At 43.9% G+C, this 144,179-nt stretch overlaps 2 protein-coding genes across 7 annotated transcripts; both read right to left on the reverse strand.

Moving 5' to 3' along the window:
* Nucleotides 1-10,738: 10,738 nt before the first annotated feature.
* On the reverse strand, nucleotides 10,739-63,362 carry LOC117346051 (forkhead box protein D2-like). Of its 6 annotated transcripts, none has more exons than XR_004536546.1 (3): nucleotides 61,930-63,362; nucleotides 38,798-38,917; nucleotides 10,739-11,600 (listed from the first exon to the last, which is right to left on the reverse strand). XR_004536546.1 is itself a non-coding variant. In XM_033915277.1 (2 exons), exon 1 carries the CDS (start codon nucleotides 63,000-63,002, stop codon nucleotides 61,974-61,976), a length of 1,029 nt encoding a protein of 342 aa, XP_033771168.1. In that variant the 5' UTR covers nucleotides 63,003-63,362; the 3' UTR covers nucleotides 10,739-11,600; nucleotides 61,930-61,973. The 6 variants fall into 6 exon arrangements, 1 of the variants encoding a protein (XP_033771168.1); XR_004536548.1 differs by lacking the exons at nucleotides 38,798-38,917; nucleotides 61,930-63,362 and adding exons at nucleotides 17,598-17,761; nucleotides 37,748-37,808; XR_004536547.1 differs by lacking the exons at nucleotides 38,798-38,917; nucleotides 61,930-63,362 and adding exons at nucleotides 17,598-17,761; nucleotides 37,662-37,790.
* Nucleotides 63,363-100,881: 37,519 nt separating this feature from the next.
* On the reverse strand, nucleotides 100,882-115,128 carry LOC117346127 (forkhead box protein E4-like). The gene is made up of 2 exons (XM_033915531.1): nucleotides 115,074-115,128; nucleotides 100,882-102,179 (listed from the first exon to the last, which is right to left on the reverse strand). Exons 1-2 carry the CDS (start codon nucleotides 115,126-115,128, stop codon nucleotides 100,882-100,884), a joined length of 1,353 nt encoding a protein of 450 aa, XP_033771422.1.
* Between the last annotated feature and the right edge of the window lie 29,051 nt (nucleotides 115,129-144,179).

Below are 144,179 nucleotides of genomic sequence, written 5' to 3' on the forward strand. Positions count from 1 at the left end.
TTTCCAAACGGTGATGGGCCCCTCCAGCATCGATCAGCAATGCAGCCCCCCCCTCCCGATCAGCAATGCCCCCCCCCATCGACAGAAAGTAAGACAAACAAGCAAAGGCAACGGGAACTGTAATTTTACAAGTGGTGCTGTTTGCCCAAAGCTTCCCTCTGATGCAGCTTCCTATTTCCGCCTGGGCTCATGGTGGGGTGGGGCAGGGCGGGGCAGGGGGCCCAGTGTACTTGTGTGCCTAGGGGCCCTCGACAAATTAATCCTGCCCTGGGGGTAGGGGAAAATGCTGCTGTTGATGCACAAGGATGTGGAGGGGGAGGGAAATACCGCCGCTGCTGCTGCACAAAGAAGTGGAGGGGGAGGGAAATGCTGCTGCTGCACAGGGAAATGGGGTGGGGAGAGTGAAATGCTGCTGCACAGGGAAATGTAGGGAGATAGAATGCTGCTTCAGCTTCTACACAGGGTAGGGGGGGGAATTCTGCTGCTGCTGCACAGAGAAGTGGACGGGGAGGGAAATACTACTGCTGCTTTTGCACAGGGAAGTGGGTGGGGGGAAATGCTGCTGCACAGGGAAATGGAGGGGGAGAGAATGCTGCTGTAGCTGCTGCACAGGGAAATGGGGAGGAGAGAAATGCTGCTGCTGCTACATAGGGGGCAGGGAGAGAGATAGATAGAAAGAAAGACAGACAGACAGCGGGAGGGAGGGAGAAAGAAAGATAGACAGCGGGAAGGAGACAGGAAGAAAGCCACAGGGGCAGGGAGGGAGACAGAAAGACAGACAGACAGCAGGAGGGAGAGAGACAGAAAGAAAGAAAGACAGACAGACATATAGTCTAGCACCCGTTAATGTAACGGTCTAAAAGACCAGTAAGAACATAAGAACACTAGAGTTGCCATACTGGGACAGGTCGAAGGTCTATCAAGCCCAGTATCCTGTTTCCAACAGTGGCCAACCTGGCAGAAACCCAAATAATAGCAACATTCCAGAGCTCATATTGTGATGTCATAATGCCTCATTCCACCAATGCCTAAGAGCCAAACTCATCAGTGATGTCACAATGGCTTGATTGTCCTATACTTGGCTCATATAAGAACATAAGAATTGCCATAGTGGGACAGATCGAAGGTCCATCAAGCCCAGTATCCTGTTTCCAACAGTGGCCAAGCTAGGTCACAAGAACCTGGCAAGATCCCAAAGAGGTAAACAGATTTTTTGCTGCTTATCCTAGAAATAAATAGCAAATTTTCTGCCCCCATTTCATGTTTGCAGTTCCTTGTATAAAACAAATATATAGATTGTTTGTTCTATGATGTGTAAACAGTGTGTGTTCTGTGGACTCATACTCCCAGAGTGCTTAGCAGCTCCCAAAGGTATTGGTTGCAGCTTGTGCTGGAGCCTGCCTTCTTCTTCAGCTCTGTGAAGAAAACTGACCCCATTTTAGCCACCACATGCTGTAGAGAGAGTTTGTCTCCCCAATCTGTTTCAACACTGTAGATTTGCTGGCCTCCTTGTGGGAGAAGCTAAAGTATATATTACCTCTACATAGGGACTATGCAAAACATTCCTGGCTTCCCCTACGTATGGGATATGCCTGTTGAGTGTATGGACTCTGTGAGGAAGCATTGCTGTAAGATCTACAAACTGTAAGTGTTCATGCTTTTTCTAAATTGATATATTAAAAAAGACCAAGGAACACAGAGTCCAGGCTTGGTAATATTTAGGCTGAAAGCCCAAAGAGTTAAACTGCTTGACTATCATTTAGGGCAAGGGTGCCATCCTGATCTACCGGGCCAATCAGCCTTCCTCTCCCTGACATCCCCCCCACCCCCGCCACCCTCCCTGCAGAAGCGTCGGACCGACCAGCTTTCCGCTCCCCGACATCAATTCTAATATACTATTACTTTGGATTTTCAGAAGTAACACATTAATCCTTCATAGTTTTTCTATAGAAGAAGTGCTTAAATTGTCATTGATCCATTTTTTTTACTTTTTTTATTTATTTATTTAACTTAATTAGTAAAAACCACTTTGCTTAAGCACTTTTTCAGGAATTCTCTCTAGAGGCGAAACATGTCGGCAGGAGTCCCTACTGTATTGTTGTTCCTGTTCTCCGTTGATCTATCAATAAAAATGATTTAAAAAAAAGGAGTCCCAAGCCGACAGAATTCCTGATAAAGAAAGGTAAGTGCTTAAGCAAAGTAGTTTTTACTAATTAAGTAAGTTAAATAAATAACATAAGAACATAAGCAGTGCCTCTGCTGGGTCAGACCAGGGGTCCATCTTGCCCAGCAGTCCGCTCACGCGGTGGCCCATCAGGTCCAGGACCTGTATAGTAATCCTCTATCTATACCCTTCTATCCCCTTTTCCTTCAGGAAATCATCCAATGACGATTTAAGCAGTTCTTCTATAGAAAAACTATGAAGGATTACTGCGTTTCTTTCAAAGATCCAAAGACATAGTATATAAGAATACAAAGGGTCTAGTACGATCACACATACTGAAACAATTATTATAGATACTAGTGTGATCTTTGAATGAATTAGCCATAGAAATCACTTTTTTGGAAGAAAATTCTGCCTTAAGCACAATGAGTAGCACAGTTTGGTTTCCTGGAAATACAGGAGGCCATTTTGAAAGAGTTACTGGCCATATGCACATTTAAATTGGCAAGAACTATAAGCAGAGAGTTTAGGAAAGGCATGGTTCAGGCAGCCTTTCAAAGTATTCCTGCATTCCATATTTTCAAATGGCATGACAAGTATATCCAGTCACCCATAACTGTCAGCTAATCTCTTGTTTGGACCTGGGATTTGGAGGAGAACTTGAGGGGGGGAGGGAATGCTTGAAGTACAAATGTAAGTGCTCAGAACCACCTCGAAATGCCAAATGTTAGAGGTTTAGAGTATGGCTCCCTGTGGACTTCTGGAGCCTTTCCTAAACTATTAGGGTTTTAGTGCACCAATCGGTCTACTTTATTGCCTAAACATCCTATACAAAATTATCCTCCCTCTATCAAAACTGTACACTCGGGTGGAATCTTTTTCCAGATGAGCTTCACACCACAAAGAAGAAAACATTATAAAAAAAATTAAAAGGATTGATAAGCTTCAGACAGACACGGAGTGAACAAAACGGGACGGGTCAATATTTATGGATGAAAATAAAATAAACACAGCAGTTACCAGAAAGGAATGTGAGGGAGGGAAGAAAATCTCCGTGATACTAATTATTTTAGAAGACAAATATCCCAGCATTTAATCTTCTTGTCTGTTTTTCTTTCTTTTGCCCACAGCTCGTGGAACATTCTGGAATCCTAGTACTAAGCCAACCAAAGAGTGCCTTATCCCGTCCTCTGACTGCGCACCTGGTGTGAGGTGCGTGACAGAGAACGAGCAGAGCAGGACACAACGAGGCCCATTTTAGACAGAACGTAGAAATCAGAATTCACACGTTCAGGTTAGACACGTGCACGTCTGGAAATATTTTTCAATAGGATTGCCCAACATAGAGCCTTTTCTATAATAGTTAGTTAGTTTTCTAGCCTGTCCTTCCCAGGACCCCAGAACGGGTTACAGCGATACATTCACAGTGTTTTTGAGGCATACCAATAAGGGAACATTCACGCACATATACAGAAATGTAGTTGTGGTATATGTAGCTGCAGCAGCCGCTATAGACATGAAAAACATCAGTGGAGGAAACGGTGCCTAGCTCTTTGGAGCTGTTGAGCGGAGTTATCAATCACCCGTAGGCGAAAACCTTAGGCACACTCCCATTTAGGCCAGGGTTTTCTTGACCTAAATGAGTGCATCTAAGTGAAATTGTGCCCAAACTCCACCCCTAACTATGCCTACTTTCCGGTAGAGTCCTTGGCCTACCAACGGAGAACAGGAACAGGAACAACAATACAGTAGGGACTCCTGCCGACATGTTTCGCCTCTAGAGAGAATTCCTGAAAAAGATAGATAAGTGCTTAAGCAAAGTGGTTTTTACTAATTAAGTTAAATAAATAAATAAAAAAGTAAAAAAATGGATCAATGACAATTTAAGCACAGTAGGCAGACTTGATGGGCTTTGGCCCTTTTCTGCCGTCATTTTTCTATGTTTCTAGTTAGGTGCCTATCAACTAATTAATTTTTTAATGTTTTATAATTGGTTTTTAATTATGTTTTCAATTATCAGTGCCTATTAAGTCAATTAAAAAAATTAAGTTAGGCATCCAGGGCCAGATTCGATAAAGGATGCCTATGTTGAGCGCCTACATTAATTACCTAAATGAACTTTCATTGGGCAAAAAAATTAATTGGTTGATAGGCACCTACCCAATTCTATAAAAGGTAGGCACCCATCGCATGCTGCCTAGTGGCACCTAATCCCTAAATGGGTGTATTTGGGGGTAGAGAAGAGATAGGCGCCTTTAGGCACGATTCTGAAAAGAATTTAGGTGCCTGCATCGTAGGCCAGTAAAACCCTGGTCTTAATTTTTGTGATAGGCGTCTGTAAGGCCTGATTGACACACAACTGGTGCCTTTTTCCAAAGCACCTGTCAATTTAGGCCTCGTGTATAGAATCTGGCCCCTAGCAGTTCATCGCACTCATCTAAGCATCTAACTAGGTATCTTTTGTAGAATCAGGGCCTTGGTAACTTACACATGCAATACGGTATTTCATAACTTGCAAACTTATATCCTTCCATTTTAGAAACCGAAATGTGTGAAGGCCCCCCTCACTACTGCTATCCATTCAGTCATGCCCGACCCTTGGATACTCTGTAGGCCGGTCCTCACCATGCTTCCCTGTTTTCCACGGCTTCTTTCAATTGCTTGATGTTCATTCTCACGTTATTCTTGATGGTATCCAGCCAACGTGCCTTTGGTCTCCCCTGCTTCCTTATACCACTGACCATTCCGAGTAGCACCTCCTTTTCTAATGAATTTGCCCTCATCACATCCAAAACAGGTCAGTTTCTGTCTGGTAATCTTGCCTTCCAGGGACAACATCTTTGTTGGTGATCCTAGCTGTCCACGGGATTCATAGACGTCTTCTCCAGTACTACAGATCGAAGGTGTCGATTTTTCTTCTGTCTGCTTTCATGAGTGTCCATGTCTCGCAACCATATGTCATGATTGGGAACACAATGGCAGTGATCAGTCTCCATTTTTATTTTGCTTCAATTCGGAGAGTAAAATAAACAACGTGAACATAAAGAAAGCGCTTCCATTAATCCCTCCTGAAAAGGGTTGGCAGAAACAAGCTGTACATCCCAACACTGGTCTACCAGGACATACAAAGGCATTCTCTTTCTGAAATGGGGACCACGTTTTGCAGATGACAGAAGAAAGACAGTTACGACGAAAGAGCACCTTGAAATTAGTTTTTCCACAATAATACCAACGTTTCTGTTTAAATACTATGATTTGTTTCAGGGAGCAATGTTACACCCAAGATTTGGAAGGGTGATTTGAAGAAGTTGCGGATTCAAGGTTACCGAATCATAACGGAATGAATAGCCCCGTTGAGGTCAGATAAAGTGTTTGCTAAATCTATGGGCTCCTTTTACAAAGCCACGCTAGGGCCTTAATGCGCGGAATAGCGCGAGCTAAATTGCGGGCGGTAGATTTCCAGCTTGCATGCGCTAATATGGTGCGTGCGATAAAAACGTTAGCGCGGCTTTCTGAAAGGACCCCTACGCCTTTTCGGAAAGTAGAAGCCTCTTAGCACTAGCTCTGTACCATGAATGGTCATTTAGCACTGAAATGTAAAATTGTTTGAGCGCAGCTTGGTTTGCTTGAAAGGAAAAAGAAACAGAATTAGAGTTTAAAAACTGATATAATTTAAAAAAAAAAAAAAATATGGAGGCTTTTTGACTGATAAAAGAAATCTTGAGCCAAATAATAGACCCATTTGTTAAGTGTCTTAGGGTGTCGGAGGTCTTTTCCTCCCAGAATATTAATGTACCCGTGGTCTCACGCACACAGTCTTTGGGATAGGCGTCCCCTGGATTCTATATATGGCGCTCAAAGTTGCACGTGGAAATTTGGGCACAGTGATCCCCCTGAAGGTCGGAGGCCCTGTAAGGCCTATGGCGGGGTGATCGATTTATGCCATAAGGTTATGTTGAGCCCCTGAAGCAGCCGTTATCGGGCAAAACACGGCCGTGTCGGGTGTTTTGTTTTTCATAATGTGCTATCACCACCATGTCTGGTTCGATGCCTTGCTTGCCGGTCTGTTTTCTGGGACCTAAATTTTTAACATACCTTAAAATTAGGGCTGCCCAATTCCACTCCTTGACATCTACTGGCAGGCCAGGTTTTCAGGATATCCACAACAAATATGCATGAGAGAGATTTGCCTGCACTGTCTTCCTGGTATGCAAATCTCCCTTATGCATGTTCATTGCAGAAATCCAGAAAACCTGGACTGCCAGTAGATCTCTAGGACTGGAATTGGGCAACCCTGCCTTAAACACATCTACCAAACTGTCCCCTTTTAAATTTGGGCAATCTGGGCATTATGATATCTCCATTTATAGGTGTATAAAATCTAGACATATAAATGCATTTATTTTAGATTTTTACATACTGCCTGAGGCCTGAAAGCTATTGAGGCCATGTACTGGTGCCTGCAGAGCAATAAATGCCCCTATGTTTTTCTGTGTGAATAGATAACGTGATATTTAGCATAATTTTGCATCTCATTTGTGTATTAGCATAGATTTTGTATTCAAAAGCACTGTTAACATGTATAGACTGTCTTCACGCAGCGTTTTTAACGCACGTTACCACCTGTGGTAGCATTAGCGCATTGTAATACATCAGCCCCTAAGTTTACAATTCCGCATGCAAACAGGAAAAATCAGGCAACACTTTTCAAGGAAAGCCGAATTCCGGTAGTAAAAAAAAAAGTCTTGGAGAAACGGAGGAGCTTGGGAATTATGACAACCCTTGCAAGATCAGGTGATCTGATGCATCTTCAGTTCTTCATTTACATCAGTGTCTCTCAAACTTTCTCGAGCCAGGGCACACTAAAGGTAGTGGCCACAGCTTGAGGCACCCAGAAGTGCGCGGCCGTCACCGTGATGAAATCATGCACACGTTCACGCATATGCAGAGACCCTCCAGATGGGCCTTGGACGCCAGTAGGGGGTGCCAGCAGGGAAGAGGGCCGGAGAGAAGGAGAGGCCCTGGCGCCAGCTGATTGCCTACAGCAGTGTTTCTCAACTACTTCAAGCTAAGTACCCCCTAAGTCTAACAAATATCAACTGAGTACCCCAACCACAGACCTCCCTAGACCCACCCAAGCTCTGCCCCAGATCCCATCCCCTTTACTAATTATAATGCAATTTTTTTTCCATTCATTTTTCATATACACAAAGATATAAATTCTTAAAACTGACACATTTCAATTACTATATTGAAAATAAAATCAATTTGCCTACCGGCGATCCTCTTCAGGCTGCTGTAATTAGCTTTAAAGGTGAGACCGGGAGGCCAGGGGGGAAGCCAGAGAAAAGGGGGAAACATTCAGGCCTTCGACGAATCGGGTAGCGCTGGTGCTGTACCGCGTAGGGAAGTCAGCTGGCAGGTGCCTCTCTTCCTCCTCAGTGTGCCATGGCACACTCGGAATTGCAGGAGGCACAGTTTGAGATACACTGATTTACATGAAGATTCAGTGAGTTGTGGACAAAGTAGTAATCACAATGAAAAGAAGTATCCCTTGTGGCTCAGTCCCAGCTGCTGACAGGTAACCAGAAACAATAATTTATTTATTTATTCACTTTTCTCTACCGTTCTCCCAGGGGAACTCAGAATGGTTTACATGAATGTATTCAGGTGCTCCAGCATTTTTCCCTGTCTGTCCTGGTGGGCTCACAATCTATCTAATGTACCTGGGGCAACGGGGGGGATTAAGTGACTTGCCCAAGGTCACAAGAAGCAGTGTGTGGTTAGAACCCACAACCCCAGGGTGCTGAGGCTGTAGCTTTAACCACTGTGTCACTCTAGAAATCAAATTGTGGTATAAGTGGGCCAAGTATAGGACAATCAAGCCATTGTGACATCACTGAAGAGGTTGGCTCTTATTGGTGGAATGAGGCATTATGATGTCACAATACCAGCTCTGGTTATGAGAGGCTGAAACTTGTCACACTATTTTCTATACCTTTCTCCCAGGGGAGCTCAGAATGGTTTACATGAATTTATTCAGGTACTCAAGCATTTTTCCCTGTCTGTCCTGGTGGGCTCACAATCTCTCTAATGTACCTGGGGGGATTACGTGAGGAGCAGAGTGGGTTTGAGGCTGTGCCACTCTAGAAATCAAAATGTAGCAAAAGTGAGCCAAGTACAGGACAATGAAGCCATTGTGGAATCACTGATGAGGTTGGCTCTTATTGGTGGAATGAGGCATTGTGACATCACAATACCAGCTCTGGTTACCAGAGGCTGAAACTTTTCACACTATTTATTTATTCAATTTTTGATACTATTCTCCCAAGAAAGCTCAATGGCTTATATTAATTTATTCAGGTACGCAAGCATTTTTCCCTGTCTGTCCTGGTGAGCTCATAATCTATCTAATGTACCTGGGGCAATGGGAGGGAGACTTGCCCAGGGTCACACGGAGCAGCCTGGGTTTGAGGCTGTAGCTTTAACCACTGCGCCACACTCTCCCCCACAGTAATGAAGTAGGTTAATTTGTAAAAGCTCATCATCTTTATTTCTGCCAGAAGTGCATTCCCTCACAGCTTAACTCCCCTTTAGACACCAGGGGATGTTCAGAAGAGTTTAGCAGGCATCTGAGCGGTATAAGCTTGCATGCGATCCTTGCAGCAGTCCCAGAAGAGTCCTTCTCTACTGGAAATTACTACTCACCTATGAATCAAGTGGCAGATTTTCAATCAAGCATTCTCCAAGCTAGCCTCAGCTTACGTTTTTCCATTAGAGAAAGAAGCATTGCTTTCTGAACAGATCCCTTCGTGGTCTCACACTGGCCCATCGTTGAATGCTGCCTTTCCCTTCCGTCAGCATCTTTGGAAAGTACGGGGTTTAAAAATGGTGACATCACTTCCTAATCATGGGACCTTGAAGTAACGTCAGAAGGGAGCGCCAAGGCCGCTGCTCGCCGGCAAAGAGCTTGAGGTACGGTGGGGGAGAATTGAAGGCGCGCACGCGGTGGGGGAGGAGTGGGAAGGAGCGTGGGGGCAGAGGAGAGCTGCCAGTGCCCCCACCGAGATTATGACCATGGTGGTCCACCCCTTCCCCCTTACTGCGCCACTGCATACAGTGCTTCCGTGGCTGGCAGGGACCAAGAATATCATCTCAACTCAGTTAATACATTGTAGATATATAAATTCAAAGAAATCATCAATTCTCACCACAATACAAACACGATAAAGTACCTCCCAACACTCCCTCCCCCCTTCCCATCCCCCCATCACCATTTCCAAATATTACTAATAAATAGTGTTTCGCTTTCTGATTACAAATGTAACGAGTTCACTCCAAAACTGCGTCCTCTGACTGATAATTGCTGTCTATAAGGTTCCCAGGTCATCCCAAATTGACTCTGTTTTTTATAAGATGGGGGGGTCGCCCTAGCTGCCATAATCATAAGAGCATGAAATGCTGCCCTCCAATGCCGTCCTCATGAGATCTGTCCCCATCCTTGCCCTAGCCCCATCTCTGCCTCGTGATTAGCTGCGGGTACCCATCCCCGTGTCATTCTCTAGTGCAGGGATGCCCAATATGTCAATCACAATCGACCAGTAGATCTTGAAGGCAACGCGAGTCGATCGTGGAGCCCATCCCGGGCTCCATGATAGACTTGCTTTACCTTCGCAATCTACCAGGCCGATCAGCCTTCCTCTTCCCAACATCCCCCACAGCCGCCCCAAGCTCTCCCTGCAGAAGCGTTCTCCCCGAGGTCAATTCTGATCTTGGAGAAGAAGTTCTGGGCCAGCCAATGGCTGCCTGGCTGGCCCTGAACTTCTTCTCCAACGTCAGAATTGATGCTATGGAGAAGACTGGTGGCCTGTTGCAGTGTTGGAAAACGAAGAATTCGGCAACGGTGGCGTTTGCGGTGGCTTGGGGGCCCAGAAGTCGGCGATGGCATGGGGACCTGTTCCCAGATGACAGCCCCGGCAGTGGCTTGGGGAGAAAGAAAGGGGAGGCAGAAAGACAGGGAGACAGAAAGACAGGGAGACAGAAAGAAAGAAAGGGGGGCAGGGAGACAGAAAGACAGAGAGAAAGAAAGTAAGAAAGGGGCAGGGACACAGACAGAAAGAAAGAAAGGGGAGGGGGAGCAGGGAGAGAGGAAGAAAAAGTTGGACTCATGGAAGGACAGAGATGTTGGTTGGGGAATGGAATGAGGTCTGGAGGAGACGAAGCATGCAGGAGGCAGAAAGGGAAGAAATATTGGATGCACAGTCAGAAGAAGAAAGTGCAACCAGAGACTCATTAAATCACCAGACAACAAAGGTAAGAAAAATGATTTTATTTTCAATTTAGTGATCAAAATGTGGCCGTTTTGAGAATTTATATAGGAGAAGGAAGAACTAATTAAAAACTAGAGTATATGGTAAAAACATAAGAAAAATAACTATAATATTATCATTTCGTTGAGGCTGTAGTTAAACCATTTAAAAATTGCGAGAACAACAAAGTTTTCAGGGATTTACGAAATAATTGCAGCTGGCCTAAAAGCCTAATGGAGTCGGGAAGTTCATTCTAGATCTCTACAAACTTGAAAACAAAAGATCGACTGAGCTTCCCAGCAGATTTGATTCCCTTAAAGGAAGGGAAGGCTTTTATATTTTTGTGCGTTTCTCAAATGGCAAAGTCTAAGGGTTTTCTAACATAAGGGGCCAAAAGGATCATTTCATAGAGAAGCTTGAAGATTATGCATGTGCATTTAAACTGGATCCTACAGCAAACTGGGAGCCAGTGAAGCTTTCTCAACAGAGGAGTCCAGCCAGCAAGGGTTATGCTACTCTGTTGGAATTCTGAAGATCCCGTTGTAGTGAAAAATAAGAAAAAAATTGTACATCTTTTTAATGCACTTTGATGGTATTTAGATTAATTTGATATTGCTGAGATAAGGTGTGACCTTAATAAGGAGCCATCTATAAGCATTGCAAGTATATCTTAGGAAACAGTCGCTCCAAATTGTAATGTTAAGCCAAACCCATCTGTTATACTAATGGCTGTCTTTCTGTCGTCTGCCAGTCTTTCAGTGCCACCTTAATTTTTATTTTTTTTTCTCTGCAATGTTAATACTGGGTCAAGGTCCTCAGGCTATGAGATACCTAACATTCTTCTATGAAATCCAGGCACAGCTGCATTGTCTTTTCTTAGCAATGAGAGAACAAGAAAAATGATGCTCACTACAGTAAATTCACTTTTCATTTCATGCTGCTTATCAAATCTGCAACATCCGCCTGGCTTGTGCTGCGGCCAGAAGCTGCTGTCTGTTGCATCGTTGTGAAGGGTTCACAGTCCTCAAAAGAAAACAAGGTTGCTTGTTCGCCTTTTGACCAAGATCAGAGATAAAGCGAGAAGCTGCAAATGGTCCTTCTAGGTCTTTTAGAATGAGATCAAGAGCCTGCAAGGTAGGGGACAACAACAAAAAAAAAAACACCCAGTTAGAGTCTGCCAAAATAGGAAGATGAAGTTTTCTGTTTAAAAAATGCTAATGGCAAAAAGAATCACATCATTGTTAAGTCAAGATTAATTCAAACACAGAACAAAAAGAAATTTGGGTTTTCCGGGTCCCAAACATGAAAGCCGTCACCTACCTAGCATGCCACACACTCATAAGCGTTGCCGTACTGGGACAGAGCGAAGGTCCATCAAGCCCAGTATCCTGTTTCAAACAGTGGCCAACCCAGGTCACAAGTACCTGGCAAGACCCCGAGAAGAAAAACAGATTTTATGCTGCTTATCCTAGGAACAAACAGTGGACTTCCCCAAGCCATCTCAATAATGGCCTATGAACTTCTCTTTTAGGAAATTATCTAAACCTTTTTTAAACCCTGCTAAGCTAACTGCTTTCACCAAATTCTTCTGGCAACATGTTCCAGAATTTAATTACACATTGAGTGAAGAAATATTTTCTCTGGTTGGTTTTAAATCTACCTCTCAGTAGTTTCATCGCATGCTCCCTAGTCCAGTATTTCTCAACTCTGTCCTGGAGTATCCCCTTGCCAGTCAGGTTTTCAGGATACCCACAATAAATATGCTTGAAAGAATTTTGCATATAATGGAGGCCGTGTATGCAAATCAAGTTTATGCATATTCATTGTGGATATCCTGAAAACCTGACTGGCAAGTGGGTACTCCAGGATCGAGCTGAAAAACACTGCCCTAGTCCTAGTATTTTTGGAAAGAGTGAACAAGGGATTCATATCTACCCTTTCCACTGCAGTCAGTATTTTATAGACCTCTATCCATATCACCCCAGAGCCGTCTCTTCTTTAAACTGAAGAGCCCTAGCTGCATTAGCATCTTCCCATCACTTTTATCATTTTTGTCACCCTTCTCTGTACCTTTTCTAATTCTGCTATATCTTTTTTGAGATGTGGCAACACAGTATACAAGTTATTATAACATTTTCATCTTTGGTTTTCATTCCTTTCCTGATAATTCCATTTGCTTTCTTAGCTGCTGTGACACATTGAGCTGAGGGTTTCGATGTATCCTCAACGATGACGCCTAGATCCTTTTCCTGGGTGGTGACTCCTAGTGTGGTGTGGAGCCCTGTATCACGTAGTATGACAGGGAAAAGCCTGAAAGCAGAGAGATCCCTAAGTCTCAGCAGGGGATTAAAGAGATCTGCCCTGTCACTAGAGAGAGACACAAAGTCAGTGCTAATCATTTAAAGTCAAAGGCTGCAGAAAAGAAAAGTATTCATCCTTGCTGGTGGAGCCTGCAAGGGTGAGACAGTCCACATATTACACCCCCCCTGCACTAGTTAGGCAGAAGAGAGGGAGTGAGGTGGAGAAAATGTCTCAAAGCCACAGCAGAATGTCCTGAGTCAAGCAGAGAAGCACTCTGAGCCTCAGCCCATGAGAGCTCCAGTTTCACCTGTGAACCTGATTAAACAGGTGGGGAACGAGACCAGCGAGCTGTACTACACGCTGGAAAAAAGAGGGCAGCGGGCCAAAGCCCTCAGCGAAGCCAGTCATGGGAGAAAGGCTGGAGGAGAGATATTACTGCCGTCAAGCCTCTGAGGATCAATGGGGCCTACACAGTTTAGGAACCATCCATGAGCAAAAATTCCAAGATGTAGAATCAGGAGAAAGTGAGGCAGTGCCAGCGGTAGAAGAATGTACCGATATTGTTATCGATTCTTCACTTACGTTTAAGGGCCAACTAAACTCACTTATTAAAAAGTGTTTTTTTCAGCCTCCGTGCTCCGAGAAGAGTGAGAGCACTTTTTCACCAGCAACACTTCTCTGTATTAGTTCAATCCATCGTTTTGTCAAGCCTGGATTACTGCAATTCAGGCAAGGTCAGTCTGCAGAGACTTCAATTAATACAGAACACTGCAGCTAAACTTATCTTTGGTAAGAGTAAATTCAATCATGTAACCCCTCTGCTCAAGGAATTCCATTGGCTTCCAGTGTATCTCAGAATTTAACTGAAGTGCGTTTGTATTGCATTTAAGATCCTATTTGGCATTTTTGCCACTTTGATTCCTTTAGACTGGAATGTTCATACATCTCATCTTGCCAGAAGTTCTCAAAAATTAAAGCTTACATTCCCCTCTCTCGGTGGTAAAAACAGAACCTTTAAGACGTTTAGTCATTCTTTTGCTTTTAAATTAATCGAATTCCGGAATGCTTTACCCCTTACATTAAGAAGTTTAGGTTCTTTTGCTTTATTCCGGAAAGTTCTGAAAACTTTTTTACTTGCTAAACATTTTGGAAATTAACTATCCAAGACAACATGGATTTGTTTAAGGAAAATCATGCTAAACAAATCTGATTGAATTCCTTAACTGGGTGACCATAGATTTGGATTATGGACATGATTTCAGCAAGGCCTTTGACATTGTTCCTCATTGGAGGCTTGTGAAGCTAAAGTCAGGATCCAAAGTGGTGAACTGGATTGGAAATTAGTCGACTGACAGACGGTTAATGGAATTTACTCAGGCCCAGACGCACAAAGCTTCATCAACCTAGGGCTACCAGATGTCCGGGAAAACCCGGACCTGTCCTCTTTTCAGAGGACTGTCCGGGCGCCCAGAGGGATTTCCAAAACCCGGCAGTTTGTCTGGGTTTTGGACGTCCCCGAGCTTGGGGCCATGTCTGGAGGCCCTCTGCGCTTGCGCAGATGTCGACGCAGTGACATCACATGCAAGCGCACTTGTGTGTGACATCATTGCTTTAACATGCGCAGAGGCCCTCCAGACGTGGCCCAGAGCTCAGGGAAGAAGACCGGAAGCTTGGCTGGGGGCGGAGCTGGAGGCAGAACAGGGCGGAGCTGGGAGTAGAATGAGGCAGGGCCAAATGTCCTCTTTTTTTTTTTTTTTTTTTAAGAGGAAATCTGGCAACCCTGCTTCAACCCGGTAAAAAATATACAAATCCCATTCAAATCATATAGAAACATGATGGTAGATATCTATGCATGCAGAGTAGCCCTGGTGCCTGCTTAGAAGAGCAAAGCAGTAGGTAGAACTCTTCCCCCACATCCCTTCTATCAACTCCAGGGCCAGCTACTGGCAAGTCCAAATTGGAGAGTTGCGCGGGGACAGAAATCCCACCCATCCCCGCCTGTGCCCGCCAGGATCCTCTCCATCCCCACCCGTCCCCGCCAGGATCCTCTCCTTTCCCACTTGTCCCCGCCAGGATCCTCTCCGTCCCCACCCATCCCCGCCAGGATCATCTCCTTCCCCACTCGTCCCTGCCAGGATTCTCTCCATCCCCACCCATCCCCTTCAGGATCCTCTCCTTTCCCACTCGTCCCCGCCAGGATCCTCTCCGTCCCCACCCATCCCTGCCAGGATCCTCTCCTTCCCCACTCGTCCCTGCCAGGATTCTCTCCGTCCCCACCATCCCCTTCAGGATCCTCTCCTTTCCCACTCGTCCCCACCAGGATCCTCTCCGTCCCCACCCGTCCCTGTCAGGATCCTCTCCGTCCCTGCCCATCCCCACAAGGAATTACCTCCATCCCCGCCCATCCCCATAAAAAACAGAAATTAATTCTGACAGGATCATCAATTCCACAGTTTGTTTTGTGTTTGCGCTGCTATTTTCCTTGTGGAATCTCTTTGGTGCAACCCTTTTTTTGTTTTCTGTTCAGGTAATTAACTTATAAACCCCCTCTTTTACTAAGGCCGACGTGTATATTAGATTATATGGACAAACCCTGCTTCCAAAGCCTTCCATCCCCGTGGGAGTCCTGTTGGCTAGAGGGGGGTCCCCATGGGAGTCCTGTGGGCCAGAGGGGGGTCCCCGTGGGAGTCCCGTGGATTAGGGGGGATTCCCGCGGGACCCCCATGGGACCTGCGGGATTCCCGCGATCCCTGTTCTCATGCAGACCTCTAGTCCAGACCTGTTGGAAATTGTTGCCCTGTAAAATGGGGGCTTTCCCTTTTGTGCTTCACAAAGCGAGCTCATTTAAATACTAATGAGCTCCTGGTGATGCAATTTGCATAGGGTTCTCAGTGGCTGCTACAAAGATCAGTCGTTGTATTTATTGAAAAATTTATTTACCGCATACAACTATGCAGTTTCCATATGACATACATAGAATCTTGTTTCCCTCCGATTATCACGTACAACATAGACATATCAAGACATCGTTAATCTTCCCTGTTATAATAGTACCCTAGAACCCTTTTAATGTTTGCTAGGCAGACCTCCAATGTTATAGGGTCAGAACTGTTCTTCTCTGTAGTAGGGTTACCAGATTTTATGTCAGTAAAATCCGGACCCCCCTAGACCCACCCCCAGGCCTGTCCAGTTCCACCCATCCTCGCTCCATTATGCCCCAGCTCCACCCCCCCCCCCCCCCACTGCCTATTCATCGGCAGGAAGGCAGATGCGAATGTGCAGAGGCGAGGCGATGACATCATATGCGCAAGCATTGCATCCACGTCGCACCCTCTAAAGGATGACGTGTCCAGGAAGTCTGGTAACCCTACTCTGTAGTAACATTATTCCTAGTTTGAATTCCACTAGCACATCTTTGATCAGGGAGGTTTTGTTGCATACAGATCTTGTAACAAGGAGAAAAAGTGGGCCAGGTTCTCACCAGAGCACGGGATCACAATTAAAAACTGAACCAAGAACCCCAAGAAGTTAAACAGTGCAACAATGGAGACATTAAAACAGAAAAACATTTCCTTTCCTACTGAACACAATACAAAGACATGTCTCAAAACTAGCATATTCCACATAAGAATAGCTATATTGGATCAGGCCAGTGGTTCATCTAGCCGGTATCTTGTTTCCACAGTGGTCAAGCCAGGTCATAAGTACCTAGAAGAAACCCATTTAGTAACAGCATTTCATGCTACCAATCCCAGTGGCTTCACCCATGTCTGTCTCATTAGCAGACTATGGGCTTTTCCTCCAGGAACTTGTACAAACTTCATTTAAATCCAGCTACACTAACCACTGTTACCGTAGGCTCTGGGACTCATTCCATTTAAAACATTCAAAATAAAATGGAGTGTGTGGGCAAGTCCAATATTGGTCGCCTTACCTTAAGAAGGATATGGCGATACTCGAGAGGGTCCAGAAAAGAGCGACACGATTGATAAAGGGTATGGAAAACCTTTCATATGCTGAGAGATTAGAGAAACTGTGGCTCTTTTCCCTGGAAAAGCAGAGACTTAGAGGGGACATGATAGAGACCTACAAGATCATGAAAGGCATAGAGAAAGTGGAGAGGGACAGATTCTTCAAACTTTCGAAAACTACAAGAATGAGAGGGCATTCGGAAAAATTAATAGGAGATAGATTCAGAACCAATGCTAGGAGGTTCTTCTTCACCCAAAGGGTGGTGGACACCTGGAATGCGCTTCCAGAGGGTGTGATAGGACAGAGCACGGTATTGGGGTTCAAGAAGGGATTGGATAATTTCCTGAAGGAAAAAGGGATAGAAGGGTATAGATAGAGGAATACTATACAGGTCCTGGACCTGATGGGCCACCGCGTGAGCGGACTGCTGGGCATGATGGACCTTTGGTCTGGCCCAGCAGAGGCAATGCTTATGTTCTTATGTTAAGTCATTTAATGCCCCAGGTGCATTCGAAAGAGTATGAGCCCACCAGGATAGAGAGGGAAAAATGCTTGAGTACCTGAATAATTTGTAATCCACATAGAATTGAAGGATATGTGGAATATAAATAATTTTTTAAAATATATTTTTTATTAATTTATTCATAAACATACATCTTGATCAAAAATTTCCACATATCAATATACAATATAATATGATATGATATATACAATATAGCTATGTAGATGTACAAAATAAAGAAAAACATATGATCTAAAATTATCAGACCATTAATAATAAATTAAACCTACAACAACAACAACATTTTTAAAATACATAATTAAATAAATGAAATGCTTTTTTTTTCTACCCTTGTTGTCTGAACATTTTATTTTCCCATCATGTTGGTTGCAGTTTCTCTTTTCTGCTGTCCTGTCTGCTAATTCTTCTTCAAGTGGCTGTTGTCCATTTGCCTTTTCTCCTCTCTCCTGATGGCACCTAACTACTAGAAACTTTGGAGTTGGGGAGGGAGGGCTTGGATCAAAAATGAACAAGGTCGCATTGAATGAATTCTTCATTTCTTGCTGCTAAAAGCACACCAAAAAACTATATCAATCAAATATCTACACTGATTGCACAACAAAATTTTCTCTACCTACTTGATATAACTCTTAACAGGAAAACTGTATTTCTACCACAAGTCTTCAATTACATGCTATCTTTTAAGAGAAGTTAATGAAATGGATTTTACAGTTTGATGGCTTGTTTAAAATTTTTATTATAAACAATTTTAAGAATGTGATAATACACCGTCTCTGTTTCACATGTTTACATAGCAAGGACTGCTGCAATTAAATATACATCTAATGAATTGCATATGTTATAGGATCTGGCTTTTTCCATAAAACTAACGCTGGCTCATTCTCCTCTATCAGAGATGTAATCTGAGGTTCATCTGACGCTTTACTGGTAGGTAAACCATTAAATGGAACAGTTTACTGTGGGTCTCCTACAACGGCTTCTGAGCTGTTATCTGAAGACAGTGATTGAAAGTGTAATGAAAATTGGATAACAGAGAGAGTTAATAATTTCAAATACTCTGTTAATGCAGAGAAGTTCAGGATGTTTCTTCTATCCTGATTTCAAGAAGGGTTGTAAACGTTTATGCTCTAAAACAGTGGTTCCCAACCACCAGCCAGTCGGGTTTTTGGGATAGCCCTAATGAATATGCATGCGAGAGATTTGCATATAATGGAGGTGACAGGCATGCAAATCCGCTCCCTGCATATTCATTAGAGCTATCCCGAAAACCTGACTTGGCCGGTGGTCCTCCAGGACAGGGTTGGGGACTACTGCTCTAAAGATTTAATTCCTGAGAGAAAGGTAAAGCTTATCCAAGGTGACCACGATTCGGCAAACTTCCTAAGGTACATGAATGGATGAACACATCCTGAAATTTAGCAAAGATTAAAAAAAAAAAAAAGGAATGAAAAAATCAGACATACGAGCAGATTTGAAGAAGCCTTACTAAAAATGGCCCCACCCTTGTCAGGCCAAATTGATTCTCAGTAGGAGGGTGCCAACTTCATGGTTGATGTTCTCCCCTTGGTCAAACTGCTGCAGGCCACTTATTTTGCTTTCAGTAGACAAATAGATGGATAGATATAAGAATTGAATTAGCCCTTTCCATCCTACAGTTGAAAAGCCAGCTCAGTCGGCCATCTTGATGTTTTCTACATATTACCATAATATTTATCACGTCAAATTTTACATTACTTCATAAGACTCACCAATTGAGACGGCTACTGTATCTCTTTCAGTTACTGATCCCCCCCCCATGGCCCCTCACAATCACTCAGCACAGGCAGCGGAGCGCTGCTTTGTTTGGGGGGCCCAGGAGCTCTGCCCTGGCACGTGACCTCTAAGCAGCTTCCGAGTCCCCCGCCCACCTCCTCCCGGCGCTTTAGTTAAATCTTCAGCAGCCGCCACACAGCGTCCACGAGCAGGACGGAAGGCCTGCCCCTGGAAGTAGAATGAAGGGTTCCGGGGCAGGCCTGCTGTCTGACGCTGCACGACGGCTGCGCGGTGGCTGCCCGAAGATTTAAGCAACACCACCAGGAGAAGGGTGAGTGGTAGGACCAAAAAAAACAAAAACCCAACCAAGAATTTGGGGGGGAGGTCTTTGCCCCTATGACTCCCCCCCCCCCCCCGCCCCATTCCAATGTCCCATTGTGTTTTCAAAATCTCTGGAAAATCTATCAACCCAGTTGAGGTCCGAAAGAGGGATGAAATTGATTACTGATAAGGAAGAGTGAGTTCACTATGTAAGATCAAAAAATCCCATGTTTTCCATAGCAGGTGTAAAACTATGGAATTCTCTTCCAGGGACTTCTTCCCACAGCTGTAGAGACCGTGAGAGAACATTTAACCCAGCTTCATGGGGAGAATATCTTTAAATTCACCAGAGATTTTTCCATTTTATGGGGAAAAAGAGACAGTTCTCATAAACTTGATGTTACAGAATCTATGTCAAAATTCAAGTCCTCCCATTCTTAACAGTTCTCATAAACTTGTTATTACAAAGTTGCCTTGTCAGTCTCAAGATTATCCTCCCGTCATATATTACATGAAAGCATCCACAAATAATTGAGTTTTCAAGTGATCCATGCTACCAGATATCCTTCGGCGGTTCCAATGACTTAAACTTCGGCCTAAGGTATACGCTGAGAATTGCTGGTGATCTTTTGCCAGGTGGAGTTCCCTGGTGAAATTTTGACTGATAGAGGGCCCAGTTTCTTATCCTTTATTATTTCTTATCATTTAAACTGAAATGAAGCATGTGAGAACTACAGCCTATCACCCCGGCAGACAGCCTTATGGAACGATTTAATCAAAGTCTGGGTCGTACGATAAAATCACTGAACTAAGGGGGAGAGGCAGAAGATGGGGTTCTCATCCCCAATTCCCCATTAAAATCAGGGAGTCTCTAGATCCCCTACAGATACTACAGCTGCTTGGATTGATACATTGGTTCCAGGATATGTTCTCCCCGATGTCAGGCCTTACTGATGCGGGGACATATCAGACGTTTATGTTTATTAAAATGTGATATCACGCAATTTTCAACAGATCAATGTGGCTTACAAAATACAATTAAAAACAAGAAAAGAATGCTATTATCAATGTCAATATTGAAAGAAAGGGGGGAACCTCTTTTTGAGGTGGTCTCTTGAACGCAGTGTTCTCATGTCTGCCAACAATCTAAAAATTATATCAGATTAAATGCCAAATTTAAAAAATGAGTTTTCAACATAGACTTAAATGTATTTGTTTATTCAGTTTTCTCTACCATTCTCCCAGGGGAGTAGATACTTAAGCATTTTTCCCTGTCTGTCCCGGCAGGCTCACAATCTGTCTAATGTACCTGTGGCAATGGGGGGATTAAGTGACTTGCCCAGGGTCACAAGGAGCAGCGTGGATTTGAACCCGCAACCTCAGGGTGGTGAGGCTGTAGCTTTGACCACTCTAGAAATCAAAACGCAGTAAAAGTGAACCAACTATAGAACAATCAAGCCTTTGTGACATCACTGATGAGGTTGGCTTTTAGGCATTGGTGGAATGAGGTGGGCTCATAACCTATCTACCCTGGGGCAATGGGGGGGGGGATTAAGTGACCTGCCCAGGGTCACAAGAAGCAGCATGGGTTTGAACCCACAACCTCAAGGTGCTGAGGTTGTAGCTTTAACCATTGCAACACACTCTATTGTGGGAGGTCGTTGTGGACAAAAAGTTGAAGTTTTCCTCCCAGTACATCATGCTGCTGAAAACGTAAACAGGTGTTAGGGATTATTCAGAAATGAAAGAACAGCTCCAGTTTCCTCCTCCCAGAAAGGACATAGCAAAACTAAAAAGTGGATGACAAAATTCATAAAGAGGATAGGACACCTCTCTTATAGAGAAAAAGTTAAACAGGTTAGGGATCTTCAGTACAGAGGAAAAAAAAATGACATTGCGAAGGGACATGATAAAAGATTTTGAAATCAGGGGTGGGGTGGAATGGTTAAATAGGAAACGGTTCTCAAGCCTTTGAAACCACACCAAAACAAGAGGGGACTCTATGAAACTGGTAATGACCAAAAGTTTTCTTTACATAAATCCTAATTCAGCTGTGGAATCTATTGCTGGAGGGTGTGGTCAAGACAACGGACATGACAGGATTCAAAAGAGGTGTGGACAAGTTCCTGGAGGAAAAGGCCGTGAAAAATTAGTTTGTCAGTTAGACTTGGGAAAGCCATTGTTCATTCCTAGAAATAAACCATGGGAACATAAGAATTGCCATACTGGGATAGAACGAAGGTCCATCAAGCCCAGTATCCTGTTTCAAACAGTGACCAACCCAGGTCCCTAGCTAGATCCCAAGTAGTAAAACAGATTTTATGCTGCTTATCCTAGGAATAAGCAATGGATTTCCCCAAGCCATCTCAATAATGGCCTATGGACTTCTCTTTTAGGAAATTAGCCAAGCCTTTTTTAAACCCCGCTAAGCTAACTGACTTTACCACATTTTTTTGGCAACAAACTCCAGAGTTTATATATACTCTGTGTGAAGAAATATTTTCTCTGGTTTGTTTTAAATAGACTACTTAGTAACTTCATTGCATGCCCCTTAGTCCTAGTATTTTTGGAAAGAGTGAGCAAGTGATTCACATCTACCCATTCCACTCCACTCATTATTTTATAGATCTCCATCATATCACCTCTGAGAGCTGTCTCTTCTCCAAGCTGAAGAGCCGTAGCTGCTTTAGCCTTTCCTCGTAGGGAAGTTGTCCCATCCTAATATATCTTGTTTGAGATACGGCAAGCAGAACTGCACACAGTATTCAAGTTGCGGCCATGCCATAGAGCGATACAAGGACATTATAACCTTTTCATCTTTGTTTTCCATTCCTTTCCTGATAATTCCTAACATCCTATTTCCTTTCTTAGCCACTGTTGCACATTGAGCTAAGGATTTCAACATATCCTCAACAATGACACCTAGATCTTTTTTCTGGGCAGTGACTCCTAAGATGGAACCCAGATTAGCCTCTGTTGGAGACACGGACCCTGGTCTGACAAAGCTTGCTTTTTTTTTTTTTCTCTGTCTCTGAAAAATTCACTTTCTCTCATTCTCTCTCTATTTAATTAACTCAGTCAATAAAGTCCATTGTTTATTTGATAACCAACTTTTATGTAGCCTGCTGAAGGGTTAGAATTTGAAAATAAAACCTATAACCCAATGTTTTGCAACATATAGATATAGGTTATGGGGTTTATTTTTGTTGAGTTTTCCTTCAGGTCGATCATTACGTATTGGGTTTTGCCGCTGTAGTTGGGTTGCTCAGCTAGTAAATGACTCTTATGAAGTTGTCTTCGAATGGACCTTGTACAGAGCAAACTCTCTTGCGTGCTTGGGTTCCTCTTATTTCAGGCGGTAGATAAGAGAGTTTAACAAATGTTTTAAGCAAAGTCGCCTTTATCTGTTATTCTTTCACATAGCTTATATGACAGATGGAGAGAGAGGAGAGAGCAAATCATGAAAACGACAACCTTCGTCACATGCTCCACCCCATTTCGGTTTCTTCTTGCTTCACCTAGGTCAGGGGTGTCAAAGTCCCTCCTCGAGGGCCGCAATCCAGTCAGGTTTTCAGGATTTCACCAATGAATATGCATGAGATCTATTAGCATACAATGAAAGCAGTGCATGCAAATAGATCTCATGCATATTCATTGGGGGAATCCTGAAAACCCGACTGGATTGCGGCCCTCGAGGGGGGACTTTGACACCCCTGACCTAGGTGAAATATATATACAGTACTGAATATTTTTTTTAAAAGGGCTTATTATACCTGAATGGAGATGGAAGATGTTTGAATGCCCTGAATCTGGAGAGGCTGCTTCATCAGAGGAGCAAAAACCCTCCATTGTGAAGCCTGGGATCTCTCCCACCCACACTCTTCTGCAGTGTGCACTGGAAACCACAAACTTTGCAAAATACGAGCTATCAGGCTGATATATGGATTGAAGAAGGGAGACAGGATTTCACCATATATGTTGAAGTTACATTGGCTGCCTGTGGAAGCGAGAATTCATTTTAAATTATTTTGTCCAGGGACTTACACCTGAGTATATGCCTCCATTGTTAAACTATGCAAAAATAAAAAAAGAAATGGAGTATTTAATTTGAGACAAGATCTGTTCTTCCCTTTTCCTGATATCAAGGGTATAAGATCAATTAGAATGTTTAATTCAACATGGATTTATCAAGCTGCTAACGTTGGAAACTTTTACCAGGTCAGATTAGTCAGCAGTGCAATTACAAGATTATGTTCTTTAAAAGCTTTACATTTCAATATAAAGTTTTTATTTGTATTTTTCAGATTATTATGTGAACCGCTGTGAACTTCTGAGAAGTATTGGTAGAATACAAATTAAGATTGTATTTTTTTTTTTTGAGGGGGGGGGGGTTAATCGCAGAGCTAAGGTCTCTTTGTCCCCTCGTCAGCGTGTCCATCTCCTGTTTGTGAAGAAAACGGAGTAATTTAACATACAGTATTCCTATTGTCTTCTTCTTTCCTTAGGTTGACATAAGGTTCTTCAAGCTATAAGAACACTCTAAAAAATAAATAAATAAATAAGAGGGTCCCCAGGGTTTCCTAAATTCGGGTGAGACAATGCAGACGCGACTGCTAACCAGGGCTCCTTTTACGAAGGCGCGCTGGGGCCTTAGCAGTGCGGAATAGCGCACCCGCGCGCTAGCTGCTACCGCCGCCTCTTGAGCAGGCGGTAGTTTTGGGGCTAGTGCGCGCTATAGCTCACTTTCGTAAAAGAAGCTCTTGGGGGTCCTTTTACAAAGGGGCGTTAGCGGTTTAACGCCCGGAATACCGCGTGTTAAACCGCCTGCCGCGCCAGTACCTAACGCCTCCGTTGACAAGGCGTTAGGATTTTAGGCCGCCGCGGGGATTAGCGCATGATGAATTGTCCGACGCGCTAACCCCCGTAGCGCACCTTGATAAAAGGAGCCCTTAGTCTTCAAACTTGGAATCTTTTTTTTTTTTTTTAAATTCAGTCCAGTGCCGATACGTTAATTTCCCGAGATACTAAAAACGATGTAAGCCCTCGGCAAGTCGATGCTTTTTTTTTTTTTTTTTTTTGTCATAATTGGTATTTGAGGGCTTCTTATTCCTTTGTATTGACTGCCAACTGGGGCCAGGCCTGAGCTAGTATTTCTGCATTGTGCATGTTTCTTTAAGATAGAGGGTCGGTCAAGGACTGCATTAAGCCTTAGTAGGTTTGTGAAGCAGTTTCGGTTTTGGGCAATGGAGAGCCGCATTTTATGCTAGGGAAAACCTCCCCTTCCTTTAAACAACAAGGTAGGTTTTGGATGACCCGGGAACTCTTTCGCCAGCAGCTATTGGCCGGAGCGCACAGTTTTGTTGTGAACGCGGTAGCATTTGGGAATAGGGGATGGAGGGGAGGGGGAACGGTGGGTGGGTATGATGGAAGGTTGTTGGTAGATATATTAATGTTATTTTAAGTCTCTTTTCTTATTGTCAGGAGGCACCTAAAAAAACATATCTGTTCCTGAAGTACTTCAATCTTTCCCACAATAACCAATCTCTAGAGCTGTTAAGACACCAGTTCTTCACTTTGTTAGTTCTATTCAATTTGTAGCATTTTTAATCGTTGTAAACCGCAGAGAACTTCACGGTCCTGCGGTAAATAAACTGTTATTATTATTGTCTTTTATTGTGAATTTTAACAAACAGATTGAAACATAAAAGAAATATACATCTTCTGGTAAAGTTAATTTAGTGTATATTGTATTAGTATTTGATTATTGATTTTCCTTTTATGTACATTTGTATTAATTATGTTGGCATAATATGCTTTGTAAGATTTATTATAGGTATCTTTTTTAATATTATTATTATAATTCTGAAAAAACTTTTGAACATAAAGCAGTTTGGTTTCAAATCTGGTTTGGTGCATGTGCTTTTATTTCCAGCTAGTTAGAGAGGAATGAGCCAGTCATAGTTTCAGGACATCATTCTGAACTGGCACTAACTAAATTATACAAACTGAACACCAGCTTCTTCAGTTAATACTTGCAATAAATTTAAATTGCTAAATTACTTGTATATTCTAAGATAAAATATGTATGGATACATATTTTATCTAAGAATATACAAGTAATTTAGTAATTTAAATCTATTGCAAGTATTAACTGAAGAAGCTGGTATTCAATTTGTATAAATTTTAAAGCAGTACTGGCAATTTAGAAATTTATACTCCTTTATATTTATATTTTTACTAACTAAATTATAACATACTGCTGATTTTGCAGCATCGGCGGCTACGCTTTAGGAACCGATGTCAAAAGGACAGAAAACTTCTGCCAGGCTCGCATTCATCGTTCAGTTTCATATGCCAAGAGCTGCATCCACCTGACTCATGGGAGCTAACTTTTCCAGAATTCTTGGGGGGTGCTAAACCCAACAGAAATTACATCTCCCTGGACGCAGTCAAGGAGTTTGGTTGATATTCGGAGGAATCAAGCACCCACAGAGCTGGCTCCAATAATCTGACTCACGGAAAGCCCAATATCCTTTTGGTTATTATTATTATTTAATCAAGTTTGATTTTCGACTTCTTCCACCTTAGTCATCAAAGCAGTTTACTCAAAAAAAAACAAACCCAAAACCCATAGATAATCGGGGAACACCACAATGCAGCGCCATAAAAAGACATGTATATTTATTTGTTCCTGTACACAAGATTCACACGTTAAGTCCCTGAAATGGCACTGTGAGAATATTGCATTCTCTCCCACTTCTGCTATGTTACTATTTGCTTAATTTAATTACTGTTCTATATTTTAATTACCTTATCTAACTACTGTTAACCGAGTTGAGCTTTCTTGGATTGAAGACTCAGTATCCAAAACTAAGCATTAGATTAGATTAGATTATTTGTTGCATATTTTACAGAAGCAGAATATTTATATTATTATTATTAATATTTTAGTAACACAAAACAGCAAAGTATCAATTCCACACACAGGGCAATTCACTTTCTCTTTCACGTTATAAATGTGCCGTTTTCTAGAGAATTTCCCCTTTCTCAGTCTCTGCATTGTAAATTTAATTTTTGTATTTTAAGTTTTTGGTTGTTTCATTTTCCAAACCGATGAAGTGAAGGCGCAACTGTTGAAAAAAGAGAGAAAAAAAAAGCCCTAGTGGAACTGAGAGCAAGGGCAAAGTTCCCGGCATTTCTGTCAGCCCAAATAGCTTTCAAGAAAGAATGGTGGGCAAATATCTGTTCCACGTATAAATATGAGAGAATGAATGCGGAGTGTTTGGGGGTCTAGTATGACATTCAATGAGGTGTGGAGCCCACTGACACATCCAGGGGGGGAGGGGAGGGTATTTGGGTTTGCTAAAGGTATTTATCCATAATATTGTAATAATATATGCATGTGCAGTGTAATAGTTATATGAGGAAGGGAGGGAGAAAAGGATTGGTAATATATTAATTTTGTGTATTTTACATTACATTAGGGATTTCTATTCCACCTGTGCCTTGCGGTTCTAGGCGGATTTTAAGTGCGTTATGTATAATACTCATGTTTAATATAGTTGTATTGCACTGTCAAAATTTGAAATTCAAGAAAGAATTTTTAAAAAAAGAAAGAATTTTCTTAAGCAAACCAAAGGTGTTTCTACGTTTGCCATCGGTCAACTGAAAGTTTTTCTTAATTTTTTTCCTTCCTTCCCCTTTAATTTTTTTTTTACTTGTGTTTGTTCGTTTATTTTGAAAAGCCAACGTACAAACCGATCTTCTCGGCCTACAGAATGGCCTCTCCATCTCTCCCCTAAAGACCCTGCGGGCTCCCCCTACTTCTGGAAAATGATAGATACCTTTCTAAGACAAGTCTTCCCTACACTTGAGGTCAATCTTGTCGTCTAAATTAGACGTGGGGGGGGGAGGACACAGCTAATAAATGGATGTGCGCATAAATATCTAAACGCAGTGTAGCTTCTTGTCTATTGAGAGCAACAAGCTGCACCTGGAGAATTATTTGGTTTTTATTTAGCAGGGTTTAAAAAAAAAAAAAAAACCTTTGCTTTCTAAATGTGCCTGAACTGTTCCGGATGAATAAACATTAGGATGCTTGGGATTCTTTAACATGTTTTATTCATTACCATGTTCCAAATCTGAGTGACTGAGAAAATCCGATTACCTATTTCTAAGACTCGATCAACTTTATGCTTAGCAGGTGCTTCGCGTGATCTATAAGTCGAGGGGGGGGAGCAACCGTCTCCTTGTCCGCCTCTGTCAATAAACTTTTAATGGAATATAAGAAAAAGAAAAAAGTTAAGATCACAGGAATAACTGACAAATGAAAAACCTAGGGAGACCCGCTCCTATAATTACAATCCTGCCTTTTACAGGCGGTATAAGCAATTACTGGAAGATGGAAAACAACCTTTTGAGCGTGTAACTTGAGATATGTAGACATCCCACTTGGATAACTTAATTCAACCCGTCCTTTTGCATTTGAAAGAGGCTTTAGTTCCAGAGACGACCTGCGGATACGCTGAATTTCTACCTCTGGGCCAGGGAACAATACAAGAATCTGTTCCCCTAGCTGCATTTACTAATAAAATGAGAAGGAGAGAGATCAGCTTCCTTCTCACGGAACCGATTTTCCCTAATCGATCTTTCCCGGGAGACGAGGAACGCGCTGTTGACTTTTCTACCCGGGTTCTTCTGCGCGCACAAACAATTCGCAAGTACTCGCTATAAGAACACCCAAGATTAATGGGTCTCAAATGTGGCTCAGTGCCATCACCTTATGCCTAAAAATATCGTTCGTTTCTTGCTGTTAGAACAGTTTACTGTCAGCCAATTGACTAAAAATTCCCTTCCAAATTTCATATGTATTTTTACCATACGTTAATGATTTGTTTGAACCCATGTATTAATTCATGTGATATCTTCACTTATGTGAAAATTATTTTGCAGGTCAAAAATGCATCTTTCTGTACACGACTTCTATGCCGTCATTAAAAAAATGTATTAAAATTAACCATTATATTAATGCAGAATTAGCTTTGATTTCTATTAAACTTTTCTCGCTATACATGTGGGGGATGGGGGGGGCAGGTTCTTAGTGAATAAAAGATGTTTCATCAGTTTCGGAAAAATGGCAGGTTTGCATTTGTTCGGGGAGGAGGGGGGGGGGTAGCTATAGGAGCGTGCATCGGTTATTTCTTCCCAAAAATCTGCACTGCTGTGTGCTGGGGGGGGGGGGGGGAGCCGTGTGCTGTGTCTAGGAGTTTGTTCTGGAAGGTCTGTTAAAGTCATTAGGAGTTTGGCACCGGGGCACAAGCAAAGGCAACATAGGCCCCACTCACTTTTCTAAATAAACATTAGTCTTAAAAAGTTTGCACTATTGACCCCCTGCAGATCTGATTACTTGTAATTATCTGAACCATATTTTAAGACCTGCGAACTATTTGTGTCCAGGGGGAGGACCGAAGCGCGATATTTCGTTTCTCTGTACATATTTCAAGACAGCAAAAGCCAAAAAAACAAGGCAAACACCCACGATAAAAAGAGAGGGAATATCCTTCCAGGAAAGATATCACGGAACGACTAATTATCACATATGTTCTATGTTTCAATAGATGATTGTATTTAATAAACTCGCTTTTATCTTCAGGTTGGGGTGGACAGTCCTCCCTCCCCACTTTTTTTCCTTGCCATATTTCGGATAGCGCATTTCAGGGGTGCAGGATTTTTTTTTTTTTTTTTTTTTAAATAACTGGCCTGGATGGGATGGGTGGAGGGGGTGTTGGGAGGTACTTTATCGTGTTTGTATTGTGATGATAACTGATTGCTGATTTCTTTGAATTTATATATCTACAATGTATTAACTGAGTTGAGATGATATTCTTGGTAAGATTTTTGTTAGGTATATTTTATTTTTAAAACTCAATAAAAATTATTGAACATTAAATAACCGGCCTGGAGTCTAGCTGTGTCCCCCATGCGAGTGCAGAAAGCAAAGCAGTCTGTGTCTTGTAAACTGAAAGATTGCTTTGCCCCATCAGATGTTGTGAATCCCCCATAGCACAGAAAACGATTTTCCAACGACTATTGCTTTTGCAGCCAGGACCGGGATTCATGATCATGACCAGGGGAATCTTCCATTCAGGAGGGGAGAAAGGGGAGGGGAGTGGGGGGTTTTGCAATGGGTCTTTTGGAAAATATTTTGAAGGAATGATAAAAATATGTATGAAACTATAATAATTGTGAATCTAGTTGAAATGAAAATCTATGTGTATTATATTTTATTTTATTTCATTCAATAAAATGTTATAAATTAAACATCTCTTAACATTATAATATACAAACATTTTAATCCCACCCTGTGTCCCGATAGACAGATTTGCTACCTGTGAGGGCCTCACCTATTCTAGATCTGGGACCTTCTTATACATCTTACAGACCATGGGCTCCTTTTATCAAGCTGTGGTAGGCGGTTAATGCGCGGAATACCGCGCGTTCAACCGCCTGCCACGCTAGTCGCTAACACCTCCATTGACGAGGCCTTAGTTTTTTGGCGTGCCGCGGGGGTTAGCGCGTGATGAAATGTCCGACGCGCTAACCCCCCCCCCCCCCGTAGCGCACCTTGATAAAAGGAGCCCCATGTATCCCAACGTGGACGGCTACTGAATACAGAATTTGCCGTCTACTTCGCAGATCTCGGCGTAAGCTACGAGTAATTATGTTATTACATAGAAGGGGGATGCTGAAAAGTTCTCAGCCCAACCAACCGGCTTCACAAATTCTGGGTTATTTTGCCTGAAAGGAGTGTTATCTTATTTCGTTGCGCCAATTCGCAGAATCAAAATTCTTTGGGTTGGCTCCGTTTATTTTTACATTGTTGCAGATCATTGATTGAACCATATCCACCTCATACTTTTGGCTTGGGCTGAGAACTTTTCAACACCCCCCCCCCCCATCTACGTATCTGACATCCTAGGTAGGTGTTACGAATTAATTTTCATCAGCAGCTTTGGGGATGCCTTTGATCCGTAGAGTTTGTGTAGATCGACTTTTTCGCGGAAATGCGGTCATAACGCCAATCCCTCCGCTGCTTCGTACCTAGCACGGTTTCTAGCAAAATGTTTTGGCGTTTATGGACCAGAGGTTGGGCTCGACTGGTTGCAAAATGAACATTCATTGCCCCCACGCTGCAGGAACAACCTTTCCCTAGCGCCGTGTGACTTGCAGCCGGGACGAGGTATCATTAGGGTAATTGGAAAGGTCACATGTTAAATCCTCTCTCTTGTTCGCGCTAATATACGGGTCCCTCTGCTGCGCATCGCCTGATTTCTCTTAAAGCAACCCATTGTCATTAGGTTCACTCCAGGAGCAAATGATCCGATGGGTTTCCACGGCAACTATAATGACATTAAAAACGGAGCCATCCCAAGAGGCAAAAAAAAAACAACCCAACGACTGCAGGCACTAAGGCTGCGATTTCAGCTCCTACAGGGCGAAAAGCATCAAAATTGTTTCGCAAATTAGTGTTGATGAAAAGCTAGTCACAGGGCTCAATCGCAGTCTGAACTTTTCTCTCTGGGTGGCCAATATTGGAGATACTATTTGGATGCTCCATAATTAGGAAATAAAGAAATCAGCAAAGCGTTAAATTGGTCGCACATTATTTTCTCAGCCAATTTTCTAACCTACTTAACATCTGCCCGAGCAGGATACGAGTATAGGCTCGAGTTTACAAAATAAAGGTTTTCTGAATTGTGTTTGAGTAGGACTGGGGGGGGGGGGGGACACACACGTCCAATTCGAGCCAGGCCGTCAGTGGCTAATATAGTCCCTATTTACCTTTCTAAAATCAAAAATGTTCAAGCAAGGAGACTTGGTAGCAGTTGAGGGTTAAGGGCCTGGATTCGTCACCTACTGGCAGCAAATGCATTCGGGAACCTTGTCTCCTAATAGTTAGACAAAGCAATTGGTAGGGAGGCTTATAGACATGATGATTTTAAAGTAATGCCTGAAACATCGGCCGAACCACTGGGAAACCTTGGGGAGGGGGGAGAAAGAAAGAAAGAGAGACTGGGAGAGAGATAAAGAAAGAGAGACAGAGAAAGAGAGAGGGGGGAAGAAAGAGACAGACAGAGAAAGAGAGAGATGGAGAGGCAGAGAAAGAAAGAGAGAGAGAGAAAGGGAAAGAAAGAAAGACAGACAGAAAGAGAGACAGAGAGAGAGAGAGAAAGACAGTGAGAGAGAGAGAGAGAAAAAGAAAGAGAGACAGACAGAGAAAGAGAGAGAGAGAGAGATGGGAGAAAGAGAGAGAGAGAGAAAGACAGACAGAGACAGGCAGACAGAAAGAGAGAGAGACAGACAGAGAGAGAAAGACAGTGAGAGAGAGAAAGAGAGAAAGAAAGAAAGAAAGACAGACAGAGAAAGAGAGAGAGATGGAGAGGCAGAGAAAGAAAGAAAGAGAGAGGGAAAGACACATACAGACAGACAGAAAGAGAGAGAGACTGAGAGAGAGAGAAAGATAGTGAGAGAGAGAGAGAGAAAGAGACAGACAGAGACAAAGAGAGAGACGGAGAGAGAAAGAAAGACAGTGAGAGAGACACAGAGAGAGAAAGAGAAAGACAGAGACAAAGAGAGAGACAGAGAGAGAAAGAAAGACAGTGAGAGAGACACAGAGAGAGAGAGGGAGAGAGAGACTCTTCTGATACCAAAGAACCACCTTCTCAGTACAGAGAACTGCATCATGCTACAACTCGTTTGGCATCGGAATTGTGAGGGAGTTATTCTGGTTTGTACGCTTTACTGAGCAGAATACAAGGATTACTGTATGTCACGATTTATTGGCAAATTGCTCGAGATCCTAAAAGACTAAAGAAATTAAACTCAATTATCTAGGGCTTTGAAAGTGTGTTTAATAGATTGTTTCTGTGATGGGGGTAAACAGTTATGACATAAGTTCTCTTTTCTGATTCTAAAAATGCCTAAGAGTGCGGTCAAAGCCTGTTTATGATTCTAGGGTACACAACGCGTTCCTCTGAACGTGATCTCGAAGGGTATAAAACCGCTTCAATAAAAGCGGCCCAAAGCAGAGGCCATGGGTTAATAATAACAGTCTTAATTTATAGCCTAATTCCAACTTGCTCTTGAGGTCGTTTGGGGCATCTGTATTTGGCATTTGTCAGAGCAATTTGCAACGTTGAAGCACAAAGATCTTACAACTTAAAATCCCTTTGGTTTGATGCGTAGGATCGCCCAAAGATAAATAAGTAATAACATATTCTAAGAACTCTGGCGGCAGTTTTTCAATGCTCTAGACCAGTGTTCTTCAACCGCCGGTCCACGGTGCGATCGATGCGGTGTTATCTTCGAGCCAGCTCCCTCTTCCTAACTGATCCAGTGCACAAAGCCACGGGCAGTGGCTCCTACGGGCGTCCTGCGCCTGAACCGGAAGCCTTCTCTCTGACGTCGCAACGTCAGAAGGAAGGCTTCCAGATGAGGCACGAGACGTGCAAGGTGCAATTAGTACTATTATGGAGGCGGGGGCGGGGTGGAGATTGGGTAGAGATGGGCGGGGTCTGGCCCACGACTTAGCCCCGTGGTTCTTCAACCGCCGGTCCACGGACCATTGCCAGTCCACAGAATAATTATTTTATTTCTGCCGGTCCATAGGTGTAAAAAGGTTGAAAAACACTGCTCTAGACGTCTAAAACTTGGGGCTCCTTTTACTAAGGTGCGCTAGCGTCTCTAGTGCACGCTACATTACCGCACGTGCTAACCCTGCGCTAGGCGCCAAAAACCAACGCCTGCTCAATGGTGGCATTAGCATTTGGCGTGTGCTAAAACCGCTAGCGCAGCGTACTAAGAGGTGCCCTAAGTCTCGAGGCGCATGCTCGGTGCGAAACTAAGCCAGATCTTACCTCCCTACTACATAGACTCAAACCATAAATGCCAAAATCTGTCCTATACTTCGAATGGATTGTAATTCTGGCTGCTTAACATATAGGGTTCAAGTTTCAAGTTTATTAAGATTTTGATTTACACGCAATATCAAATATTTTCAATGCGTATTACAAAAATTTAAATTTGGGGAAATAAATTATTTAAACAATAGACATAAAGACATATCCACAGACAATAAAAATACATAAGGATTACTAAGATAAAATTACATTTGTTTAAAAAAAAAAAACATTTTTAGGGAAGAACAACATCAGGAAAGGTATGGATAGGGGAAGAAAAGGGAAAAAAAGAAAAGATTATCTAATTTAAGAATCAAATGCATCTCTATAAAGGTAACTTTTTAAGTTCTTTTTAAATTTTTCTAGAGAGATTTCAGCGCGTAGAAAGATAGGAAGTTTGTTCCAGAGCTGAGGTCCAAAAATATAAAAAGTTGTATTTCTTCTAGTGCCTATTATTTTTAGCATTGGAATGGTTATTAAATTTTGTATTCTCCTCTCCAGACAGCTTATACGAATTATCCCTCTGCTGTTGTTCTTCCCTTTAATCTGCTGTTCTGGATATCTTATATGGGAATTTGCATCCTTGTTGCCCATCGTTTGCCCTGTTACTGTGCCCAGTACCCAAAACATGTACATAGGGATCCTTTTGTTCAGTTGCTCTGTTTATCTGCTGTATATGACGTTTGTCATCTTGTTGCTAAAACTTCTTCTGTGTGTGTAAACTTGTAACCCGTTCTGGGCTCTTCTGAGACGGGCTAGAAATTCGACTAAATAAATAACAGGTTTAACTGCGTTTCGGGATTTTTGTGCAAAGAAACGTGCAGATGGCAAACGTTTATTTAAGCATTTAACAATAAACACTGAATTGCACCAATGCTATTATCCATGTATCAGTCTCGAGTAAAGCCCAGCATGGATTTCTTGTGCCAAAATTGTACTGCTTCAACAGTTTGTCATCCAGGAAGATGTTTTGACATTTAAAAATCGACAGAACCGATATTTAAGACTCTATTAGCAAAAAAAGGAAAAATAATATACCAAACTTCCAGTATTTTTAAGACCTTAAACATACAGCGTGCAAAAAACCCCACGTGTATGTCCCTTTAAGAATATAGTCCCTGGGGTTTGAAAGTGCTGAGCGCTGCTGCACAGGACCGGATCGCCATCCTTTTCAGTTTCAAAGGCATACATGTGAAGTGCTATAACAATTTTAAATTGATACGAGGAGCTCCAAGTGATATAAAATTACAGTAGCTCTTTATACTGCCTGCCAGAGCTTCACTTTAGAAGAGCCTGAAGATGAATCTGAATTTGAGGTTCGTGGCTTTGCGTCAAGAAACCAAATCAGATGAAGCTCGATTGTAACAAAATCGTGCTCTCAGGATATAAATAATATTTATTTGTATATTTATTTATTGAGAGATTCAGCTAGAGATTTGTGTCATGAAATCAAAACTGATGAATCTCGATTGTTACAAAATCGTGTTTTCAGTAAATAAATATATTTATTTATTTACCCCATCCCTTTTTTTTTTTTTTTTTTTTTTTACAAAACTGTAGCGCGGTTCTTAGCGCCGGCCACGGCGGTAACAGCGCTGATGCTCATCTCCCTCCTTTTACAAAAGTGTCGTGCAGTTTTTAGCACCAGTAACAGCTCCGACACTCATTGAATTCCTATGAATGTCAGAGCTGTTCCCGCCGCGGCTGGCGCTAAAGACCGTGCTATAGTTTTGTAAAAGGGGGAGGGGATAGGAATTCTATGAGCATCGGCGCTGTTACCGCTATGCTGCGCTACTGTTTTGTAAAAGGTGGTGGGAGGGGGGGGGTTTATGGAGAGCACGATTTTGTAATAATCAAGCTTCATCTATTTTGGTTTCTTGACACACATCTCTATCTGCGCAAAGCCACGAACCTCAAATTCAGATTCATCTTCAGGCTCTGGCAGGCACTATAAAGAGCTACTGTAATTGTATCTCTCTCCTGCCATCTCTACTACTGAGGTTGAGAATCTGGTACCTGACGTCATTCCACATATGGGAGAATATTTCCAGAGGTCAGCTACTTACTCTTTCCAAGCAGCATGAGATTTATCTTCCTATCTTTTGCTTTCTCTTATATGGCAACTTTAAACGCTCTCGAGGGAGGTGGTGGAGAAGAAAACGGTGACAGAATTCAAACAAGGGTGGGATGAACCCAGAGGATCTCTAATCTGAAAATAATGGGTATACATTGAAGGAAATAAGGCCAGTATTGGGCAGGCTTGCATGGTCCGTGTCCCGTATATGGACATTCAGTTGAGGACGGGCTGGGGAGAGTTTCGATGGCTGGGATGGGCTGGAGTGAGCTTTGATGGCGACTCCAGTAGATGGATCCTAAGCGCACTACCGGGCAGGATTCTGGGTTTCTGGCCCAGAAATATCTAAGAAAAAGGACCATTTAAACTAAATTAATTTATGGAGCATGTATGGTTGGGCAGACTAGATGGACCATTCTGGTCTTTATCTGCCGTCATTTACTATGTTATTCTTTGCACCCATCTAGTTTTATTATTCTATAGTTGTGCCAAGCATTAAATGACCAGCTTTCTGAAGATGTAGACTGGGAAGAAACTTTTAACAGACAACCTTAGGATACTCAGAACTACTTCACTATCAGACAGGCATGGTACAAGAGGCTCTGATGAAACTCTGATATGTGGATAAATACATATTTTTGTAGTTACATGATTGGTTTGACTATGGTTTTTTGTAAGATCCTGGGGAACTGGGGAAATTGTCACTATGAGGTAATTCTGTAATTGGGCATCTACAATTAGACATCCAGAAGGCATCTGGTAAGAGTCAATTATATAAAACAAGGTAGACACCATCTTTCCTTCATAGCAGTGGTTCTCCACTCAGTCCTTGGGATACACCTAGCTAGTCAAGCTTATAGAATACCCATAGTGAATATGCCAGAGGATGTGATAAGAGCAGTTAATACAGCAAGTTTTAAAAAAAGGTTTGGCCAAGCTCCTGGAGGAGACAGACATGGGAGAAGCAACTGCTTGCCCTGGATCGGTGGCATGGAATGCTGCTACTATTTTGAATTCTAGAATATTGGTAATCTTTAGGATTCCAGAATCTTGCTATTCATTGGGATTCTGTATGGAATGCTGCTACTGTTTGGGTTTTTGCCAGGTACTTGTGACTTGGATTGACCTCCACGAAGACGGGATACTGGGCTAGAAGAACCACTGGTCTGACCCAGTAAGGCTGTTCTTATGCTCTTATATGAACCAATTATAGGACAGTCAAGCCATTGTGACATCACTGATGAGGTTGACTCTTAGGCATTGGTGGAATGAGGCATTATGACATCACAATATGAGCTTTGGAATGTTGCTACTATTTGGGATTTTGCCAGGCACTTGTGACTTGGATTCGTCTCCGTGAGCTAGATGGACCACTGGTCTGATCCACTAAGGCTATTGTTATGTTCTTAATATGGATGACTATGAAAATCATTGGCTTCCTATTGAGCAAAGAATTAAGTTCAAGATCTTCTTTCTCACATTCAAAGCCCTATGGTATGGTTTACCGGAGTTTCTCCATTGTTTAACAGTTCCACACATTGCCTCCCATTAGATGATCATCGATAAGTTATACTACCCCTGCAAAATGCTCGTCTTGAGTCAACACATCATTCTACATTATTCTTTCTTGCCCCAGCAGTTTGGAATTCTTTACCATTGTCCATCCACGGTGAAACTTTGTTGAAAAGATCCAAAATTGTTGTAAAAACATGACTATTTGGCCAGGCATTTTCTAACTGAAGGGAGGATTCTGAGGGCAGGATGCACAAAGCTCTGACACCATGGTAAAAAAAAAAAATATATAGCTGTGGGAACGTTGGGTTTGGTTTTAATTTTTTTGCTGCCGATGCTCAGCACAATAGTATGCAAATTATACGCATGCTATTCGTGTGGAGAATTGCTGGTGGAAGTGGGGGGAGGGTGGGTGGAGGAACTGTGCGTGGCGTTTGCTCAGAAAAGCAATAGCTAGGCACAGCTCCTCCCTCCTTTCAGGCTCAAGCCACTCTCCCTGTCCCAATCAACTGATCTGCAAGACTCCCCAAAGTCACCAGTGGCTTTGGGGCTTTCCCTGCCACTCGGTTGTTCGGGACTTCTTTTGCTGGTTCAGACACTTTTAGCTGAGCAGCAGGGGAGGCCCCAAAGCTGCCAGTTGGATGACCTTGGATAGTCCTGCTGACTAGCTGATCAGCTGGCAGGGAGAGCACCAGGAAAAGAATTCCCCCCCTCCCACTGATATCCCCTCACTCAGTCACTGCTACCCAGACAATTCCCACCCACCCCTCTATACCTTGTGAAGATCAGCAGGAGTGATGCCCACTTCCTCCTACCTCAGCTGTCATTGCCTGGATCCTCCCACATCCCAACCTCTCATACCTTCTAGTGAAGACTGACAGGAAGTATGAGCACTCCCTCCTGCCGGCAGGCCTGCCTCTTCAAAATGGCAGCCCTTTCCTTTCCCGGTGCATCTTGGGATGCCCTGGGAAGGGCCTAAGGCCCCTCCCAGGGAAAGCCACAAATCAGATGGGAAGGAAGGAGAGGGCGGTGTGGGGATTTTTGTGCTGTTTTCTAAGGGGCACAGCTGTTGTGCATGTGTTGTGTGCATTCACAACACATACACAGCAGCTACAGGCATATCTCGAGCTACCGGAAAATAGCGACCCTAAAAGGTGGGGGGGGGAGAGAATCCCTTTTGTGTATCACAAGGAGACCTCCTTTAAATACTAATGAGCGTCTTGTGATGCATTAGCATAGGGTTCTCTGTGGCTGCTACGAGGATCGGTAGCAGCCATAGAGAACCTTTCGAACATCTGCAGGAGGAAACCTTTTGTGCATCGGAGCACGAGGATTTCGAAGATTGAAACCAGCCCTGATATCCATTCTTTTTTGTTTGGTTTGTACTAAATGTTTGTCCAATTGAATCTACTTTAGGGTTACAATATGACTCCAGAAAAAGGAGACATCCGGGTTTTACTTCCATTGTCTCAATCCGTGTATGATTGCTTCTGTCTGATTTATTTGCAGTTGCAGTTAAAGTCAGTATAGGAAGTCCTCATTAAACAAATGAGATAAATTTGCATGCAAATCTATCCTATGCATATTCATTGAGGATATCCTGAAACCCTGACTGAGTAGGTGTTCCCAAGGACTGGGGGGCTTAATAGAATACTTGAGTAATTGCTTGAATACATACACGCATAAAAAAGTCAGACATGAACGAGATCAAGCCTTCTTATTAGTATCACATGTTCATGCATTTATATTCCGGATTTTGCATTAACATCCATGCGGTTTACATAAAAACAGTAAATAGGAAAGGAACGCCATTACGATTTAAAGAAAATGATTTTTTTAAAAAGGCAGACTGGATGGACCTTACAGGGTTTTATCTGCCGTCATCTACTATGTTACTTTTGTCAGCCATACCTGTCCGTGAGCACAGTCATAGAAAGCGAGATGATGGAAGGAAAGGAAAACACCCTCTTGGATCTGGAGGTGAGAGGATAGAGTCTAAGGCAGGGATGTCAAATTCGTTTCAATGTTGAGCTGTAGGAGGACAGAGAGTTATGTTTACTTGTTTGCTTTTTTTATGTAACATCTGTATGTTCCTTTATTCAAATAAAGTCACGTTTCTGGCTCTTTTTTTCTGTATCCAGTAAATTGGCTTTTTTTCCCCATTAGCACACTTTAGTGAAAGGACCCTTTAATGATTAGATCTGGGAGGTGGAGGAGTGAGAATAAGGGAAAGGAAGAGATCTGGGGGTGTGGGAGAGAGAAGATCACAGAGGAGAGAAATAGATGAAGAATCACAGGCAGGAGCTCAGAGAGAGGGAAGAGTGGGGAAATCAGTAAGGAGAAAGAAAGAAAGAGAGAGAGAAAGAAAGAATGAAAGAAAGAGAGAGAAAGAAAGAAAGAGAGAGAGTGAAAGACAAAGAAAGAAAGAGAGAAAGACAAAGAGAGAGAGAGAAAGAGAGAGAAAGAATGAAAGAAAGAGAGACAAAGAAAGAAAGAGAGAGAGAGAGAAAGAAAGAGAGAGAGTGAAAGACAAAGAAAGAAAGAGAGAAAGACAAAGAAAGAGAGAGAGAGAAAAAGAGAGAGAGAAACAAAGAGAGAGAGAAAGAATGAAAGAAAGAGAGAGAGAAAAAAAAAAAGAAAGAGAGAGTGAAAGACAAAGAAAGAAAGAGAGAAAGACAAAGAAAGAGAGAGAGAAAAAGAGAGAGAGAGAAAAAGAGAGAGAGAGAGAAACAAAGAGAGAAACAAAAAGAGAGAGAAAGAATCCTGGATCGAAGAAGGGCATCAAAATAGGGGGAAGTTCATTGCTTCTCTCATGCTAACCCCATTCTACTGTACCTCATCTAAACCCCTCACTCTCTCCCTCTACCATCCTGCTGCCCCTCACTCTCATCACAATCCTGCTCCCACCCCACAAATCCTCGCTCTCTTTTTCAACCACGTCTCTTCACTCATTCTGTTGCCCCTCCCCATGTCCATCACGTCTCCTCCCTCCCTCTCCTTCCCCTTCAACTGTCTCTTCCTCCCAATTAGAAAAAAAACAACCAAAATTAACCTACCTATTTCACGGTTTCTCATAGTAGCCCCAACCTTTTTGGCTGTTGTGTTTTTGGTTTTGTTTTTTTCTTTTTCACAGAGCCTGTTTTAGTGCGGTCCTGTTCTGGTCTTTTGTTTCCTTATAGACCTTATTCACTATTCTATACACTGCTGCAGAGCCAATCTTCATTAGAATATCTTGACTCTTCTGGGTCTCCTTGACTCTTCTGGGTCTTCCTGCTCTCACAGTTGGTGAAAACGGGACCAGAACTGGTGCAAACACACTGTTTGCGCTTCTTTCCTTGGTCAGCTTTCTGGCCATGGCCACAGGGATCATGGCTAGTGTGACCATATGGCTCCAGAAAAAAGGGGACGGATTGAGACATCTGGGTTTTACTTCCATTGAAAGCAATAGAAGTAAGGAGAACAGATTGAGACATCTTGGTTGCTTTCAATGGAAGTAAAACCCGGATGTCTCAATCCGTCCCCTTTTTTCTGGAGCCATATGGTCACACTAGCCATGGCGACATATCTGGGTTCACGAATTGGATTGCCCCTGATCACTGTAGCTGTGATTGCCTCTTTCTGCTGATCCCAGCAAGACAGGCGGAGGGATTCCATGGGCTGGAAATGATCCACAGACCTAATGTTTCACATCTGTGGTCAGGGCTCAGACTTTGAAGACAGGAAGTTATGGATGTCTTAGAATATTGGTTAGCACAGTGATTCCCAACCCTGTCCTGGAGGAACACCAGGCCAATCGGGTTTTCAGGCTAGCCCTAATGAATATGCATGAGAGAGATTTGCATATGATGGAAGTGATAGGCATGCAAATTTGCTTCATGCATATTCATTAGGGCTAGCCTGAAAACCCAATTGGCCTGGTGTTCCTCCAGGACAGGGTTGGGAATCACTGGGTTAGCAGATGTATTTTACTAATGGATGGTAGTTTCTCCTATTGTCTGTATGAGCAGTTGAAATCTATCTAGAACAGGGATCTCAAAGTCCCTCCTTGAGGGCCGCAATCCAGTCAGGTTTTCAGGATTTTCCCAATGAATATGCATGAGATCTATTAGCATACAATGAAAGCAGTGCATGCAAATAGATCTCATGCATATTCATTGTGGATATCCTGAAAACCCGACTGGATTGCGGCCCTCAAGGAGGGACTTTGAGAGCCCTGATCTAGAACATTAATCTCTTTGTTCTAAAAACTTGTACGCTCAAATTCACGCTTAGAGGGAAATTCTACAAAAGACACTGAAAAAACCCAACTAGCCAGGTGGTCTCCGAGGATTGAGTTGAAATTAACCACTGTTCTATAACAGGGGTAGGCAATTCCGGTCCTGGAGAGCCATGGGCAGGTCAGGTTTTCAGGATATCCACATTAAATATGCATGAGATAGATTTGCATGTCAAGGAGGCAGTGCATGCAAATCCATCTCGTACATATTCATTGTGGAGATCCTGAAAACCTGACCTGGCTCCGACTCTCGAGGACCGGACTTGCCTACCCCTGCTCTAGAATACAAGTACAGTAACACCCCCTCCCCCCTCCCCAGTTCACTAATTGTGGACTCAGTAATTCACGGTATTTTCCGACCGCCACTTCCTTGTACTAAAGTCACCTGATTGGTGTAGCCCAGGGATCTCAAAGTCCCTCCTTGAGGGTTTTCAGGATTTCCCCAATGAATATGCATTGAAAGCAGTGCATGCACATAGATCTCATGCATATTCATTGGGGAAATCCTGAAAACCCGACTGGATTGCGGCCCTCAAGGAGGGACTTTGAGACCCCTGGTGTAGCCTGACTTTAGTCGGAGCATACCACGAGTGATTTTCTGCACCCGCCGGCACCCCAGCTGCCCTCTCCTGCCTTTTGTCAGGCGAAAAACCGTATTTGCAGTTTCTAAAAATTTGCGGGGGTTCCTAGAACGGAATCCCCGTGAATTTCAGGGGAGTACTGTAGTCAGACATATAATTGCCTACAGATAGGCAGAAGCATTCACCCCAACCACTGAGCTGCTCCTAAGGTTGGACGTGCAGCTGTGGACCTTTACTAGTATACTATAAAAGCAATTGTGTACAGAAATGCTGATATATAATTCACACTTGTCACCCATCATCTTGGCGCCCAACTCTAAGGGGGTGATCTAGCATCTAAAATGGCTCTTCTGAAATGGTACGGTATGGAGAAACCAATATTTCATAATACCGGGATGTGTCCCTGAGTTTGCCCCTGAAGAATGTCATGAAACAGGGTACTCTGTAGGTCAATCAGCTGAGGCACCCCATTGTCAAGCAGATATTCTTGGAATTCGTGCGGCTATCATTAAGATCAGTTTCTGCCAATATCTTCTATGCTTAAACGTCTCTCCTAAGGATTTATGGGTTTAAGCGATTTTGCATTTAATTTTTTTGACTTCTCTCCTTTATTTTTTCACACAGCACCTTTGAATTTGAATAATTCTTTATACACAGGGTGATGATACGTGATGTTTGTGGGTAAACCCTGCCGTGCGCTTTTGGGTGCCCAATAACTGTGGATATACCCAAGTGAACTTAAGTTCGAAAAGGAGGTTCCCGCGAACTGATACTTCACTGAGTCTAGGATAACCATTGACAACTTTCAGTAAATATAACTTTGGACGCTGGGTCTTGGGTGCAAATTAGAGAACTAGGAGTTGGTCTTTTAGATTAGAGTTACAGAAACAGCCTACCTGGCATAGAAAGCTACTCATTGAGAGAAATCACCATTATTGCAGTAACTTCAAAAATACTAGTACTGCTACTCTTCATATAGTGCTACCAGATGCACGTAGCACTGCACGGAGTCACAAAGAGTAAGGAAACAGCCCTTGCTCCAAAGAGCTTACAATCTAAACAGCCAAGACAGACAAACAGGATGTCATGGATCCAGTTAAGGGGAAGGTTAATCAGCTGACTGGGTTGGAGGGCAGAGGAGAGTACAGGATAATGAAGCCATTGTGACATCACTGATGAGGTTGGCTCTTATTGGTGGAATGAGGCATTACGACATCACAAGCTCAGCTCTGCTTCCCAAAGACTGAAACTCTTCACACTACTACTACTAGGAATTATTTCTATAGCACTACCAGACATACACAGTGCTGTACAGAGTCACAAAGAAGACAGTCCCTGCTCCAAAGAGCTTACAATCTAAACAGCCAAGACAGACAAACAGGATGTCATGGATCCAGTTAAGGGGAAGGTTAATCAGCTGACTGGGTTGGAGGGCAGAGGAGAGTACAGGATAATGTAGCCATTGTGACATCACTGAGGAGGTTGGCTCTTATTGGTGGAATGAGGCATTATGACATCACCATCTCTGCTCTGCTTCCCAAAGACTGAAACTCTTCACACTACTACTACTAGGAATTATTTCTATAGCACTACCAGACATACACAGTGCTGTACAGAGTCACAAAGAAGACAGTCCCTGCTCCAAAGAGCTTACAATCTAAACAACCAAGATAGACAAACAGGATGTCATGGATACAGTTAAGGGGAAGGTTAATCTGCTGTCTGGGTTGGAGGGCAGAGGAGTAGGGTTAAGGATTGAAAGCTATATCAAAAAGGTGGGGTTTCAGTCTGCTTTTAAATAAGAGAAGGGGCTTGATGGGCAAACTCGGGCAATTTATTCCAGGCATAGGGAGCAGCTAGATGAAAGGAACGAAGTCTGGAATTGACAGTGGAGGAGATGGGTAACACTAAGAGTGACTTATCTGAGGAACGGAGTTCTCTGGGAGGTGGATAAGGAGAGAGAAGCGAGGGGAGCTATTGAGGGGCAGCAGAATGAACACACTTGTAGGTCAGCAATAAATACAATGTTATTCAGTTCCCAACACCAACATTATCAGGTCAATGAGACATAATAGCGAAAGTGCCATTTGTTGGCAGTTCATTCACGCCGAGTGTCATAGACCTCCCAGATATCATAGGAATATAGTAACTCAGTAAATGATTACCGAAAAAGATTGTATTAAGACTCCGATTGGCTCAGAATGCTGCGGTTCGTTTAATCTTTGGTCTTATAAAATATGATCACAGAAGTCCTTATTATGCTAGACTACATTGGCTGCCGTTTGGGGCCAGAGTGTTTTTTAAAATTTGGGCGTGTTTGTTACAAGGCTCTTTTTGGACTATTACCCTCTTATTGGTATCATATCTGAAACTGTTTCATTCAAAAAAACCATACCAGATATTCAGGTATGTTTATCTTCCCTGCCCCATAGAACTTTCTGTGACAGGACATTAGAATATCAGGCGGAGAAAATGAATTCTTGGATAAGCCCGTCGACTGTTCAGGCTCATTCTTACCCTATATTTAGGAAATTATTACAAACTCATTTATTTGATAAACAAGAATGTTGATTTTTATTAAGTTTAGAGAGGTTTTTTTTTTATTAGGCTGTGTCTTTGTAACCCTTTCCTCCAACTATGTTGTGTTTAATTGAGGTATTAACAGCTGTGCGTCTGAAATTGTATTTTAACTATGGTGTATTAATTTTCTCATTAGCAGTGTATACGTGATTGTATTTATTAATTGAAATGTTCTTAACTTTCTCTGTTGTGAACCGCCTAGAACTTCTGGCAGGGCGGTATACAAGAAAATAAATTATTATTATAATAAAAGACTGCATGATCCAGCCAGTCTGTCCAGCAGTCTCAAACTTATCATCTAGCAATTCTTCATTGTACTTGCTAAGTTACTCTATAAGATGGCCTCCTCCTACCCCCCCCCCCCCCCATGATAAGCAAGACCTGCACTCGTCTTATTTGAATGTGGTATAAAATACATATACTTGCACTAGCCATACACAGGACACAGACCGTAGAAGTCCGGAGCTGGAGCCACCATCAAAACTAACTCCAGCCCATCCTGTCTTGCCACATACGGGACACAGACCGTAGAAGTCCAGTCAGCGTCAGCTTCATTTCCCCGCTGCTGGGGCTGCATTTAAGCATCTCTCCTGTGCATCAGGAATAAAATTCTATAGTTGTTGACCTGATGATCTTTTGAGTTTTCTGTTGATACTATCGTCTTTCGATTTAGGGATCCTTTGCACTTATTCTACGCATTTTTGAACTCAATCTCTGTGTTTGCCTCCACCACCTCTGAGTACATAAGAATTGCTGCGGCTGGGTCAGACCAGTGGTCCATCGCGCCCAGCAGTCCGCTCACGCGGCGGCCCTTAGGTCAAAGACCAGTGCCCTATTGGAGTCTAGCCTTACTTGCAGACATTAAAATGCTCACACTTGGATGACATCATCCAAGGAACGTTTTTTTAAGGCAGTGCCCATACCACACATATGCCGGTGTCTTCCCACCAGACATCGGCTTGTGCGACCTTCAATTCTTTGTTTTCCATGGAGCTAAGCTGTGTCCTCAGTGTTCTCTTCAGCACATCAAACGTTTTGATATTTCAGTGGCTTCCTGTCGTTATTTTTCTTAGTTTTTGTCATTATTTTTACATGTTCTTCTATTCCTCCTGACTTCTTGAGGGGGGTGGGGCAGAAGATGTCAACATTTTCATTTTTGGCCCTCTGGTCACTCTAAGCCCTTTATTATGGCCCAGGAGCATTGATCCTTTTTGGGCTCCTTTCTACTCGAGCTCCCTAGGCCATTGAGGCTTTTGGCTTTGCATCAGCCATTTTTCCCTCCATGTCAAAATCTGTATCGAGTGGCTTTAAGAAATGCTCTTGATGCACTAGGACCATTTCAGGCTCTGATCCACATAATTAGTGTGTCCAGTGCCTGGGTCCTGAACATTTGTGTCCTCTGCTCCCATATACATGAGTAATTTAAAGCCCACAAGCTACAATTTGAAAAAGTTGGCATCGACATTGAGAATGGCTGTGACTCGGAATCTGACCCTCAGCTTCCTGTAACCCCAGCATCGACATCGATGCATCTGCATCGAGCTCCTTGCAGTGCCAAGACTACTTCATTTTCTTTGATGCTTTGGGTATTAAAGGACGTACTCCCATAAACATTCTTCCCCTTCTAGGAATACCCCTGCATCCTCCCAAGCATTGACTTCATTGACGCAGAGTAAGCATCGATGCCCAGATGACCATTCTCCATCTATTCATAAAATGTCACCACAGAGGTGTACCTTAATATTGAGATCTCCCATGCTCCCATGCTACTGTCTCTTTCAATACTGACACCATCTCTCCAGAAGGAGATCCGGGCTATTCTCAGACAAGAGGTTTGGGGGTTACTGCAGATGTAGTCTTAACAGGCCTTAAAGGTGTCCATGCTGGTCTCAACCCAGCACAAGGATGCATTGAAGCATTGATTGAGGACAAAGTCATGCTCTCCTGCTCGACATTGAGCATCAGAGCCTGCAGGTACTCACTCAACACATGCATTATTATCAATAGATGAATTATTCCATTTCACCTCAATGCACCTCGACACATTGTCAACGCTCTCCTTGATGCACACACCCTGATTCACCTGAGGAGTACTTTGAGTTTGACTCAGATATCTCTATCCATTCTAGTAAAGAGTTACCAGAATACTTAGCAGAAGAGTCCTATGGTATACCTTCTGACCCTTCGCCTCCTCCTTCAAGAACTATGTCTCCACCTGAGAGTATTTCTTTGACTGGCTTCATAAAACATTCTTTGAACTCCTTGACTTTGAATCACCATCACATGAGTGTATCAAGGGACTTTTACACAAAGTCATGAAGGACACCTTATTTAAAAACTGGGAGACTCTCTTATCAGTACAAGTAGCTCTTAGAAAAATGTACAGACACAATGTACAGAATGCAAACATTTCCTTGATTTGATAGAGCTCAATTTAAACACCATTCACTATTTGTCGAATCTACCCTCAAGCATTCATGCAGTTCACAGTTTTACACTTCTGCTCCGCCAGACAGAGAAGCTGGAACATTAGATTTTCTCCAAATGGGGGACTCCAGACATAGATCTCTTTGCTTCCCCCAAACCACAAACTTCCACTCTTCTGCTCCGTACTTGGAATCGTTTGCCTTCCTCATCAATTGGGGTAACAGACTCCTCCAATCCCTCTCATAGGGAGGACTTTACTGAAATTTTGTCAGGATTGGAGCACCATGATCCTGAGAGCACCTTGCTGGGCATGTCAACCTTTGTTCCCACGTCTTCTAGAGCTCTCCACCCAAGAATCCAGCCACTTATAGCCATTACCCAACATAGAATGACGGCTCTCTCCTTCATCCGAACCCTCACTCAAAGCACTCACAGCATGTTTCTTTCACCGAGCAGGTAAATGTCTTCACCTTCTCCACTGCAGTGTCTGTTGTCATTCACACATCCAGAAAACCTTCCACACAGTGACAAAGGTCGGGAGAATGGAAGAGAAGGGGAAATTGCCTTGAAACAGCCCATTGTGGGTGAACTATGAATTCGTGTTGGCTTAACCTGACTCTCCGATGCATTTGAGATAAGTGGCATTTCAGCATTTTTTTGAGTTTATGCAAAGTACATGTGCATGAGATATACTTTTTTTTGTAATACGGCTGAAATACATGTTGAATTTATGCAAATCATATCTATTTGTGAATCAAATAACATTGATGTACGCAAGTTCCAGGTTGCAAGAGAATCTGAATGTAGAATCAAGCTTCCAGTGAGAACTGATGACGAGATCTTGGCGACACTGCTTAAATAGTCAGCTGTTCATGGTGGTCTAGTGGACTGATCGTCCTTGGAAACTATTGAATGAATGGTGAATTGAGATGTAAGGTGGTGGATGAAGACGTTGCTAAGGTTTGTGTATTATTTAGTGTGGAGGCTAGGGAGTCAACTTGCCTGCAATGCCTTAGGGCACGCCCAGTTCATATCTTGATGTCTTTTAAGTGTTTATTTTTTCTCTTGGGGGGTTTTCTGTAGACATTGCTAATTATACATCTCTGAGTTTTTTGTTAAAATTAGTGCATTTGCTTATTTTATGTAAACAATCAGTACATAAGTCGACCAGCAAACCCACGCAAAACAAAATTACATTTACTTATTTAAAATTTTATTTACCGCAAAAAAACTATGCGATTTACAAAATCACATGCATACATATTTAAGAAATGCTAAACATGTTTCAACAAAACAAACACAAGAAGACATTAACTAACGGTATCATTATTAAATTGACAATTTATACAGCCTCACACTGAGGGCCATTTTCAAAAAGGACACCTAAGTCCAACTTGGATGGTTCCCACTAAAAGTACAATGTCAGAAGCACAGAATCATCCATTTTTGAACGGGATGTCCACATAATTTGTTTTTTCAAAAATCACCTGCTTGGACATCTTGGCCGCCAAAACGTCCTGACCTCCAGGACATCTAACTTTATTCATCATTTCCCACCACAAAAACATCTAAATTAGAAACGTCCAAATCAGCACCATTTAGACATGGGAGGAGCCACCATTTTAATGGACTGGCCACATAGACCTGCCAACAGAACAGTGAGGCACCTTAGAGGGCACCGCTGTGAACTTCACATTAAGGGTGCCAGAAATATTTCTGGCACCCTTATAATGTAATCTGAGTCCTCCAAAACTCCCCCAAAGCCTACTATATCTACCTGACTACCACCCCAATAGCCCTTATGGCTGCAGGTGGCATCTATATGGCAGTATAGTAGGATTTTGGTGTGCTCAAGGTTGGATAAGTTCCTACTGGAACAGAACATACGCAAGTAAGGCTAGACTCAAATACGGCACTGGTCTTTGATCTAAGGGCCGCCGCGTGAGCGGACTGCTGGGCACGATGGACCATTGGTCTGACCCAGCAGCAGCAAATCTTAAGTTCTTATGTTATGTTCTCATACTTTCCACCTTACATGTAGTGGCTAGAGCGGCTTATGGGCCTAGGTCCTCCTCTCTATGGTTCACTACCCCATCCTACCCAAAACTGTATCACCACTGGAATGAAAACACAGTGTGTGTTTTCAGGCATGTTCCTGAAGCAACGAAGTCCTGAAGAATCCACTGATGTAGCGCAAACGAGCTGCGAAACAGGTGGACCCCTGTCGGGCAAAGATGAGAGAGCTGAAGCCGATGGCTGTGCCTTAGAAAATCTGTTCCAGTCACTAAGAAAAGTTTTGTCGGATAAATTTATTTATTTATGGACAGCGCTCGAAATATATGTACGTAGGTTTCACGCCAGCCGCAAGTTACGCTGTTTTTTTCTGTGAACTGCTATATTGCTCTCGCTATTGCAGCCCCCGTTCCTAACCCCCTCTTCTACAAAACCGCACTAGCGGTTTTTAGCGCAGAGAGCCGCGTTGCTCCCGACGCTCACTGAATTCCTATGAGTGTCGGGAGCAGCATGGGCCATTCAGTGCGGCTCCCGCACTAAAAACCACTAGCGCAGTTTCGTAGAAGAGGGGGTGCATCTATCGGTGTGAAATTCAACAACTTCATAATATTGAAGAAGTTTCTTTAATTTTTGAATGACTGAAATATATTCATGAGGTGGATTTTTTTTTTTCTCATTCCAGTGAAGATACAAATTCTTATGGGTACCTTGTGGCCCAAGAACCACTGTATTGAGGTTTGCATTTCTCTACAATTTATTTGTAATGATTTATATTTTTTCTTTGAATGATTGTGGCTGCTTCCTCCAATACTCGCTAGCAGTGTGTTTTGAATATTAGTGTGAGCTTTCAGCTAAACCACTGCTCCCAATTTTTCTTAGTCACTACCCCATCCACCAGGTTACTTAAGACACTTATCTGATACTCTACAGGATTTTCCCCACACCAAATGCTGCTGTTCTAGAGATAAGCATTAGATAATGACACGGTGACAAAATTCATCATCGTTCCCGTCCCTGCGGATAACCGCGGGAAATAATCTCATGTCATTTTCTAGTGTCTATTTCAACCTCAGTCCTTCTACACCAGCATTCTTCAAAGCAAAGCTTGCGGGTCAGTGGTTGTGGCCATTCATACTCTGATTCTTATGTGAGCCAAGGATAATGAAACCATTGTGACATCACTGATGTGATTGGCTCTTAGGCACTGGTGGATTGAGGCATTATGACATCACAATATCTGCTCTGGATACCAGAGACTGTCATTCTGTAGTGTCTATTTCAGCCTAAGTCCTTCTACACCAGCATTCTTCAAAGCAAAGCTTGCGGGTCAGTGGTTGTGGCCATTCATACTCTGATTCTTCCCTCTCTCCTTAAAGAATGACATGAAGATGGTTTCCCGCGGGGACGAGAACAGTGATGAATTTTGTCACCGTGTCATTCTCTAATAAGCATGTACCCTTTCACTAAGATTTTTGGTGGGTGGGAGTTAGTAAGCAGTGGGGGAGGTCATACCTTAATCAATATATCCAATGATCATCAGGTCAGTTTGGGTACCTTTTTGGAACTTACACCCTTCCAAAAGAGGTCTAGCCCAAAAGGTCTAAGTTCCATCCAGGACATTTTGCAAAAAGGTTTGATTATCCCCCGCAAGACATCCAAGTCTAGACCACCCGAAGCACACCTCTTAACTTGCCCCCTTGAACTTTGGACACACAGCGGCGAAACATCTCGCTAAACATCCAGAAAAACAATTTCAATTATCATTAGTTGGAGGTCCCAGCAATTTGGATGTCCAAGTGCTGACTTAGGACGTTTTTGGAACATTTCAATTTTTTGATTATGCACCTAACTGTATTGCATTACAGCAGTTTTATATAGAGATATATTAATAAGGTTTCAAGGTTTTTATTAACATTTGATGAATCGCCTATTTGAATTACTAAGCGATGAACAACATTTAATAAAAGTATGAGTCGTATAACAACAAACAAACTAACAAAAATCTTCAATAAAACACAGACGTAAGACTGAAGGAAAGGAGGAAAAGTTACAATTTTGTCTTAGAAGAAATAAACGATCAAGGCACAAACAAAAGGAAATAACGTATATAAAAGGCTTATGTGTGGTTGATTCTTCATTCACATGTTTTTCTCATAGGGAGATGCATACATTAGTGTATATCCAGTCCAACAGCATGCCTTAACAATTTAACAGGTGAAAAATTGATACAGAGGTGTGTATATATTTGTTTATCTACATATAGAGCACGAGAGATTATAGTTTATTGCTATCTAAGGTCAAATAAGGCTCCAGCTTTTGAAGGTTCCAAACCACAACCCAAAATAGAACAGCCCCATTCATTCTTTCTAAATGCCGTCCACCTGCCTCTTATTCCTCCTTCCGCTCTGATATGGATAGTCAGATCTACTGTAAGTGCTATTAAAAAAACAAAAAACAAACAACTAACAAACTTTCTTGTAAGTCAGTCCTGCTGGTATTATGGTTTTACTGCAGCACAAATGCATTGTAAATGAGCCCCCTGGGACCCATTAATCATGAGTATCCTGCTCGGGGAAAACTTGCGGCCAAATGAAAGAACTGATCACCTGATTACCTGACTAGCTGACTCATTCACGTATATGATTATGTTTAATGTTTATAATCTTTTGTAAACCGCGTAGAACTTTTTGGTAACACGGTCTAAGTATAATGTTATGTTATACATTCGTTGTGTAGTATAGTTCTGGGTTTGGGGTGGGGGGTTAGTTACCCAAGCATGGGTGCATTCAAAGGAGGTCCTTTGAACAAGCCTCAATTTTCAGCCACAGTGAAGTTTGGGCCTAGAGCACCTGGAGGTCCAGGACTGAACTTGCTTGCTGTTGATGACAGAAGTCAGTTTTTTGTTGCTTGTTAATTAAATTTTATTGTTGCTTGGATTTACTGATCTATAGCTCCTCACCAGTAAATGAAGCTACAGCCCATTTTATACCAAATGTGTTGTGCACTGTTTATTAAGATAGTATATTTATTGATTAATTGGGTAGTGACCAGAGGGGCTGCTGGTCTCATATCCCCCTTATCTGGTTTTCATTGTTTAACATTTAAATCAAGGACTATTTTAAAGGAGACAGTATTGGATTGGTTTTCTTAAACCACATCTGTCCTATAATTTTTTAAAAATAAATTATTCTTCTGAAAGGGATCCTGAGGTTTCATACGGCACATTTTCTGTTAGGCCTGACATTCTAGAAATGGTAACAGCAAGCTATCATTTTCCAGTTACCATTCAGCCAATTCTTTACAATAGTTCACCGATAGTTTTTTTTGGTGGGGGCAGCTCTTATTTTAAGAATTACTGCCAAAAGGGGCGCCCATAAGTGTTATAGTGAAATTCTGATCAGCTGGAAAAAGGAAAAAAATTTGAAGAAGACAAGTTAGTGTTTGGGAGGAAGAAGAGAAAAATGGAGAGCAACTTCTTTCATGTTTTAACCTTTTGCTTTAGGTTGGATACAGATTGATAGGCCAATAGAATATCCTGCATCGGAATCTGAGCGGGAGCTTGAAGGCGGAGCTAGGATGCTCCAATCAGAGGAGGCCAAGTCAAAACTGACCCCCCATCTAGTAATTTCCAAGCAGGACTTGACCTACTAATGAATTTATCAATGATTATGTATTATAAATTTAGCAAAACCAATGGGACATTATGATAAGAGATTTTGCAGGGAAAGTCACTTTTCGGTACCTAGATTAAGAATAACCATCAGCTCTAACTTGTTCTGGAAGGCTGAAGAATAAATCAGAAATGGATTTCTCTCTCTCACACACACACAAGCTATTGCTGAGCAAAGGTTAAACAGTGCAATTATAACCCCTACTGTATGTCTTTAAAGAATAACTCTGGACCATTGCATTTGAAAAGTCATTAGCTCAACTGAGTAATAATATATTGGGGGGAGGGAGTTTCTTTGTTTTGTTTTGCTTAAACTGCAAATATTTATTTTCAGTCTGTCTTTTTCGAGCTGAGTAAAAGCCATATATGAAGCCGTGTTTGCTGTTTGACTGAATCAGTCTTTTTATGTGTTTGCATAGGTCAGGAGTCTTAAGAGTGCCTTAGGGCCTCTGGTTCCAAAGACCTTCCTTGTAAGCCCTGCCCAAATTGCTCCTTGTCGTCTATACGACCAGGGGCCTTGGGCAGAACACAGCGATATACAACACTCACATTTGGCTTGAAAGTCCAGAGACAGAACATGGTAATTATATATGTAAAACATCCCCATAAAACATTATAAAATTGTGTGCTTTTTCTATCTTAAAAGAAACATATTATCCTTTCATGGAAAGATCTGACTAAAAATGCCGAATATAAATTTTAAAAAACCTTGCAAGTGAGGTGTCTGATATGCACTCTTGTATATCTGATAGACTTGGCCTTCTATGGCCTGCAAATGTCCAGTGGCAGAAATTTTTTTAGGAATGGCTGAAGCAACACTACCGCTTGGGATACCTCCCTGAAGACTGCTCTTTGCAATGGGAAATAAAGCTTTGAAGTGTATTCAAATGCAGTTATCTATTGACGGATTCCCTGATTCTTCCCGGGCCCCTTCCCCTCCCCCACCCCAAAACAAAAAGTCTAATCAGTGTCCCAAATACGCCAACAACAAGAGTCAAAGGTTTTTAGTCTGTCGGATAAAGTTTTTCAACTTCATTGACCGAGTGGACCCTTTGTGAGCCTAGATTTAAATACATACAAAAAAAACAACAACGTAGTAGCAGATTTGGTTTAAAAAAAAAAAGTACCTCAAGGATCACATAAACCTCACATTTGATGCCATACAGTATTGCACTTTCTCTTGGGTGGTCAACTTGAAAACTGCAACACTTAAGAGGAAAAAAAAAAATAACTACAACAGCAAACAAAACAAGGGAGAGAAAACAAAGAAGTAAAATGTGGATGCCCTGAAGTTGTTTGTAGACTGACTAGTACTCGGGACTTTATGAAGGGCTGTTGAAAAGTTCTCAGCCCAGCCAAATTCTGTGCGTTATTTTGCCACTGTGGCTGAAAAAGAGTGTCGTCTTATTCCATTAAGTACCAATCGCAGAAATGAAATTCTATGTTTTTTGACATGTTTCAGATCATTGATTGAACCATATCCACGTCATTCTCTTCTTGGTTGGGCTGAGAACTTTTCAGCACCCCCTGGTAGTGTGAAGAGTTTCAGTCTCTGGTAACCAGAGCTGAGACTGTGATGTCATAATGCCTCATTCCACCAATAAGAGCCAACCTCATCAGTGAGGTCACAAAGGCTTGATTGTCCTGTACTTGGCTCACTTTTATTACATACGAAGGAGTGCTGAAAAGTTCTCAGTCCAACTAACCAACCTCCTAAATTCTAAGCGTTATTTTGCTACTGTGGCTGATAAGAGCGTTATCTTATATCATTAAGGACCAATGTGCAGAAAAGAAATTCTCTGTTTTGACCTTGTTTCAGATCATTGATCGACCCATATCCACGTCATTCTCTTCTTGGTTGGGCTGAGAACTTTCAGCACCTCCTCCTAGTGTGTGAAGACTTTCAGTCTCTGGTAACCAGAGCTGAGATTGTGATGTCATAATGCCTCATTCCACCAATAAGATACAACCTTATCAATGATGTCACAATGGCTGGATTGTCCTAGACTTGGCTCACTTTTATTACATACTTGAGGGGGTGCTGAGAAGTTCTCAACCCAACCAGCCAACTTCCTAAATTGTTTGCCACTGTGGCTGAAAAGAGCGTTATCTTATTTCGTTAAGGGCCAATTCTGTGTTTTTGACATTGTTTCAGATCATTGATTTAACTACCGTACATTCACATCATTCTCGTCTTGGTTGGGCTGAGAACTTTTCAGCATCCCCTGGTAGTGTGAAGAGTTTCAGTCTCTGGCAACCAGAGCTGAGACTTTGATGTCATAATGCCTCATTCTACCAATAAGAGCCAACCTCATCAGTGATGTCACAATGGCTTGATTGTCCTGTACTTGGCTCACTTTTGTTACATACTTGAGGGGGTGTTGAAAAGTTCTCAACCCAACCAACCAACATCCTAAATTCTGAGCGTTATTGTGCCACTGGAGCTGAAAAGAGTGTCATCTTATTTCGTTAAGGGCCAATTCTGTGTTTTGACATTGTTTCAGATCATTGATTGAACATATCCATTTATTCTCTTCTTAATTGGCTGAGAACTTTTCAGCACCCCTGGCAGCCTTGATGTTGTGAATTAGCTGTGATTTCTACTTACACTCAAACAGATGCTTAGCTACAAGTTTAATTTCATGCAAGAAAATAAATTTCCCCTGCTATTTTTTTCCCCCATAACGACAAGTGGAGGCAGCCAGCAGAAAAAAAAAAACCCCCAAAACAACATTACAGCTGCATTTGGTATAATACAACAACTGGGTTTATTTTCACTAATAATGGGACATTTAAATAACACATACCTACAATATCAATTAGCATCTCTGCTGGACTCATACTATTACTCATAATTATTTTGTGATTTTGCAATGAAACTAACTTTAGTTTGAATAAATCAATTGCTGGCATGCCATTTAGAACTGACACTTGAGAGAAAGAGTCCATTCCCTATGAATGCCCGTATCTTCCCAAATTCCAACAGTCCTAGGTGAAAAAAAAAAAAAGTCCAAGGAGGGGGCCAAATAAGGAAGAAATGAACATAGGTTAGTACACTTAGAACAGGAAGCTAGGATCCAATGGAGAGGAAGCGGCCTGGTGGTTATGTCTGAGATCCAGGGAAGCTTGGGTTCAAACCCTGCTGTTTCCACTGGCACTCACTGCCACCCTGAGCAAAGTCATTTTCTTCCCCATTGCCTAAAGTAGTGGTTCCCAACTCGGTCCTGGAGTCCCCCCCCCCCTTGCCAGTCAGTTTGGCAGGATATCCACAATGAATATGCATCAACTCGATTTGCATACACTGCCTCCATTATATGCAAATTTATTTCATGCAGATTCATTGTGGTTATCCTGAAAACCTGACTGACAAGGGGGGACTCCAGGACCGAGTTGAGAAGCACTTACTATGAGCTCTGGATTGTAAACCCTGAATTCGTATCCTCACGGTATATTATTTATTTATTCCATTTTCTATACCGTTCTCCCAGGGGAGCTCAGAACGGTTTACATTAATTTATTCAGGTACTCAAGCAGTTTTCCCTGTCTGTCCCAGTGGGCTCACAATCTAGCTAATGTAGTTGGGATAATGGGGGGATTAAGTGACTTACCCAAGGTCACAAGGAGCAGCGTGGGTTTGAACCCACAAACTCAGGGAGCTGAGGCTGTAGCTTTAACCACTGAGCCACTCTAGAAATCATAATGTAGTAGACGTGAGCCAAGTATAGGACAGTGAAGCCATTGTGACATCATTGAGGAGGTTGGCTCTTATTGGTGGAATGAGGCATTGTGATGTCACAATACCAGCTCTGGTTATCAGAGGCTGTCACACTATTTCAATTTTCTATACCGTTCTCCCAGGGGAGCTCAGAACGGTTTACATTAATTTATTCAGGTATTCAAGCATATTTCCTTGTCTGTTCCACAATCTTTCTAATGTACCTGGGCCAATGGGGGGATTAAGTAACTTGCCCAGGGTCGCAAGGAGCAGCGTGGGTTTGAACCCACAACCCCAGGGTGCTGAGGCTGTAGCTTTAACCACTGCGCCACACACTCCACTATACTGCACACAAAAACCTCCCTCCCCCCCCCCCCCCCGCGACAAGATGTGCTGAAAAGTTTTCAGCCCAACCAAGAAGAGAATGATGTGGTTCAATCAGTGATCTGCAACAATTTTTAAAAAACAGATTTTCATTTCTGCAAATCGCCACTTAACAAAATAAGACAACACTCTTTTCAGTTACAGTGGCAAAATAACCCTCAGGGCTCCTTTTACGAAGACGCGTTAGGGCCCTAACACGCGCTAAAATGCCGCGTACTCTAGCCGCTACCGCCTCCTCTGGAGCAGGCGGGAGTTTTTTGACTAGCGCGCGCTAATCCGGTGCGTGCGCTAAAAGCTCTAGCGCACCTTCGTAAAAGGCGCCCTCAGTGCAGGAAAGTGGTTGGTTGGGCTGAGAACTTCTCAGCACCCCCTGTATAAGTGTTTATTATTTACTAAAGACAGAAAAGCTCAGATCTCGCTTCTCCAACTTATGTTCCCTGCGGGCACGTCACTTCCTCCTCCATCGCCTCAAATACATCTTAGATTGCAACCCCCTCCCGAGCAGGCAAACAGCTATCTTATCTGGCTCCAGCTCGGATTTGAAAAAACTGAATAAAAGCAAAATCATAAAAAAAAATTAATCAGCCTATGGCACGTCAAAATGTAATAAAGAAAACACATTTTAATTCAATTGTAGAATAATATAGCTTTGATTCAGAGTAGACTCCACCAACAAAAGAAAGATAAACGGAAAAAAGCTTCTTTTCCTTTTTCAAAACGATGCTGCTTTCCCCTTCTTTTGAGAGAGAACTTTGGTTCTGAATTCGAAAAGAGTTTGTGGAGTCCTGGAAAGTCTTTTCCACTGCAAACCTTTTTCTCTGAGCACTTTAGAAAATTAACCGTGAAAATATAAGTAACACAGGGCTGAAAAGCTCAGAGACAGCGCTAAATAATATTTCTATATAAATTAGAAAGTTGCGAGCTGGAAAACGTTTTTCCACAACACAGTATTTGTAATTTAATTATCAGTGCATTCAATGAGAAAGGAAATTTGAGGTTCCCTATAAAGCATGTACTATATATACCTTAGCAAGCACAGAACTTTCTCATTCATATGGAGAAGATAGAATTTTTTTTATTTTTTTTTTAAATATCCTTCACTGTTAAAAGGACGGAAAGAAATAGGTGTGAAAGTCAAATTTAACGCAATGATAATGAAATTGCAGATATCCCCTAGTGCTGTGAAGAAGTTAAACTTTGCAGCTTGAGAATGAAAACAATTCATCCCCGTTTAACACGAAAGGCCCGGTAGCCATGTCAGATAACACGTATCATTTACAGTGACAATTATACAACGCATTGAGAAACTAATTTCTACGTCTATGCTATTAGATAATTAGATTTGTAGCCAAAAAATATATATATATATAGTGAACCTGTTTAATGCAGCGCTGTTAGCAGGCCGTTGAAATTTCCTGCAATTGAATGGGGAAGGGGGGAGGGGATGGGGACAACGAGAGGTATTACTTTGGGACTTACTATAGCCCAGTGGTCTCAAACTTGCGGCCCGCCAGGTCCTATTTTGAGGCCCTCGGTATATTTATCATAATCACAAAAGTAAAATAAAACAGTTGCTTGATCATAATGTAAAATTGTCATTTCTTTAATAAGCCATTCACTATTTTTTTCTGCGGCCCTCCAAGTACCTCCAAATCCAAAATGTGGCCCTGCAAAGGGTTGGAGTTGGAGACCACTGGCTAAACTGTAACCATGACATCCTGTTTGCCTTTGGGAAGCAGAGCTGAGACTGTGATGTCATAATGCCTCATTCCACCAATAAGAGCCAGCCTCATCAGTGATGTCACAATGGCTTGATTGTCCTGTTCTCCCCTCTGCCCTCCAACCCAGCCAGCAGATTAACTGTTCCCCTTAACTCAGTGGTCTCAAACTCGCGGCCCACCAGGTCCTATTTTGAGGCCCCCGGTATGTTTATCATAATCACAAAAGGAAAATAGAAGAGTTTCTTGATCATCTCTCTCTTTAGCTATAAATGACAGTATTATTATTAAGACTTAGCCAAAAGGAAAGATTTATAAACTATGAACAGTTTTACCTCAAGCAAAATTGTCATTTCTTTAATAAGACATTCACTATTCTTTTCTGAGGCCCTCCAAGTACGTACAAGTCCAAAATGTGGCCCTGCAAAGAGTTGGAGACCACTGATCTATAGCCATTTCGACAGAGGCCAAGAAAAACCTCTAAGCTTTTGTGAAGATACAAACTATGCCCCCAAGTACGAGAACAGGGGGATCTGGGGGATGGGGGGGCTAACTGTACACATGATGTTTTTCCTCTTCACCGACAAATGAGATACCGGGAAAGATTTCAATTTGTCAGCCAGCACTAGAAGAGGTACTTGGAAAGCTTGTCTTGTGTTCATGTACAGACATTATCTTATGATCAGAACATTTTCACCTGGGTTTCAGCAGTACCTAAATCCGCCCAACTATGCAAATCAGATGCAAATCAAGGGCCCTACTTACCAAGGGAGAATAGCTTTATTTTCCCAAAGAGGCCTTAGGAATCAGATTATGGATAGAAAAAAATGGAGGAAAACCAGCAGAGCCGGGTCTGGCTCTTAAAATGCAGAGGCGTCGCTATGCCACAGAAATCACCCTGAAGCCTACGAAGAGTAGGTATTTCTTCTTAAACCGATTCATTTATTCCGTTTTAAAAAAAATACCCTCAATTGCTCAGTCTTACAACCCAATGCCACGGATCACAGATTTCATTAAAGGGTAGGAAGGGGGGGAAGGCAACTTTCTCTCTGCAAAAATGGTAAGCACGGAGGTGAAATCATTACTTTATGATAGCACTATGCACTGAATATAGATGTCAAGTAAGAGCTTTCAATTAATTATGGCCTGGCAAAGAAACATTCCAAGGCCCAATCGCTCTACTGTGCACCAGAATGCGGCATCATGCCTATTTTTTTTTTCTCACGCATAAATATACACGTATATCAGCCCGGCAAGCAGTTTAGCGAGTAACCGATTAAAATTTGATCAGAAATAGCAGTTGTCCGTTTATTTTATTTTACCAATTATCAGTCAGAGCAGGCAGTTTTGGAGTGAACTCATTGCATTTGTAATCATAAAGCGAAGCACTATTTATTAGTGATGGGGGGGGATGGGAAGGGGGGAGGGAGTGTTGGGAGGTACTTTATCGTTTTTGTATTGTGGTGATAATTGTTGATTTCTTTGAATTTAGATATCTACAATGTATTAACTGAGTTGAGATGATATTCTTGGTAAGATTTTTGTTAGGTATATTTTATTTTTAAAACTCAATAAAAATTATTGAACGTTAAAATTTGATCAGAAATAGCAGTTGTCCGTTTATTTTTATTTTTTTTTAATATGAATGGGTGTTTTTTTTATCGCATTTCACTAGTAGAGGTATTTCACTTACACCTCGCTGCCTTTCCTGGAATTTCAAACCTGGCCTCTTCTATACGGTATCCCCCCCTCCCCCCATGTGCAAATGTTATTTATAAGAAACCTCAGCGATTAAAGATGATCTGAAGGAGGTGTCTGAACTGAAACTATAACTTGTGGTTTTCAAATTCTCTTCAAAGGCTTCGGCTTCGGGGCCACCCCGAATAATGAGCTTGTTAGAAACACCCCCCCATAGCAATTTAGCAATTTGCACACAGCTCTGTCCAATAAAGGGGATTTGCAGTCGCCTTCATTCCCAAAACATGTGCTTGGCAAACTGGAAAATGGATTCATTGGCCTCCTTTTTTCCCCTCCTCTCTTCTCCAGTCTTGTAGCTCTTTTGTAAGACAACCCAAAAGGAAAGGGATGAAAGGGGACAACCTAGAGCCTGCCAGAAGATCGCTTTTCAAAAGCAAATGTGTGTGTCCGAGATGTGAGACCACTCGCTGGGCAGCCATTGAGGGCGATCCTGGGTTTTAGCTATAACATCAACAAACAGCAAAGGTTTTATGCGGATTACACTTGGGGGGGGGGGGGGAGAAAGCCACACAAATTCAGTACCCTAATATAACGGTTTCCCTAGGGCCAGGCTCCATTAGAGAAATGCAAAGTTACTTTATAGGAATATTTGGTTTGGATCAGCTGGAAAACAGCCCTGCAAGAGCACAGTTTTAGCAATAGTCAAGGAAAAAAAAATCCGTGATTAATGATTTTGGGTTATTTCTTTATCCCCCAGTAAAAAGCCAGTACAGATTTTAACCTTCTTTTGATACTGCTTTGGGATAAAACTTTTCAATAGGCTAATTTTTTATTTTTTTTTTTACTTTTTTTCCCTTGTGTGACAATAGTAAATATTGTTTCTATAAGAAACTGGCATCTCTTTCAAAATGCATCTATTTAAGGACTAATTGATTTAGGGGGGGAAAAACCCCACAACCTGTGTTATTGGTGAATTCTCAGCTCCGGTTTCACATCGAGTCATTTTTAAAAAACCATGCATAATCTGTTCCAAAAGAGTTCATCCAGTAGCGTGTACTTAGGGGAACGAAATTAACTAAAAAAAATAAATAAATAAAATCTTCATGCTTAGTAAATATTACACTTTGGGAATTTACATAAAATCTAAATAAGGAATTCATGTCATTGTTTATTTTAAAGACCTACCTAAGTGATCTATCCATTAAATGTTTCGTATTTAAAGCATAATCTGGAATTAACGCTTTTGGGAAGTAAGAGAGGCCTTATTTAATGAATGCAATTAAGAAAATACAGAAGGAAACAATTTTTTTTTTTTTAAGAATTCACAAGCATTTATTAATTTACATGAAATGACATGGTAGACAGGTGTGGGAGGGGGCGTGGGGGGTTCACATACGCCATCAAATTATTCACAGATTCAATAAAATATTTAAAACCGATGCACAACCAAAGAACAGAAAATTAAAGAGGTATGTACGCTGTACATCTTCCATCTTCTATATACAAATAATTACAAATACAGAAAAGCACACCCTCGGGGAAAAGAAACTTATTAAAATATTAGAAATTATTTCTCCTGATCAGGCGTTTTACTGTGCATGCCAACATTTTTATTTTTTTTAACAATCCTGAGTTTAGGTGACCTTTAACAGTGCTCCATTAAAAAAAAATTATTTTTTTAAGAAAAAGCTAGATCAAACAGGAAATTTATTAGACCAGGTCATGAAAGTTTTCACCAAGCAAATAAATATGTAAATGGATGAGCCAGCCAAAAGGGGGGTTTTGTGAAGCGCTGAACAAGTTTGGGGCTCACTTTAAAAAAAAAAAAAAAAGCTAAGATTTAAGGACTTAATATGTGCTAACTAATTTATAAAATGTGGCATATTCCATGTTTACATATGTACAACCACTTTTATAAATAGAGTTCGTGAATGTGTTTATTTTCGGTGCCAAATAGTCTCAGAAGTAGAATAATTCCTACCTTAAACCCGCAGGAGAGAAATAGTTTGTGTTTATTTGGCTTTTTTAAAAATGACAGCTGCTCAGGTTTGTGATTTTGCTGGCAAAGCTCTGTCCGTCGTGTGCCAAGTTCAAATGGTTCTGGATGGGGGCCAGCATGGCGAGCACTTGCGCCTGGCCCCCGGCGGGGGCCGAGTAGGGCGAGGCGGGGGCGGCCGGCGGCCCCGAGCCCCCGATGATGTGGTCTATGGAGAAGGAGGGCCGCGGCGGGCCGTCCGCCTTCAGCGACTGCAGGATGGGCAGGGCGGAGGCGAGCTGCGGGTAGAAGGGCTTGTTGCCCAGGAAGGAGGGCAAGCCGGGGCTGGAGAAGACGGAGGCGGGCGGGGGCAGGGCGCAGGGGGGCGGCTGGAAGGGGAAGGCGGCCCCCGAGTGGTGCTGGTGGTAGCCCTGCAGCTGCAGCCCGTAGTTGTAGCCGTAGGGCCCGTAGCCGAAGCCCGGCAGGAAGGCGGCCGGGTCCCGCAGCAGGTCGCCCGCCTGCTGCCGCTTGAAGCGCTTCCTCCGGCGCAGGAAGCTGCCGTTGTCGAACATGTCGGCCGACTCCGGGTCCAGGGTCCAGTAGTTGCCCTTGCCGGGGTTGCCGGGCTCCCGGGGGATCTTGACGAAGCAGTCGTTGAGCGACAGGTTGTGGCGGATGGAGTTCTGCCAGGCGGGGAACTTCTCCCGGTAGTAGGGGAAGCGGCCGCTGATGAATTCGCAGATCTCACTCAGGGTCAGCCGCTTTTTGGGGCTCTGCAGGATGGCCATGGTGATGAGGGCGATGTAGGAGTAGGGGGGCTTCACCAGAGCGCTCTTGCCGGCCTTCTCCGGGCCCCGGGCCAGGTGGGACCCCGAGGCTGCTTCCTCCTCCTCCTCCTCCTCGTCTTCCTCCTCCTCCTCCTCCTCTTCCTCCTGGCTCCTGGCCAGGCGGCCCTGGGAGTCGTGGTCCGAATGGTAGCCCCCGCACTTGCCTTCCTTGGCGCCCAGGTCGCCCACCACGTCGATGTCGAGGTCCTCGGAGAGCACAGAGTGATCAGACATCTCGCTTCCCAAAGTCATTGTAAACGGAGGAAGAACGAGAAATGGCTCAAGAGGGAGGGCGGCAGGGAAACTCCCTGCAGGGCGCTGCCCGTGCCCACCCGTAGAGGGGCAAGCCCGTCGGGCCCTCTGCTCTGCTCCGCCGCGGGAGGCCCGAGCTCCTCTCTCTCTCTCTCACCCGAAGCCAAAGAAATAAATAAACCAAGTGGAAAAAAAAATCAAATCTCGAAGCAAAACAGATCTCCGTGGGGGGGGGGAGGGGTGGTTACCCTGGGAGGAGGGCCGGGAGGAAATTGGGTGGGGGGAGTTAGGCTGGGACGGGTCGCTCCCCCCACCTCCTAAACCTGGACCCGGGGCGGCAGCTTCGAGTCGAGACCCGGCGGAACGCGACACTGCCACTCGCCAGGGCTCGGGCCAAAGCTTTTATCCCACGCCCGGGATCACGTGCTTCGAACGTCGACGCCCCCCCCCCCCCCCCCCACCGATCCGCTCAGCTGCCTCCTCTCGGTCCGCCGACAAATCGCTCTGAAATCCGGGCAAGCTTTTCCCAAGTGACCTGGTTTCTCGTTTTTGACCACTAGACATGTCGAGGTCCTAAAATGATCGATTCTTTGTCACGGTTTTTGTAACTTGGCTTCAAATTCGTTGTAGATTTGGGAAAAGTACAGTTAGAGCATATTTCAGGATTTCTGTATAGAATACAAAACAGAGTCAATTTGGGATGGCCTGGGAACCTTATAGACAGCAATTATCAGTCAGAGGACGCAGTTTTGGAGTGAATTCGTTACATTTGTAATCATAAAGCGAAGCACTATTTATTAGTAATATTTGGAAATGGGATGGGGGGATGGGAAGGGGGGAGGGAGTGTTGGGAGGTGCTTTATCGTGTTTGTATTGTGGTGATAATTGATGATTTCTTTGAATTTATATATCTACAATGTATTAACTGAGTTGAGATGATATTCTTGGTAAGATTTTTGTTACTTATATTTTATTTTTAAAACTCAAACAATTATTGAACAATAATAGGTTCGGAAGAAGAGCGTTCTACCTTGGTTTTCAAGATAGGTTGTTAACAGAGAGATTTCTTGTAGTGGTCAATATTTTTAATTTGGTGTTTTGGGCTGGCAAACTACCTTCCCTATGGAAACTGGTACTTGTAGCTCTCGGGTATCATTCAGGATTACTGTATTGCAACCACTGTTGATATAGAATAAAATTCTTTGCAGAAACACCCACCCATGCCAGAGAAACGGGTCACGTGTATTTTACATGTTTTGGTTCAAAAACTGCTAGAAAGGAAAGTCATTTTACACAATTATTCTCTTGTGGCTCGACTTTAGATCAGATGGCCAGATTATTTGAAGCGTATAATGTTCTAGAAAAGTGCGCCCAATTTTAAAAAGTCACGTGAACATCCTAAAATAAATAGGGGAGAGGGAGAGACTTTCAGTAATGGGATGTACCATTATAGCGCTCTTTTGCTTCTTTGCACAGAATGCAGTTTCTTTATATAATTATATAGAATACGTTATAGTACATAAGAACATAAGCAATGCCCGCACCGGATCAGACCATGGGTCCATCTAGTCCGGTGGTCCGCACCCGCGGAGGCTCAGGTCCTTGGTCACTCGCATCCCTCAATGAGTATATATAGTTATCAATTTGAAATTAGTATATTATTAAGATTTCTAATTTTACTTGCATCAGTTTATACTCGTATATGTATACGTGTGTGATTTTCTTTTCTTTTCAAGTTGATATCAAATGAAAATGTCACCCCCCTTCAAACCAGGCCGCTCACAGCAGGTGATTCTTGCTGGCCGCAGCGGCCTATAGCCCACTCTAAGCGAATAGAGAGAGGGATGTGACTCTGATTTAAGAGCCGGCTTTATGATTAAATTTGGGTCGGTCCCTTCCTCCATTCCCCGGGTACCACAGTTCGAGTGTGAGCCCACCGGGACAGTTAGGGAAAAGACTTGAGAACCCGATGAGATGGGTAACGGCTCAGCTGGCGGAATTAGAAAAAAATACAACTTGGAAACTTTGGGTCGGGTGTTTTCCCGCATTCTGAATGCTCTGGTCTGGTCTTCGCTCAACTGCGAGGCTCACTACGCTATGCTGGTTTTACCTACTCTTTTTCTATTCCTGTTTCTACATATTTTTTGCATCAAAGTCAACATACGACCTGTACCTTTTGTGCAATTTAGTTGCAAAGGAAGCTGTTTGAAACGACGTTATCTGCGCGGCTTTTTTTTTTTTAAGGAAGACCTTGCAAGACCATCCGTCTGTTTTTATTCGCTGTAGATTTTTGGATTGCATGTGCACTTATTTATCCCTCAATCAAAGTAGTAACCTTTTCTAAAAGTGAATTTCACTAACATTTTTTTAAGTATCTCGCAGATGCAAAGGCTGGAACGAGTTCCATTACCAGAAGGCAAAAAAAAGTCTTCCGGGGAGAGCCCCAAAAAGACTTTACTAATTCCTACCGTTCCCAGAAATTCTGTTGAAAGAATAAACCGCTAAGAATGGACTTGTTCCCCGTTCTAAGGTTGTGAAGGATGCATAAATCACAGTTAGTGCATAAAATGCTGTTTCTGATCAGCTCATAGTGGCTGTATTTTTATCTGTCCGGGCTGGACAACTAAGTCCACTTGAAGAAACATGTTTGATTGCTTGGGGTTCCGTTTCATAACAAACAATAATTTTCATACCTATTCCTTGGTACACTCCTGGCTCCATTATGTCTTTTTCTATATACATTAAAACGTTACTCTTTGGTTGAACATAGCTCCTACTGCTGCTGTTTCTTGTGACCTTGGGCAAGACCTTAACCCTCCATTGCTTCAGGTGCAAACTTTGATTTGTACGCTTTCTGGGGACAAGAAAATAAAGAAAAAAAGAACCTGAATGCATCTCACCTTGAGTTACTACTGAACAACATAAAAAATATATTTAAATTATAAAATAAGTGATCTTGAGCTGTTACTGATTTCTTATTACACTACTACTAGAGGGGGGAGGAGATACCCCAGAAATAGTAGTGTAATAGGAAATCTGTTTTCAAATTCTTTTTTTATATGCAAAAAAAAAAAAAATTCATGCCTTTTTCATGTGTTCCCCTCCTCCCCCAAGATGTCTGGCTTCGAAGTCCGATTCCATTGCGCAGTTTTTCTGCTTGATGGAAATGGACCCCCTACTAATAGTCAACATGTTCTCAGAAACGCCATCGCATTGATCATATCGGAGAAAAATAACTTTCCATTCAAAAGGGGGAAAAAAAAAGCCCAAACTGGAATTCCAACAATTAAAATAAAAAAAGTTGAATGGTGTGAGAGATTTCAATGATAAATTACTTTTCGCTGCGCCTCAGCCCTCTCTGCGGCAGTAACAGGTGCCAGCATTGGGTGACAGAGAGCTCCAACAGTAAGACACTGACAAACCGGTTCAAAACAGCTGTCTGACTTCCAGAAGAATTAAAAGCTGCCATTAAGTAATAATTTAAATCCTAACCACTGGCCCCGTGAATGCCATTAAAAGTCTTTAATAAACTGCAACAGGAGTTATCGTGGATTTGTTCTGTTGAAACAGCTTTTCCATAACTAGATCCATAACTAGAGACATAAATCAAGCCTGGATATTTTTGTAAATACAAATAATGCAATTATTTGATCCGCTTAATTGTTTCATAAAGGAGTGGGGGGGAGGGAGAGCAACAGCAAGACATCTGGAACATTTTATATATAACCCTAATAATATGCATTTGAGATTTTAATGGATACAACGTGGATCATTCAAGGATTTCAATCCATTTTGCCCCCCCCCCCACCCCCAACGCACACACAAAGACTACAGGAAATGTTGCACGCAGACAAAAACAAGAAGTCTCAAACAAAAATATTTTCAATATAGTTGTGCACCCCATATAAACGATTCTGTTTTAAAAAAAACCCATAAAACAATTCTCTAGCAGCTGCAAGCAATTTTGACCACACACGTATAATCTGATATTAAATTTCTTCCTTGCATATTTGATTACTCCAAGTCAAATTCAGCTGCCTTATTTCTAGGTGCTGGTCTCTTTGAAAGAGATCAGACTAGTCTCTTTGAAGCACAGAGACACAGATATCCCTATCTGGTATTTTATAGGGGTGGGGGGGCAGGAGGAGGACAAAATCCCATCAGAAGCAAAGAGAATAAAAATTGCTACTATTTCAAAATGAAAGAAAAAAAAGAACAACACAAATTCCAATTTCGCCTATCAGACATCTAGTCTGTTGACATCTCCTTAAAGAAGAAAAAAGAAAAAAAACCTGACAGATGAGGTTTGTTGCACTTCCCATCAATTTCATAGATAGCAGAAAGTGCTCTTCCAATTCCATGCAGCTGCTTCCCTCCTTGCCCCCCCCCCTCGAGTTTGATAAATCTGCACTAAAACTCCTTAAACCACAGTCAGTTTAGCGAGCAATGTTCCCACAGATACCATGGTACAAACCACTAAACTAAAAATGCTTCCGTCTCAAATAGGCTATTCTTATTTTTTTTTTTTTAGAGGAACAACATCAATGGTTGGAATCTTTGTGGCAATTGTCTATTAAGATGGAAGAGAAAACCATGTTAAAAACACAGACGCAGTTCCTCTTGAATAGATCACACCCCTCTGTCCATATTAGATTGCAAGCTCTTCTATTACATTTATGTACTGGATAGCCTTTCAGGGCTATGGAAATTATAAATAGTAGAAGTCTTTATTCATTTATTCACTTTTCTGTACTGTTCTCCCAGGGGAGCTCGGAGCGGTTTACATGACTTTATTGAGATACTCAAGCAATTTTCCCTGTAGGCTCACAATCTATCTAGTGTTCCTGGGGAAACGGGGGGATTAAGTGACTTGCCCAGGGTCTTGCACCCACAACCTCAGGGTGCTGAGGCTGTAGCTTTAACCACTGTGCCACACTCTCCCCATTCTCTCCTTGTTTTGCTAAGAACTTTTCAGTGGCCCCTCCTACTGTGATGTCATAATGCCTTAATCCACCAGTGCCTAAGAGCCAGCCTCCTCGGTGATGTCACAATGGCTTGGTTTCCCTAGACGGGCCCATTTACTAGCTGAATTTGCCTCACTGAAATGACAAATGTGGAATAACTTGTAAGTGTCATGGCTGCACGTCATATTTATTTATTCCCTTTTCTATGCCGTTCTCCCAGGGGGAGCTCAGAACGGTTTTGCATGAATTTTTTCAGGTACTCAAGCATTTTTCCCTGTCTGTCCCGGTGGGATCTGGCGACCTGCCCAGGGTCACAAGGAGCAGTGTGGGTTGGAATCTACAACCCACAGTTCTAACCACTGCGCCACATTTTCAGACATAGTATGGTAAAAGATAGCACGGCAAATGTCGTCTGACAAAGATGGCAAACCAAAGTTAACAAAGCATGGCGAGCATAGTTCAGCAAAACACAGCACGGTAAACATAGTATTACAAAGCATAGTTTGACACCACTGGTAAAAATGGTTAGGCAAGCATGCACGACAAAACATAGCATTGAGGACATGGAATGGCAAACACAGTACGAGATCGTAGCAGGGCCAACATAGGGTAAAGCATAGCATGTATAAGAAAGTATTTTAGGACAAGGATGGCAAACAGTGGGACAGAGTGCTGTAGAAACACTGGATGGCAAAAACATGGCACGGTCAGACATAGAAACAGGGAAACATAGAAACATGATGACCCATCCAATCTGCCAATCCGCAGCGTCCACTATCTCCTCCTCTCCCTATTAGCTAAGGCTCTTAACATTTGCATCTCCTCTTCCTATAGGCTAAGGCTCTTTACACCTGCATTGTGATATCATAGAGCAAATAAAGGCCAAATGACCCATCCAGAGCTCCACTATTTCCTCCTCTCCCTATCGGCTACCGCTCTTAACATTTGCATCTCCTCTTCCTATTGGCTAAAGCTCCTTACACCTGTATTGTGATGTCATATAACTTTATGGTTATAGAAACATGATGGCAGATAAAGACCAAATGGCCCATCCAGTCTGCCCATCTGCAGTAACCATTATCTCTTCCTCTCTTGATGAGATCCCATGTAGTAAGTAGGATAGAAATAGCTGACCCCATCCTCCATGTCATAATCTGTATTTTTGGTACAGATGGGTGGATTTTGCAAGCTTTTACCATCATGCAGCTTTACCACTGGTACGAATTTCCTCAATTACTAATACTGATACATTTATTTCATCTATATAAAAGGCACATTTGTAGGTGATGCAGAAAGTGTACTCCCAGGGCAGGGGAGTTTAATGACAAAGTGTAGAACTGTCACAAGTCCCTTCCTAAATTCCCCTTTCTATGAAGCAGAAAAAGAGATGAGTGATGCTCCTATATGGGTTCAATGGTACTAGTATGTCTATCAGAAAATGCGGCACGCTGGGTCAACATATACAGGTTAATCTTTCCCAACTGTGAAGCCATAAAAGTAGCCTTTCTGGGTCAGGCCAATGGTCCATCAAGCTCAGTAACCCGTTCAGATATATCAATATTTTGGGAAATGCTGTAAAACTAAATTTTTGCCTTGTATGCCTGGTTTTTTTCCTTGTAAGTTGGTTTATTCGTTAAATACTTATCCGGGAATTTTAAAAAGAGAGAGAGCTTGCTTCATTTCTCTGTGTTTCCATTTTTTTGGTTTACCTTTTTGAGACTAGAGTACATCGCGCTTCACATTTCCAAATAACATGAAGAATTTGACGTTTTCCTGATTGTCTCTATGGCAGTGGTTCCCAAACCTGTCCTGGGGGACCCCCAGCCAGTCAGGTTTTCAAGATATCCCTAATGAATATGCATGAGAGAGATTTGCATACCTGTCACTTCCATTATATGCAAATCTCTCTCATGCATATTCATTAGGGATATCTTGAAAACCTGACTGGCTGGGGGTCCCCCAGGACAGGTTTGGGAACCACTGCTCTATGGTAAAGTAGTAATACTGTATTCTTTTTTGGTTTTTTGGTTTTACTGTGTTCTTATTCATTTAAAACGCTTGCCATAGGTGCAACGAGAACAAAGAACTTTAATGATCAGGGCCCTAACCCAAGGGTAGGCAATTCCAGTCCTCGAGAGCCGGAGCCAGGTCAGGCTTTCAGGATCTCCACAATAAACATGCATGAGATAGATTTGCATCTCAAGAAGGCAGTGCATGCAAATCCATCTCATATATATTCATGGTGGAGATCCTGAAAACCTGACCTGGCTCCGGCTCTCGAGGACCGGAATTGCCTACCACTGCCCTAACCGAACGAAACCTAGACCAGGGGTGTCTAATGTCGGTCCTTGAGGGCCGCAATCCAGTCGGGTTTTCAAGATTTCCCCAATGAATATGCATGAGATCTATTAGCATACAATGAAAGCAGTGCATGCAAATAGACCTCATGTATATTCATTGGGGAAATCCTGAAAATCCGACTGGACTGCGGCCCTCGAGGACCGACATTGGACAACCCTGACCTAGACCCTCAAGTTAATAAAAGAACTGTTTCCATGGCCGAGGCTCCCAAATGAATAGTGGGCAAAGTCATGGATCTTAACTTAGTCCTACTGTTATTAAGAAAGTTGCTCACTTAAAAAAAATATTAATAAATACAGGCTTTACCTCACTCTTCCACTGGGAGTTTATACTACTAACGGTTTCTCAAGTTCAGAATAGACTAATTGCAGAAATTACTTTAGTCTGCTTAAATTAGTTTAATCCTGGAAGTGGATCCTCGCCACAGGAGATCAGTAATGTGTGCAGAATTTTTCGCTACCTATGTATGTATGGACTTGTTTCAGAACTCCCTTCCAGGTGTAAGAGTCAAGTTCGTTTTAGCAACTCAGAGAAGCGCGCCACCTGCTGGCAATGAAGATTATAGCTGTTAGAGAAATTGCTTCGGTTTAAGCCCACACTGCTCAAGATAAATCCCGAAATCGCCAGAAAGTAATGTTCCACAGGTCAAATGAGATGCTGTCTGTTATCTGGAAATGTTTTTCTTAAATCTAAAATGAATGAAACGTCTGATAAACAAACCATTAGCCACGTTACCCAGAAGCACAGACCTGTGATTCTAGCACATGTTACAAAAATTGATCTGCTCAACGAAATATTTGTTTATGGAAATATCCAGAAACAGCCAGGGGTATTGATTATTATATCAGAAGTTACAATATTCGTCCACCAGTATTCACTGTCCAACCTATTACTTCAGAAAACACGTGTCAACCTGCAATAGTAAGGAATTAGGAGCCACAAAGAGGCAAAGGCCAGTGCCCAGGTCGTCTGTATGTGTAAAATTCATCTGTAATACAGCACCCTTTATAAAAGCAGCATTTTTAAAGTTATTTCGATGGCATTCTTGTCTCCCCCCGCCTTCCTTCAGCTTGTAGGCTCAATGGTCAGTGGTTAACGCCTTTCACAAGTGGTCAGTCCTTAACCATTTTTTTCACAAGTGGTTCTCCCGTGAAGTGCATCGATTTCTCCACGTAGAGTCCTGACTCGACCAATTCATCAGGTCAATATGTGCCATTTAGCTCATCCAGAGGGGGAAAAAAAACCACTCAGTTCTTGCTGGGATTCTGAATTAAACGCAATATATTTATTGAAAAGAAACCCCCACATCTGCAGACATCATTTTAAACGGGAAATACTCCTATGCCAATCTCTCTCTCTCTGCTGTTTACCGTGACAATTGTGAGTGACAACACGTGGGGGGAGGGGGACATCTTCGCCCCGCCCCCCTCCTCCCCATACATACACAGTGCAAGAAAGATTTATTGTGTGTTAATGTATGCATGGATAGGAAAGAGAGGGGGAGGGAGCCGGATTCTGGATATTTTTAGAGGGTGAAATGCAAGTGTCCATCTGCTATGCTGACATGATTGGTTTAATGTCTCCTTGTCTGAAGAGCTCGTTATCAGCTCTGTGTTCACACAAATGGGTCCCGGCAATTTCGCTCCCTGCTTCTTCTTGGGATCAAACCTATGAGGTGAGCTCATTTCAACAGGATGCTGCTATAGGTACTCCTGGAGGGAAAAAAAAAAAAAAAGCATTTATTGCTGAGCCCTTCTCACTGCAAATGAACAAAAAGAGCCTCAATAGAAACGTCCTTCCCTTTTGCATAAAGAAAGGTTGGAAGGTTGGCTTTGTTTCGTTTTGATTTTTCGCAAGAACGGGTCCGAAAATTTGTCGTTTTGTCGGGCGCCGTTTATTTGTGAGATTATTTCTTGGATTCATATTTCTAAGACTATAAATTGGTTAACTCAGCATATTCTGAGTTCAGGTGCAATAATAATATGTCTTTCTAGGGCCAGGCGGGAGGTGCAGGAAAAGATTCTAACGTGGGCATGAAATTAATGCAGACGCTATTGAATTAAATAAAACGGGATGTTGGGGGAGGGGAATCCTATTATGTTTCCGATCTACCTTTTAGTAGCTGTAAACACGTGTCTCCATAATCTGCCATTTATTTTTTGAGCTCTGCCAATGAGAAATCAAAGCGAGGGTCAAAATGAAACCGAGATATTTTGTTGTTAAGAGAGCAAAAATTTTAATACTTAGAAGAGTTCAACTGTTGGGTGACATTTATTGCCGTTTAAATGTTAGACTTTTTGAACGGTCGACTCTAAGGGGGTAAGAGAGCTTCCCCCCCCCCCCCCCCCCTGTGCAATTTGGAAATCTTTAGACCTGGTGCAGCAGTCTTCAAACAATTAAGGTCAATTAGGAGTAATATTTAATATTAAAAGGAAACTAAGGCAGTGGTTTTTTATCGAAGTGAAGGCAGGAGAATTAATAAAGCCTGCCGAATAATTGTACCTGTAATTAACGCCAACGAAACACTTTGTTTCGTTTGGACGGTGTTCTCGACCTTCTGAAGGCTATGAATGTTATTAGGACGCTGCCCCGATCGGAAATTTGGGTCGATCGGAGTCTTCTCCTAAGACCCTACTGATTTTAGGCTGAAACAAGCAGCGCCTTCAACTCCAAGGGCGAGAAGAGCTCTTTAAGAGCCTAATAACAGGTACACCACCCCTTTATACAAAGAAGAAGGGAATGAGAGAACGAAAGAACTGAAAATACGTACTAGATTAAGGGGGGGGGAGTGTATTTTTATAGGCGAGTGTAATCTGGGTAATAAATGTTGGAAATATGTACGATTTGCTTCCATGGTACTGTTAGGACGGCTGACTAGATTAAAAAACCCATTCCAGATACGGGGTTAAAAGAAGCTTCCAAAATGCAATTAAATAAATCATTTCAGACACGATTAGAACGAATGTCCAAAATAGGTGATGGAGAGAACAAGGAGGATTACCATTTTCGGGCATTGAACTTTCAAACCAATAATTGTTATTTTTTTAGTTTTAATTTATAACATTTTATTGAAGGAAATGATTAAATATAATATAATACAAATAGATTTCATTTCAAATAGATTCACAATTATATTTTCATACATATTTCTATCATTCCTCCAAAATATAGTTCCATAAGACCCATATCAACCCCCTACTACTCCCACCTCCCTTCCCCCCTCCTATTCACATTGTATTGAAGTAATTCATGAAATTATAATAAAATATGAAATTTATCATTCCTTCAATATACATTTCTATATGACCTATTTCATCCTACCCCTGCACCCCCTATTCTCCTCCCCCCCCCCGAATGGAAGATGACATACATTAGCAGGTAATAATTATTTTATAAGCAAATGTAATAGGGGGAAAAAAGCAAAACCATTCAAGTGGGCTTTACAAACGGTTTGCCTCTTTCATTGATCCGCATAAATCTCGTCAGCAGCATTTCTGGCCAAATGCAATTCCTGTCTCTCCCCACCCCTACTAAGGCCAGTAAGTGACGAGCTGGCCGTGAGGGTGTTCCAGCCCACCTCGGTTCCCACTGTCTGCCGTTCTTAGTTATTTCGATTTCTATCCCATTGCCCCCAAAGAGCCCAGAACAGGTGACAATTTACATTAGATTACCCATAACGTACGCAGGTAGGGCCGGTCTCAGTTAGGGCGCTGGTCTTTGACCAGAGGGCCGCCGCGTGAGCGGACTGCTGGCCACGATGGACCCAGCAGCAATTCTTATGTTCTTACACATTTTTCCTAGCTAGACACATATTTAGGGTCTGATACTAAAATACCCTTTACTGGCTATTCTATAGTACAAGTTTTCAAGTAGAAGTTTTATCCTATAGGTTGCATTTGCTTCCCTTCAGTCCTTGGCTTCATGTTTTTCAGTTAGGTTGCATCTGACATGTGGGATGTTTCATGAACAAGGCACACCTATAAGACCCCCCCCCCAAAAAAAAAAAAAAAAATACTGCCCAGGCTGCTCTCTGAGTAGCTGTGTCTTTTAATAGAACTGGGCCTAAAAGAGCATTGGATGGCTGTAACCGAGAGGCATCAGGAGCCCTCGAGTTGCTGGATGAAGGTCTCCTGCTGTGACACTACCAGATGACTTGCCTGGGCTAGAGAATGACAAGGGGGAAAAAATTTATCACTGTTCCCGCCCTGTCCCCATCCCTGCCCCATCGCCATGATGCTCAGTCCCCGTCCCCATCCTGCAAACAGTCAGATCCCATCCACACAAGCCTCAAATAGTTATGATTTTATACTGAGCTTATTTTATTCAAGTATAAAAAGAGACAATATTACATTACATTAGAGATTTCTATTCCGCCAAACAATTGTCATTTTATAAACCCAAATAATACAGAGCAAGGATCAACAAACCCCCTGTTTCCCCTCCCTATCACAAATATCCCCTCCACTATTGTGAAAACGGAACAAACCAAATTTCTACAGAATGCTACATAGAAAAATCAGTCACACATGGCAGGAATAGTGTTAGGGGAGAGCAACTAGGGCAACTGCCCCCTGGTCAGAGAGAGCCCTAAGCCAGCTGGAAGCTAAAGAAGCACTGCCTGGACATTGCGGGCCCCAGTTATGTCTAATACCAGCTCTAGCAGGATACATATTTCATATCTGAAATATTCTATTCACAAAATATGAGCTAAATTTATTTTTTGCTATCTTTTATTGTCTGGTAATTTTATTCTTCAATTCATATTGGTCTCAGGCTTTAGTTTTGGGTTCATTCTGTCTTCATCGTGGAATGGCTGACTCCTGAAGGTAAAATAGGCACAAGAGGAGCTGGGGAGGAGATGCCGAGTCTGACATGGGCACAATTTTTTTTACCACAGGGGCAGTGAAAGGTCTTGTCCCCATTCCTGCAGTAAACCAATTGCAAATGTCTCCATTCCTGCGAATTTACTGCGGTGACCACGGTTTACCGCTGCAAACGGTCCCCGTGTCATTTTCTAGTCTGGGCAAAGCTGAGATGTTTATCCGAGAAGGGGACTTCTGCTTTTCTGTCGCCATATACAAATCAGCGAGATACCTAGCTGCCATCCAGAAACCTGTTCACCCTTAATAAAATTATATTTAACCTTTCTACTGTTATTATAAATTCTTGGAATGGGTTGGACTAAATCGGAGATATAACCAATCAATCATCTGTTTTTATGCATTTAAAAGCTGTTCTTTTTGGCTCAGTTGTATGTGAGTTCAAATTTGAGCGTGTCTTCATGGGAGCTGTTTTATAATCGCATTATATACCATGTCGCAAAAACTCGTCAATACTTCAATCATTGGGTGAGTCCGTCTAGGTAGCACCTGAGATAATGCCTTTAGTATTGTAACTGGGAGTCATAGCTTGCTTCTGTTTATCAATATCAAATCACATCTCAATTGCTTAGCCATGCTTATATGTTTTTGAATTCCGCTAACAATTTAAGCAATTTTTGATCTGGTTTTATCAGATCACTTAAATCCAATTGACTTCTGATTCATGCTTCCTTTCCCCTAGTCCAGGGGTAGGCAATTCCGGTCCTCGAGATCCGGAGCCAGGTCAGGTTTTCAGGATCTCCACCATGAATATGTATGAGATGGATTTGCATGCACTGCCTCCTTGAGATGCAAATCTATCTCATGCCTATTGATTGTGGATATCCTGAAAACCTGACCTGGCTCCGGCTCTCGAGGACCGGAATTGCCTACCCCTGCCCTAGTAAGAAGTGCCAAGATTATGTGGTTTTACTGCTTATGTCTTGAATTCAGTGACTTGTTTTTAGTGGGATCTGAGCTTATGAGCCTCTTGCAGTTCTGCAAAGAAGGAAAATACATGGACTATAGATGGGATTTTAGATCCAAGATAGCAGGTTATGACTTCTTGGCCTGTCTCTGGATAAGGTCTTGCAAACTGTTATGTTAATTAGGTTTTCTGTTCTGCCTTTACTTACTCAATTCAAGGTCAGATTACATTACAAGAGGTTAGGTCAGTTACCCAGAAGTTACAATGGACAGTTTGACATGGACATTCAATAGAGTTGCTAGTACAGGTTGATGAGTGCAATTACTAATACAGTAAAATAGAGCAAGAAACATCGTTATTCACATTGTCAAATGTGGCACGAACAAGAGGTCATGGACTGAAACTGAGGGGTGGCAGGTCCAGGACAAATGTCAGGAAGTTCTGTTTCGCATATTGGGTGGTGGACGCTTGGAATGCTCTCCCGGAGGAGGTTGTGACAGAGACTACCATTCTGGGATTCAAGCGCAAGTTGGATGCACACCATCTTGCAAATCACATTGAGGGATATGGGTAATCAAGGTCGCCGGACTAGATGGACCCAAGGTCTGATCCGATGAAGGCGTTTCTTATGTTCTTATGTAGTTAGGTCATAGTTACAATTTCAAGTAGGTCTTCGTTGGCTCATCGTTATGTCCCAGGAGTTGCATTGGACAGTTTAGAAACAGCTTTTTACAATTACCATTTCAGTTACTGCAGGGTTGGTTCCATATCTTGGTATATAAATGCTTTTAAAAAGTTTTCTGAACCTGAGACCGTGGTCATAAGATCGTAGTGTCAGTGGTAGTTGGTTCCAGCATTTTGCTAATTGATATTGGATGGATCAGGTCGTTTGTCTGGTAGGCTTTACATTGTTGCATGCTGGGAATTTTAAGTGGAAAAGATTTCTGGTGGAATATCTGTTGGAGCAGGGGTCTCAAAGTCCCTTCTTGAGGGCCACAATCCAGTCAGGTTTTCAGGATTTCCCCAATGAATATGCATGAGATCTAGGTGCATGCACTGCTTTCAATGCATATTCATTGGGGAAATCCTGAAAACCCGACTGGATTGCGGCCCTCAAGGAGGGACTTTGAGATCCCTTTGTTGGAGGAACCTTGGCGTAGGTTGGCCAACTCTATTAGCTAGTCGTGAGCATTCCCACTCAGAATCTTAAAGGGAGTGATGCCTAATTTAAACTTGATCCTTGCAGTTAAGGGCAGCCAGTGTAGCTTCACGTAGATAGTAACAACAGATAAAGCTGTACAATTTCATCTTGAAATTCCAAACAGTTGCTGAGAAAACAGCAAAACTAAATAAATTTTTTAAAAAACACCAAACCTCTAGGGAGCTCTTTAATTTCCGATCATGACCCCATCATCAGAGACCTACTCCCTCCAAACTACAAAATCATTCCATTATCAAGAAACTTTAAAAGAGGAGGGGGCCTAGCAATAATCCTCCGCGACCACTTCCAGTTCCAAATCCTCGATTCTAAACTGACCAACGCTCTGGAAATCCTCTCCTGCAAAATCTCCAAAGCTGACTGCAAAGACGATCTAACGATTACACTATTCTACTCCCCCCCCAGCAAATGGAACCAAGCCAAAGAAGATTTCTACGAATACCTCCTCACAAATTCCGTCGTGGGCACTCACAACCTTCTCGCAGGCGACGTCAATCTTCACCTTGAACAAGAAGAGAATGCCAACGTGACCGATCTCCTCTCCTTCCTAACATCCCTAGGTTACTCTAAACCACCTCCCACAAAAACCCATGACAAAGGCCATCACCTAGATCTAATCTCCTTCCTCCCCAATACCCCCTCAACCCCCAGCATTAACCTTAAAGAAGAAAACTGGTCCGCCACCCCCTGGTCTGATCACCTCCGTTGCAATTTCAAATTACACTGGCTTATAAAACAAACCAAAAAACAACCAAGAACCATCCACAAAGAAAAAACAAAATGGTCTAGAGGCCAACTCAACCCAGAAGAATTCTGGTCCCACTACAACCCAACATCCATCCCAGATCCTGACCCCAATTTCATCTCAGACTGGAACAATTTCAGCAATAAGACCCTAAATGACATTGCTCCACTGAAACTCTACAAGAAAAAACACCGCTCCTCTGCTAAATGGTTCGATTCAGATCTTCTTGCCCTCAAACGTGAAGTACGCAAACTGGAAAGAACCTGGTGCAAATCAGGCACAAACACCGACAGACACTCATGGCGAATCAAAGTCACAGAATACAAAAAAATGATCAAAGAAAAGCGCCACAAGCACTACTCTCAACTTATCAACACCCCATCCCTAAACACTAACAAACTCTTCAAAATAGTTAACTCCTTATTTGACACCGTCCCACATAAAAGCTCCCCCACAGATCTACCACCCTCCCCAACAAAACTAGCTGTCTACTTCGCCAACAAAATTCTCAACTTGAAAACAACACTCACAATAACTAGCACTTACCCAAATATTCATCCACCCTCTCCAGAAAATGATGGCGCACCAGCAGACATGACCTGGTCTCACTTCAAAAACCCAGACTGGAGCCTATTCCTCAAGCTATACTCAAAATATTCCAAATCCAACTGCCTACTAGACAACTGCCCTCCAACCATCATGAAAACTGCCCCCCTCTCCTTCAAAGCAGAACTCTTCAACTGGATCACCCTGTGCATGTCAACCGGCCACTTCCCACTGGAACTTGGACACATCCTCGTATCTCCAATAATTAAAAACCCTAAAGAATCCCCCTCTGTAACCTCCAACTACAGACCCATCGCCAATATTCCTCTCTTCCTAAAAATCATGGAAGGACTTGTCAATAACCATCTCACGTCTTACCTAGAGAAATTTAACATCCTCCATGACTCCCAGTCTGGATTCCGCACCAATTACAGTACGGAAACTGTGCTAGCCTCACTAACCAATCACCTCCTCCAACTATTCTCACTGGGAAACAGCGCACTGCTACTCCAGTTCGACCTCAGCAGTGCCTTCGACCTAGTAGACCATGACATTCTGATTAGCTGCCTCGACTCCTTAGGCATCTCCGGACAAGTACTAACCTGGCTCACAGGCTTCCTAAAAAACCGAACCTACCAAGTCCACAATGACGGAACCTTCTCCCATACATGGAGCAACCCCTGTGGAGTCCCCCAAGGCTCCCCCCTATCCCCGTCACTATTCAACATTTACATGGCATCTCTGGGTCACATGTTATCGAACCGTAACCTGAAATCCTACATTTACGCAGATGACATTACAATCATCATACCCATCACCTCACTGTCATATGAGACAGAACAATACATCTCTACGGTCCTCACCATGGTAGAAAATTGGACCACTTGCTTCAAACTGAAACTAAACCCAGAAAAAACCAAGTTCTTCCTTGCAAGTCCCAACCACAAACTAACGTCCACCACCCTGCAACTCAATGGTTTAACGTATCCAATCAACGCTACCATAAAAATCCTCGGAGTCATATTGGACCGATGTCTCACCCTAGAAGATCACACTAACACCCAGGTCAAAAAATGCTTTTCCACCCTTTGGAAACTCCGCTCCATCAAACATTACTTTGATTTCCCCACCTTCAGGTTACTGGTCCAATCCTTAATTCTAAATTCCCTGGATTACTGCAATATCATATACCTGGGCTCCTACAAGAAAACCACTAAACGACTACGACTTATCCAGAACACCGCCGTCCGCCTCATCTACGGGCTCAAAAAATCAGACCACATCAGCCCTTTCTACAGGAAACTTCACTGGCTACCGTTCGAAGCAAGGATCATCTTCAAATTCGCTTGCCTCTGCTTCAAAACCCTAACTGGCTCAGCCCCGATATATCTGTCACGCCACTTCACCTTCCCAGGTTCTAACCGTACACGTAATGCACACCTGTTTGCCTACCCCTCCCCAAAAGGATGCATCCACAAAAGATTCTTCGACAGGACCCTCTCCTTCCAGGCTGGCAAATGGAATGACTGCCTGTCCACTCTCATCTCTCTTGCCCCTACTTATCAATCGTTCAGGAAATCGCTCAAAACATACCTCTTTGACAAATTCCTCTAACCCCCGCTCCTCCCCTACAGAACTAATTATCCCTTGCCTATCTCCCTTTCCCTTCCCCTCCCCCCATGCAACAGTTACTAGATCTTTTTTTGTAATTATCACTTTACCATATAATTGCTAACTAACTCTCTACACCTACATTGTATAAATCGCCCTGAACTGTCTTCTTGATATGCTGTAACCTCGATGTTAACTTCGCTGTAACCTTGATGTAACTTCACTGTTAATGTACAGTCTCTTATCCTGTAAACCGCTCTGAACTGTTTTGTGGTATTGCGGTATACAAAAATAAAGTTATTATTATTATTATATTATTATTTATCCTATCACCATCACGCTGTGCGTAGCCCTGGATATTAAGAAATGTCTTATTACCTACACATTTTCTCTGCTGGATGAGTGGCATCTAGACTTTGTCAAACCCAGCTGGGGTCTCGTTACTTTCAACTTCCCCTAAAATTTTGAGATGCAGGAAAACTGGTTGTCTGAACTGGGAAAAATTTCTTTGAGCTGGGTGGAGCTTATTTTCTCTCGAGTCCGGGGGAAAGTTCATTTCTGATTTGAATTTGTTTCCCTATTCCTATCACTCTATACCAGTGTTTCTCAAACGGTGTGCCACCTGAGATTCCAAGTGTGCCACGGCACACTGAGGAGGAAGAGAGGCGCCTGCCAGCTGACTTCCCTACGCGGTACAGCACCAGCGCTGCCCGATTCGCCAAAGGCCTGCATGTTTCCCCCTTCTCTCTAGCATCCTACAGTTCCCCCCCTGGCCTCCCGGTCTCACCTTTAAAGCTAATTACAGCAGCCTGGAGAGGATCGCCGGTAAGTAAAATGATTTTATTTTCAATATAGTGATTGAAATGGGTCAGTTTTGAGAATTTATATCTGCTGTGTATATTGTGTGTATATGAAAAATGAATGGAAAAAATTGCATTACAATTAATAAAAAGGATGGGTTCTGGGGCAGAGCTTGGGTGGGCCTAGGGAGGTCTGTGGTTGGGGCACTCAAGTTGATATTTGTTAGATTTAGGGGGTAAGATTGTGGCGGTATAGAAAAAATAAAGTTATTATTATTATTATTACTTAGCTTGAAATAGTCGAGACACTGCTATAGGCAATCAGCTGGCGCCAGTGACTCTCCTTCTCTCTGGCCCTCTTCCCTGCTGGCGCCCCCTACTGGCGTCTCAGGGCCCATCTGGAGGGCCTCTGCACATGTGATGATGTCACACATATGCCTAATGTCATCACGGCGACGTCCACGCACACCTGGGTGCCTCAAGCCGTGGCCACTAACTTTAGGGCTCCTTTTACAAAGGTGCATTAGGGCCTTAACGCGTGGAATAGCACATGCTAAATTTCTGCATGCGCTAGCCGCTACCGCCTCCTTGTAAGCAGGCGGTAATTTTTCGGCAAGCACGCGCTACAGTGCACATTAATCCACCATAGTAAAAGGAGCCCTTAGTGTGTCCCGGCTTCAGAAAATTTGGAAGACGCTGCTCTCTATACCATAAGCTGTATTGACATTACACTTCTCCCTCGTTATTCACGGGGGATACAGGCAGAGCCGGACCGCGAATGGCGAAAAACCGCGATTATCTGGCTCTGACCCACCCCCACCTCCCTGCCGCCTTCCCGGCCTTACCTGGTGGTCTGGAGGGCTTTCGAGACAGGAGCGATCTTCCTACGCTCCTGCCCCATGCAGATCGCCATGAGGAAATGGCTGTAGGGAGTTCCCGTCTTGGTCTCGAGGGACTACGGGAACTCACAGCAGCCATTTCCTCATGGCGATCTGCACGGGGCAGGAGCGTAGGAAGATCGCTCCTGCCCCGAAAGCCCGCTAGACCACCAGGTAAGGCCGGGAAGTCGGCAGGGAGGTAAAAAATATGGGATTTTTTATTTTCCCCCTCCCCAGAAAAAAATCGCGATTATGTGAAATTGCGAGTGCAGAAACCGCGAATGGGGAGGGGGAAGTGTACATCTTCATTGTAATTCTGCAGCAATAAATCTGAAAATATGGCATTTTACAAGAGAAGTGTACATTTTTTAACATTGAAAAATCACGTTGATATGTTCATCTACTTCATGAAACCTCATTCCTTCTTGGTATGGAAATTTGCACGCAGTTATGATATTTGCCTCTGGAACTATTGGAAGCTTTAGGATGGGCGCAGCTTCTTAATAAACATACTCGTGAGAAGGGCCATATTTTGGATCTGATTTTCATAGAACTGGACCTTTCTAGGGCGACTCAGTTGAATAGTGTTCAGCCAGTACCATGGTCGGACCATTATATCCTTCCCCCTCCCACCCCCCATTTATAGGAATGAGAATTTTTTTCCTCCTTTCTCCAGGGCAAGTTTTTTAAGGAGGGGTAATCAGAAATATCTGATTTAAATTCAGCTCTTTTTGATAGGCTTGTCTTGTCAGAAACTTCTGAGGTGGAACTTGCAGTAGATAAATGGAATCGAGCAATTGCTCCTACATATCTAGTGCATAGGTCTCATAATGTCCCATAGTTTAATGAAGATTTGAGGATTCTGAAGCTTGAGACCAGGCAAAGTGAAAGGGTCTGGAGAAAGTGTCCCTCACGGATTACTCAAGAAGAATATTACAGTATTCCCCCAAAATTCACGGGCGTTATGTTCCTGTAGCCCCATGAATTTTGAAAAATCGCAAATACAGTAAACTCACCTCTACATCATCCGTATCATTTCCTTCTCTGGGTCCCGCTCTCTTCTGAGGTTGCTTCCCTATCCGGCAAGGCGGGACAGCTGTTGTGTCAGAGGGGATGGGCACCGGAGAAGGATTATTGATGGGAAAGCTCCAGGAAGGAGACCAGGAAGCGAAGGTGGACCACAGGGAGGGGAGAGCGGTCACCGAATCGTTGTGCTCGAGTGACGGCAGCCTAATGCGAGTGAGTTCATATCTTGGTAACGCTGGCGCGGAAAAACTTGTGAATTGCTGAGTCCGCGAATCGCGGACTGTACTTCAAATTACAAATTTATTGGACATCAGTTTTCTCTGTTAAGAAATCTTAGTTTAATAAGATTGTTGAGTCTGCTCCTTCTGGCTCTGAAGAGTTGTTTGCCCTGATTCTGAAACTAATTTCTGACAAATCAAGAAATTTTAGTTTTCAACTTGTCTTGACCTGTCAGGAATCTGTCGCAAATTCTTGAGCATTGTGAGTCATCTTCTTTTTTTTTTTTTTTTTTTTAATTCTTTATTGATTTTTAAATAATAACAGTGCACTACAATGAATTATCAAGAGCAAATCAGAAAAATCACTTTACACATACAAACATTTTCAAACAAATCATTTTCTCCTCCCTTCCCTTAACTAGCAATAATTAGACTGGAAGCCCTGAATATGTATACCCTAGAGGAAAGGAGAGACAGGGGAGATATGATTCAGACGTTCAAATACTTGAAGGGTATTAACGTAGAACAAAATCTTTTCCAGAGAAAGGAAAATGGTAAAACCAGAGGACATAATTTGAGGTTGAGGGGTGGTAGATTCAGGGGCAATGTTAGGAAATTCTACTTTACGGAGAGGGTGGTGGATGCCTGGAATGCGCTCCCGAGAGAGGTGGTGGAGAGGAAAACTGTGACTGAGTTCAAAGAAGCGTGGGATGAACACAGAAGATTTAGAATCAGAAAATAATAGTAAATATTGAAGAAATAAGACCAGTACTGGGCAGACTTGCACGGTCTGTGTCTGTGTATGGCCGTTTGGAGGAGGATGGGCTGGGGAGGGCTTCAATGGCTGGGAGGGTGTAGATGGGCTGGAGTAAGTCTTAACAGAGATTTTGGCAGTTGGAACCCAAGCACAGTACCGGGTAGAGCTTTGGATTTTTGCCCAGAAATAGCTAAGAAGAAAAATTCAAATTGAATCAGGTTGGGCAGACTGGATGGACCATTCAGGTCGTTATCTGCCGTCATCTACTATGTTACTAAGTTACTATGTTATATATTTATAACTATAGTTTCCATAAACTATATACCATACATAATATTACTATCCTCCCTCCCACCCTGGATGTGCAAGGATGTAATCTAATAAGAAAAAGTACATGTCAGCTAATGTCAATGGACTCCACGTCTTATTGAATGCATTACTATGTCCCAAACATTCGGTGTTCATTCTCTCATACTTATGGGCTCCTTTTACGAAGCCGCGTTAGCGGCTTTATCGCACGCACGTTTTTAGCGCGTGCTAATCTCCGCGCTAGCCGAAAAACTACCACCTGCTCAAGAGGAGACAGTAGCGGCTAGCGCGGCCGGCAAATTAGCGCGCGCTATTACACGCGTTAAAACCACTAATGCGGCTTCGTAAAAGGAGCCCTATCAGTTGAACATAAGTTTGCCCACCAAAATGTGTAATTAAGTCTATCGCAATTCATCCAGTTACGTGTAACCATCTCAATAGCTATTTCTGTCATTATTAAGAAACGCTGGCTTTTATTCCGATCCAAAGACGGTTTAAGATGAGTCTTTTTCATGATTTGGACCTTTTCTATTGAGAATTCTTAAGAACATTTGTTGGAATTGTTTTCTGTTTATAAATCTTTATTCATTTTCTTATGTTACAACAAGTGTTTTTAAATAAATTCATTATAAACTTGAACAAACACACTTGATTAACTCACATATTAATATCAAATTTAACATTTCTTTAGAAAATCAATATATTATAAAGTTATTGAATATAATAATCTCCCATCCCTCCCTCCCTCCCTATCAATACAGAATGAGAAATCTTTATTCATTTTCATATGTTACATCAAAAGAAAATATAAAATTCATATTAATATTTCAGAAAACTAAATTTATATAATTCTTAGTTAATATAATAATAACCCATCCCCTCCCCCCTCCCTTCTATTCAGTAATATATGAATTAAATTTTTAAATTTATTCTTTCCATATATCATATTATATATCAAGTATTAATATATTATATAGTATGTAGAAATATGATCTCATCCATTTTTCTCTCTAATCAAATTCTATATATGTGAAAATTAATCATTCTTTACAATATTCAGTTAATGGTTTCCATATTTTTTGAAATTCATTTATATGTCCTTTTTGTGTTGCTATAGTGAGCTCCATTTTGTATATATGGCATACAGAATTCCACCAGAATGTGTAATTTAATCTGTCATGTTTTTTCCAATTGAATGTGATTTGTTGTATTGCTATTCCAGTTAGAATAAAAAGAAGTTTGTTATTATTTGATGATATTTGACTTCTTGCTCTCATTGTTGTTCCAAATAATATAGTATCATATGTCAAGGCTACTGGATTTTCTAGCATCCTTGGAATTGTTTTCAAAAGGGTAACATTGGGTGATATTGCATGACCTTTTTCTCAGATTAAAAATTCTTACTGTATTTTGGATTCATGGACCCCCTCGATTGTTAAAGCCTTAAAAGATGTGAGTGCGTCTTATTTTACTTACATTGTTACATTGAGGAAGAATATGTACCTACAGCTTTAAAGAAAGCTGTACTTTGTCCACTGTTGAAGAATTCATCTTTTGACCCATCTTTGGTCAGTAATTACCACCCAATTTCCTGATTACCTTTTCTAGATGAAGTTTTGGAAAGAGCTGTTTATAATCAGTTGGCTGATTTTCTGGAACTCGTGAGATGTTTGATTTTTGGCCAATTTGGAGATGTACAAAGAAACAGGTGTGCTGATTTATTTCAAAGCTCTGTTTCGACTCAAATGGCCTGCATCAGGAGTCTGCAGGTCATTGACACACAAACAATACGAGAATATAAATAGAACAAAATCAACATACAGAATCACAAAATTGATCAAAACTGGAACAATAAAAGCATTTCAAAAAAGAAATAAAAAGATATATCCATATACATTTTCAATTTAAAAAGACTCGAACTAATATTAAAATTTGCATTTAAACCTGGACAAAAAGCCAAAACAGGTAACATATCTAAAACACTATTGTTCATAGAAAGCTAGAACTGGTAAAATAAGATACAGTGCTCCCCCGGTCATTTCCAGTTGGCGATTCGCAGTCCCAGTCATTCGCGGTATTTTCTGACCACGAATGACCTGGCAGGAGAGGACAGCCGGAGCGCCGGCGAGAGAAGGAAATCACTCATGATATGCTCCAACCGCCTCTTCCTGCACTAAAGTCAGGCCTCATCAATACATTCCCCTCCCCCACCCACCCACCCACCCTGAATGTATAAGGAAGTCAAATAAAAGGAAAGGTACATCATAAAATCATAAAATCAGTTCAAAAATTTCTTGAATAAAATTGTTTTTGAAAGCTTTCTAAAAACTGAATAATGAGTTTCTGATCTAACAATGAGAGGAAGTTTATTCCAAATCAGCGGTCTCAAACACGCGGCCCGTGGGCCGCATGTGGCTCTCCAAGTTTTATTTGCGGCCCGCGGTCTGGACGCGATCATTCTCTTCGTTTTGGAGCAGCAGCGTGTCTGGCCGGCTCGTTCTGTTCAAAGCCGCGGGTTGGCGGCTCCTTGCGCTATCCAAAGAAGAGCCAGCCAGACACGCTGCTGTGGCGTACCAAGGGGGGGGCGGTCCACTGTTCTCCCTAGAGTGCGGCTCGCGGCTCGTCTAGAGCAGTGGTGCCCAACCTGCTTCCCTTCCCTTCTCACCGCTGCCATCTGGGAACAGGCCAGCACCGTGTTCTTTGATCTCCCTGCTTCTCTTCTGCCCGACGTCAATTCTGACGTCGAGAGGACGTTCTGGCTAGCCAATTGCTACCTGGCTGCCCATAATGTCCTTTCCGACATTAGAATTGGCCCCGTGGAGAAGAGAAGCAGGGAGATCTCGGCCTGTTCCCGATGGCAGCAGCAGCAGCCTATTTCCCGGCGGCGGTGGCATGGGGAGGGCAGGAAGGAAGAAAGAAAGAAGGGGGGACAGGGAGCCAGAAACAAAGCAAAAAATGGGACACAGAATCAGAGAAAGAAAGAAAAAGTTGGGGGAGGGAATGAGGTCTGGAGGAAAGGAAGCATACAGGAGGCTGGAAGAAGGGAAGAAATATTGGATGCACAGTCAGAAGAATAAAGTGCAACCAGAGACTGATGAAATTACCAAACAAAGGTAGGAAAATGATTTTATTTTCAATTTAGTGATTGAAATGTGCCAGTTTTGAGAAAGAAAAGATATTAAACTTTAAATGTGAGTGCTGCAGAAAAAATAGAGTACTTGGAGGGCTGCAGAAAAAATAGTTAATGTCTTATTAAAGAAATGACAATTTTGCATAAGGTAAAACTGTTAAAGGAAAGTTTTATAAACTATAAAGAGTTTAACCTCATGCAAAATTGTCATTTCTTTAATAAGACATTAACTATTTTTTCTGCGGCCCTACAAGTACCTACAAATCCAAAATGTGGCTCCGCAAAGGGTTTGAGTTTGAGACCACTGTTCCAAATAGTCGGAGCTTGATAACTAAAAGAAGCTAAGACTAAGTTGACGGAATAGCTTCATTGATTTAGGCCAGGGCTGCTCAAGTCCGGCCCTCGAGATCTATTGGCAGGCCAGGTTTTCAGGATCTCCACAATGAACATGCGTGAGAGAGATTTGCATACCAAGAAGGCAGTGCAGGCAAATCTCTCTCATGCATATTCATTGTGGAGATCCAGAAAACCTGGCCTGCCAGTAGATCTCGAGGACCGAACTTGGGCGATGGAAATTGTAAACAGAATTGATTTCGTTGTCTATGACCCTGTCTACCGATTATTAAGGAAACTAAATCCAGCAAAAAAGAAGGAGCTAGGCCTTGTAAAATATTAAAAACCAATACACAGAACCCGAGGTGCCCGGAGCGGTGGCGTTCCTCCTCCGCCCTCATCTCTGCCCTCCCACTCCTTCCTTGATCCCACCTAACGCACAAGCCCCCCTTCCTTTTCCCCATATCTCTAGTTGAAGTTGTTGTTCAAGGCGGTCAGCAACGTGCTCCTCGCGACCCTGTCAGCTCTCCCTCTGATGTCATTTTCTACGAAGGGCACCTGGAAGTGACATCGGCGGGAGAGCCAACGGAGATGCAAAGAGCACATTGTAGAAGGGAAGTGGGCGCGTGTATGGAGGGAAGGAATGGGAAGTGGCAGAGAGGAGGAGGGACACCGGCGCCTCCACCAACATGGCGCCCAGAGGGGGACTGCCCCCTTTGCCACCCTCACCCCCCTTACTACACCACTGCACAGAGCTTATAAGTTATCCTGGCAGAAATTGAGCAATCTGAAGCACAAAACAACCACTGTACGGTGATCTAATCTATCTGTTTCCAAATATTGAATTCTATAGGGATATTCACTCTCCCCTCCCAGTTCATTTTCTTACCTTTGCAATGATATATGTCTTGATTTCCTTATCAAATAATGAATACCTACAATGTTTTGACCCAACGCAGAATAGTTGATTAATTCCTGAATTTCTGACCTGAAGAAGAAGGTGTTACCTTCGAAAGCTAATCAGGAAATGTATTAGTCCAATAAAAAAGGTATCATCTTCTTTTCTTTTCTTTGTTTTAATTTCTATCGATTTACTTTGAGAGCGAACTAACATGGCTACCCTTTTGCTTTACCCCTGATAGGATGTAGAAAGAACATAAGAATTGTCACTGCTGGGTCAGACCAGTGGTCCATCGTGCCCAGCAGTCCACTCCCGCGGCGGCCCTTAGATCAAAGACCAGTGCCCTACTAGAGTCTAGCCCTACCTGCGTACGTTCTGGTTCAGCAGGAACTTGTCTAACTTTGTCTTGAATCCCTGGAGGGTGTTTCCCCCATAACAGCCTCCGGAAGAGCATTCCAGTTTAACCCTTAAGTACGTTACCTGAAGGACAGCGTGCAGTGAACATCAGATTGTAAAAGCACGCTGCTTTCCATTTTCTGCTGGAATGAAAAATAAAAAGGCCTAGTTCCATAAATCCCAATTAAATGTTTCGTACACTACACCAACTATAAATTTCCAAGATAAAAGCATTCCAGTATTCTCATACATTATACAGTATATACGGTACTGTCTGGGATGTTGGTTTTTGATCTGAAGCCAGGTGATCCTTCTGTTCCAAGAGTAGGAGAAACTTCTCTTGGCCTCTTCCCAGCATTCACTTATTCTTTCCAGTGTTGTCAGTGATGCACACATGCGGCGATGGTAGGTTGTCATGAAATCAGCTTTCAAGCTTCTCGTTAACAATCCATCATTTCAGAGGCTAGCTAGGTGCTGCTGGTCCCAATGTGCGCACACATCTTTCTTGACAGCGTGGCTGACACTGGAGTGTAGATTTTCATGGGCTACTAGAATTTTCAACTCTTACTTGCTACTGCCACCTTGTGGATTGTTTCTACTTTAATTCAATGTCTGCTTGCCATCCAGACCCAAACAATAGAGGATCTCTTCAATACTCATGTTCACTAGAAAAGCCAAATCAGTATAATTTTTCTGCCCCCAACCCCCCACCATGCAATAAAATAGATTTCTAGTTCAGGGTACATGTCCCAGAAATGCCAAAGAACAGCAACGATCAAGTATTATATATCACATTCATTGTTGATAAATCATGAATTGATAAAGTGTGACTGTTGGGCAGACTGCATAGACCGTTCAGGTCTTTATCTGTTTTTATTTACTGTTTTACTATGTCTTATGTAATCACATTTTATTAGTAATGCTCTGTCTCAAAGTACATGAATTAACTCTGATTTGAAACATAGAAACATGATGGCAGATAAAGGCCAAATGGCTTATCTGCAACATCCACTATCTCCTCCTCTTCCTATTGGCTAAGGCTCTTAACATTTGCATCTCCTCTTCCTATAGGCTAAAGCTCTTTACACCTGCATTGTGATGTCATAGAACTTTATGGTTATAGAAGCATTTTAACACGATGGCAGAGAAAGGCCAAATGGCCCATCTAGTCTGCCCATCCGCAGGAACCATTATCCGAAAAGTCACATACCAAAGTTTACTGTAACAATGACCATGGGAGCAGCCTAAAATTAATCAGTAGCAGCACTGGTTTATCAAGGATGGGAGGTGCCCCCCTCGCCCTCTTCTCCTACCCACCCACCCCCACCGCATGCATTCCCCTTCCCCCGTATCTGTTTAGGTTTCCCGGTGTAAGCAGCATCTCTAACTTACTGCCCGTGCCAGCATTGGATTCTCCTTCTGACATCACTTCCTAGTTGCAGGACCCGGAAGTGATGTCAGACGGGAGCACCGAGGCCGGCACAAGGATCAGATTGGAGCTGCTGCTCGCACCAGCGAAGAGCTAGAGAACATAAGAACATAAGACTTGCCGCTGCTGGGTCAGACCAGTGGTCCATCGTGCCCAGCAGTCCGCTCACGTGGCGGCCCTTAGACCAAAGACCAGTGCCCTATTTGAATCTAGCCTTACATGCAAATGTTCGGTTCCAGCAGGAACTTATTTAACCTCGTCTTAAATCCCTGAAGGGTGCTTTCCCCTATAACAGCCTCCGGAAGAGCGTTCCAGAATTTGACCACTCTTTGGGTGAAGAAAAACTGGAGGTCGAGGGGTAGGCTGGAGCAGGAGTGGTCTTCCCACCCTCCTGCCCCATGCTGAGCCACAAGCTGAATGGCTGCCACAAGTTCTCACAGGACTGGAGTAGTTCTGCTTTGGAGGGGTGCTTCGCAAGCCAGTCTAGCCAACATATATTCCAAAATCTGCCCCAACTTCTCAGGGCAGACCACTGCCACATTTGCCTCCATTACTGGATGAACACTGTGATTCTCAAAAGCTGTTAGCGAGGGTCCAAATTTTCCAAACGGAAAATCTGGTAACCCTATGTTACGCTGACTTTATTTGTACATCTCAAATAGTCATATAGCAAATGTGAGAAGATGAAGGACCTGCGTGGTCCATCCAGTCTGCCCAGCATGATAGCCAGAGTTGATTCTGGCACGCTGCACGGGTTCCACTTCTTGCTGATCCAACACTGGCATAATCAGAGCAGTTGGCAACTTGCTTTGCCAGTCTCAAGTTATATTATGCCACCTTGGAACTTAATACCATGATAGCGTTGCTTTCTTTTTTTTTTTTAATATGTTTATTAAAGGAGCATTGCACAGAAGAAAAATACAACATACAAGCAGAAATCAACAAAAGGCTTTCTACCTTAAGAATGTCCCCCCCCCCCTCCCCACAACTAGTACTATTTACTTTCTACCCATCCCTCTCACGTAGAAATTCACAGCACCTGCAATCATAGCACCCTGCCAATTTTGGGACACAGAACGGAAGATGTCTTCCTGGTACCAATTCCACTTCTCAACTATTGGAGTTTGTAAATAGCTTGTAAAATTCACAACAAAGCTATCATTTGCTCTGTATCTTTAACACTTGCTTACTCCCAGGGAACTGTGCAATTCTTCATAAGCACACAAGGTGGCAGCAGTGATGTTTTTCTTCATATTCCAGCCCTCTCACCAGCTCTACTCCATGGGGAATAGTCAGGCCCATCCAAAATATATTTAAGAGGATGCTCTTCCATCACCGGCCACAATACCCCCTCGCTGCTAAAATCTTCACAAAATAGATTTTTCTCTTTAATTCTTGAAGCTTCTCGCCTGCAGTTGCCCTGAACTTTTGAAGGCAGCCCCTATGGAAAATAGTGTCTCGGATGCCTGCACAGAGCATCTGCTACCTGGTGTCTCTTATAAACAGGGCAGACTTTATCATTGTGTAAACTAGGTGCTGGCCTAAAATGCAGAAGTTTAGAAGGGACCAGTAAAACTGCTCCTACAGAGTTTCAGTAGTTAGAGGCTTGCAGGAGGAGTGGCCAAGCAAGGCAGTGGGCTAACAGAGGGCTAGATGCTCTAAACCAGTACTCTCAAATTTGCGCCACCAGGTACTATTTTCAGGCCCTCGCTATGTTACCATTGTTCCGGAACGTTGCCCACCTCACCGCTATAACCTCACACAAGCGCTTTCCTGCGTCTGTACGCAATTGTGAGGTGGAGTGGAGAGGACAATTGCGTACAGACGCAGGAAAGCGCCTGCGTGAGGTTACAGCAGTGAGACGGGCAACGTTCCAGAACATAAGGAAACCAATCGGAGGCAGTGCAGCTTGTGCGTGTGTACGTCATCTCGTGAACGCTCGCGAAATTCAGCACCTCTCCTGGCGGTGACTGCTTGATGTAAGATGGCGGTTGTGTCCGGTGCTGGAGGAGGTGAGAGCTGGAGGCAGTTGCGGACGTGACCACCGGACACTTAAGGCACAACTTATCCAGGCACAAGTCGGATATTGATCCTCCCCTAGAGGACTACACCAAAATTTCATCTCTTGCAGTTGATACTTTAGATTAGAATCTAAATCACAATTTTGCACGAGGTAAAACGCATTATAGTTGATAAATCTTTCCTTAATTGCTTCTGATCATTTCAGCTATACACAGCGGAAAGCAGTGCAACATACAGAAAGTGAAAAACTATCTAAACTTCACTTTCTGCATTTTGCTCTGCTTTCAGCTGTGCATAGCTGAAATGATCAGAAGCAATTAAAGAAAGATTTATAAACTATAGCGAGTTTTACCTCATGCAAAGTTGTCATTTCTCTAATAAGACATTAACTATTTTTTCTGCGGCCCTCCCAGTACCTACAAATCCAAAATGTGGCCCTGCAAAGGGTTTGAGTTTGAGACCGCTGCTCTAAACGCTCCAATTGGGTACCTGGTTTAGTCACTGTCGGAATTTGCTGACCCAATCATGAGAACGGCTCACCGCAAGGGTTTCCGTGTGGTCATAGAAAAGTCCGACTCTGGCTTGCAAACAACACCATTACTATTAAAATGAGGTCATTATTATTAAAATAAGCCATCCGATCAATGGCCTAACATTTGCAGTGCCATAAGCGGACCACAAATACATTACGGACCGAAAAAAACCAGGTCTGCTTGTTTTTTAAAAAAATTTTCAATGGGCACAGATGTTGTGTAACACACACATCTGGCCCATAAAAAGAAAATAAGTTTAGCCCCCCCCCAACAACGACCTCTGAAACACAGGCCCGTCACTCCAAAATAGTGAGCCTTCCCCTTCCCAGTGCATCCTGGGATGCACGGGGAGGGGCCTAAGGCCCTGATTGGCTCAGGCACCTAAGGGCCCTCCCCTGGTTCCTAATCTGGGGACTGCCAGTATTCTTTTGAGCACTGAAGATAGCTTCCCTTCTTGTATCTGTACAGGCAGCTCTAAATGAAACTCTTCCCCCATCCTCTCATTTTATCCTTTCTCTCTTTTCTTGAATTTATTGTAGTTCATCCTTTTCCCTTTTGTCTCTCGTTCGTCTGTTTTGTCTTTGAGTATTTTAAACGTGTAATTCCCCTTTTTTAAAATATATTGTATAATCGCCTAGAACTATGATAATCGACCAATCAAATTCTCATTAAACTTGAAACTATAATTTACGTGAATTAACTGCGCAGTCTGCCCACACGCCACTCAGTTTCTGCCCATGTGTAGAATAGCACGTGGCTGGAATACTGGCATTTACACACATATGTAAGCATATTTTTTTTGGCTCCTCTCTTATAGAACTACACCTATACCAGTGAAATTCATAGAGACCATCCAGCACTATCTGATTGCATTCTGCCTAACTCTGCCGTAGTCAAAATATTCAGCTGCCTTCTGGAAAGCTATTACATTAAGGAATAAGCTAAATGGCAAGCAATCAATTAGAATCCAAAGAAATCTCTCTTGCCATATACAACCAAGAATGCAAAGAACTGGACAATGATATTTAAACACTGGGGATATCTCAGAAAGCTACTTTGATAAATATCAGTGTAGCAACACTTCTCACTGAATTCACCCTGTGTATATCAAAGCTGTTTTTGCTACTCTGTATTATATATCAGCCATTAGCTTTTATTAAAAACTTTACTTAAACTTTTTTATCTTTATCTGTTCTGTTTTTTTTCTAATTGGTTCTATCCATTAAATCTTCTACAGTATTTTTCGTGTTCTTCAACTTGTCATGTTATTGGATTTCATCTTATTATTTAAGCTTATTCATTTAGGCATTCCAATCTCTAACATTCATAAATGGACTTAGCTTTTTTTTTAAAGCTGTATGGCCGCACTGTTCCCCACCAACGCGTTTCGCCTTCTTCAGGACGGTGCTAGTGCTGCAACAGCCATTCATCCCGCGACCACTGATATTTGAATGTTAATGGTCACGGGATGAAGGGAGTTCCACCTAGAGAATAACACAGTGACAAAATTCATCACCATTCCCGTCCCTGCGGATAACCATGGGAAATAATCCCATCTCATTTTTTAGTATCTATTTCAGCCTCAGTCCTTCTACACCAGCATTCTTCAAAGCAAAGCTTGCGGGTCAGTGGTTGTGGCCATTCATACTCTGATTCTTATGGGAGCCAAAGATAATGAAGCCATTGTGACATCACTGATGTGATTGGCTCTTAGGCACTGGTGGAATGAGGCATTATGACATCACAATATCTGCTCTGGATACCAGAGACTGTCATTCTTCAGTGTCTATCTCAATCTCAGTCCTTCTACACCAGCATTCTTCAAAGCAAAGCTTGCGGGTCAGTGGTTGTGGCCAATTATACTCTGATTCTTCCCTCTCTCCTTAAAGAATGACATGAAAATTGTTTACCGCGGTTATCTGTGGGGACCGTAATGGTGATGAATTTTGTCACCGTGTCATTCTCTAGTTCCACCACCTTAGAGCGTCACTGAGAACGTTCTTGCCCTGACTGTTGTATCATTTCTTAACTGTTCCATTACATCCAATTAGAAACACGCTGACGAGCCTATAATTTGCAGCAATTAAATCAAAGAAAATGTCTGCACTGAGCCTTTAAACTCATCTATCGTGAATTCAGATGTAGGATGCATCGTTTATACGCACATTACCTTGAGAGGTAGCTGACAGCACCTGCTTTCCTGCGATTAAAGACGCTGGATGTTTGCTTTAGGGGCAAAGCTAGTATCGGGGTCACTCCAGAGTCCTAGCTGTGTGCTCTGCCCAAGAGCTTGAAGGCTGAATGAGGAACCAAGTGCACATGGTTTCTGTATTTGCTTTCTGAAGTGCAACTGAACTTCCTAAAAAGCTCTTGAAAGCCACGCTTGAAGGGACGCACGGAAGACTGACGCCCAGTGACACACCAGTCCGCAGCCACCCTGAGCTGAAATGGCTCCACAACCACTTAAGCTAAAACCAGACCTGGGGAACCGAATGTCTTCAAACTATCCAGTACCCAAAAGCTGGATAGTTGAAAACGGAGCCCCTCCCCCAAAAGCTAACGTAAGCAAACCTCGGTGTATTACAGGAGGAAAAGCCTCAGAAGCCTGTCAGGGAGATCGCTCCACTGACTGGAAAGGGCAGGTGACCTCTTCGGCAAACGGAGGAGTGGGAAGGGGCAGGGGCGGAGAGGATGTGGGATGCCGGTGCCCCCACCAGCATGACGCCTGGGGCAGACCACTCCCCTCCCCCCACCCCTTACTACGCCACTGGGCTTAGGTCATTAGAAACCCGTTTACAAAGTATGTATTCTTCCCAATTAATATTTCCAAATTAATAAAGTCTCTTTGCTTATTTGTAAATGGGCTTCTACCAGAGCCTTTAATTCAGTAGCTTAATTAAATGAAATAACTATTTCTGAAGTTCATAGGGACGGGCGGGGACGGAGGGGATTCCTCGCGGAGACGGGTGGGGATGGAGGGATTTCTCGCGGGGACGGGTGGGGATAGGTGGGATTCCTCACGGGGACAGGTAGGATTTTGGCAGGGATGGGTGAGATTCTGTCCCCGCGCAACTCTCTAGTCATAACCTCACACTAGCTGCCACCACTGCTCATAGCACTGCTGTGAATACTGCCACCTAAAGAGAAGAGGAATAAGTGCAGCTGGGTTATGAGCAGTCCAGTAACATGGCTGCCGTGAGCAACTCCTCCCCTCTGTATCCCCTGTATCCAGTCTCCCACATCTGTTTCTCCAGCTCCCCCTCCCCCAAACTAATACCCTCCACAATATTCAAGACCTCCCCACCTGACCTCCACCTGAAGACTAAGATCTTCAATACTTGAGCATGCCCCCGCCCCAATAAAGATCCAGTACCTGATCCCTCCTTGACCCTCTCCCGCCCCCCCCCCCAGCCCCCTTTAGACCTCCTGGATTTATCCAGCACTCCTTCTTAATGGGCTAGTAGGCCCAGGCAGGAATGCTCCCCTTCCATTTCTCTGCAGCCTGGACTGGGGGTTCAAAATGGGATGACTTCTAGCCATACTTTCACAGTATTACCACTAGGGGTCAGCGGTCACTATATTAAACTCAGATCCAGGTATAAATTGGGGCATAAGACTTTGTTTTTAATCTTTTATTGAGATTTTTATAATATTAAGAATAACATACATAGAAAGATGATAAGCATACAATGATACAGTGTCATAGGTGCAACCTATGTATATTGGGAGCAAAAGCAACAATTATATGAAACCATATAAAAACAACATAAAGAAGCATAAGACTTGGTATGTCATTGGTGCTGGTTTGTAAAATAGATTTCTTTTGGATTTTTCATCTAGAAGTCCCCTTTTAAAATTGCCCCCAAACAGGGATCTAGAGCAGTGGTCTCCAACTCCAACCCTTTGCAGGGCCACCTTTTGGATTTGTAGGTACTTGGAGGACACATGGGGAAGCCACTGCTTGCCCTGGATCTCTAGCAAGGAATCTTCTTACTCTCTGGGGATTCCGCATGGAATGTTGCTACTATTTGGGATTCTAGAATCTTGCTACTCTTTTGGGGATTTTGAATGATAATCAGCATAAAATATGTTTTACTACTTGGGATCTAGCTAAGTATTTTGGGACCTGGGTTGGCCACTGTTGGAAACAGGATACTGAGTTTGATGGACCTTCAGTCTGTCCCAGTATGGCAAGTCTTATGTTCTTATGTGAGCCAAGTATAGGACAGTCAAGCCATTGTGACATCATTGCTGAGGTTGGCTCTTAGGCACTGATGGAATGAGGCATTATGACATCACAATATGAGCTCTGGAATGTTGCTTTTTGGGTTTATGCCAGGTACTTGGGACCTGAGTTGGCTGCTATTGGAAACAGGATGCTGGACTCGATGGACCTTTGGTCTAACCTAGTAGGACTAGACTTATGTTCTTTTAAAGAACAAAAAACCAAAACATGTTATCCATACAAACAAATAAATAATGTCATGTGCCATTAAAAACCAAAAAGAATACCAGATCTGCTTTTTAAAAATACTCTTTTCATGCTTAAGGGATTGTACCTTAACCATAAACATGAACTGTTCTGCAAAAGAGTTATGTACATAAGAACAGCCTTACTGGGTCAGACCAATGGTCCATCAAGCCCAGTAGCCCGTTCTCACGGTGGCTAATCCAGGTCACCAGTGCCTGGCCAAACCGAAGGTGTAGCAATATTTCATGCCATTGATCCAGGGCAAGCAGTGGCTTCTCAGTAACAGACTATGGACTTTTCCTCCAGGAACTTGTCCAAACCTTTCTTAAAACCAGCTACGCTATCCGCTCTTACCACATCCTCTGGCAACGCGTTCCAGAGCTTAACTATTCTCTGAGTGAAAATAAATTTCCTCCTATTGGTTTTAAAAGTATTTCCCAGGAACTTCATCGAGTGTCCCCTAGTCTTAGTCATTTTTGACAGCTCAATATTATCAGGGTCTCTAAATTACTTTTATTTCAACCCAAGAGCTGGATATTTTTGCTGGGGACCTCTCCTATCTAACCACAGGAGGCAGACATTAAGGCCCAAATTCTCAAAAGTCTACCAAAGGTTAGGTGGCAGCAGAAACCCTTCTGCCGCCTAGCATAATTGTTTTAATTGGTGATAAGCGGCTCAGTAATTGACCGCATAATTTAAAACCAATTAAAATTATTTTTTAAAAAAATGTCCATCCAACTCCCATCCAAAGAGACGCCTACTGGCACCGATGTCTAAAGTAAGCGTGGTCGCGAGTCTCATTAAAAGTAGACCTCTAAAACCCTGGCCTACATTTCTGGCTCTTATTTTCAACATGGCCACGTCTCTAAATGGTGCCGTCGCATGATTAACATGCAATCAGTGGTGTAGTAAGAGGGGTGGGGGGGGCAGTCCACCCCGGGGTGCGGTCTTCCTAAGGGTGAGGCCCCTCCCCTCCTCTACGCCGCCCTGCTCCCCTCCTTGCAGCACGCTTGCATCCCTTGCCTTCCCCCATCCCATTTTTAACTCCCCCCGGTGCGAGGTTGCTGCCCACGTCGGCATCGGCGCTCTTCCCGACGTCACTTCTGGGGCCCGCGCCTAGGAAGTGACATCAAAGGGTGAGCAAACGCCGACGGGGCTGCGCTGCTCGCGCCAGAGAAGTTAAAAAAAGGTATGGGGAAAGGGAAGGAGGGAGGAGGGCTGGGGAGGGGCGCCACTTACCCTTACTACGCCACTGCGCACAATCAGTGCCGCTTTTCTAAGCAACTGCAGCAGATGGCGGCATTTAAAGAATCTTGCCTCTAGGGAGTTATCTGTAAAGTGGGCGCCAATATTTAGGCAGCAAATGAGAAGAGTCCATCGACTCCGCATATCTTCAGTAGGGGGTACTTTGCAGGTGGGCGTACACGTGGATGGAGTCTGAGCAGAGCACACACACATGCTATAAACCCCCCCCCCCCCTTTACAAAACCATAGTGCAGTCACGGTAACAGCTCCGACGCTCATAGGAATTCTATGAGCGTCGGAGCTGTTACCGCCGCGGCCACTGCTAAAAACCGCGCTACGGTTTTGTAAAAAAGGGGGAGGGGGTAAGTTATGGGCTGAATTCAGTCAGCGATGCTCAAAATTCAATTGGCATCAACCCTATAAAGGTTGCTCCAGGATCCGCTCTCATCTTTGGGCGCAGGGGTTTACAGCAGCTGAAACCAGGAGCCGAGGCTGGGCACCGATCCGCCCTCCTCTAACATTGCACCCATCTCCAAGGAACGCCCCCGCCCCATTATTATTCCCGTGGGAAATCGCCAGGGACTGGCGACCTAGATTGGCCACTCTGGCGCCTTCCGTCTGTCCCAGTACGGCAATGCTTAGATCCACGCAAACATTTAAGCTCTATAAATGGGTGCGTAAGTGTGTTTGGTCACGGATCTGCCGTTTCTGCCCCTTTCATCTGTTAGAACACTTTTCTGCGCCAAAACTTTGGCATGGAAGTAGCGCCTAGCGTTTGACTCCATATACAGAATGACCTTGTATACATGTATCTATGGAATTAGGCTCAAGCAGCTCTATAGCTGACATAAGTGCTGCAACCTAAATAATATACCCATTATCAGTGGCATTTTAAGAGGGGGCAGGGGGCAGACCACCCAGGGTGCCATCTTTGGGGGGGGGGGATGTCAGAGCCTCTCCTCTCTGCACCTCCACTTTATGTGTTCACCGGCACGGGCCGTATTTTCCACTTGCCACTCGCTCCGGCCTTGGCTCCCTTCCGACAACACTTCCTAGTCGTGGGGCCAGAACGTGATGTCGGAAGGGAGCCGAGGCCGACGCGAGCAGCAGGTGGAAGATTTTGCTCACGCTGGTGAACGTTTCAAGAGGCATATGGAGTGGCGGAAGCGGTCAATCAGCGGGGAAGTGTAGGGCTGCATGGCGCAGTGGTAAAGTGCTACTTTCCTTTACAGAATAAACTCCAGTTAGGTGCCCTTTGTCGAACCGCTGTCTTGCAAAAGGGTGACCGCAGCACATTTTAAAAGATTCCTTGAAAGGACTTTGACCTTCCGAGCAGGTATATGGAAGAAGAATTTAAGCGGTCTGATTCTGTCTTCCTTTTCTTACCAGGGTTTTAGGAAATTATTGATAACCTATTTGTTTGATAAATTGGTATAATGATTTGTCAATTTTAATGACTTCGTGATTTTACTGATAATGTAACTCGATGTATCATCGCTGTGTTTGCGCAGTTTCTTTCTTGTTGTAAACCGCATTGAAATGCGAGGTATTGCGGTCTACAAATAAAGGTATTATTATTATTAAAACCTCCTAGGATGAAGAGGTATGATCGGAGAAGAGGATCCAAAGGAAAGCGAGCCAAAGCTTTTCAGAAAAGCATGGAAAAGGTCCTATGTTGCAATGAGTTGGGGGGGGGGGGGTTAAGTCATGGGGGGAATTCAGTGAGGGAAGGGTTACTCTTAAGACAGAGGAGTTAATCTGCTGTAAACAGAGCGTCTCCTGGAATTCTCTTAGTCACGGCTCATTTGCCAGTGCGCTTATGGTCATTTCTGTAGCTTTAGTAGAATCAATATGGCAATGGACATCCCATTAACTTGTAGACTTTATTGCAAGTATCATTCTTTATAACATAAGCCAAAAAAGAGAGAGAAAAAGCAATGCTAGAAGACACAAACTTTATACTGAATCCCTAATCATATCTTTCATCAAAACAGTGTTTGAAAACGCATCTAACTGCATTACATCACAAGATAAATGGGGAAAATTGTAGGGGGAAGGCGATTTCGGAGACAGTTCTAAGATGGGAGGCTGTGCACCCTTGAAAATCAAAATTGGATTCAAATACAATAAAAATGGTAAGACTATCAATTTTAGAAGGCAAAAGGATATCAACTGTTGTATTTACAGTTTGGTCCAATTTACATGTACCTCTCGAGTTCAGAAGACATAGGTGGTTGTTTTACATAGAAATCGTTAGCGCTGAGATGTCCGATTCCATTCATCTGGGAACTGGACAGAGTCAGTAATTGCTCGGCATGTTCTGATGAGGAGGTGGATCTCATGGACTGGAGACATGATCTGGTGGAAGCCTCGTACGGTTGGGGGGCATTCGTAGAGCAGCTGCTCTGTGGTGCAGATAAGTGAGGGGGAGAACACGAGTACGGATAAACAAAGCCCGAAGAAGCTGTATTAGGACACCTGTTTAATAATGAACCTACCCCCGCTGGACTAGCAGACTGGACCTGAAAACAAGATGGGTCAGAATTTCCGACAGAACAGCTGCTTCCAAGATCGCTATTCAGATCTAAGGAATGATGGTTGAACTCTGATGCTGGTGATAGTGGTATCACTAACTGTTGACTTATTAAACCACTTATAGTGATCATCCTTTGCTGTTCCTGGCTCAGTCCTCCCGGAGTCTGATAGGGGTGGATCACTGCTGGGTGGGACGATCCGGTGTAGATCTGGTGGTTGTATCCAGAACCTACATTGGAGTGAAAGGAATTGGAGGGTCGTCCAGTTGGCATTGGTGCAAAAGCGCTAGAGGTTTGCACATACCCTGGATACGTGGTAATGTCGCTCCTCTTGAATCTTTTTCTGCGCCTCAGAAAGCTGCCGTTGTCAAACATATCTTCCGCTGCCGGGTCCAAGGTCCAGTAGTTGCCCTTCCCTGGGTGCCCTGGCTCTCTGGGGATCTTCACAAAGCAATCGTTCAGTGTGAGATTGTGCCGAATGGAGTTCTGCCACTTTTTGGAGTTCTCCCTATAAAAAGGAAAACGCTCTGTGATGAATTTGTAGATACCTCCAAGGGTAAGCTTCCTGTTGGGCGAGTTGGTGATGGCCATGGCAATCAGAGCAATATAGCTGTACGGTGGCTTGCCACGCTGAACGGGGCGCTTTCGCCTTCTACCTCCTGAAGCTGGGAGATGGTGCTCAGAGCTTCCTTCTTCCCTTTCTTCAGGGGTAGAGTTTCCTCTGGGTTCTGACTTAACCAATGCGCCTCCTTTTCCATGGACTCCTTCTGGAGAGTCTAAGGATACAATTGGAGAGCTTCTCAAAGGGCTCGATGCCTTCCCAGGTGAATACCGAGCTTCCCCAGTCATGGTACACATGTTTGAAAAGAAAGGCAAGTTTGCCAGGTTCGTAAACGTCAGCCTGAAAGAACTCCCTCCGTAGCTTGTCACCAGAGCTGAGTCCGGTTCAGGTGCTGCACGAACTGATACAACCTGTCTTATATATCACAGCGTAGGAACTGTGGCGCCACCCTGTTTACCCTCTCGGAGTCAAAGCCCCTAATCGGAATGCACACCCATCTCAGACTCTCAAAAGCAAAGCCTGAACCAAAGGACAGAGTAGGCTTAACTGAGAACCAGTTTTGCCTCTGGAAAAGGACAGCATAGAGCCAGTCACATTCAAAATTAGCAAGACTTTTTTTTTCCCCCCCTCGCCAAAGATTGTCTCTCCTTTGTCCTAGTTATCAGAAACTTTTCTGTCACAGGTTTACTGGCAGTAGATTCAGGTTCACTGCCCAATTAAAGGTTGCCTAGCAGGTCAGAAAAGTGATTTTAAAACAGCATCATTGTGCATTTGGCTATAAACTCTAAGGAAGAAGAAAATAAATGATTGCTACTTATTATGAAAACAAATAGAGGAAATAATAGCAGCTCTCTGGCTGAGAACCAGGAAAGCCAGGGTTCAAATCCCACTTCTGCCACCACGGTCAAGTCACTTCATCCGCTTAGATCAGGGGTGTCAAAGTCCCTCCTCGAGGGCCGCCATCCATTCGAGTTTTCAGGATTTCCCCAATGAGATCTATTTGCATGCACTGCTTTCATTGTATGCTAATAGATCTCATGCATATTCATTAGGGAAATCCTGAAAACACGAATGGATTGCAGCCCTCGAGGAGTGACTTTGACACCTCTGACTTAGATGGTAAGCTTTTGAGGGCAGGAACATATTGTAGCTGAGTACTTATCTCCACAGTACAACACTACACGGGCTGGATTCAGTAAATGGCACTCAAAATTCAGCATCCCCCAAAAAATTGGCATTGAATGGTATCCTATAATGGGCATTTTGGGATCAGCACCCTTTATGAATAGCGTATCATTGCTCGGCTTTAGGTGCGAGGAGTTACGCCAACTGAAACCAGGCACAGACCCATGCCATTGTGTAACACTATATGCTTTTTAAAGGCATGCCTCTCCTGTGGTCACACCCCCTACGCAGATCCACACTGAAACATGCCTCCATGTAGGCACCAAGATCAGCCTGCCTTGCCAATCTAGGTGCCCAGTGGCGTAGTAAGGAGCGGTGGCGCCCCCCCCCCCCCCCGCCCTCACGCACGCCCCCTTCCCTTTTCTGGTACCTTTTTAACTTCTCCAGCATACCCGCGTCCGTGTTGGCTCAACCTTTGACATCACTTCCCAGGTGCGGGTCCTGGAAGTGATGTCAGAGAGAACGCCGATACCGACACGGGCAGCAACCTCACGCGGGGGATGTAAAAGAGATCCAGGGGAAAGCAAGGGGCACGTGTGGCGAGGAGAGGAGCTGGGAGGGCAGAGAGGAGGAGGGGTACCACGCCCTTAGGAAGACTGCACCCAGGACGGTCCGCACCCCTCCTTACTATGCCACTGTAGGTGTCTAACTTTTTTCCATGTAAAAAGCTTAACCAGCACCGATAACAAGCAATTAGCACCTCATAATTGGATTGCATTAAAATGAATTGGCTCATTAGTGCGTCACTCAGCAGCTGCCTACCACTTTCAGGCAGTCGCTTAATCCAAGGCACCTGCCAGAAAGTAGGCGTGCTTTGGGGCAGATCGTTGACATGTTTAACGCGTTGGCTCCGGCTTTGGACTAAGGCGCCAGCATTTAGGCCACGAAAACCTTCGCGTAAACACAGGGTAAGGTTCGGACACTTACGGCACCTAAGTCCACTTTATGCGCCGCTTGGTGCAAGTCTATCAACGGCGCCTAACATAGGACTGACGCGTGCTATGCACCACATTCCTTGACGCCTATGTTTTAGGCATCGTTTATACTATGGAAAGGGGCGCACAGATCTGCCATTTCTGCCTTCCATCCATTTAGAATGGTTTTTCTAGGCTAAAAGGTTCTGCGCGAAAGTAGCATGTGACTTATGTAGCGTGTGATTTATGTAGCGTGTGACTTATGATGTAGCGTGTGATTTATGTAGCGTGTGACTTATGATGTAGCGTGTGATTTATGTAGCATGTGACTTATGATGTAGCATGTGATTTATGTAGCGTTTGACTTATGACGTAGCGTATGACTTATGTAGCGTGTGACTTATGTAGCGTGTGACTTATGACGTAGCGTGTGATTTATGTAGCATGTGACTTATGATGTAGCGTGTGATTTATGTAGCGTGTGACTTATGACGTAGCGTATGACTTATGTAGCGTGTGACTTATGACGTAGCGTGTGACTTATGACGTAGCGTGTGATTTATGTAGCATGTGACTTATGATGTAGCGTGTGATTTATGTAGCGTGTGACTTATGACGTAGCGTATGACTTATGTAGCGTGTGACTTATGTAGCATGTGACTTATGATGTAGCGTGTGATTTATGTAGCGTGTGACTTATGACGTAGCGTGTGACTTATGTAGCGTGTGACTTATGTAGCATGTGACTTATGATGTAGCGTGTGACTTATGTAGCGTGTGACTTATGACGTAGCGTATGACTTATGATGTAGTGTGTGACTTATGACGTAGCGTGTGACTTATGTAGCTTGTGACTTATGACATAGCGTGTGTTTTATGTAGCGTGTGACTTATGACGTAGCGTATGACTTATGTAGCATGTGACTTATGTAGCGTGTGACTTATGACGTAGCGTATGACTTATGTAGCGTGTGACTTATGTAGCATGTGACTTATGACGTAGCGTGTGATTTATGTAGCATGTGACTTATGATGTAGCGTGTGATTTATGTAGCGTGTGACTTATGTAGCGTGTGACTTATGACGTAGCGTGTGACTTATGATGTAGCGTGTGACTTATGACGTAGCGTGTGATTTATGTAGCGTGTGACTTATGACGTAGCGTGTGATTTATGTAGCGTGTGACTTATGATGTAGCGTATGACTTATGTAGCGTGTGACTTATGTAGCGTGTGACTTATGACGTAGCGTGTGACTTATGACGTAGCGTGTGATTTATGTAGCGTGTGACTTATGACGTAGCGTGTGACTTATGAAGTAGCGTGTGATTTATGTAGCAGCGTGTGACTTATGTAGAATTCTCCTACATATAGGGTTACCAGATTTTACTCCTGTAAAATCTGGACCCATAACCCGACTGGATTGCAGCCTTCAAGGAGGGACTTTGAGACCCCTGATATAGTGTATCTAGATTTCCAGAAAGCTTTTGATAAAGTTCCTCACGAGAGGCACCTGAGAAAATTAAAGAGTTATGGGATAGGTAGCGAAGTTCAGTTGTGGATTAGAAATTGGTTGTCGGATAGAAAACAGAGGGTAGGGTTAAATGGTCATTTTTCTCAATGGAGGAGAGTAAACAGTGGAGTGCCGCAGGGATCTGTATTGGGACCGCTGCCATTTAACTTATTTATAAATGATCTGGAAATTGGAACGAGTGAGGTGATTAAATTTGCAGATGACACTAAACTGTTCAAAGTTGTTAAAACGCATGTGGATTGTGAAAAATTGCAGGTGGACCTTAGGAAATTGGAAGACTGGGAATCCAAGTGGCAGATGAAGTTTAATGTGGACAAATACAAAGTGATGCACATGGGGGAAAAATAACCTGAATCACAGTTACCGGAGACCAGGGTCCACTTTGGGGGTTAATGCCCAAGAAAAGGATCTGGGTGTCATTGTAGACAATACGATGAAACCTTCTGCCCAATGTGCGGCAGCAGCCAAGAAAGCAAACAGGATGCTAGGAATTATTAAAAAAGGGATGGTTAACAAGACTAAGAATGTTATAATGCCCCTGTATCATTCCATGGTGCGACCTCATTTGGAGTATTGCGTTCAATTCTGGTCTCCTTATCTCAAGAAAGATATAGTGGCACTAGAAAAGGTTCAAAAAAGAGCGACCAAGATGGTAAAGAGGATGGAACTCCTCTCGTATGAGGAAAGACTAAAACGGTTAGGGCTCTTTAACTTGGAAAAGAAACGGCTGAGGGGAGATAGGAGTGAAGTCTACAAAATCCTGAGTAGGGCAAGGAGGGGGGGGGGAGGGGGGAAGGATGGAGAGGAGGAGGAGGTGTGCCACGTCCTTAGGAAGACCGCACCCAGGGCAGATTGCACCCCAGTAAACGCTGTTAAAAAAAATAATTCCTTCTAACTCGCTCTCTTGAAGCTTGGCGGCCATTTCTGGGAGCAAGTGAACGTGAAAGAAAGCAAAGTTTTATTTCTGAGGTCGGAGGTCCACGAATATGCAAACACATGGCGTCAATAGCGAATACTGGTCACAATGCATGCGACCATGGACAAGTGAAATCACGAATCAGGAACGCGTGAATAATGAGAACGGACTGCATACGCCATTTATACTCCTTTTTTGCTCACATATGAATGCCACTGTTTCTTTCATTTTGCGATTTATACAGTTATTTGGGGTTGGAGACGGGCACAATGTTCCATACTTTGAGGCTGATGTACTCGCACCGTGAAAAATTTGGCAATGAAATCTGGAGGTCTTGAAGAATTGGTGAAATAATGCTGTCTTATGCAAAGGTGTTTTTCTGGGTGCCTGAAATTAGCTGGTGGAGTCCTTTAAGCATAGAAGTCCCTTTGGACTTATCGTATCTTTCATAGTTTATTTATCTAATCTTCTATTTGTGCGTCACTCATACCTATACAGGCTCAAGGCGACTGTAAAGAGAGGTAAGAGGGGAGAGAAAAAGGAGGGAGAGAGAGGAGGAAGGGAAAGGGAGAGAAGAGAGGGTAAAGGAGATTAAGTATTTATTTAAAGATGTGACTGGGAATAATTATGATGTATCAAAATGTCACTTTGGCTTAGACTCCCACACACACACGTACCTGGCTTGCCTCCCTGTTTCCACCCCAAAATTTCTGTCTAGAGACTCCACTAATTGCGCATTAGAGGCTAGGGGGAGTTGCAAGCTTTGCCTAGGATTCAATGGGTAGCTCAAAGCCTGGTGTCATCAAGAAGGCTTTAGGTACAGGAGTGGCATAGTAAGGGGGTGCGGTCCACTCCGGAGGGTGCAGGTACCCATCGTCCTCTCTGCCCTCCCTGCCCCCCCCTCCCACTGCTGCACATGCATGCCACTTCCCTTCCCCCGTACCTCTGTAACGGGAGGGAGGGGCGATCCTAGTTATTGCACAATGGTGACATCTAGTGGTTGAATTTAGAATCCATGATGGCAGTGTTCTGAAAGGACCCCTGGTGTATAGCTTCCAGTGGAGAACTGTCACTGCAATGAGCAGACTAAAGAGAATTAAAAGACCATAGAAAATGGGAGAGGGAGTAGGAAAGGGGGGGGGGGGTGTTGGAATCCCTGCACATCTGCACATGAAAGATCTTAGTACCAATACCAATTCCACTTGAAAACCCAAAAGAGCAGGAAGGATCTACCAAGTGAAGAAAGTAACTGCTTGTCTTCCTCCAAAAATAAATTGAATTTTAATGGTACAAACATGGTGGGGGGTTTTTTTTTTTTGCTATTACACATCAAAGGCCAAGCCTTGTCGGCAGATGGTTTTAAATTCCGGCACTGGATGCATCACTTGTTCTAGCGGATAGCCTGTATGTTCAGGCTTTGGGGTGGGGGAAGGCCCCCCCCCCCCGTCAGTCTGCCTGGCCTGTTTCATGTTTGGGAAGAGCAGTCGTTTATCTAGACCGGTGACATGGGGACAGAAAGCGTGGTACAGATTTTAGAACAGAACCACTGCCGCCAGTCCTGGATTGGTTTCTGCCGTGCAAAGGAACAAAGTTCTGCCAAACGAGTGGACAGGACTGAGGAGAGGAACAGTCAAGAGTAGAGAGATTGTGCGTTTGCATCAGTGAACACATTCTTTGGCTCTGATTCACAACTACCAGTCACATATGTTTTTCTGCATTCATTTAACAAACCTACCGCTTTCCTGTCAACACATAAATGAAAGGCTGGGGTCTCTGCTGTGCAAAATCCAGCCCTTTTCTAAAAATATCTACTAGAAAAACATGGAAGTTGGTGCGATTTTTCCTTCTCGCCTAGTGAATGCGGATCGCTGGATTTTGGGGGGGCTGTGTGCTCTCCTGAGCAGTGCTATGATTCCCAAAGAAGGGAGACGTTCCCACGAAACGGAAGCCATTGAATTCAAAGCAAGCACGCGCTTTTATGGCTTTTTTTGCATTGATTACAACTAGAAAAAGATAAGGACTAAGAACATAAGAATTGCCGCTGCTGGGTCAGGCCAGTGGTCCATCGCACCCAGCAGTCCGCTCACGCGGCGACCCTTAGGTCAAAAAACCAGCACTAGCCCTGCCTGCGTACGTTCTGGTTCAGCAGGAAATTGTCCAACTTTGTCTTGAATCCCTGGAGGGTGTTTTCCCCTATAACAGCCTCCGGAAGAGCGTTCCAGTTTTCCACCACTGTCTGGGTGAAGAAGAACTTCCTTACGTTTGTAAGGAATCTATCCCCTTTTAACTTTAGAGAGTGCCCTCTCGTTCTTCCTACCTTGGAGAGGGTGAACAATCTGTCTTTATCTGCTAAGTCTATTCCCTTCAGTATTTTGAACGTTTCAATCAAGTCCCCTCTCAGTCTCCTCTTTTCAAGGGAGAAGAGGCCCAGTTTCTCTAATCTCTCGCTGTACAGCAAATCCTCCAGCCCCTTATCCATCTTAGTCGCTCTTCTTTGGACCCTTTCGAGTAGTACCGTGTCCTTCTTCATCTATGGCGACCAGTGCTGTACGCAGTACTCCAGGTGAGGGCGCACCATGGCCCGGTACAGCGGCACGATAACCTTCTCCGATCTGTTCGTGATCCCCTTCTTCTATCATTCCTAGCATTCTGTTCGCCCTTTTCGCCGCCGCCACACATTGCATGGACTGCTTCATCGACTTGTCAATCATAACTCCCAAATCTCTTTCCTGGGAGGTCTCTCCAAGTACCGCCCCGGACATTCTGTATTCGTGTACAAGATTTTTGTTACCGACATGCATCACTTTACACTTATCCACGTTGAACCTCATCTGCCATGTCGATGCCCATTCCTCGAGTCTGATTATGTCACGTTGCAGATCTTCGCAATCCCCCTGCGTCTTCACTAATCTGAATAACTTCCTATCGTCCGCAAACTTAATCGCCTCACTTGTCATACCAATGTCCAGATCGTTTAGAAAGATGTTGAAGAGCACAGGTCCAGGCACCGAGCCCTGCGGTACGCCACAGGTGATGCCCTTCCAGTCCGAGTATTGTCCATTTACCCCCCACTCTCTGTTTCCTTATTATTATTTCCAGCTTTAAATTTTGTTGAACTCGTTCACGAATGGCCTGACACGAACAATGCACGCTGAACTGTGTTTAGAAGGAGCCCGAGAGCTTGTCTCAAAGGGCGTAGAGTAACACGGGGCTGGGAGGCCCTCGTGTTGCATGTAGTCAAGCTAGGATGGGGGTGGGGGTGGAGAACCGTTAGAAAGGTAGAATTAGTAAAGAAAAAGGGGAGGGGCTCGCGCCAAAAGGAGGGTCAGGGATTGGATAATTTAGGTAAAAAGGGCGTTCTACATAGGAGTTGTTAGAACGAGCCTTGGAGGACTAGGTTTGTTGCAGGTCCTCCAAGGCGGTTTTTTGTCCCACCCTCCCACCCTTGGTTGAGGTCTTCGTGGCATGAGAGGCGGGTCTCCCGAGCTACTGGGTGCTGGGGCTCATCCAGCGATGAGCGGTGGGCCGGCTGGGAGCCGTGCCTTGGGGTCAGGTGACCCGGGTTAAAGGGGCATGAGGTCATGCCACCCCTCAGACACTTGCTGTTTGTGGCGGGGTCGGGGGCAAAGGTAATGATGTAAAGGGGGGGTAAGGACAACAGAAGGGACTATCCAGATCCCGATGTTAATAGCAATCGCCAAAGTTGAATGTGTTTTTTCATGATTTTTGCACATTTGATTTACACCGAGGCACGGTTGTGCACTGTAACCTTCACAGTGGGGGTGAGTCCGGGGTTGCTACACCTTCTAACCCTGAGTGGGTATAAAAAGTGGCAAGTGACACTTTGGTTTCTCTAGCGTTTAGTTGTATAAACTGAGGTCTCTCCCCACTTTACTCAATTTAATTTATTTATATTATGTTGTGGAACGTTTGAACCATTTATCCTTGGCTCCTGCTACTTTTCACTTTATCCAAGAAGAATTTTGGATTTCTATTATTGTGGCATTCTTCTTCCTGGGTTTTATTACATCTGAAATCAATTGGCTAATTAAGCAGGCATTACCTAAGAGCATAAGAATAGCCTTAATGGGTCAGACCAATGTTCCATCTAGCCCGGTATCCCGTCTTCATGGAGGCCAATCGAAGTCACAAGTACCTGGCAAAAACCCAAATCGTAGCACAATTCCATGCTACCGTCCAATGTCTGTCTCAACAGCAGACTATGGACTTTTCCTCCAGGAATCTGTCCATACCCTGGAGGGAGGAGGGGCAAATGATCCCCCCCTTGTCCACTCCCTACACCCATGTTTTCTCGCCCTCTCTCTCTCTTTACAAACTTAAAATGCATTTCTCTTCTGCTTCAACAGTGGCTCATACTCGCTGCTTGATCTGTGTGAAGTGGGAGAAGAAAACTCGAGATATTGTATTAGCAGAGCTGTGTGTTCACTGTGCACACAAGAAGTACCTATCCACAAGGCATATTGCTTCAGTTTTATTGCTTAAGTGTGTTGAAGGTTATAGTATCCATTCTTTGGGGTACTCCTGCTTTTCTATGCTCAAACGTAGTCCGCTTTGGCATCCATTTCCTGGTCCAGTTGTTGATATAGTGCAAAAAGTGCGCTTCTCCTCCGTATTCAATTAGACCCGCGTCAAGAGTTTGAACTTTTGCACAAAATAAAAGACAGCTCGTGAAGCTGGCCAGACTTAAGGTCAGATGCTAACAGCTTTGGACAACTGTGGGATTTTTGCACTCTATCTGTACAAAAATCAGATGTTTAATAAGCGGATTGTGAGCAGGTCATCCTTAAAGCTCCGAAGATCTCAGGCATAAAAAGTATGCCCGAGGGGAAATGTGCTGGGCTTAATCCCTCCTGCATATTCATGGGACGTTGTCATAACACATCAGACTCTTTGGTCAGACAAAAAAGATCTGTGCCCACCCCCCCTGCCCCCAGCTCCTCTGACGAGCCAGGAGACAAATGCTGAGTAGACACTTGGAAGCCATTCACCGGGCCGCTCTCCTAGCCGTGAGAAAGGCCTGGGTCTTTCCTGCAGGCTTAATAAAGTAAGGCCCAAGGCCTGTGAAAAGAGAGACTCATGAATGATGAAAACTTGGATTCTCTCGTTTCACTCTCCTCGTGTCAACCACCGCCCTTGAACTGACACGCAACGGCAAACAAAAGGCATGGTTAGCCTGTATGACGGCTGTTCGCAAACTTCTGTCCAGGACCTTAAAACATAAGAGAAGACGGTTTCCTATGGTATGTGCCCCCTTGCTCCATCCCCGATTCCCCCTGCAGCAGGCACGCCCCCCCCCCCCTCCCTTTCCTCTAGTTGTTCCAAGCTGCAACAACTTCAATGTGCCTCTCGCAACCCCGGCAGCTCTCCCTCTGACGTCACTTCCTATGCGCGGCACCCGGAAGTGACATCAGCGGGAGAGCTGACGTCGCGAGGAACACGTTGAAGATGTTGCTCGCGGCGGTGAACGACTGGAGGGGCGGGGGAAGGGAAGGGAGGGGCGAGTGTGGCGAGGGGAGGAGTGGGAAGAGGTAGAGGGGGGCAGAGAGGAGGAGGGGGCTCTGGCGCCCCCTTGCTAAGCCCCTGCGTGCTAGAAAGCTTCTTCGTGACGCAGCACAAGCCACACGTCCTCTCCATCCTCCAGTCCCTCGTCTCCCTTCCTCCCTCAGCAGCCGAGTCAGCGAAGCTCCAAGCCATTGTTGCCTTGCAGGAAAAGACAACCCCGGGCCAGCGGGCACAGTGCATCTGCTCCTCGAGGTGAGCCTGCTGCTGTCGGCCTGCCCTGGCAGCCTTCTCTCTGGGGCATTCCGCCTGCGTGGGAACCAGAAGTCACTCCAGAGAGAAGTCTTCCAGGCAGGCCGACGGCAGAAGGCTCACCTCGCTACTGCTGTTGGCCGGCCTAAAGACTGAATTTAAGTGGAGCCAGAGGAGGTAGGTGGGGGACAGGGGAGAATACCCTGGACAATGTAGAAAGCTGTCTGGACACCTGGTAAATTCAGGTAAATCCAGGCAACTGGTAACCCTGCAATAGTGGCCAACCCAGGTTACAAGCGCCTGGCAAGATCCTGAAGAGTTCAGCCCTCTTTCTCTAAAAACGCATAAAGTATGGTACAAGCATATAATTTCAGCTGAACCAATGTTCTTTAAAAGCTCAAATACGGGGGAGACCCAATATAATGTCAGCAGGGAAGGACACTGTCATTCAAGATCCAACATGTACTTGCTTCTTTTCTGATTTTTTTCTTACGATGTTTGGCAAGAGGAAAGGCAAAAGAAATTAGGATGTATCTTAGTGAACCCCCTCCAGTGATTCAACTTAGTATACCTAGTATAGCAACATTCTAGAGCTCAGATTGTGATGTCATAATGCCTCATTTCAGCAATGCCTAAGCTCCGTCCACATCCACACAAGCCTCAAACACTTTAAAATCCTAAGTAATAACATTCTAGAGCTCAGATTGTGATATCATAATATCTCATTCCTCCAATGCCTAAGCTCCGTCCTCATCTGCACAAGCCTCAAACACTTTAGAATCATAAGTAGCAACATTCTAGAGCTCAGCTTCTGATGTCACAATGCCTCATTCCACCAATGCCTAAGCTCCGTCCTCATAAGTAGCAACATTCTAGAGCTCGGACTGTGATGTCATAATGCCTCATTCTACCACTGCTTAAGCTCTGTCCTCATCTGCAGAAGCCTCAAGCACTTTAAAATCCTAAGTGTTCAAGGCTTGTACAGTTAAGGCAGAGCTTACAGGAATGGAGCAGGAACCGAGACCAAACTGGTGGGGACAGGGCGGTGAAATTGAGTTCCTGCAGGGACGGGGACAAATTTGTCCCTGTGTCATTCTCTAGTGCACACTAAAGTGATAACCCACTTCATTAAATGTAGGCTTCCATTTATCGTCTCTTGTTATGACTCTTTTTCATGTTGCTGAAATTATTTTCATTTTTTTTTTAATATATTATTTCTCTGCTCAATAATATAAGATAACTGTGTTGATGTTGCAATGCTGGGATGGGAAAGTTCACAGGAAGAGGGTGAAAAGGCATCGGATTTCCAGTGAACGGCAGTAGAAGCCACGAATTGCTCGATTAATATCTGAAGAAATGGACCAGCAGCCCCTCAGGGCCTCGGGTGAGTCGTAGTATAAACAAGGCCGCTCTTCTCCCTAATCCCCACATTAAGGACTGTTCGTCAGTCTCTGCCATGTCTATTTCAAGAGGTCGGATCCCATCTGGAGACCCTGAGTATGTTTGACATGTCCCTTACCTTGAATGCTTTAACTCTTGTGTCTTTAGATGACAGACTTCCTATCCATAATATTGTGAACACACAAATTACCGTGATTAGGGCACGTCAAGCGATGTGGAATGATTAGTGACATCCATGCCTCTGCTGATGGTCAGCAAATGACATTAAAATGGCCTCCCTCCCTTCCTTTACCTGCGCAGTAATTAATTGCTAGACTGGTTTTCGTTTGCTCCTGACTGGTTGTTTGCTCTGGAAAACTTCTCTGCTGCACAACTGACCATCTTTTTAATTTTTTTTTTTTTAAATTCTGTATTTAATTTTTAATTAAGTACAACAATTGTGCTTAACAGGCAACATTACGATGTTAGTACATCCAATATTTCTGTTAATAAAGAGAATAAATCAAAAAGGCAATGCAAAAATAAATCCAATTTCCTATTGGGTCAACACACAAATTACCGTGAAGACATGAAGACTGCCAATCAAGTGGAGCAGGCTTCATCTAAGGCTAGACAAATCATAGGGTGTATACGTAGGGGTTTCGTCAACCGTAAAGCCTGAAGTCATTATGCCATTCTATAGATCCATGGTGAGACCCCATCTGGAATACTGTGTACAATTCTGAAGGCCCTCATTACCGCAAAGATGTGCTGAGACTGGAGTCGGTCCAGCGAATGGCCACCCGGATGGTCTCGGGACTCAGGGACTTCCCGTACGAGGAACGGCTGGATAAGTTGCGGCTATACTCACTCGAGGAACGCAGAGAGAGGGGAGACATGATCGAGACGTTCAAGTACCTCACGGGTTGTATCGAGGTGGAAGAGGATATCTTCTCTTTCAAAGGTCCCATGGCTACAAGGGGGCATCCGTGGAAAATCAGGGGAGGGAAGCTGCACGGTGACACCAGGAAGTACTTTTTCACCGAGAGAGTGGTTGATTGCTGGAATAGTCTTCCACTTCAGGTGATCGAGGCCAGCAGCGTGCCTGATTTTAAGACAAAATGGGATCGTCACGTGGGATCTCTTCACAGAGAAAGGTAGGGGAGGGTCATTAAGGTGGGCAGATTGGATGGGCCGTGGCCCTTATCTGCCGTCTATTTCTATGTTTCTAACATAATAAAACAAAGAAGGAAACCCATATTTAATTTAAACATAGTCCTCAATCTTGAAAGAGGGAGGAAACAAAGAGAGAAAATCTTCCAGGAAAGATCACGTATTGCAATTAAAAAGGAAATTAAGTGAAAACCGATGGCACAAACAATAGATCAATTACGTTTCTTTCTAGAAGGAAAAGGAGTTTCATTTGCACCATAGTGATTTTCGGTGCACAACTGACTATCGGAAGATATTCACCCATTTCGTTTTTTTGAACCGCAAAAATAATATCCAGGCTGGCTCTGAGAGTTTGATACCGACTGCCAGTGTTTTGGTACTGTCGTAGAGAAATTTTCGCTTGGGCATAATTTTTCAGCACCTTTGAATGTCATGAAATGACGCTGAAGTTTGTACTTGCGTCTTTTGTCAACCATCGCCTTCCTTGCGGTCCTATAACGTATCGGTCCGTTGAATTCCGGTTTCTTTTCCTTGCTCATGTGGAGGCAATTATCCTTGTGGTGATCTGGTAGGAAGAGGAAAACCTCGGCAAAACTTGCCGGTTTAATGCCGATAAGACCTTAATTCCTGAGTTAAAGGGAATTTGGAATTAAACTTGACACGGTCTGATAAACACCCTCCCCCCAACTCTTGCAAATTCTTTTCTAAGTAGCAATTCAAGAGACTAGAACATTGGGCTAGATTCACAAAGCAAATTGATCATGTACCGATCGGTTTGCGACCCCTTAGTGACCAAATTCACCTCCGGCCTGATTCACTTACCTCTCTGCCGACCATCCTCCGATCCGCGCATGCAAATGAGGGGAGGGACATTCAAAAGTAGGGAAGGCAGCGATTCACAACACAAAATTTGCGATCCAACTGGGCTGGCCGATCAACTCCTAAAGCGATCGCACACCTCTCTACCGACTCTCCTGCTCCGTTGACGCCTCTGCCCTGCTCTCTGCTGCCCCGATCTCGCTGCCTGTTTCAGGGGCTGCAGAAGTCCTGGGGCAGGGGGGAGAGCAGTGCCTGTTGGCTCCCTGAATTTGAAATTGCTCCCTCCCTCCCCCTTCCAGGCAATCTTGCCGCCCAGACTCTCCTGCTCTCTGCCGCCTTCCCTGCAGTGCGAGCCCGCGGGTTTAAAGCAGGGCTGCACGCCGCGAGGCGGCAAGATTGCCTGGAAGGGGGGAGCAGGAGAGCCAGCCCACCTCTGGTCCAGCATTTCCCTCCCTCTCTTTCATCCCTCCCAACATCCACCCCTGGGCTCAATTAAAATAGCTCCAGGGGATGCCCTGCAGTCTGAGTATCTTTTCCCCTTCTCCCCATCACAGTCCATTTTCCCTCCCTTCCCCCAGTAGTGTCTATCTAGACAGAAATATTTGGGGTGGCAGCAGGGAGGCAAGTCAGGTAAGTGGGGGAAGGGAACGCCAAAATAATATTTAATACATCATAATTATCCTCCATACCTTTAAATAAGTTATGAAGGACAGTATAAGTCCCAAGAATCCCAGAAAATTTCCATTGTAAATGTTATTTATTTATTTCAGTATTTATATATTACTTATAAACTAAGTGGTTTACATTCAGGTACTCAAGCATTTGTTCCTAGCCGTCCTGATAGGTTCACTCTCTATTTAATGTACCTAGGGGCAAAGGGGGATTAAGTGACTTGCCCAGGGACAAAGGGGGATTAAGTGACTTGCCCAGGGACACAAGGAGCAACAAAATCCTCCTAGGTAGAGTTTTACTGTAGGTGGGTTACAGATATTATTAGTATTACATAGGACTTTAAATACAATACATAATAGCAGACATATAGGTTACAATACTGTATTCAAAGACAGTGCTTACAGGGTATTTTCATTTTTATAGGGTAGATCTTTGGCGGAGTCTAATTTAAGTTGCATCCCTCATTGAGGTTGGTGAAGAGAGAGGAGAGGCACAGTGGTTAGAGCTACAGCTTCAGCACCCTGAGCTTGTGGGTTCAAATCCCACACTACTCCTTAGGCAAATCACTTAATCCTCCCCAAATACCTCTCTTATGATTCTTTTAGAAGAAATAGCAGTGAAAGCTCTTCTCCCTCAACTGTGTCTCAAATGTGTTGCTGGGGAAGGGGCCCGTATGAGCGTGAGAAGTAATGCCGTGGAGTCCATTGCCCTGACGCAGCTCTACAGCGAAACGCCAGCTAGCCTCCGTTGGCAAAAGAGAGCAGGAGAGTCATTACGCCTGCAGCACGTAACTGAAGCCCTACCTCCAGGGAGTCAAGACAAGGCTAGACAAGTTTCCGCTGGACCGGAATGTACGCAGGTGAGGCTGGGCTCGGTTAGGGCGCTGGTCTTTGACCTGGGGGCCACCGCGTGAGCGGACTGGGTCAGACCACTGGCCCAACCCAGCAGCGGCAATTCTTATGTTCTTAAGCTGAGTTCTTTGCATTGTTCTCTCTTTTTTGAAAAGTGAAGTGTTTTCCAAGTGGACAGTACAGTACTCCCCTGATATTCACAGGGGTTCCGTTCCAGGAACCCCCACAAATCTTGAAAAACCGCGAATACGGTTTTTCATGGGGGAGACTGCTTTGACACACTCCCCGTACTTTTTTTTTTTTTTTAGTCCAGTGGGTCCAGCGCTGTTGGTCGTTTGGCGATCCGCTCTCTGTGCCTGCTCTCCAGCCCCTTTTTCTGCCACCGTGGCTCTGCGTCCTCTGCTCTCCGGGACCAGCTCTGCCCGCTTTGCTTTCCGGGACCGAAGGCCGCAGCTGAAATGAAGCAGGTACAGAGGCCACTTATTTAAAGCTTCCGCCGCTCTTCCCCACCCCCATCCCCAACTAGCCCCTTTCTCTCCAGTCCTGCCCTGGTCCCTCGGAGTTGGTTTTAAAAGTACTGCTCTCTCCCGCTGCCCTCTCCTTGTCGGCGGTTCGCAGTCGGAAAATACCGCAAATGGCCGGGACCACGAACCGCTGACCGCGAACAACCGGGGGAACACTGTATATTAGAGTGCAAGCCAGCATTGAACTACTTATACCAGGCAGGCGGGGGTGTGGGGCCAACGAGGTATCTTCCCTTTCCAGTGCGGTTGTTCAGTTAACACACTTACAACGCATGGGGGTCTGAGGTCCCTTCCTCTTTTGACAAGATTTGAATGAAATCAACAACACATGTGAGACATGGTTGTAGGAGAAGAGGTTTCACCGCTACAACTACAAAAAGGCAGTATACAAGTCCCTTGAAGAGCCATGTTTTCTGAAAGTTGTGTCTTCAGTACTAGTTTGAAGCACTAAGGGAAGACTATTCCAAACCTTTGCTATTTGATAATGTGAAGATTTGCAGTGGGAACTCATCCTGGATGCCTTTTAGTGATGGAAATGAGATCAGATGGTCTGAGTTTCAATATTTAGCGGGTCTGCCTTATAGACCGGTGAATCTGGGAAGGCTGTCCGGGACGTCTCCATATAGGGTTTTAAAGGCTAGACAGCAGTGGTGTGACGTGGTCGAATTTTGATTACTAGCAAATCAGTTTTGCTGCAAGTTCTGTAACAATTGAATTATTTTCATTAGTTTTTTCGGGATTCCTGCTAGTAGGGCATTATAGTAGTCTAGGGTGAATAAAATGGGTTTTTGTACTAGGGTCTGATGCTTCTTAACTTCTTAACTGACAATTTCAGTTCGCTAATAATGTTTGTTCTACCTTTATTGTGTGGCTATTTTATTCAGGTTTATCACAGTCTGCTTTCCTGTCTTAACTCTCTTTCAAGGGTTTCCAGACATCTAGCAGCCAACAGCAGCAGAGAAAGCAGTCTGGTGCAATTTTGGTGCAGTGGAGATTCTGGAGAAGTCACCTGGATTCTGGAGAATCTCCCTTTTCAGACACGGCAGCTGCCACAAAGCTTTCCCTCTGCTGTGATCCACCCCTCTCTGACCCAACTTCCTGTTTCCTGAGCAGACATGGGCAACTCCGGTCCTCGAGGGCCGGAATCCAATCGGGTTTTCAGGATTTCCTCACTGAATACGCATTGAAAGCAGTGCATGCAAATAGATCTCTTGCATATTCATTGGGGGAATCCTAAAAACCTGATTGGATTGCGGCCCTCAAGGAGGGACTTTGAGACCCCTGTGCTAGAGGTTCTGGCTGGAAACAAGTTGGGACGATCAATCCTGTGGTTATGAATAAAATATAGATACAGTGCTTGAGTGACCTATCGCATCACTTTTAAATGTGAGACACAGGAGGTTCCCACTCCCTAGAGCTTACTGAAATGGAACATTGTGGTGGATTCCTTCATACGGCTGAACAAATCTAGGTGTTAAGTATTTTCCCATTGACGCAAATGGGGAATCAGTAGCACGGCGAGGGTAGATGGCGTCTGAGCCCTGGCCCCGCTCCTTCCCTTCCCCCGTGCCTTTTTAATTTTATAGGCGAGAGCAACAGCACAAATGTGCTGCCCGCGTTGTGTCGGCTATCCCTCTGATTTCACCTCCTAGGCGTGGGGCCCGGAAGAGACATCAGAGAGAGGCGACACTGACGCGGCCAGCAAGCTCGCAATGCTGTTCGCGCAGGAAAAATTAAAGAGATACAAGGGAAGGGGGGGTCTGGAAGGAGAGGGGTGCCTGCACCCTTTACGAAGACCATGCCAAGGGCAGACTGCCCCTCCCTTACTATGCCAGTGTAGGGAATGCCCTTTCATGCAGCCGCTCCTTTGCGTTCCATAATCCCACATATTTGAATAAATTAGCGTGCTTTTTTTTTTTTTTTTTTAACCGTCCATCAGATCTGAAAGAATATTAAGTATGTTAATCTGGGATATATTGCAATCTATTACCAGCACAAAGAAGTCCCCGGCCACTGTTGTATAACTAAATTATTCCCCAACACAGCATTTTGCTGACTTTCACAGGGCATGCATTGACTCGAGGGCTTAGCCCCTGAAAGGGGGATTAACTCTTCAGTGTGTCTAGAGGCTGACAACAGTTAGCTGGAGGAAGCCAACCAAGTCAGCCCCTTCCTTTTCCTCCCCAGGCTTTTCAAGGTCAATGCATGAAATATTTGAGAGAGGGTCAAATTTGCTATATTGTGTCTGTGATTTGTGTTTGAGAAAATACTTTTAGGGGGGGGGGGTGAGGGAGTGTAAATCAGGTCATAAGGTTTTGGATGCATCTATCTGAGGATTTACTCTTCACCTAATATCTAATATAATAAAACCCTAAGCGGGCATGCTCACTCTTATCTGAGTGTTCCGTTTTCCATGATCTGTAGATCGCCGGCAGGCAAGAGTGTGCATGCACGCTTAGGGTTCTTTCTGTGTAAGGCAGATCATCGTCGTCATAGCCCCCCGGCGCACCCCTCCCCATCACACGCGAACCCCCATCCGACCCTCCCTTCACGCGGTCTGGCCGCCACCCTTAGTGCCTTGCCGCCCCCTCCTTCCCTTCCCACGGTCCCGACAAATCTCCCGCCTCTAGCAGTGGCCGCAGCACTCTAAACACGCTGCTTCGCGGCCTTCTACTGCCCTAATTTGCTCTGCCGCGTCTCTGATGATGTCATCAGAGACAAAGCAAAGCAAATCAGGGCAGTAGAAGGTCGCGAAGCAGCGTGTTTAGAGTGCTGCGGCTGCTGCTAGAGCCAGCAGGTTTGACAGGACCGTGGGAAGGGAAGGGGGGCAGCATGGGACTAAGGGAGAAGGCCAGACCGCGGGAAGGGTAGGGGGAAATGCTGCTGATGCTGCATAGGGAGTGGAGGGGGAGGGAAATACTGTTGCTGCTGTTGCACAGATAAGTGGGGGGGAGGAAAATACTGCTGCTGCACAAGGAGTGGGGGGGGGGGGAAAATGCTGCTGCACAGGGAAATGGAGGAGGAGGGAATGCTGCTGTGGCTGCTGCACAGGGAAGTGGGGGGGGAGGAAGAAATGTTGCTGCTTGTATTGAAGTTTAACTAACCTTGTATTTGTATTATTTTTCTTGTTTCTGTAAATCGCTTAGTAAATTTAAATAAGCGATTCAACAAATTTTGAATAAACTTGAAAACTTGAAACTTGCTGCTGCATAGGGGCAAGACAGCGGGAGGGAAAGAGTCAGAAAGAAAGACAGACATATATTCTAGCACCCGTTAATGTAACGGGTTTAAAGACTAGTACGTATTATAAAATGTGAAATTCTACTTTTTTGTCACATATCCACATCTCTCTGTTTCACACTCCTCCCTCACCCTATCCTACCTTTCCCTCGAGCTGTCATTATACTGTATTTTAATATTGTTATCTTTTACTCAATATTTGACCTAAATAAAATGGTTATGTTTTGGACAAACTTGTCAACAGATTTATTGTCTATCCAATAAAAGAGTATCACTCCACTTTCCTTTTATTTTCCTTTCTTTTGATTTGTTTTATTTCTTTTTAACTACCTTTAAAGAGTAACCACAGTACACGTCCCCCTCCCTATTTGCGGTTTCGATTATTAGTGATTTTTTTTCCCCGGCCCTCCCCCCCTCCCCCCTGATAATCGCTCGTTGGCAGCCTGCATCAAAAAAATACAGCCCTGGGACTTGGAGGGGGGCGATCAGAGGAGGAGGAGGCGATCGGAGGCGGAGAAGGGCGATCGGAGGCAGAGGAGGCGAGCAGCTGCCCCAGGAGCACAGACCTTACCTGGTGGTCTAGCAGTGACAGGGGGCTGGAGCAATCTTCCTACACTCCTACCCCATGCAGAGCCGTACTGTGAGCTCCCGTGGTCTCGCGAGACTACAACAGGGAGGGAGGGAAATTTGATAGTGCTACACCATTGCAGGTTCCCAAACGCTGTCCTGGAGGACCTCCGGGCCAATCGGGTTTTCAGGCTAGCCCTAATGAATATGCATTGAGCAGATTTGCATGCCTATCACTTCCGGGTTGGGAACCACTGGATTAGACTACATTCGTTACCAGTTCAAGGTAGAATTAGGGTTATACTGTTTTCAAGATTTTTGTAGGGTCCAGCCCTGAACTTCTCACTCAGCTCTTGTCTTTCTTAAAATTGGCCCGGCCACTACAATCAAAAGAAATGTGTCTGCTTTATTTCTCTTCAGCTAAAAGGGTATGTTTTTAAACAGTCCTTGAGAGCTCTTTGAACTTTCACATAGTCAAATTCTAGAATTCATTATCTTTTGAACCAAATCGTCTAAAATCGTATTCTTTATTTTGTCGCTCACTTAAGATATTTTTTTTATTTTAAAAGTATTATGATTTATTTACATAGAAACATAGAAATAGACGGCAGATAAGGGCCCACGGCCCATCTAGTCTGCCCACCTTAATGTCCCTCCCCTACCTTTGCCCTGTGAATAGATCCTTACTATGTTTTTGTAATTCCAAGGATATGCCCTTCCTTAATGCTTATTGTGAAGCGCTTTGATCCTCTGGGGGGATTTGGTGAAATATTAGGGTATTAAATTCTTTTGTACCTAGATATGAGCCTCACAAAAATTTTGTGTTCAAATAGATCAGTGGTCTCAAACTCACGTCCCGTCAGGTACTATTTTGAGGCCCTCATTGTCCACTCCACAAGTGTCTGGCATTCACTGTAACCTCACGCAAGCGCTTTCCTGCGTCTTTACGCCATTGTGAGGTGGAGTCCAATCACGTGCAGACGCAGGAAAGCACTTGCGCGAGGTTACAGCAGTGAGACATTCCAGAACGTGCAGCTTGGAGCAACGGTTGGAGGCAGTGCCGCTTGTGCCTGCGTTTGGTGCTGGAGGAAGTGAGAGCTGTGTATAGCCGAAATTATCAGAAGCAATTAAGGAAAGATTTATAAACGCAATCTTTCCTTAATCGCTTCTGAAAATCCACATTTTGGATTTGTAGGTACTTGGAGGGCCGCAGAAAAAAAATAGTTAGGGGGTCCTTTTGCTAAGGCGCTTGGCCGATTTAGCACGCTAACGCTTCCATAGAATCTAATGGATGCATTAGCATTTAGCGTGTGCAAAATTGGCTAGTGTGCCTTAGAAAAAGGACCCCTAACTCTTTTTTCTGCAGCCCTCCAAGTATCTACAAATCCAAAATGTGGCCCTGCAAAGGGTTGGAGTTGGAGAGCACTGAAATAGATGATAAACTTGCACCGATGTGTGCTGGCACTTCTGTTTTCCTTTGAGCTTGTGCACAAAGAAGTGATGTTTACGGCAAACTCTTAGGGGTCGATAATCAGACCATGGGAGTAAGCTGGGCTCACTCCCACGGTTGACGGCAAGCCTGGAAATTCGATGAGGCCATATCCGGCGATCGGCATTGAATTTCCGGTCTATTTTTAGCCACTAAAAATATAGCCAACTAAGCTGATATTCATTGGCTGGCCAGCTAAGTTATAATGGCCATAAATAGACTTGTTTATTTATTCTGGTCTATTCTGGCAGCTAAACCTAGCCAGTTGGCCAATGAAATGTATCTGAGTTCAAGAAAGCTTGGGACAAGTACACTGGATCTCTGACGGAGAGCAGGGGATAGTAGAAGGCATGGTTAGACAGACTAGATAGGCCATGGGGTCTTTATCTGCCTTCATTGTTCTTTGTTTCAGGGTTACTAACTGCATAGCATCGATGATTGACACTGATTCCTCCCCCCTCCCCCAGCAATCTGTGCAAAACTCTGCTGCACGACTCACCTTCTACCAAACTCGCTACACTCATGTCACCCCTCTCCTTAAGTCACTTCACTGGCTCCCTATCCCCCTTCGCATACAGTTCAAGCTCCTATTGCTGACGTGCAAGTGTGTTCATTCAATATCTCTTCCCACTCCGTTCCTCAGATAAGCTGCTCTTAGCTGTACCCTTGTCTTCCACTGCCAATTCCAGACTTTGTTCCACTGTCCCCTATGCCTGGAATAAATTACCCAAGTTTGTCCGTCAAGCCCCTTCCCTTGTTTAAAAGCAGACTGAAAGCCCACCTTTCTGATATAGCCTTCAATCCATAACCATATTCCCCACTGCCCACCAACCCAGCCAGCTCATTACGTAATTGTTCCCCTTAACTGTATCCATGACATCCTTTTTGTCTGTTTTGTCTGTGTAGATTGTAAGCTCTTTTGAGCAGGGACTGTCTTCTTTGGGACTCTGTACAGCGCTGTGTACATCCGGTAGCGCTATAGAAATAGTAGGAATTGTAATATTCACTTCAGGGGTGGCTCTCAGCCACTTTACATGAGGGGCCACCACTGTTCCCTCTAAGCAGAGCGGGAGTCCTCCAGTTGCATTGCTACCAGCAGGGGGTGGTGCTTCAATATTGTGTTTTCAATTGTTAGGAGCAAGCAGGTTCCCTGGACTCCTGCAGAGCTCACTGTTGAAAATGTACAGTGATAGTGAAACAGCGCCTCCCACTGGCAGGACTATAAGTGGACGATTCCCACTCAGCTTAGAGGTGCCACCATACCCATATAAATAGATTAACTGAAAATGATCTGTGCATGTCCTATCATTCTGATTTATTAACCTTTTTCAGTTTTGTAGTTTGATTTTAATTGTCTTTTTATAAAGTGCAATGCCTATCTTCCTTACTCTGCTATTGAAATACATCTGGCCTCCAAACAAGCATAGTAAAAGCCGATGGTGAGTCAAGCAAAGCAATCTGCTTTTAAATGTGATGTGACTATGTTTACTGCAAAGAAAATGTTTGACAAATATGCAAATAAAACTGTATTCAATTTGTACACAAATGCGTATGTTGTTTAGAGACCTTCTGAATTTATTATAAGCTTAGGAATGGCCGAAGGCTGTTGCAGACGTTACTTAAATGCTGCCACACTGATGCTAATGGGAAACAAATGTCTGGTGTTAAAAAAAAAAGTTGAATGCTGAAAAATAAATCTGTGTTTATTGCTTTTTTTATGGCTAAAATCTCCTCTTTTTGTCTTGGTTTTAATGTTCGGCAGATGTTTAATTTTTAAAGGGGGAGGGGCCAGTAAACAACAAAAGAAGTCCTAGCAGACTCTTTCTCCGGCTTTAAATGTCCTTTCTCAACACCAATGCAAAGTTCCTCTGACAGATGTGGCCAATTTGGGTAGGAAAAAGTCTGGATTAACTGTGTTAAAAGAACAGAGCTCTGACAGCTGAAGTTGCAAGTTCCAATCCCACCTCCATCACGCACTGTGTGATTTTTAGCCACTCTTGTGCCATCGGTGGGTGTATGACCACATAGTTTCTCTTGCAGAGCGCGGAGCTTGCTTAAGTTCACACTATAAGTCATTGCAATTAATGTGATGACCATTAGTTGTGATTTAAGAGGTCATAATGATCCTTGTCTAGGCCTTTGCTAAGCTCGGTCTTCTTTGCCCCCGTGTGCTTACGCTCAGGTTAGGAATTGTTGCTTTAAAGCGATCCTCAGCTTTAAGAAAGCATCACACCAGTATTTGAGCTGAAATTGTTAACTTAATCCATTGCATGCTGGTGAGGAAATTAGATAGGAATATTTCTTGTGGTCATCAGAGCTTCCAGAGGTGGTGATCAAATGTAAAGTGAGACTCAAAGGTAGAGCAATATGTAGAAGCTGATAAAGATAAGGCTGAACTGCTTAACAAATGTTTCTGTTCTCTGTTCACAGCTGAAGCACCAGGAGCAGGAACACAGAAGACGAATGCAAATAGCGATGGAGGTGTGGTAGACCTTGATTGATTTTCAGAGGATTGTGTTCATGAGGAGCTTGCTAAACTAAAGGTAGATAAAGCGATGGGACCGGATGGGGTACATGGAGGAATTTTGGCAGCTCCACTAACTGAACTGTGTAATGCCTTTCTAGAGTCTGGAGAACTGGAGAAGGGCAGATGTGGTTCCTCTCCACAAAAGTGGAAGTAAGGAAGAAGTAGGGAATTACAGGCCAGTAAGTTTGACTTCTGAGGTAAGTAAATTAATGGGAACACTTTTAAAACAGAGAATAGTGACATTTCTGGAGTCTAGGACTCGAGGCAACATGGATTCACTAGAGGCAGGTCTTGTCAGCAATTTCTTCGACTGGGTGACCAGAGAATTGGATAGAGGGAGTGCGCTGGATGTGGTGTATTTTAGATTTTTTTATTTTTATTTTATTTATTTATTCATTTATCATTATTTCAACAAAATAAACTTATTGAACAAACAAAAGCTTTTCCAAATTAAAATATTCAAAGAAAGTGAAATTCGATCAAAATTGATATAAATAAAAACTTTTTGGATAGTCCACATTAAAGAGAGAAACAATTCACATTCATTGGGAATGAAAAAAATAAAGAATTAAATTAACAAGATCAAGATCTAATGGTAGTTCGTTGTCTTCATTTTAAATCAGACCAGTAAATTGGGGTTAATTGGAATTCTGCATTGTCACTTCCTTCCCTTCCAAAAAATACTGCAATTGGGAAGGTTCATAAAAAACATAAGTATTCTGATCCAAGTAAATGACACATTTACAAGGAAAACGCAATTGAAATTTTGCCCCCAAAGTTTTAACATTCTCTTTCAATTCCAGGAATCTTTTCCTTCTTACTTGGGTTGTTCTTGAGACATCAGAAAATATAGAAATCTTTCCATCCATCTTTCAACCTAAAGAATAGTCGAAGAAGCGCTTCCTTATCTTGAAGAAATAAAAATGTCACAAGAAGCGTTGTTTGAAGTACTTCTTCCTCTAAAGTTTCCAAAATTCTAGATATATTAATAGAACTTAAGGTACCCAATAAATAGACAGAGTGCCCTCAGGATGGACCCCAAAGCGATGGACTGGGTCAGGAACTGGTTGAGTGGAAGGCGACAGAGGGAAGTGGTCAATGGAGACACAGTACTACAGGGATACAAACTATATAGAAGAGATCGAGTAGGGCAGAAAGGTGGAGGTATTGCCCTATATGTTCAGGAAAGAGTAGAATCTGTTGAAGTGGCTACGACAGAAACGAAAGAGAAGCTAGAGTCCCTCTGGATCAAGATTCCTGGCCAAAACAGCGCAGACACGAAAATTGGCCTTTACTATCGTCCCCCAGGACAGGCGGAGGAAACTGACTCAGAAATGATAGAGGAAATCAAACAAGAATGCAAGACGGGCAATGTAATAATATTGGGAGACTTCAATTTCCCGAGGATAGACTGGAAGCTAGGAACCTCCAACTGTGGCAAGGAGGCCAAGTTCCTGGAGGCGCTAGGGGATTGCTTCCTGGAACAAATGGTAAAAGAGCCGACAAGAGGCGACGCCACCCTGGACTTGGTACTAAATGGCCTCACGGGTCCGACAAAAGAAGTAGAAGTTACGGTACCACTGGGGACGAGCGATCACAATGTGATCAGCTTTAAGCTTGACATCGGGAATAGAAAACGTGCCAAAACCTTAACCAAAACCTTAAACTTTAAAAAGGGCAAATATGATCACATGAGAGCCATGGTGAAACAACGACTCAAGAAAAAGGTGGACAAACTTGAAACGGTAGACCAGGCATGGTCCCTACTGGAAAATACTATCACAGAAGCACAAAATCTCCACATTCCGAGGATCTCCAAAGAGGGGAGAACAAAAGGTAAGGGAGAACCGGCATGGCTTACCAGACAGGTGAGGGAAGCCATAAAAGAAAAGAAGGACTCTTTCAAAAAATGGAAACACATGAAAACAACCGAAGCATGGAAAAAACATAAAGATGATCAGAAGAAATGCCACAAGGCGGTGAGGGATGCCAAAAAGGACTATGAGGAAAAAATAGCGCAAGAGGCCAAAAACTTCAAACCCTTCTTTAGATACGTGAAAGGGAAAAAACCCGCAAAAGAGGCGGTGGGACCCCTGGACGACCAGGGAAGAAAAGGGTACATCAAGGAAGATAAACAAATTGCAGACAAACTAAATTCCTTCTTTGCGTCCGTCTTTACGGAGGAGGATACCGCTAAAATACCAGAAGCAGTGAAAGTGTTTAGTGGAGTAATAGAAGACAGCCTCACCACAGTTGAAGTGGAGTTGGACCAGATATACTACCAGATCGACAAACTTAAAAGTGACAAATCCCCTGGACCGGATGGAATTCACCCGAGAGTTTTAAAGGAATTGAAGGTTGAAATCGGAGAGCTATTGCAAAAACTTGCCAATCTGACAATCAGAACTGGACAGATACCAGATGACTGGAAGATAGCGAACGTCACGCCAATTTTCAAAAAAGGATCGAGAGGGGAACCGGGCAACTACAGACCTGTGAGCCTTACGTCTGTCCCTGGAAAGATGGTTGAAGCACTGATCAAGGATAGCATAGTCCGGCACCTAGATACACACGACTTGATGAAACCCAGTCAACATGGGTTCAGGAAAGGGAAATCATGTTTAACGAATTTACTTCAATTTTTTGAGACCGTGAACAAGCAAATTGATAGTGGAATGCCGGTGGACATAATATATTTGGACTTCCAGAAGGCGTTCGACAAAGTTCCACATGAAAGACTTCTCAGGAAACTACAAAGCCATGGAATAGAGGGAGATATACACAGGTGGATAGGCAAATGGCTGGAAAACAGAAAGCAGAGAGTGGGCATAAATGGGAAGTTCTCAGACTGGGAGAAAGTGACTAGTGGTGTGCCCCAGGGCTCGGTTCTTGGGACGATCCTATTTAATATTTACATCAATGACCTGGAAGAAGGAGTATCCAGTGAGATCATTAAGTTTGCAGACGACACAAAGCTATGCCGGGCAATCAGATCGCAGGAGGATAGCGAGGAACTCCAGAGCGACTTGTATCAAGTTTCAAGTTTATTAGATTTTAATATACCGACCATCAAGCAAATATCTGGACGGTTTACATTAGGTTTAAAAATGACAGATAAGAGTAGAAACAATTGAAAAAATGTTAAGTATCAGTTAGAGAAATGGGCAGAGCAATGGCAGATGAAGTTCAACGTGGAGAAATGCAAAGTAATGCATTTAGGTAGTAAGAATAAGGAACACGAGTATAGAATATCAGGCACTACTCTGGGTAAGAGCGAACAAGAAAAGGACCTGGGTGTACTGATAGATAGGACCCTGAAGCCGTCGGCACAATACGCGGCAGCGGCAAAGAAAGCAAACAGAATGTTAGGCATGATAAAGAAAGGAATCATGAGTAGATCGGAGAAAGTCATAATGCCGCTTTATAGAGCAATGGTCAGACCACACTTGGAATACTGTGTCCAACATTGGTCTCCCAACCTAAAGAAGGATATAAAACTGCTGGAGAGGGTGCAGAGACGAGCAACGAAGCTAATAAGAGGTATGGAGAACTTGGAATATGAGGAACGACTCAAGAAACTGGGACTGTTCTCCCTTGAGAAGAGGAGGCTGCGAGGGGACATGATCGAGACGTTCAAAATGCTGAAAGGCATCGATAAAATAGAGCAGGAAAATAAATTATTTACATTGTCCAACGCGACACGGACAAGAGGACATGGTTTGAAGCTAAGGGGGGACAAGTCCAGGACAAATGTCAGGAAGTTCTGCTTTACGCAGCGAGTGGTAGACGCCTGGAATGCTCTCCCAGAGGAGGTTATTAAGGAATCCACTGTTCTAGGATTCAAAGGCAAATTAGATGCACATCTCCTTACGAGAGGCATAGAGGGATATGGGTGACTAAAACTACATCAGGTGTATACCTGACTGGGCCTCCGCATGTGCGGATCGCCGGACTCGATGGACCATGGGTCTGATCCGGAGATGGCAGTTCTTATGTTCTTATGAGATCTCTCTGAGGAAAGGGAGGTTACCAGTGGTGTGCCTCAAGGTTCAGTGCTTGGGCCTGTTCTTTTTAACATTTTTATCCGTGATATTTGCTGAAGGTCTCTCAGGTTAATATTTGCCTCTTTGCAGATGATATCAAAATCTGCAATAGGGTAGACACCCCTGATGGTATGAATAACATGAAGAAAGTCCTAGCAAAGCTTGAAGAATGGTCTGAAATGTGTCAGCTCCGATTTAATGCTAAGAGATGCGCCTCTAATGTAGGCACCTGTCCCGTGTCAATCGTGCTTAGGCGCCTTTTACAGCATTGTTCCTGTAACGTAGACCAGGGTTTAAAGGCCTACACTATAGGTGCCTAAGTCTTTCACCCCTAAAGAAGCCTACGTTGGCATTAGGTAATGCTAGGTGTCATGGGATAGGCGCCTACCATTTTTAGAATTGTGCCTAAGAAGAGAGGTGCCTATCACCCAATTAGGTTTTATTTTTTCTATTATGACCTTTTTGAAACTCACAATTGAAGCCAATTGATTAAGTTAGGCGCCTAACCATAGGCCCTCTTTTACAAAGGCGCGCTAAGCGTTTTAGCGTGGATTTAGCATGCGCTAAATCAATGCATGCACTAACCGCTAATGCGTCCATAGGATAATATGCATGTGTTAGCGTTTATCGTGTATTTAGCGTGCGCTAAAAAGCTTAGCACGTCTTTGTAAAAAAGGAGGTTAGACACCTCATAGAATTTGCATCTAAGTGAAGAAATCTTTTTTTCTAATTTGTTCTAAATGTATTATTGGTAAATTCATTGTATGCCCCTTAGTTTTGTACTTTTAGAAAGAGTAAACAATTGATTGGCATCTACCCATTCTACTCCATTCAGTATTTTCTAAACCTCTATCGTATCTCCCCTCAACTGGCTCTTCTGCAAGCTGAAGAGCTCTAACCTTTAGCCTTTCCTCATAGGGTAGCTGTCTCATACACTTTATCATTTGGTTGTCCTTCTCTGTCCTTTGCTAGATTATTGCAATATAATTCATGCTGGCATCTCCCATGGTCTCTGAAATTCTGCCATCCATTTGTTGTGCCAAGTCACCAGTACCTGACCAAAACCCAGAGTAGCAACATTCCATGCTACCGATCCAGGGCAAGCAGTGACTTCCCCCATGTCTTTCTCAATAACAAACTGTGGACATTTCCTCCAGGAACTTGTCCAAACCTTTCTTAAAACCAGCTACACTATCCGCTCTTACCACATCCTCTAGCAATGCGTTCCAGAGCTTAACTATTCTCTGAGTGAAAAATTTTTCCTCCTATTGGTTTTAAAAGTATTTCCCTGTAACTTCATCGAGTGTCCCTTAGTCTTTGTAATTTTTGATGGAGTGAAAAATCAATCCACTTGTACCCGTTCTACTCCACTCAGGATTTTGTAGACTTCAATCCTATCTCCCCTCAGCCGTCTCTTTTCCAAGCTGAAGAGCCCTGACCTCTTTAGTCTTTCCTCATACGAGAGGAGTTCCATCCCCTTTACCATCTTGGTCGCTCTTCTTTGAACCTTTTCTAGTGTCATTGTATCTTTCTTGAGATAAGGAGACCAGAATTGAACGCAATACTCCAGATGAGGTCGCACCATGGAGCGATACAGGGGCATTATAACATTCTTAATCTTGTTGACCATCCCTTTTTTAATAATTCCTAGCATCCTGTTTGCTTTTTTGGCCACTGCCACTCATTGGATGGAAGGTTTCATCCAATGATCATCGACTAGTTCTACTTCCCCCCACACTACGCCCATCTGGAATCAGTACATTATTCTGAATTTATCTTTATTTCCTCAACATGTTGACTGCCCATAACCGCAAGGATCAAGTTTAAATTAGGCATCACTGCCTTTAAGATCCTGACATGGAATGCCCCTGACTACCTAACAGAGTTGGCCGTCCTGCTCCAGGGTGCCTCCAACAGATATTCCACCAGAAATCTTCTCCACTTTATATTGTTGCTGCTGGGAATTTTAAGTCTACCAGACAAATTACCATGTCCATCCAATTATCAAGAGCAAAATGCCGGAACCAACCGCCATTTACACTACGTTCTTGTGACTACTATCACAGGTTCAGAAAATGTTTAAAAGAATTTCTGAACTAAGACAGGGAGCCAACCCTGAAGTAACTGAAATGGTAATAAAAGCATATTTCTAGACTGTCTAATGCATATTTCTAGACTGTCTAATGCAGCATGGTCAACATCCAGAAGAATATTTAACAGAATTCAACTAAATCTGCCGTCCACAAAGTACCTCCATTACAAGCGAATCCTCCACTCCATGCTAACTTGCCTGGGTGTAAAAATCTGAAACGACCTTCCAGAAGCAATCAGGAAGGAAACAAATTACACCTCATTCAGGAAATACCTGAAGACTCACCTCTATGACAACTAACTGTTTCAGCTTCTGTCTGTGTCCTCTCTCACCACCTAGGCCCCTCCTCTTCTCTCTCCCCGCTCCCGTTATCCCTCCTCTCCCTATTCCCTCTTGATCTCTGATCAGTCGCCTTGAGCTTGTATAGGTTTGTGCGACTCATAAATGGAAGATTAGATTAGGTTGTCCAACGTCGATCCTTTAGGGCCACAATCTAATCAGGTTTTTAGGGTTTCCCCAATGAATTTGCATGAGATTTATTTGCATGCACTACTTCCATTCTATACAAATAGATCTCATGTGTATTCATTTGGGGAATCCTGAAAATCTGACCTGGCAAGGGCCGAGGTTGGACGCCCCTGAAATTCTAATGCAACTCTGGGACATAATGATGAGCCAACGATGACCAACTTGAACTTATAACTATATACAGTATTTGTAACTATGACCTAATTGTATTAATAGTTGTATTGATCTACCTGTAGAAACTCTATTGAATGTCTGTTGCAAACTGTCCATTGTAACTTCCTGGGTAACTGACCCAACCTCTTTGAACTGAATAGGTAAAGGCGGAATAGAAAACCTGATTAATATAACATATTTGGCCATGCATTTTCAGTCTGATAGGATGGTCTCGTGGGTTCTGATTGCAATCAGTCCAGTTACTTCTATTTATTTATTTAATTTGATTTCTATCCCGTTGTCCCGAAAGAGCTCAGAACGGGTAACAGGTTAAACATACATAATTTCAGTACAAGTTTTTATCCTAACTTGATACATACTAGGGTCTAATATTAATATATATAACATACATTTTACTGGTTACAATTTGCCATAGTTCTCCTTACAGTGCAAAGTTTTCTGTACATGTCTTATCCTAATTTGACACATATAGACTGTTTACAGGTTAGATTTGTCATAGTTGTACAATACAAGTTTTCCTTACGTGACACATACTGGTTCTAACATAGTAGATGATGGCAGATAAAGGCCCGAATGGTTCATCCAGTCTTCCCAACCTAATTCAATCTAAATTTTCTTCTTAAGCTATTTCTGGGCAAGAATCCAAAGTTCTGCCCGGTACTGTGCTTAGGTTCCAACTACTGAACTCGCCGTCAAAGCTTCCCTCCAGCCCATCCCAGACATTGAAGCCCTGCCCAGCCCATCTTCAACCAAAAGGCCATATATAGACACAGACGTGCAAGTCTGCCCAGTACTGGCCTTAGTTCTTCAATATTTTCTGTTTCTAGATCCTCTGTGTTCATCCCATGCTTTTTTGAACTCTGTCACCGTTTTCCTCTCCACCATCTCCCTCGGGAGCGCATTCCAGGCCCACCACTCTCTGTAAAGAAGAATTTCCTTACATTGCTTTTGAGGTACCAATATACATTTCTTTGTAATCCATTAGTCAAGGGCAGGGGTTAGATGAAGAGGGATGTTTTTATTGCTTTTCTAAAGCTGAGGAGTCCTTCAAGGGATCTGATCTGCGGGGGCAGTTGATTCCAGTGACTCGATATGAAGTAGGATAGAACTTCGCTTGGCGGTTTGCAGTCAAAGGATACGACTAGGGGGCGTTTTGAGGCTCATTTCGTCCTGGGAGCAAAGGGACTGGTTCGGCATGTAAGGATGATGCTTAGCCATTACATAATCCGTTGGCTATGGGCAACCAGTGAGCTAATGCTAGAGCTTGGGAGATAGGGTCAGGGACACGGAGGTGTTTTAGAAGCCTGATCGCCGCATTTTCAACATGCTAGCGACATCGTATATTCTTTCACAGTTAGAGGAGTCAAGTCCCAGTGTGAGGGATGGGCGTGGTCACAGCGTTCTTTGCAGATCCAAAGGAGTTCCGTCGTGGAGGTATTTAGTTGTAATTTGTTGATGGGCATCTTGTTTTAACTGTTTGTCGATTAATGATTGGACTTGAGAATGACTAACTCTCTCCTATCTGCAATTATAATTCTTGTCTAATACCTATGGTATAGATCAGCGGTCTCAAACACGCAGCCCGCGGGCCACATGTGGCTCTCCAAGTTTTATTTGCGGCCCGCAGTCTGGACTGGATCATTCCCTTCCTTTTGGAGCAGCAGCGGGTCTGGCCGGTTCGTTCCGTTCAAAGCCGTGGGTTGGCGGCTCCTTGCGCTATTCACTCCTGCATCGGAAACCTCTCTGACATCACAACATCAGAGAGGCTTCAGACGCAGGTGTGGATCTCGCAAGGAGCCGCCACCCGCGGCTTTGAATGGAATGAGCAGGCCAGACACGCTGCTGCTCCAGTGGCGTACCAAGGGGAGGGGGAGGTCCGCACAGCTGGTCATCCTCCACTGTTCTTCCTAGAGTGCGGCTCGTGACTCGTCTAGAGCAGGGGTGCCCAACTGCTTCCCTTCCCTTCTCACCGCCGGCACCATGCTCTTTGATCTCCCTGCTTCTCTCGCCGCCCGACCTCAATTCTGACGTCGAGAGGATGTTCTGGCTAGCCAATCGCTGCCTGGCTGCCCGGAACGTCCTTTCCGACGTTAGAATTGACGTTGGGCGGTGAGAGTTGGTCGGCCCCATGGAGATCTCGGCCTGTTCCCGATGGCGGCAGCAGCAGCCTATTCCCCAGCGGTGGTGGCATGGGGGAGGGCAGGAAGGAAGAAAGAAAGAAGGGGGGGCAGGGAGCCAGAAGGAAAAAAGAAAGAAGGGGGGGGGGACAGGGAGCCAGAAGGAAAAAAGAAAGAAGGGGGGGGGGGACAAGGAGCCAGAAACAAAGCAAAAATGGGACAAGGAATCAGAGAAAGACAGACATAGAAAAAGAAAGAAAAAGTTGGGGGAGGGAATGAGGTCTGGAGGAGAGGAAGCATACAGGAGGCTGAAAGAAGAGAAGAAATATTGGATGCACAGTCAGAAGAATAAAGTGCAACCAAAGACTGATGAAATTACCAAACAAAGGTAGGAAAATGATTTTATTTTCAATTTAGTAATAGAAATGTGCCAGTTTTGAGAAAGAAAAGATATTAAACTTTAAATGTGAGTGCTGCAGAAAAAATAGAGTACTTGGAGGGCCGCAGAAAAAATAGTTAATGTCTTATTAAAGAAATGACAATTTTGCATAAGGTAAAACTGTTAAAGGAAAGTTTTATAAACTATGAAGAGTTTAACCTCATGCAAAATTGTCATTTCTTTAATAAGACATTAACTATTTTTTTCTGCGGCCCTCCAAGTACCTACAAATCCAAAATGTGGCCCTGCAAAGGGTTTGAGTTTGAGACCACTGGTATAGATGGTATACCGCCTTCCTCTGCACATGTAGTTAAAAGTGGTATAGAAAGTTCTCCATAAATAAATAAAAATGTAGATGGTTTTAAGAAAGATTTGGACAAATTCCTGGAGAAAAAGTCCATAGATTGTTGAGAGAGAGAGAGAGACATGGGGGAAGCCACTGCTTGCCCTGGATTGGTAGCACGGAATGTTGCCACTATTTGGGGGTTCCGGAATCTTGCTATTTTATGGGATTCTGTATGGAATCTTGATAGTCTTTAGGGTTCTAGAATCTTTTATTACTCTTTAGGATTCTAAATGGAATGTTGCTACTCTATGGGTCTTGGTCAGGTACTAGGGACTTGGATTGGCCACCATGAGAATGGGCTACTGGGTTTGATGGACCATTGGTCTGACCCAGTAAGGCTATTCTTATGTTCTTAATCTGATGAAACTATACGATTACGTTTTGAAATAAGATAGAAAACACCAATGTAGCTTTCAGCTACACACTTCCCCCTCCCTTTTCGCGGTTTCGATGTTCGCGGTTTCGATTATCCGCAGTTTTTCCCCCAGGCCAACTCTGAGAATCACTCATTGGCATCGAAAAAAAAATGGCCCCAGGACTTGGAGGGAGGTGATCAGAGGCTGTCGGAGGGGGGGGGGCGACCAGAGGTGGCCGGGGGGGGGGTCGATCAGAGCATGGATCTTACCTGGTGGTCAAGCGGTGACGTGGAGCAGGAACGATCTTCATACACTCCTGCCCCGTGCAGAGCCGTGCTGTGAGTTCCCGTGGCCTCATAAGACTACAACAGGGAGTTCCTGTTGTAGTCTCGTGAGTTGGGTCAGAGCCGGCCCAAAAGTTATTCGTGAATTTTCCCTATTCGCGGGCTGGCTCTGCCCCTAATCCCCGTGAATAGGGAGGGAGAAGTGTAATTAATTTTCAGGTACCTGAACTGCAGTCCTTCAGTTTTGCAAATTTCAGTTTAGCAGGCTGTAGGCAAATGCAAGCAAAAGAAGGAATGCAACGGAAGCCTTTGAAACGGAGAGGATGTGACTCTCTCAAGTTGAAGGGCCTAGGATTAGTCCTGGTTTTCTGCATGGCACGGCGCTCACATGCTTTCTTCTGATGTGGTGATCGCTCACAAGTGTGGGTGGGTGTTTTGTGTGGTCCCCTACATCATGTCAATCGACCGTGGCAGCTTGTTGCAAACAGTGCGAGACGCAGTAGGCAGCTTCATGTTCTGAGTCATATTTTAATCGCAGCACTGTCCCTCGTTTCACCATGCAACCACAAAATACATCCTGAATTTAGACATGGTAAGCATGTTTGCCCATTCTCTCTCCCCTCCCCCCCCAGCACTACCACAAAAGGAAAGGGTAAATAAGATAACTGCAAATATTAAGATCTCTTGGGTAAAGGGTGCGGAATGGTTTAACTAGGGTTACCAGAAAAAGTAGGATGGATTGAGACATCCGGGTGTTACTTCCACTGAAAGCAAATGGAAGTAAAACCCGGGTGTCTCAATCCGTCTTCTTTTATTCTGGAGCCACAGGGTAAACCCCCTAGGCTTAACTCTGTTTATGCCTGAAAATCTTTCTTAAGTAGATCTGATTGCAAGACCCATTGGGGGGGGGGGAGTGGAAATTGAAGTAGTTTCATTCCCCCACTCCCAGCTACTGTGAATTCAGTCCTGAGTTTACTTTTACCCCGAGTTAAACAGCACAGCTTTTCATATGCAGAAAAGGTTCTATTGCGAGGCCAGTGAGCCAATGGCAACCCGTGGAGACCTTCTGGGCAGTCCCGAGTTCCATCCCCCTCCCCCCAGGAGCCAACGCTTCTCTTTCCCAGCATTCCCTCTTTCACCCTTCAGGCCGCCGGCAGCTTCAGTAAAGAAAACATGCTGCCTTCGACAGCCCAGAAGCTTTCCCTCTGCTACTGCTTCCTGTCCCCACATAGGCAAAGCTTCTGAGCCACCGAAGGCAGCCTGTTTACCTCACTCATCTGCTGGTGGCCTGAAGAGTGAAAGAGTGGCTTCCAGGAAAGAGAAATGGTATAAGGCTTTCAACGGCTTCTGGATTTCCCCGGACATGTTCTCCTTTTGAGGACATCTCTGGGGTCTGGATGGCTTTTCAAAACCCTGCACTTTGTCTGGGTTTTAAAAAGCCTCCTCAAATCGCATCGGGCAGGGGGCGGAGCTAGGGCGGGTCTGGGGGCGGGAATAGGGGATTACAGGATGGGGATGGGTAGAACTGGGCGGGCCTGGGGGGGGGGTCTAGGGGTCCGGATTTTCTGATTGGAAAATCTGGCAACCCTATACCGGGGGAAGGGGAGGAGGCGGGTGCCCGGCACTAGGTCATGGCTCTGGTTGCCTGGCACCTGCTGCCCATTGCAGCTTGACCTTTGCAGCTCCCGTAAGCCACATTGCCCCAAGGCCGCTATAGCCCCAGGAGGTGAGACACCAAGTTCCTGTGGTCATGCTTCTCCGCCCTTCTAGTGTTTTAGGGTTAGCTCTCCATTCAGCCCTTGACTTTAAACACAAAAGAATGGAAGTCTAAACACATTTCATATGTTGTGTATTTGGGGACATAAAACATTTTAGTGAAAGCTAGTTGTGATCTTGCAAAAAAACATTTTTTTAATGATCCTACAATGGGAGTAGTGTAACTGGCGTTATTTAATTGCACAGGAAGTCTATTAACAATAATGGCTTTGAAGAAAACTGGATGCTTCAAGAATGTGATGATTTTTAAAAAAAACAGACCAGGGAAGGGAGGAGGAGGAGAGAGATACCAAAGCACAGGAAGGGAAAAGGGAAGGAAAATGATGTCAGACTACTGGAGGGGGGAGGGAAAGAGAGAGAGAAGCCAGACCAGGGAAGGGAAAGAGGAGAGAGAAATTCCAGACTAAAGTAGGGGAGAGGGGGAATAGGACAGAGAGAAGCCAGACCACAAAGGGGGAGGGAGGCAGGGAAAGAGGGAAGAGAGATGCAAGACTGTGGTAAGGAGAGGAGAAGGATGTCAGAGGAAATGTTGCAGAGGGATGAGAGGGGTGGAGAGTGAAGAGAGATGGAAGAAATACAGTTTAAGAAAAGATGGGAATAGGGGGAGAAGAAAAAGGGAGGAGATGGTACATGTGGTTAGATGGGAAGGGCAAATCACAAAATCCACTCAGAGCAAACTATACAATCCAATGGGAATTCTGATTCATAAGAACATAAGAACATAAGCAATGCCTCTGCTGGGTCAGACCTGAGGTCCATCATGCCCAGCAGTCCGCTCACGCGGCGGCCCAACAGGTCCAGGACCTGTGCAGTAATCCTCTATTTATACCCCTCTATCCCCTTTTCCAGCAGGAAATTGTCCAATCCTTTCTTAAACCCCTGTACTGTACTCTGCCCTATTACTCCCTCTGGAAGCGCATTCCAGGTGTCCACCACTCGTTGGGTAAAGAAGAACTTCCTAGCATTCGTTTTAAATCTGTCCCCTTTCAACTTTTCCAAGTGTCCTCTTGTTCTTTTATTTTTCGAAAGTTTGAAGAATCTGTCCTTCTCTACTCTCTCTATGCCCTTCATGATCTTATAAGTCTCTATCATATCCCCTCTAAGTCTCCTCTTCTCCAGGGAAAAGAGACCCAGTTTCTCCAATCTCTCAGCGTATGAGAGGTTTTCCATCCCTTTTATCAAGCGTGTCGCTCTCCTCTGAACCCTCTCGAGTAACGCCATATCCTTCCTAAGGTACGGAGACCAATATTGGACGCAGTATTCCAGATGCGGGCGCACCATCGCCCGATACAATGGCAGGATAACTTCTTTTGTCCTTGTTGTAATACCCTTCTTGATTATGCCTAGCATTCTATTTGCTTTCTTAGCGGCTGTTGCGCACTGTGCCGTCGGCTTCATTGTCATGTCCACCATTACCCCCAAGTCCCTTTCTTGGTTGCTCTCATTCAATAATATCCCTCCCATCGTATAGTTGTACCTCGGGTTTCTGTTTCCAACATGCAATACTTTACATTTCTCAACGTTGAACTTCATCTGCCATCTCGCCGCCCATTCCCCCAATTTGTTCAAGTCCCTTTGCAATTCTTCGCATTCCTCTTTAGTCCCAGCTCCACTAAATAGTTTTGTATCGTCCGCAAATTTTATTATCTCACACTTCGTGCCTGTTTCTAGATCATTTATGAATATATTAAATAGCAGCGGCCCGAGCACTGAGCCCTGCGGAACACCACTCGTGACCCCCATCCAGTCCGAGTAGTGGCCCTTCACCCCTACCCTCTGTTTCCTACCCGCCAACCAGTTTCTGATCCATCTATGTACGTCTCCGTCCACTCCATGGTTCTTCAGTTTCCGGAGTAGACGTTCGTGAGGCACCTTGTCAAAGGCTTTTTGGAAATCAAGGTATATGATGTCTATGGGGTCTCCTCTGTCCATCCGTTTGTTAATTCCTTCGAAGAAGTGCAATAAGTTCGTTAGGCACGATCTCCCCCTGCAGAAACCATGTTGGGTTGTTTTCAAAAGTTCGTTTCTTTCCACCTACTTAGCTAGTAGTGAGTCAATTATTTTTGGTAGATGGCTCAAGTACAGACTTTGGTAGATGGGAAGGGAACACATGGATAGATTTGAGAAGGAAGCAGAAAAATTGAATATTAAAAGTTAATGCCAAAGATGGATGTAGACTAGATAAACACACAAACGGGGAAGAACATGAAATAGAACTATCATTCCTCCCCCTATCTGTCCCTGTGGGCTCACACTCTATCTAATGTACCTGGGGCAATGGGGATTAAGTGAATTACCCAGGGTCACAATGAGCAGTGTGGGATTTGAACCCACAACCAGTGGCGTACCTAGGGGGGGGCGGGGGGGGCAGGCCGCCCCGGGTACCAGCCCTAAGGGGGTGTTCCCGGCCTTGCCGTTCAGTCCCCCGCCACCCCCGAAGGACCGCTCGCCCCACTGACCTTCCTGCACCACCTGTGAAGCAGCCCGCAGCAGGATCGCGAAGTCAGCGTCAGCATCCCTGCGCTGCTTCCTGCGCTGCGATCCCGCCCCTCCTCTGACGTCAGAGGAGGGGCGGGACCGTGGCGCAGGAAGCAGCGCAGGGATTGCTGACGCTGACTTCGCGATCCTGCTGCGGCTGCTTCATAGGTGGTGCGGGGAGGCCAGGGGGGCGAGCGGTCCTTCGGGGTGGGTCGGGGCATCAGGCCTTCAGGGTGGGGCGGGCGGGCAGGCAAGCAGGCTTTCAAGGGGGAGGGGGGTGACAGGCAGGCAGGCAGGCCTTCAAGGGGGGACAGGCATTCGGGGGGGGGGGTGCAGACCTTCAAGGGGTGCAGGCCCTCAAGGGGGGCAGGCAGGCCTTCAGGGGGGTGCAGGCCTTCGGGGGGGTGTAGGCCTTTGGGGGGGTGCAGACCTTCAAGGGGGTGCAGGCCTTCAAGGGGGGGAACAGGCCTTCAAGGGGGGAAAGGCAGGCAGGCCTTCAAGGGGGGGACAGGCCTACAAGGGGGGGGGACAGGCCTACAAGGGGGGGGACAGGCCTACAAGGGGGGGGACAGGCCTTCAAGGGGGGGTGCAGGCCTTCAAGGGGGGTGCAGGCCTTCAAGGGGGAGACAGGCCTTCAAGGGGGGGAAAGGCAGGCAGGCAGGCCTTAAAGGGGGGACAGGCCTACAAGGGGGGACAGGCCTACAAGGGGGTGGGACAGGCCTTCAAGGGGGGGACAGGCCTACAAGGGGGGGGAGAAGCTACAAGGGGGTGGTACAAGCCTTCAAGTGGGGGACAGGCCTTCGGGAGGGGGGGGGTGCAGACCTTCAAGGGAGTGCAGGCCTTCGAGGGGGGTGGTGCAGGCCTTCAAGGGGGTGCAGGCCTTCAAGGGGGGACAGGCCTTCAAGGGGGGAAAGGCAGGCAGGCAGGCCTTCAAGGGGGGACAGGCCTACAAGGGGGGGGGGGGGAGAAGCTACAAGGGGGTGGGACAGGCCTTCAAGTGGGGGACAGGCCTTCGGGGGGGTGCAGGCCTTCGGGGGGTGCAGACCTTCAAGGGGGGGACAGGCCTACAAGGGGAAGGGACAGGCCTTCAAGGGGGGTGCAGGCCTTCAAGGTGGGACAGGCAGACCTTTAAGGGGGGACAGGCCTTTGGGGGGGGGACCATGATTTAGAAGTACACGGAGGGAAGGGGGTGTTCAAAGAGACATGCATATGCCAAACTTTGGGGGGGGGGAAGAAATAATGGGTCTGAAAATAGAGGAGAGGGAGAGAGATGATGGACCATGGGATTTAGGGAGGGAAGGAACAGAAAGGGAGAGAAATTGGACACAAGGGATGGTGTGGAGGAGGGATAGAGATACTGGATAGGAGGGTAATTAGGAAAAGAAACGGAGAGATGGTGGACTCTGGGATGGTGGGGAAGGAGGGAGAGATGCCGGATGAAAGGGTATTTAAGAAAAGGTGGATCTGTGGAGGGAGATGAAAAAAAGGAAAGATACCAGACTTCCTGGGAAGGGAAGGGAAATGGAAAGGGAGGACAGAGTTGGCAGATGGATGGTTAGCATGCAGAAAGAAGGAGACCCTGGCAAGCAAGTTATCAGAAGAAAACCAGAGCCTTGGACCAACAAGATTTGAAATATAACCAGACAACAAAAGGTAGAAAAATTAATTTTATTTTCTGTTTTGTGATTATAACATGTCAGATTTGAAATGTGTATCCTGCCAGAGCTGGTGTTGGACTGCAAACGTGAGCTAGGATTTAACAGAAAGAGGAAAAGTCCTTTTTGTTTCTTTATTTTATTTACACCACAGCGCCAGTGTGGTTAGGAGAAGCCAAAGGGGGTGAAAAAGCTATAAAACCCACCAGGAGTTTTGAAAAAAATCACCCAACTGGGCAGGAAAATCGAATTGAAAAACCAATTCAATAGGGCTGAATCGAATCAAAATTTTTTTTTCCTGTATCTGGCAACTTTAGTTTGCGCTACTGTCTTAGACTTTAGGACCTGGGATTGGGGAGAGATGGCATCCTCAGTACTTTATAATGCAAGTGAAACGAGGATTTGGTCAGACTTTTGAAGGGTCTGCAGAAAAAAAATATTGTATAGGCCGGGGACATGAGACAGCAGGAAATGGGAACTTTTCTTCCTTCTATTTTTGTGAATGGAAAGGCTGAGGATGTCAGAGAGGTCAGTTAAAATATGTGCTTTATAAGAAAATATAATAATGTGTTTTATAAAGTTTATAGCATAGCTGGCCTACCCAGTGAGGTGTTCCTAGTGGTGATGGTGGCAGCGTGTCAATGTGTTGAGAGGAAGAGGTGGTCTGGGAAATTCTGCTGAGCAAACTCCGGGCCCATTTCCACCCCCCAGTTAGTCCACTCCACTCAACTGATTCACACACTGAGTGGGTCTTTGGGTGTTGTTTTGGGATCTCTTCCAGTGGTTTATTTCCTTCTGGTCCAAGGAAGGAAACTTTGTTATCCTTAGCATTGACCTACAGAATATGTTTGTAACAGCGCTGCTTGTGTGGCATTAGGCTATGTAGTGATCGAAAGAAAAAAACAGACCTTTGCACATTTTTGCACTATATGGTGGGTGTATGAGGAGATTCACATTTCCTGCACAGCTAAGTCCATGTGAAGTTACCTTGTGCTGTATTTGACATCTAGCAAGGTCTCTGTTTGAAAGGAAAGATCTAAACTTAAAAATGAAGTGGCCAGAAGTTATGGTAAAAGCAGATAGTGTAGCTGGTTTTAAGAAAGATTTGGACAAATTCCTGGAGGAAAAGTCCATAATCTGTTATTAAGACATGGGGGAAGTGTCTGCTTGCCCTGGATCGGTAGCATGGAATGTTGCTACTCTTTGGGTTTTGACCAGGTATTAGTGTCCTGGATTGGCTACCATGAGAATGGGCTACTGGGCATGATGGACCATTGGTCTGACCCAGTTAGGCTGTTCTTATGTTATGTTCTCATCTGTAGGGGCCTTTGTTTTCACTTCTTATTTTAATGTATTTTTTTTCTGGGAACTTATCAGTGTTTTTTATAATGGGAACAAAAATGGAAGAGAATTAATGTGTGTGGAATGGGGGGTAACTAATTTCTTCAGCTAAATAATTCAATCCACTTCAAACAGACATAGGAGAACTCACGCACCATTCACACACCCTCCAACCAAAAACGTCAAAAGAAAAAAACTGTTTGACAACCTCCTAGCCATTCGAGCTGCAACACTCGACCCCCAACTCTACAACCAATTGATATCAACCACAGACTGCAAAACCTTCAAAAAGAAATAAAAACCCTTCTATTCAAAAAACACATAAAACCGAACTAACACAATCAGAACTGTCCCAAGCATCACCTGCAACTACTCCATATGTACTTCTAATGTCATGACAATTTAGACATAATTTATGTTATGTTATGTTTGGAATAATGGTTACATATATGAGGTTCAATAAAAGAAAATTTTCACTGCCTGTTTCTATTCTGACCATTTATTCCATTTCATGGTTATTGCAAAAAAAAAAAAAAAAAAAAAAATTTTTTTACATGGGGGGGGGGGGGGTGTCAAAAAATGATGGGCCCCGGGTGCCACATACCCTAGGTACGCCACTGCCCACAACCTCAGGGTGCCAAGGCTGTAGCTCTAACCACTGCACCACACACTCCCAGACTTGGATACCACTTGGAGACGATGCCCCATATTTGGTCTCACCACCCAATCATTGCATATGTTGTAAACAAATGTTACATGCACAGCTTTGTGTAGTGAATTTCAGCAAACTTCAATGTTCAAAATAAACTCTTAAGCTCAAACTTAGCCCCCTCCCCTTTAAAAAAACTGCAGAAGCAGTTTTTAGCGCAGGCCGGCGTGCTGAATGCACTGGGCTGCTCCCGATGATCATAGAGCAGAGCATTCAGCATGCTGGCCGGTGCTAAAAACCGCTTCTGCGGTTTTGCAAAAGAGGGGGTTAACTTGATCAAGGTTCCGACGTGGACCACGTTTCGAATCCTTCCTCAGGAGACCCAAAATGAAGTGTTGTAAATTATTCTGAGAAAAGACCTCAGCAGATTCATTCCCCTTTTTTTGGAAGGAAGAGCTTATAAAATATTTAGGTATTTGGATTCATAAAATGCTAGAAGAGACGATGAAAGTAAATGAAAAATCCTTATTGCTTATCATGTAGTTACAATGTACTTTTAA

This window comes from Geotrypetes seraphini, chromosome 12 (genome assembly GCF_902459505.1).
Source record: "Geotrypetes seraphini chromosome 12, aGeoSer1.1, whole genome shotgun sequence".
Classification (NCBI taxonomy): Eukaryota; Metazoa; Chordata; class Amphibia; order Gymnophiona; family Dermophiidae; genus Geotrypetes; species Geotrypetes seraphini.

What these genes read in the sequence shown, in the direction of transcription:
- LOC117346051 (XM_033915277.1), bottom strand. Translation starts at nt 63,002, where the DNA reads ATGACTTTGGGAAGCGAGATGTCTGATCACTCTGTGCTCTCCGAGGAC.
- LOC117346127 (XM_033915531.1), bottom strand. Translation starts at nt 115,128, where the DNA reads ATGGTTGACAAAAGACGCAAGTACAAACTTCAGCGTCATTTCATGACA. An exon ending in TCATTTCATGACATTCAAAG is followed by an intron (nt 102,180 to 115,073) that starts GTGCTGAAAAAT and finishes AGGTTGTATCAG; the next exon opens with TTCGTGCAGCACCTGAACCG.